The sequence below is a fragment of the Mauremys mutica genome, chromosome 3 (assembly GCF_020497125.1).
Source record: "Mauremys mutica isolate MM-2020 ecotype Southern chromosome 3, ASM2049712v1, whole genome shotgun sequence".
Taxonomy (NCBI): Eukaryota; Metazoa; Chordata; order Testudines; family Geoemydidae; genus Mauremys; species Mauremys mutica.
The window spans coordinates 129,698,213-129,806,224 of NC_059074.1; the positions used below are offsets into that span (position 1 = coordinate 129,698,213).

Genomic DNA, 108,012 nt, shown 5'->3' on the forward strand with positions numbered 1-108,012 from the left:
TCAGCCCTCTCAGAACTATTGTTCAGGCTGTTTGCAAACTCATGCAGACCTCACTGCCTTGTTTATGCTCTGCTCACATTCTCCTCCACAACCAAGAGGCCTAAAAAGATACATTTTAAAAAAGAGAGATAAAGTTCTGACATCATCACAGCACTCTTGGAGCTGAGGCCCTACACACATGCCTATTGTGCCTATACCAGCACTTGCTGTGTGTAAACTCTTTGGCTGAAGTGGGTAAGGCCTGAGAGGCAAACTCCATCCTTGAACTTGCAGAGCAGCTCTTCTATGGGCATTACTCCGTCCTGTGAGCTGCTCTCCTGCACCAGCTGCAGGGGAAGTCCACTATGTCTAGTAGACCTTCCCTTCCCCTGTCCTGGCAAACCTTCCTGCTGACAAGTTCTACTAACAAGGAGGTGTGGTGACCCCCCTCCACACACATACACATGCAGCCCCTTCAACACTCATCTCCCCCAAACCCTGCAGAGACCCTAAGCATACCCTCTTAACTCGGGTGAAATCTGTACTGTCTGTGCTGAGAATTCTCATATTACTAACAAAACTCAGGGCTGGGTAATCTTCCCAGAGGCAGCAGCATTTGCCACTGAGAACATCCATGGGTTGTGGATAGGAGAACAGCACTCATATATGAAGGCTAGGTGTGATATAAGCAGAGAGACCTATTGAATAAGCAATCATGGACAATCTGATGCCAATACTAACAGGGCATGATGGAGCAGCAGATGAAACTGCTGCCCCAATAAAATGCCACAAAAGCCCAAAGATTGCACTGGACATGGTGAACATAGGCCACCATTAAATAAGCCAGCAGCCAATCCTAACCACTGCCAGAAAGAATTCTGAAAAGACATATGAACCCTAAACGGTCAATGGCATTTGCTCACAGTTTTGGGGTCAGATAGTTTTGGGGTCAGTGTGAAACAGTAACTCACCACCAGATGTGGAAATCTGCATAATTAAATCTGCAAAGTAGCCTTGTAGTCTGACTGGCAATCAGGCAGGACAATGTAAAATAGACTAATGGGTGTAGTGATGTGGTTAACTGGTTATCTTGTATAATATCAGCTACTGGAAAATTACACAGTTCCTTGAGATCCTAGGTAAGAGAATAACATCTTTCTGCAGACACATTGCTTTCTAAACACACAATGACTTGATTCTGGAGCTCATATTATCAGTTAGGATTGCAGGCAAACCAGGAAGAGGAAGAAAGAGAGCCAGCTACACATCACAAACTCTGTCACAATTGCAAAAGATGGAAGGTAGTGGTCAACAACTTCCCTATCAGACTTCTCACTTAAAGAAGATGACTAACAAAACTATATTCCTAATTCCTTTAGTACGCAGAACCTGACAACACCTTTAAAGTGTCTTTTTACTATATAAAGTGATTCTGGGGAACCATGTTTATTGTGGTTTGTGGATTCAGTCTAAAATAAATTTAATTTGTAAGGAGAAATACAGGTATTTTATTTCCTAACTGCCAGCACAGCAAACTGGACTCTGTGAATCAAGCTGCTTAGTCATCATCACCAGTAATAAAGTTTTTGCAGTTCCAGTTATGTCCTAAGAGATAACTGTGTGACTCCATACTCTTCAAATGATTATCCCAATTATATTTAATTTATTTTCCTTTACTTTGTTTTATCTTATGACATCATATTGCTTTTTAAATTAGTTGTAGGTGTGTATATGCCTGTTGGAACAACTGCTGCTTTATACCATATTATTCATTAAACACAAGAAAAGCATTTTAAAAGCTCAGTCCTGCAAGGTGCTGAACGTTCTGGCCCCAATCCTGCTATTTTGGAAGCAATCACGTGCTTAACTTTAAGTGTGTGCATAGTCTCACTGTAGTCAATGGAGCTATTCAGATGATTCAAAATAGACATATGCTTAGGTGCTTTGCTGGATTGGGGCCAGAGTGCTAGGTCTCCCAAACTCAAGCCCACTCAACCCCCTAGGCTTGATCTCAAGTGGCTATCCCAAGTAGTCACAAGAGACTCAATATCCACACTGCTATTTTAAGTGTGCTAGTAGCCCCATTAGCATGAGTCTGGCTACCCAGGCTTAGGGGCTTGCTCCCAGCTGCAGTGTAGACATACTCACAGAGTCAAGCCCTTGCTTATAGGGTTACTTCTTCTTCAGTGGTCATTCTGTTGTGCAAAACAGCTAGTTCCTGTGAACTCTGTGAATCTTAATCCCAGCTGGTTTTGGATCAGTGAAAAAATAAATTTACAGTGTTGCAAAATTGTTAACTGTGTGTACCCACATGGAGATCATGATGAGTTGGTTTTGAGTCACCATGGCCGGGATCCAAATCTCATTGGATTCAATTGGAATCCTTCCATTAACTTCGATGAGAGGTGGATCTGGCCCCATATATTGGTTATACATAGTGTTCATTTACATTCATTTATTGTATTAGGCCTTAGTTACAGCTGGTTTTCTAGTATTTGTTTTACTAGTGCTCAGCTCAGAATCCATTACTTGCTATAGTAAATTGTAACACAACCAGTATAGATGTTACTGTCATAATTATCCAGTAAGCCCATGGGAAATATTTTACTACAGAATGGTAGCTTTTAAACACCCCTAAAACTATCCCTGAAGTACCCACATGGGTAACCTATAGAGAGTGTGCCCTTTTCCCTCCTCCCATTTTTTCCAGGCTCAGTAGGGTTTGCACTCATCTTTCATTAAGGTGGCTCTCATCAGTATGAAACTGACTTGCAGACCTTAGCTATAGATTAATGCAGTCTTGGAGGAAGAAGGTGTGATAGGATAGTGATCATTATGACCCTCATATACCTCAACTCGGTTTAAGGGCCTGTGTGCTTTTGTGTGTCCTTCCTGCTTCTCCCACGGATTCCTGTTGCTTGTCACAATCCCCTTCCCGGTGCTCAGTCATTATATAACAAGCACTGCCACACCCCGGGGACCTAGAGGGATGTCAGTCTCTTCCCACTGTCGATGAACAGTCTCAGCCGCAAGTTGGACGCGCAGGCTGCACTGGGGCTCCTGGGGCGGGTGGGCTTCAGCACCCCAGCCCGCGGACAGCTCCGTGCGCCCGGGAGCCTAAGGGGTGGGGAAGGAAGCGCAGCTCCCGCAGGGCGGCTCTCTGCCGGGGGAGGAGCGGAAGAACTCCTCCCCCCCGGGTCTCATCGAGCCCGGGGCGGGGCGAGACCCGACCCCTCCCGGCGGCGGCTCTCCCAAAGAGGCTCTGTGATTTTAAATACGCCGAGACCCGCCCCTTCGGGGTGGGGCGTGGGCGGGCCAGGCCGTCCGGGGCTGCCATATAACCCCACCTCTTGGGTGAGGACTGCGGCTATAATTGGCTGGATGTGGTATTTGGAGATGCTGAGCTGGCTCCTTCCCCCCATGTCCCTGCACACACACAGGGGTGGGTTGCGCGGGCGGCCGAGGGAGGCAGGGCTGGGTGGTGGCGGCGGCAGCGGCGGCGGCTCTGCCACTCCCTGCCTCCCCGCCTCGCTGTCCGAGCCGCTCTCGCTGCTGGGCTGCTGCCTGCGGCCGGGCGAGGCGGCGGAGCCGGGCCGCGGGGAGCGGGGGCTGCTGCTGCTGTCGGCGGCGGCGGCGGCGGGGATGATGGCGGAGGGCGGCGGCGGGGGGCCGCGGCGGAAGGCGCTGTCCCTGCTGGAGGCGGCCCGCTCCCGCTACGAGAGCCTGCAGATCTCGGACGACGTGTTCGGGGAGTCGGGCCAGGACAGCAGCGGGAACCCCTTCTACAGCACCTCGGCCGACTCCCGCTCCGCCTCCTCCCAGGACGAGGACGAGGAGCAGCTCGCGGCTGCCGAGGGGCCCGGCCCCCGGGGCAGGGGGCGCCGTGTCCCCAGGGCGGCGGCGGCGGAGCGGCAGCAGGTTCCCGGCGGCGGCAGCCCGGGCCCCGAGGAGGAGGAGGAGGGGGGCTGGACCCCGACCCTGCGAGACGCCCCACCCCCAGACTTCAAGGATAGCTTCGGTAACAGGCGGGCCGGGCAGCGGGGTGGTACCTGCAGTGGGGAGCCCCGTCCCTCGCCTCGCCGGCTGGGGGTGGGGTGCCTGGGCTGCTGCCTGCGGGGAGCCGAGGGACGGGGCTTTGCGGGTAATGCTCAAGGGGCGGCCCCGGCCGGCAAGCGAGAGGAGCAGGGGAAGTCCCTGCCCCGGCGGGAAGGTTAGTGTGGGGGCTGCAGCCAGGGCCTGAGGCTGGAGGGCGGGTGCAGCCGCGGGGCACTTTTGCAGTTTGGTCAGAGGCAGGGCAGGTGGCAGCTCTCGTTGCAGGGCGGCTGCTTGCAAGAGAGCCCCGATCGCTCAGCTCCTCGGAGCCCTGTGCAGGTGTAAAGGTCGCGGAGCCCTCTGAAATCAGTGCTCCGCGCTTGGCCCCAGATGTCCCGACCACCAACTATAACTAGCGGGCGGGGTAACGGGCTCAGCAGCGTACGGGAGAAACAGGCTGATTTGCTCATCCCTGGCCTGGCGCCCGAAACCCCCGGAAGGGGAGGCTGGATCTGCGGGGTTAATTTGAGAGCGTGCGGTCGGTCTGCCGACCCCTGCCACCTGACTGCGCTTTGGCCTCGTTAAACAAATCGCTCCTAGGGCGGATGCTAGTGAGCATGTTAGTCACTGGGGAGAGAACAGCCCCTTCTCGGGAAGAGTTGCTCGGTTCATCTGCACAAGAGCAGCAGCAGGGTAGGGCTGGCTGTTCAATCGTTGCCTTTCAGGACAGAGTATATAAATATCTCTCCTGTGCACCGGCTGAAAGCTTTATTTGATTTCATTATGATAAAGGATAGCTTCCCTCTTTCAGCGTACTGGCTTTTTTTTTCATTCCTTAGTTATTATGAGGCATAGCTTGTATTTATGTACTAACTGGATAATTGCCTGGACTTAGATGAAATGGTGGCTAACAAGACCCAGGGAGGGCAGCATGTGTTTGATCACGAACACTTTGTCCGTTTTTCTTCTCCCCTGATAATTTTGTGATCCTCAGAACAACAGGGCAGGTTATACAATGTGCCCTTGGGAATCTCTGCTGCTTTGCTGGAGTTGGAAGCTGGAAATCCTGCTCAGCCTGTGTGTCCTAACATGTACATGGCCTATGATATAGGGAATGTTATTATACCCACTTTACAGATGGGAGAAGTTGTGGACCAGAATGATTAAGTGACTTGCTCTAGATCACACAAGAAGTCTGTGGCAGCCCTGGGAATAGAACTCGGCTCCCTAACCCTTGTCCTTACCACAAAGCCATCCTCAGATCTACGCACCACCACACAGGTCTTTGAGAAAGTAAATGTTGAGAGCTCACTGAAGTGATCTGACATATTATGGCACTGCATGGTATGGAGATTTTAATAGAATGATCTGTGTGAGAGGTCATGTTATAATGGTTTATAGGGAGCCATTCCAACATCGGTCCACGGCATTAATAATTATCTTGTGTATGTAGCAAGGAAAAGTCATGTAAATAAAACTTGCAGAATGTGAAAAATACAGCAATCAAGTAGAGCTCACAAATAAACCTGTAATATATAGTATTCTGAGATGTTGCATTACTCTACTACTAGCAGCTTGTCCAATTTTATATTTGCTTGCCTAACCCCACTGGTTTCTAATTCTTGATTGTCAGGCTTAATTCATTAATGTTGATGAGAAGTATCAGAGAAAAGTCTATAAATATCAAATAAATAAATGAAGATTCAAGGGAAAAAAAGTGCACTTCAACAAACCTCCCTGTACCACAGTGGGAATTAAAACAGAGCTAGAGGAAGTAATTTTTTTTTTTAGCTAATGTAAAAAGAACCCCAAACAAAGTTAAGCTCCAGATACTATATTACAATAACATTATTTTTGACTGACGTGTTAACTAACAAAAGCAAGAAAGGTCCTGCTCCCCTGTCTAATCACTGTAAAATATTAAACATCATGTACTAATATAAAACTCTTGTGCACCTTTAAAGAGAATGCTAGTGGATATCTTGGATTCCTCTAATTCTCAAGCATATCTGAGGACACAATTTGGACCATACTTTTTATGGAGTTAAATAAGGATGAAGTAACTTACCATTTAATTTCTTTGCCTTTGCTAGTATATACATTTGTGTAACTTTAAAGCCGTGATATGCATTTAATATAGAGATGGGATTGACATTTTTATTGCTTCTTTGAAAAAAGAAAAGTAAGTTGATGACCTATTAGTTCATGAGTTCAGATTTCCTTAGAATTGAAGGAGTTTGATTTTTGAGAGACAGAAGTGAACACAGAAGTCTTTGGAGCAAGGAGAGTTGGTAATACAGAGTCTGCTTCCACCTAACAGTAGATTTGAGAGGTTTCTGCTGCTTCTTACTCTGTTTGTGGCACGAACTGCATACAGTATCTATAATAGTGATTAGCTTTGGCAAAAACTTGGTTGAATAAGAACATAATGTCCATATTGGGCCAGACCAATGGTCCATCTAGTCCAGTATCCTGTCTTCCAACAGTGGCTGGTGCCAGATACTTCAGAGGCAATAAACAAAACAGAGCACTGTCATCCAGACCCAGCTTCTGGCCGTCAGAGGTTTAGGGACACCCAGAGCATGGGGTTGTGTCCCTTACCATCTTGGCTAATGGCCATTGGTGGACCTATACTCCAGGAACTCATATAATTCCTTTTTTAACCCAGTTATACTTTTGAGCTTCACAACATCCCTTGGTAATGAGTTCCACAGGTTGACTGTGTAGTGTGAAGAAGTACTTCCTTATGTTTGTTTAAATCTGCTGCCTATTAATTTCATTGGGTGACCCCTGATTCTCATGTTATGTGAAAAGGTAAATAACACATCCCTATCACTGTCTCCATGCCATTCGTGATTTTATATAACTTTATCATAACCCCCAGGCCTCTGTCCAGTCATCTTTTTTTTTTTTTCCAAGCTGAACAGTCCCAGCCTTTTTAACCTCTCCTCATATGGAAGCTGTTCCATACTCCTAATAATTTTTGTTGCCATTCTCTGTATTTTTTTCCAGTTCTGATGTATCTTTTTTGAGATAAGGTGACAAGAAGTGTGCAATGGGCGCACCATGGATTTATGTAGTGGCATTATGATCTATCCCTTTCCTAATGGTTCCCAGCATTGTTAGCTTTTTTGACTGCCACTGCACATAGAGTGGATGTTTTCAAAGAACCATCCACAATTACCCCAAGATCTCTTCCTTGAGTGGTAACAGCTAATTTAGACTCCATCGTTTTGTATGTATAGTTGGAATTGTTTTCCAATGTGCATTACTTTGCATTTATCAACAGTGAATTTCATCTGCCACTTTCTTGCCCAGTCACCCAGTTTTGTGAGATTCCTTTGCAACTCTTCACAGTCAGCTTTGGACTTAACTATATTGAGTAATTTTGTATTATCTGCAGACTTTGTCAACTCCCTAGTTACCTCTTTTTTTCAGCTCATTTATGAATATGTTGAACAGCACTGGTCCCAGTACAGATCCTTGTGGGATCTTGCTATTTACCTCTCTATTGTGAAAACTGATCCTTTATTCCTACCCTTTGTTTCATATCTTTTAAGCAGGGACTGATCCACGAGACTGCCCATGACTGTCTACTTCGTTTAAGAGCCTTTGGTGAGAGACCTTGTCAAAGGCTTTCTGAAAGTCCAAGTACACTATATCTACTGGATCAGTGGTTCTCAGCCAGTGGTCTGCAGCTCCCTGGGGGACTGCGAGCCCCTTCAGGGGGCCATGAGACCCCTGTGGCTGAAACCCAATGCTCCCCATGGGCTGAAGCCAGGAGCTGCGGGGCTGAAGCCTTGATCCCCAGCGCCCCACATGGGACTAAAGCTGTGAGTGGTTGGGCTGAATCTTGGGTCCCCGAGCCCTGGTGCTCCCCATGGTGGAACAGAAACCCTGAGCCCATGGGCAGAGTTGGGAGGCACAGGGGGCATTGTTCTTTCCCCCCCTCCTCAACTACAGTGCAAGAGCAGGGCAAGGGGCAGCTCAAAACACTCCCATGTCCATCTCTCCCTGTGACTTGGCCAGGTCAGAGGTGGGAAGCCGGAGCTGGGCAGTGTGGAGCAGCTGCTGCTCTGGCTGGTTCCATGGAGCAGGCAGCCGGGGTGTTCCCTCATCTCCTGCTGGTATCTGGGGTGGAAGCTGCTCCTCAGCTCCCAGCCCCCTTAGCTCATGCAGCCAGTAAGAGCCACCAGGGAAGGGGGACCCAGCTCCATGGCTGGCAGAGCCCTCCTGGAACAGGGACTGCAGGGGCACCTTCCCGGCACACAGCCCCTAGCTACCCCTCTCCCTGCAGCCTGAGCTACCACCCCACCTGCACACAGCCCCTAGCTACTGCTCTCCCTGCACCCTGAGCTACCCGCCTGCCTGCACATAGCCCCTAGCTACCCCCTCCCTGCACCCTCTGCCTGCACACAGCCCCTAGTTAAGTGCTGCCTGCACCCTGAGCTATTTTCAAACTTTCTGTGCTGAGCCCTCCCCCTTTGAGTTATAATTTTTGTTTGTATTCCCCACAACCTGTCTGGGTTGTGGGGAGTCGAGGTGGAGGTGGTGCAGAAGCCGTTCCATTCCCCTAATAATTTTTGTTGCCCTTTTCTGAACCTTTTCCAATTCCAGTGTATCTTTTTTGAGATGAGACGATCACATCTGCATGCAGAATTCAAGATGTGGGCGTACCATGGGTTTATATAGAGGCAACATGATATTTTCTGTCTTCTCTATCCCTTTCTTAATGATGCTCAACATTCTGTTGCCTTTTTTTGACTGCCGCTGAACATTGAGTGGATGTTTTCAGAGAACTCTCCACAATGACTCCAAGATCTTTCTTGACAGCTAATTTAAACCCCATCATTTTGTATGTATAATTCCAACTATGTTTTCCAATGTGCATTACTTTGCATTTATCAACATTGAATTTCATCTTCCATTTTGTTGCCTAGTCACCTATTTTTGAGAGATCCTTTTGTAGCTCTTCGCAGTCTGCCTGGGACTTAACTATCTTGAGCAGTTTTGTATCATCTGCAAATTTTGCCACCTCACGGTTTACCCTTTTTTCCAGACCATTTATGAATGTGTTGAATAGGACTGGTCCTGTTCAAAAAAAGAAATACTACTGTAGGCATCAGAAGATAGGCTAGCACTGACGGCAACTTTCTTCTCCTCCTTGCCTCTGTACACTCTTGTTCTCCTCATAAGATATACTCATATGCACATGCCCAAAGATGTTAGTAAAATGATACGCTAGAGATTTTCCCTATTGAAAATGTAGATTGACACCCCCCCCTTCAGTAGACACACACAAAGTATGGTTTATAGTGCACAGCTCTGGTTTTGCATGGACTTTTGCTTTTGAAGACAGTTTTCTAATGTGTGTTATGCCTTACAATCTTTGGAGAACACATTCAGGTAGAAGAGAGAACTGCTAGGCAGCAGTCATGTTGACTTAGACTTTTCTAATGACCTTGAAGAGATTTAAACAAACTTTAAATAGTCTTCTTTAACCTACATTTATGGTGGTGGTGGGGGAAACATTTTCTAAAAGCCAGATTATAGGAAACATTCATTTATCGCAAAGTGGTTGTCAGATGTGACTTGACCCCTGTATGCAGAAGATCACTTTTGCTGGGTAGATGAGAATCAGGACTTCATGCAGCAGCATAGCACACTCTAAATATGCATGTCAGGAAGCAAAGGATAGCTTTTGATTAATGCAGTGAACTGGTCACATCTTTTGGGAGTTAGCCAGTTAAATATTAGTTGCATCTGCAGATCACTGCTGAAAAAACACGCTGGTGAGCATTAGAGATTTTACTTTAAATAATTCTCATTTCACTTTTTCTGCTAGTTCACCAATGGGCAGCAAAAACCAACTACTATGAAAAGGATTATTTATAGGTGTGCATTAAAGCAGCTTTACTCCATTGTAAATATATTACATTGGGCCGCGTCCACTTCTCAAATTAAATTATTCAGAGCAGCAATATAAATGCTGACTATGCACATCTGAGATGTGCAATCTGTCTCCTTGATTATGCGATCGTTAAACTTAGTTTCTGTTCTTAACTTTACTGAAGAATGTTTACTGAAGTTGGGTTAGCTGAGGAGGGGGAGAGATGCATCTGTGTAGGTGGTTAATGAACCAACTTCCAGTTGGATGGATGAAGGTTACAAGATGTTAAGAAGGATGCTGTCTCTTCTTATGTTTGCATAGTGCCTCGTACAATAGGGCTTCAGTCTTCGTTGCTTCCTCTTGGCACTGCTGTTATACAAATAAAGAAAATGAATTTGGCTCCTTTGAAATAAGAATAAGGAAAATGTGTTTAGCTCCCTCCGTCTAGTCTCCAGTAAACCTCATAATACAACATAGTTAGTTAGTATGGAGTCATTCATACATCCTGTATACCAATGTGTTTTACAGGAATTAAATAGTAACTGAAGGGGGGATGATGGGACATAGCTGAAGGAGAAAAGAAAAGGGCTTTTAGCTGAGATTTCAAAGAATAGAATCTTTGCTAAGCAGAGAGATACAGGAAGATTGTGCAGAAGGGAGGAGAGTCAAAGAGATAGTGAGTTCACATGGAAAGGCAGAAGAAGCCAGTGCTAGAGGAGCAGGGTGGGAGTAGAGAGAGCCCTCGAGGTAGGATGCAGCATATCCATAAAGACTTGTAATAAGGAGGGAAACTTTGGTCTGAATCTTGGAAAGAATCTGGAATTCTGGGTGATGCAAAGTCACTAAAGAAAGGTCCAGTACAAGAATAGCAGGAAAGATACACTGCAGGAGGTGGAAAAATATTTGAGCATCACTTATTCATCTGTGCCAGATTGTGCTGTAGAATGTGGCCTAAATAGCTCTCTGCTTGTGAACGTGGGTGCAACTCCTCTGACTTCAATGGTGTTTTGCCTATTTAGGCCATCAGAGAAATTGGCCTATTTAACTTATGAACCCTAAAATTATTTCAGAGTGTAGAATATTTATAGGAAATAATTTTGCATTCACCTTTGAATAAATTCTCCAATATTTTCCTGGGTGTGTTTGTTATATAATAAATAATACAGTAATAGGACTCAGAATTGCAGGATGATGGTGAATACATCTGTTGAGATATCAGAGGAAATGTGTGTAGGATGATCTAAAAGTTTTTATGTTTAGCATAATCCACATCTTTATTTAGCAAAGGTTCAGTATCTTCTAGATCTTATGAAATCCAAACATGTGCTTCTGAAGGTTTTATTGGGCCTAAAGCAGATTTCTCTCCATCCATCATTGCTAATAGTGTTGATTTCAGTGCAAGACAACCTTGCAGATCTTAAAATGTAATGCAATTTAACTGTCATTTCCCTTCCCCCCCACTTTGCATTATTCATGTTCAAGTTCAGCAGCAAAATGCTCATTACTTAAACTGGGTAGAAGAACCAGATTTTCTGCTCTTAAAATGACAAGCATTCGTACTTTGTATTTAATATGCAAACGTCAGTAAACACTGCAGATGAAGGGCTCTTCTTCACAATATATCTGTAGCCTTTTGCATAGGAGAAGCATGTTTCCTCCCAGACTGATCTCTTGCATGTGACCAAATGATCTCCCCTCCCCCATCTCCTTTTGAAGTGAATGAAGTGGTCGTTCAAAGGTAGTGGGTGAGCAGCTCTGGGAAGTACGGTCCTCTCTGCACAATACAGGAACAGTATAAGAAACAGCAATGCCCTGTCAATGTGCCTCAAACTTGAACTGCAGGGACCACCTTGTGGTGTGAGAGGGTGGTCTTTCCGTGTCCATTCAGCTCTCTGCCAAGACTAATGAGGCTACTAATCACTGATTAGCTTAGTTAGTCTGTATAGACTTAGCTCACAGAAAGTACTTGCCTAGGTGGCACAGAATTGAAAGAAGCTGGAGGCTTCACTCAGTTGAAACTTTTCCTTCCATGCTCAACATCCCACCAAATTCAGTAGGAACACAATGAATCCTGCACAAATATGGATTCCTCAGTAGAGAAGTGTGACACACACCTCAAAGGAATATTAACAATGGGTATAACCGGATTCCCCAAGAAGACCCGTTGTAATGTCTGTCCTTCCTGCATTCAGAAACCAGTGAGTATGTGGTGATTGCTGAAATATTGTTAGGGACCCTTGTCACAGGGCATCAAAGCCAACTAATAAAGATGTTCCATTGTACTCTTATATTCTATTTCTTTTGTGGTTAACTTGTCCCTCTTTTAGCATTGTCAAAGCAGAACACATTAAAATAGAGAACAGCTGTGCTCCAAAGGTAGGTGCAAGGACAAATCAAATAATAGTTCTCCCATTCATCTGTCATTTTACTTTCTTGTGGCATGGCATTCTTCTCAGGGAGAGCATCCTTGCCGAAACAAATCTATCATTCCCATTTCATATTTCTTAAAGGACAGGGTATAAGATCCCCTTTCTCTCCCCTCACCCAACATGACCTGCCCGGTTATACAGTGGATCTGTGTGAGTGGAACAAGCTTAAGATAGCTGCTTAACATATCTTGTGACAGTAGTGGTGTCTCTGGCAGCTTCCTAAGGAGAAGACCAGGAAAACGGCCGGCACATGTTAATAGTGTATTAATTGAAGCATTCTTCCAACTCCTGGCCTTCCACATCTCCTTCCTCAGATGTGGCATAGAATTTCACATGATTTGTATTGATTTAATTTCGCAAAACTATGTTCACTCCTGTATCTTATTTGATAGTTGAATAGAAATTGCTTTCATTCACCAGTAATAAAAAGCTGTAGCTGATCAGTTTGTAGCTACAGAGTGAGGAGTGGGGAGAGAGCAACCATACTTACTTTGGGCAACCCTGTGGCCTAGGAATTGCTTGTACAGGCTATACCCTGAAGACAAGCGGAAAAGATGCTGTGGTTTGAAAATCAGAGAGAAGGAGCAGGAGATGACTCTAGACTAGAACTGGAGGGATGAGTAGTACACTATGGAGCTGATCTTCATTCATGTAAAGAACCTCTCAAACACACTTCATGTTTTCAGGCCAAGCAGAAGAGGACTTGCACAATTTCTAATCAATGTGCAATACTCTTAATGTGGAGGCACAGCAGGAGAGCTCCTGACAGGATAGAAAATGCGATCTCAGCAGGGCCACCCCCAGACATTGTGATGTCCTATGCAGCCCCCCCCCTGCGGGGGGGCTGGTGTCCCCAGGCCTCCACAGGGGTGTGTGTGCACCCAAGGTCTGTGGGGGGCAGGGCAGAAACTGCCCCCCAGCATGAGCCGACAGAGAGGAGCAGGTTGGGGCTGGGTCGCTTAACTTCCTGCCGCCCGGTGATTGCAGGGCAGGCCTGACCCTGCACTGATGGGGCAGTGGGAAGTAGAGTGACCTGGCCCCAGCCCGCTCCGCTCTGCTCCCCTGGCTCCCAGGCTTGGGACTTGAGGGGCAGAGGGGAACAGCTCCCGTGTGGCTGGGAGCTGGCAGAGCAGGCTGGGTCACTCCACTTCCTGCCGCCACATGAGTACAGGGTCGGGCCCGACCCCAGTGATGAGCTGCCAATTTTTTAACAACGGGTTCCCTCCTTCCCCCCCCTCCGTGGGGGGGGGGGTCGTGCCCCATCCAACCCCTCATGTTCCTTAACACACACACTCCGAGACCCCTGACCCATCCCCCCCTTCCCTGTCCCCTGACTGCCCCTTGCCGCCCCACCCAACCCCTCCTCTCATTCTCAATGGCCCCCCAGAACCCCTACCCCATACAACTACCCCTTCTCTCTGTCCCTGAGTGCCCCCACCACCTCATCCAACCCTGCTCTTTCCTGACTGCTCCCCGGGACCCTTGCCCCCATTCAATCCCCCTGTTCCCTGCCCTCTGACTGCCCTGACCCCTATCCACCCCCCCACAACCCACCCCCTCCCTGCCCCCTTACCACACTGCCTGGGGACCGGGTCCACTCTGCCAGGACCACGACCGGCGCCGCGGGGCCCGACTCCCCGGGCCGGGCCGGCACCGGGGCCCAGCCACGGGGGCCCGACTCCCCGGGCCGGGCCCAGCCACGGGGGCCCGACTCCCCGGGCCGGGCCCAGCCACGGGGGCCCGACTCCCCGGGCCGGGCCCAGCCACGGGGGCCCGACTCCCCGGGCCGGGCCCAGCCACGGGGGCCCGACTCCCCGGGCCGGGCCCAGCCACGGGGGCCCGACTCCCCGGGCCGGGCCCAGCCACGGGGGCCCGACTCCCCGGGCCGGGCCCAGCCACGGGGGCCCGGCCGCTCGGCGGCAGCCGTGGGGCCCGACTCCCCGGGCCGGCGCTGGGCTGGAGGGAGCCGCGGTCTGGGACCGGGAGCTGCTGAGCCAGCCGCAACTCCCCTCCCCCTCTGCGCCCCAGCTTACCTGCTGGCTGCCTCCATGCTGCTTGTTCAGGCTTCCCGCGAACATCTGATTCGCGGGAAGCAGGGGAGGGGGAGGAGAAGGGGGCGGAGCAGGAGAGGAGTGGGCGGGAACTTTTGTTAAATTTAGCAGCCCTTAACAAGCGGTTCTAAAATGGCTGCTAAATTTAACAACGGGTTCCCGCGAACCCGTGCGAACCCGCTGCAGCTCACCCCTGCCCGACCCCTGCTGCAGTCCCCCGGGACATAGCTCAGGGAAAGTGATGGAGTGAGGGCGGGGCTGGGGCAGAGCAGGGGTGGGGGCAGCTTTCCTGGCTGGCTCAGCCGGCTGGGGGATCGGGCTGGCAACTGGAGCAGCACACAGCTGCGTGGGGCACCAGGAAATTTGGGGCAATTTGGTGCCCCAAATTCCCTGGTGCCCTATGCAGCTGCGTAGTTTGCATATGGGTAAGGATCTCAGATAGGGAAAGTGAATTCTTTCAGCCCTTTAGACCATTTGTACTGCAGAAGGGGATTGTATAAGCTCTGTAGATCATGTGCAACTTATCCCTTTCAACCCTAGATGTAGTTCACTGAGGCACGCTGTGAGGACGGAAGATCATGTCAGACAGGAATACACGAGAGATGTTGAAGCAAAGAATACTGTATATGGCCTTGCTTGGAAAAAAAAAAAGTTGTGCATTGAACAGGAAGATTTGGTATAAAAGATTGTTATGATGTTTCTTGTGAAGCAAAAGCAGACCAGAGACTTAACAGCTGGCTGTTGTAAGAGGGATTGATCTCTATTGCATAGGGCACAGAGGCAGATGGATACCAAGTAGATTAAATTAAAGAAAGATAAATTTAAAATATTGATTTGTGTATTTCAGAGTGAGAGTTCAGGGCCAAAAGGGACCACCTGATCTTCTAGTCTGACATCCTGCATATCACAGGCCGCTAAACCCCACCCTTTACTGTGCACAATAACCAGCATTAGGCAGAAGTGTTGCAGCCCTCATGGGGTTTTAACTATTATGTGCCACAGACAAACGGTAGGAGGGACTGTGATGCACCAATGTCTGGGGCCCCTTCAGTTGCACGGAATTGATTTAGTGAGGTGTACTCAGATGATCCTAGTAAGCAACCTGCACTTTGTGCTGCACAGGAAGACAGGAAAAAAAACCCGACTAGGTTCCTGCCAATCTGACCTGGGTCAAAAATTCCTCCCTGCCTGTGAAAATAACAGTCAGTATAACTGTGAGCATGTGAGCAAGACACAGCAACCAAGCATTTGAAAAAGAGACTTGTGTATTGCCTCAGAGGACTGGCCGTCCCTGTCTGGTGTTCCATCTCCAGTCGTAGCCATCTCCGTTTCAAAGAAAGGAGTGTGGCTGGAACAAAGTACACTGGGAGCAGGAGTGGGAATCCTTCCTGACCCCTAAATGTGACTGGCTGAAGCATTAGTTTTAGGAACATAAGTTGTAGGGTCAGAAGGTACCTCTTGAGTCACCGAGCACAGCCCCCTGTCACTGGAAGAAAACCTGTAAAATTATCCTACTCATACACATATGAAGCTCTTTTAGAGTTTACCTGTGGTGCTCACTGTTGCAGAAAGTCAAAGCAAATACGACCATTGTATTTTTTAAAAGTGCTGGCTGACTTTCTGACCATGAACAACTCTTGTAGCTGTGCAAACTAGGGCCCACGCTCAGCAGGACACTTAAAGCATCTGTGGAGCTTTGAGAATGTGATTAGTCCCAGTGATGTAAATGGAACTTTTCAGAGGCAGATAGTTACCTGCATACTTAAGGGCCTTGCTGAGTTAGGCCCTAGATGAGATAATCAAGTCTCATGTCAGGGCATAAATTGACTTTCTGTAATGGTGATTCCAGATGCACAACTCTTTCCATGTATATCATTGTGTAAATGGCTAGATGCATTTTGGGAATGGGGGATCAGAAGCCGGATCACTTCCTTCTGCTGTGTTAGATACTGGCCACTGCTAGAACCAGGATGCCAAACTACATAAATTAATAATCTTATTTGGCTTGTCTGATTTTACTTTCCCAGACTCAGAACCCTTTCCTAGTGACGGTGTGGTGTGGTTTTTGTTTTTTTGCATATTCAGTTTCCTCAGTATAACACCCAGTTCACTAGGGTTGAAAGAGGAGAAGACATCTAAACTTCTCCAGAAGGAAGAATGCTGTTCCTTAAAGCTTGAAATTAAGTTCTGCAGGGCCATTATCAATAGAATTATTTTTACGTTGAATCAAAACAAAAGATTCAGATGAGCTGAGCCTGGAAAACCAGCGGGGTTTCGGACCCAATACTGCTGAATATGTTGTATGGTTTTGGATAAATCCCAAATCAAACTTTCAGTGTTGTTGCCACGTATCCCAGTTGTTTCTGGGTTGCTGGGCTGTTGGTCGCTTGATAGGCTCACTAAAGAAAACCGAACAAACCCAAGTGACCAGTAGCAACCTATATCGGTGGTCCCCAACCTTTTCAGTGTGGTGGGCACCTGACGACTAGCCACTGAGGAGCATGGCCGCCGGACAAGCAGCTGCTAAAATGCTGCCGAAAATCAGCGGCATTTTGGTGGCAGCGCTTCTTGACGTTGCCACTTCTCAGCAGCATTTCGGCGGCTGCTTTTCTGGCGGCCAATAGGCGGGTGCACATAGATGCCATGGTGGGCACCATGGCACCCACGGGCACCGCATTGGGGACCCCTGACCTATATGGTGCTAACTTGCGCATGATTTCAGTTCTTCCTTTTAGGCTGTAAAGGGAGGAAGAACGTCTCTCTCTAAAAGCTCTCCCGTGATTCCCCCTGGCTAACTGGAAAAGCAGTGATGACAGGCTCTAGAGCGAGCCACATCCTGCTTTCTGCATCTGACAGTAGATGGGTGTGCGTGAGAGTAATAAGGAATGACCCTCTTCCAAGACACAATCTGCTCCACCTATTTCTACATCGCTGGGCACTGACTTACTAAAGATGACACCAGACAGCAACAATTAAGGCTAAGATTTTTGTCATGGGTATTTTTTAGTAAAAGTCATGGACAGGACACAGGCAATAAACAAAAATTCATGAAAGCCCATGACCTGTCTTTGACTTATACTAAAAATATCTCTGACAAAATGGGGAGGGAGGAGGGACCTGCACCCACAGCTGCTGGGGCTCCTGAGTTCCCCCTGCCACCTGTGGCGGCTGGGAGTTGCAGGGTCCCCCCATGGCAGTGGAGAGGTCAGCGGTTCCCCCCACCGCCCGCCGTAGCTAAGCAGCTGCTGGGGGTCCCTCCCCCCCACCACACCCAGCAGCTGGGAGCTCTGGGTGACTCCTACCCCCAGCGGGGACTGGGAGCTGTGGGGGTCCCTCGGCTGCCCGGCAGCTGAGAGCTCCAGCCTCACTGTCCTGGGGCTGAAGTGGAAAATGTCATGGAGGTCTCTGGAAGTCATGGATTCCATGACCTCCATGACACAATCGTAGCCTTAGTAACAATCTAATAAGACAGGGATTCTCAAACTTTTAAGCATTGTCAGTTGCTTCAAAAGAACTACTAATCCTTCCCACACTGATTACACACCACCTGTGCTGCAGCAATTGTTCTTGCTTGCATCAGAGAGGACAGCATTGAAAAGATGAAAAATAACATGGTATTGCTGGATTGCCATCTGTGCTGTCTATTTGCTTTCCCTGCCTGTAGGCCGCTCCTGACTCCTGATGTCTGCATTGCTAGAATCCCTTCAGCTTGCTTTGTGGTTTCATCCTGTCTTCTCGTGCGTTTGCTGTCTTTTCAGTGTGGGGGACATCTGCAAAGCTGACCATGGCTGAATTTACATTAGAGAAATACTTGACAAAGAAAGGCATGAAGCAGCTGTGCAAAGTATTGGTGTTTTGGTTTTTTTTGCAGGGGCGGGGTTGAGAGAAGCCTTATAGATACCCTAGAAGAGTTATGTAGTGGCCTATAATTAGCAGGAAATACTGTTACTGTGTTTCTGGTAGCTTGTGCTTCCCATTTCTGTTTGTATCAGCCTGTTGCCTTTCATCAGATATTTAGACTGTAATCTTTCATTGTGTGTACAGAGCTTAGCACAATGAGGCCTCAGTGCATTACTGCAGAAGAAATAATAACTATGACAAAAGTGCTTCTGTGGACCAAAATGCTCCACAGACCCCCAATGTAATAGAGACACCAATGCAAGAACATTTGATCTAACAGATACATTCTGTGGTGAGAGTGCCCCAAAGAGATTTTGAGTGCCCCAAAGAGATTGTGTCGTTGCTATATTGGTCTTTATTGCTCTTTGAAATCAATGGAGCTACCCTGATTTATACCATCAGAGGGTCTGGCCTGGTATCTCTAAAAGTACTGGTTGCATAGCCAAGCCTTCTATTTATTTCTCTGTTCTGCTCTCCTAACAGAATCTTCCTCTGTGTTGCATTTAGAGACAGGATGAAGCCACAGCATTCAGATTGGAAACGCCTCAGGGTTCATGGCTGCTAACTTGGGGTTTTAGTTTGGTCCATTAAACTGGTAAAGACTCATTTGCAAGATTCAGATCCTGGTTTGGATTTTTTTACTCTGCCTTTTTGGTGGGTTCAGATCTGGGATTGTGGCTGTATCTGCACTGCTGCATTTTCTAAACGTAGTACGCAGATTCTGCATTTTAAGGTAAAATGCAAGCACTGGGGAAGCAGTGTGATTCCAAACTGTAGTGTTTGCAGTACCATGCTATTCACAGTCTATATAACTTTTGCTCCCCTGGATTGGGAACAGTGAGGAAGTCATGTGTGCAGTCCCTGGAAAGGGTCTCTTAAGTGCTCAGTAGATTTGTAGATTACAGAACTGGAAGAGATTGCTCTTATCTAGTCTGACCTCAAAATAGATGTCTTTCTATTCCGTTAGGGCAAAATTCCCCTGTGTAGAGGGCCAGTATAAGGCTTATGTGCCCCTTACTGTTGTCAACTCTTGCAATTTTTATCACAAGTCTTGTGAAAATTTAGGTGGGATTTTGTTCTTAATACCCCAGTGCTCAGTTTCAAGTGATTACATCAGAATCCCAGTTTTCATTTAAAAAACAGTAAGCTTCTAGCCTTCATGTTTTCAGATAATGTTTCAAAGTGACCCATGGGCACCCTACATTCTCAAATCAGAGGGCAAATAAAAAGCAACCCAAATCTAATTTTTGTTTCATGATTTTTAAGACAATCTAAGACTTTGGGGGCCCTGACTCAGTATTTTATGAATGCTTAGGGCAGGGGACTGGCAACCATGCTCTTTAGACCCACTTAAGCCTCCAAAATAGGGCTTAAGTGATGCATAGGCCCTGTGCTAGTGAATTTCACCTCTCATGACAAATGCTGAGAGGCTTTTCCAAATGAACATTAACCAAAAGAATGGAGTCTCCAAAATGAACCAGTGGAGTGGTGTGAAAGTGGTGGTGGGGTATGGGGGAAGATAGGCGTTTCCAGAGTTGCATAGGGAAAACAGACTACTCACAAACCTCTGGAGAGGAAGATGCAAGCCATTTCACTGATTTTGAACTTTGTATCCACTAACCTGATAGAGCAGTTTTGCTTTTGAGGACAGACTGTGGGTCCAAAATAGTGTGCAATAAAGCATTTTTGTGTCATGAAACCAGTAGCGGGCATTGAGGGGTTTTTAGGCATATAAATAATGAATATGAAATAAATCCTTGAAGCTGCTTGTGCTGCTGGCTAGACTGGACCAGCACTGAATTCTCCATTAGTATTTTTTTTTAAGGACCAGACTGTGTGACTTTTTAATCAATGAAGGAAATCTTAGTTTAACAATAAAAAGTTCCTTTTAGACATCTGAATGTAGTCACCTACATTAAGGGGAAGGATCTGATAGAATTTTGTGGGTGTATATATTGAAATTGTGGGATACAGACTGAACGTGCCTTTTGACTTATTGATAGCTCTTTTTCCCACATCTACCTTTTTGAAAGATTGGTACAAAGGGAGACAGTTGGATATTGACCTGAAATGTGCTGACTTCAAGCAGTGGATCACCAATTGCTCTAATACATCATTTTTTTCCCCAAGATAAAAAAGACGAAGATAAGAATCCATTTCTTTTATGCTGAGACTGGCTGGTGAAGGAAAAACTCCTAAACATAACATTTTTTTATCTGGAATGGAGCATGAAGCAAGAACAGCAAAATTGTACTAACCTTTACTTCAAAGTTATCTGTATCCACTGACTCCTTTTAATCAGTGCTATGACTTTTTCCTATACTGTCTGACTGTGCTACAGTATTTAGTTTGTTGTCTAATAGCACTTAGCTTCTTAGAATGCTCCAGACTGGCTTCCAGGTGAATGCTATATTTTATACTTACTAATATAACTTATATTGGGGGAGGGGGGTGATAGCAGTACCTGTTGTTAACGTTGCCTGACACTTCCCATTATAATACCCTGCTTTCAGTTACTTATAACTTTTCTTATACTTCAACTGATTGGGCTGAAATTTTCCATGTCAGATGTCTGCCTCAGGGTTGGGGTTTCAGGTAAAACAATTCAGCCATTTCCAAGAATGAGGGTAGGAAAAAGACATTGTTTTGCCCATATGAAAATGGTGGTGTCCTTTTCTTTGAAAAGCACTAGCTCCCCTCCCCCATGCTTTGGTGCAAAGGCTTTAAATTTGGCTGGGGAGTGGCCGCTGTGTTAGGGATGTGCCTTTTGCTGTCACTGTGAAAATTCACCCATTTTTTTTTTTTTTGGCCAAGTTATAAGCCACTGAAAAATTGCAGCTCACACCTGCTCAGTAAAGACTGCCTGGATTTTATCAGCTAAATACTCTGAATATTCTGCACTGGGCATGTTCCAGCCTGGGGCTGAGCAGGACTTGTTCTGCAATTGAAGCTCTGGGCACCTGAACTGAGAGCGGGGAGCCTGTCTCTCCTGCGCTCTCAGTGAATCCTCTGTTGGGCCCCGGCAGTGTAGAGGAGGAAAAAATAGTATGTAATCAAAGACTGTATCATAATGCATATACTCAAGGGGACCAAACTGTGACCTTAATTCTGGCATTTTCAAACTTTTGAGTGTCTGACTTTATTAAGATTGCAATGTTCTTTTAACATGTTTTGTTTGTAAAATTAGATATAAAATTATCCTAATCTTTAATTCCTGTGGTCTTCCCTGTACATCCTGTCTCCTCTGTCTGTCTTATTTAGACTGTGAGGTCTTTGGGGCAGAGACTGCGTATTTTTGTTTCACACACATGCTTGTTTCACATACTGATGCTTAAATAAGAGAAATTACCACATATGTGGAGGAGATGGCCATATGATAAATGCACTTTATCATGCACTTTTGATCTGGTCCTGGGTGAGTCGTGAGCGGGTTGGGCATTTTAAAAAATATGTAGGGATACAAAGAAGTGTCTAATCAGCGTCTACATTTCAGTTGTATGGATAATCCTGTCCCAAATCTCACTGCAGAGGTAAAAAGATCATTTAAAAAAATATATATATATCCTGGTGCTACAGAAGAGAGGGAAGACAAGTGAAAGAAGATACCCAGTCTACAGAGAAAGCAGTTACATGTAATTTAAGATGACTAAGCCAAGAATTTGGACCACGATTTCCGAGTAGTTCTCTTCTCTTTGGGCTGGGTCTCCTGGTCACTCTTTTCTGTCTGGCTTTTTCCCCCTGACCTGCTCTACACAATCTCCTTCAGAGTCACAAAATTATAGTCCCTGAGAGAGGAAATGGGGAGCAAAAATAAGTGGGCACCAGTATTTCTCCAAGCATTGCTGGTGTTTGTTACTTTCCTTTCTCTCTCCTTCGCTTGTGGAGCTGATTGATTCTATGTCACCCTGCGTCTTGTGGAGTCACTTACACCATAGGAAAGCAGGTGTGAAAAGCTATCAGCTACTAGTGTTTTACACCCACTTCCCTTCACTGTGCACTAGTGTAAATGGCTACATAAGGTGCCAAGTAACAGTGAATTGGGCCCTGCCTTACTCTGTACTCAGCAGGAAACAGTTCAAGCTGTGCTTCTCCTGGTCTAGCTGACCCTGATAGTGGGATTCTGTGGTGTGAATCTTGAACTGGTAAATCTAGTCAGCAGCTGCCATTAAATCCCCTCACAGGCTTTGTGGTTTTACATCAGATTCTCGTATTTAAAATGCTTTTCTCTTCTCTGTTTTTGTGGGGAAAAAACCCACCCAAACAAAGAGAAACTGCCAACTACACAAGAGAAACAGTAAAAATGATTATAAACCAAGTGCTGTCTAGTGCGCATAGTGAACAAAATGAGACAGTTTAGGTTCTTAGGATCTCATCACTCTAGGTCTGAGTGCCTTGTAAAAATTAAAAAGTTTATCCTCAACACTGTGAGGTAGGGAAGTATGATTAGTATCCTCACTTTATAGGCACAGAGACATAGGCCCCGATCCAGCAAAGCATTCAAGTAGGTGCTTAATTTTAGGGTCCGAGTAGTCCCATTCATGTGCTTAAAGTTAAGCATGTGCTTTACTGGATCAGGGCCTAAGTGACTTTCCCAAGGTCAGAATGGAGGTCTGTGGCATTGCCAACAATTTAACCTGGATCTCCTGAGTAGTACATCAGAATCTCAGCCATGAGTTTATCCTTCCTCTCAAAAAACCAGGATTTTTTTTCTCTATTCTCTTTCAGCTACGGTAACGTTAGAGGTTATTTGCAACAATAGCAGGATAAAAAGAAAGTTCAGGCAGATGTGTGAAATTTTTTTCTAAGTTGATGGTGTCCTTTTAAGCGAATGAAATAGAAATACATGAGAGTGTAAATGATGCTACTATTACTGCTAACGATGCCTGGAAATGTGATATTAAGGGAGATTAATCCGTTACTCAAGAGAAAAGAGAAAAAAATACTGAAGAAGAAATTGAACTTAGGCTCCCATGCATGTATTTTGGAGTTTCCTGCTAATCAGCATGAATCGATCAAAACTGCAAAGACAATTAAAGTAAACATGTCAAAGATAAAGACAGGCCAAACTAATAATCACAAAGGAAAACAGATCCATTTTGTCAAGGAGGGGAAGTTCTTGCTCAATCCACCTCTGTTTCTGGGAACAATCACGCTGAAAGCTTCTTACTGAAGCAAAACATAGAATTGCAAAAGTGACTCACTCAGTATTGCCAACCCCTTGTGTTAAAAAATCATGTGTAGCACCAAAAAATGTCATGAGATGTAAAAACCAGGATAAATCACATTCTGTTTTTGCCCACTGTCTGGTTTGAACCTTTAAGCAAGCCTTGTCTCCCCAATTTGTGTACTAGGTTCAGTTGAAAAGTCAACCATAAGTGTGCAAACACAAATGCAGACATCCGCTGGTTCCACTTCCAGGGTGTGTCTACACTGCAGTCAGGGGATGTGATTTCCAGCGTGTGGAGACCATCTTACACATGATAGTGCATTAGCTCAAATCACAGCTAAAAATAACGTAGCTGCAGTAGCTTGGACTAGCAGAGTACAATCCTGTCCAAGGGGAGGTCTACGCTAGAAGCACTACATCAGCGGAGCTGAACCGCTGCAGCTGTACTGCTGTAGCACGTCTGGTGAAGACCCTCAGTGCTGACCGGAGAGCGCTCTCCCGTCAGCATTACTACTCCACCTCTGCAAGAGGCGGTGTGGACAGTGCTTAGGTCGCTGTAACTTGCGTCGCTCAGGGAGGTGTCTTTTTAACACCCCTGAGCGACGTAAGTTAGATAGATGTAAGCGGTAATGTAGACTTGCCCCAAGATCCTAGGCATGTACTCAGGTGGCTAGCCTGAGCCACTGTGGCTACCCTGCTCTTTTTAGCACGCTGGTTCAATCAAAGCTAACACATGTAAATCTACAGAAGCTGGAAATTACACTTCCCAGCTGCAGTGTAGACATACCCACAGTCACCAAACTCCTGAGATGAAGGAGCCATCACTGTCTCTCTCCTTATGCATTTGTGTGTGTAAAACTCATCTGCTCAAATGTTCATGGAAACTGAATATGGAAGGGGCACAGGCTTGACCAGCACAAATTTAAGCGAAATACTCATCGACATCTGTTTGGGCTATTGTCCAATAATTGCATTTTTATAGGCATCACCTAAGGTTTTTTTTTTTAAAAGGTGTAAAGTAACACCTTTCAGTAGAAGGTCTGGGTACAAATGGAGGAGTTGATATTTCAAGATCTACAGCTGTAAGGAAAATCTGTAGAGCAGGGGTCAGCAACCTATGGCACGCCAGCAGCGGGCTGAGCAGGTCCGGCGGCCGAGACCCCGGCAGGCAGCAGCGTGCCATTAAAAATCCTGCCCAGCTCAGCCTGCTCTTCTCCGCCCCACCACCACCACTCTCTCCTGCAGGGGCAGGGGACAGAAGCTTGGTCCTGACGGCTGCTGCTACAGGGCAGCCTCCACCGGCAGCCAAGCTCCCTCCTCCCCAGCCTCTTCCCCCAGTGTGCTGGGTTCCTGCCCCTCCTCCTCACCTCCCTGGGGAGGGAACAGCTGATGGCCCTGGAGAGGGGGAGGAGAAGGAACTGCAGAGGCAGCATGCTTGCTGCTCTGGAGAAGAGGCGGGGATGGGGCCTTAGGGAAGGAGGGTGGAATCAGGGCATATCCCCTCCAGCCCCCTGCCGTGAGCCGCTCAGGGCTGGGAGAATCCCCACGACTCCAGCCCATGCCCCCTGCCCTGATTCCTGAACCCCCGCACACACACCAAGCCCTCTGCCCTGAGCCCTGCACCCCACCATGACCCCAGCCCTGACTCCTGCACCCTTCTCACACCCCCCCACACCCCATGCCCTGACTCTTGCACCCCCCACATCCCCACCCTGAGCACCAAACAGAAGCTCCTCCTCCCCATTCCCACCTGCACCCCTCACACCAAATAGGAGCTGCCCAGGTAAGCGCTCCACACCCAAACCTCCTGCCCCAACCCTGAGCCCCCTCCCTCATTCTAGCTCCTGGCCAGACCCTACACCCCAGGCTGCTCCTTCTCCCCTAGCCCTCCCCCAGTTCAGTGTACTCCCACCCTCAGCTCTGTGCAGAGAGAAAGGAAGAGAATGGGCTAAAACCAGGGAGAAGGTAGGTACCCACTCTATGTGGCAGAAAGTTAGAGAGCTGTTGCTTAACCAGGACATTTCTTTGTGAACATCCCACTAAGGAACTGAAAGAAAGGAGGGGAAGGCACAAAGACACAAATCTCAGCTATCCTATAAAAAGAGTGTTAGCGGGTTAGTTCCACGAGGCATAAAAGCAGGACAGTCTCCGTGGAGCTTTGTATTCTTTCATATTGATTTACCATGACTTCCCGGCCAGGCTATTCCTGCACACCTTGACTTGAGCTGGGAAAGTTTAACAAGGGTAGGGAAGCTTGGGTCTCTGGCTACTTTCAATTCTATGATCAAAAGATATTTAAAACCAATTCAAAAAAATGAAAGGCAGCTCAGAGGGGAAAAAGCAAGGATCCATCACTGTGAAACAAGGGGACAGGGACACCACATCTCCATTATCCTTGCTGGAACAGCAACAACAACATTCTGCTGTTACTTCCAGGGGACAAGCATTTGGGACCTTGGACTTCCCTGATAGATGGGAACTGACTTGACGAAGGAAGTGTCACAATGAGAGGGTGGAAGGGGAGTTCTCAGAATTATAGGACAAATGATGATGAAGATCTACAATAGTTCATATATGTTGGTAACAAGGAAGGGAAATTTTTTACACTGTGGGAGTAATAACTCACCTGCTTACGTAACCCTAAGCTGTTTGTTCTAAATGGGAAAAATTCTAAAGTGAGTTTGTTGCTCTAAGACCGAGTGAAGATGTAGCAGAGAAAATAATCTTGCAGATGAGAGAATGATTCTTTTAAGTAAAAACAACAGTGAGTCCGAAGAAGTGAGGTTTTTTTACCCACAAAAGCTTATGCCCAAATAAATCTGTTAGTCTTTAAGGTGCCACTGGACTCCTTGTTGTTTTTGTGGATACAGACTAGCACGGCTACCTCCTGATACTATTCTTTTTAAGTGGCACTAAAAACCAAAATTCTGTAAGAGCTCTCAGTCCATTCCTCATCGGTAAAGACTGGAGAAAACTGAATTGAGATCTGCAGTTTATCAACATCAGTTGTCACTCCTCTCTGTCATAGGATGTTTTATTGGACTAAACTACTTAAACGCATACATTTTCTCCCTCATCCACTTCCACAAGTAGCTCCTACTATGTTTTTTTTAAAGCCATCAAAATTACATTAAATATTTTATGACTAATGTCATCTTTAGTATTGTATGCTGAGTGCAGCTTGTTTACTTGTGGTACAGTCAGCTGTATTACTCCATTGTGGGAAAAACAGCGAGGGGTGAAACCTTTTATCTTGTCATGCAGTATAATGTAGACTTTGAAACAGAAAATAATGGGGATATTTCCTAATTTTTTTCTCTTTTTCAATTATGGAGCTCAGCCACAGGCAGTTTATGATGACTTCTGCTTTATGTGTGTCGTGTGTGTATATCTTTCTGCTGGTTGTTTGATACAAACCCCCAATCTTCAGAAAACAGGTATATTTAAGTAGGAATACACACACACACACACACACACACACACAAAATCTCTAGTGTGTTAACATTACAGCCTTAGGATACTCATTGTGGACATAAGGGGGAGTTGGTACCTGGCATTGTTTTTGAGCTGCTGTAAACATAAAGATCAGAGATGAGATCTAGGGCCCAGATCCTCAAAGGTTTTTAGTTGCCTAAACTTCCATTGAGTTAGGTGCCTAAATACTCTTGAAGACTAGAGCCTAAGTCCATATTCCCTGTGGTTTGCACAAGAGAGCCTTTCTCCCACTGGTCACTGGATGTTAGCTACTCAGCACAAATTGGACTGACCCTCCATTTATCTGAGTAAACATTTGATTCAAAGCAGGAACCATGGAAGCAGCAGTTTCAAGATTAATTGACTCTTACTAGTGTAAGCCTAAGTCTCCTGTACTCCCCATCACTGAAATAACACTTAGGAGAATGATGCTTACTAGAGAATGGAGGTTTCCAAGAAGGTGTGGCAGCCTTTGCAAAATGCAGTGTTGGGGAAGGGAGAAAGGGGATAGAGAGGATAAGAAAGCAAGGAAAATGAAAATCTAGGGAAGACAAGTCTGGGATTGGATAAGAACCAGGCAGTAGAAGAAGAGAAAAGTGAGGAAGGTGAATGACTGAAAGAGGAAGAAAGAGAGGCAAATTCTATTATCATTCATTTGGGAAAAGGATAAACTGAAACCCCAGTGAAAATGGGACTTGCCTCCACTCATGCAGGAAGGCAGTGGCAGAGTAAAAAACCAAGTGGCTCAAACTCCCAGTCCCCTGCTCTGCATATTTGCATTAATTGGTGTTCAGGCAGTTCCAAAGAAAACATCAGCTGATTTCATGCACCACCTCAGAGAAAGACATTGCTTGCTTTCTAGGTGGTGATCAGAATTTGCAGGGTGTAATGTCTCCTAATCATAAGACTTCCAGGATATTTACTTCACGCTGAGTAAATATGCTTTTCTAAAGTATAGCCTGAGATTGTAAACAAGACTTAACAAAGAAGGAATCTTAAGGGAAAATTTTAAGGACACCCAGACTGTAAATACAATTAAAAAACAAATGCTACCACACCATTTTCATGATTAAGGTGAACATTTTACTTTCACAAAAGTTCAGGACATTCAAATCAGTATTTTTGCTGTGAATATCAGATTCAGAACCTTGAATCTGAAATTTCCATATTTTTGTGTAATTAAAAATTTCATCATGACATTCCATTAATGTTGGCCTTAACCCTTATATAATTTTGAGAGATGGAGTCCAAGTCACCAAATTTTGATCCAAATTTCTCCAAAGTTTAACTCAACTCAGTAGAGAGACAGGGACCAGTTATAAAGTTCAGGTGTGAATCGAGGTTCAGATCTGGAGATTCAGTTTGGGTGCATCCCTAATAATTTTCATCTTTACATCTGTGTGAGTGTGTCCTCTCCTGAGCAATGACAAAGGGAAAACTGGAGAAAAACACAATGGGTACTTACTGGCTGCATCTTTCTCTTATAACTGGTAAGTGCTGACCTTCTGTCACATGCGTTTCCATCTGCAGATGCCCTAAACCTGTGGCTATAGAGAAGGAAGTTACGATTAATTATTAACAGACTCACTAAGGATCAGGGTTCCCTTTTGTGCTAGGCACTGTCCAAACACATGGAATTTCCACTCTGAATATTTTACAATAAAAGACTTACTAATCTAAATGTGTCTAGCTGCTGAGACAACACTTACCCTCACAGGCCAAAGGAAATGAAGCTTTGGGTTCCAGCGTGTTTATAGGGGCAAAAAAGATGTGTGCCATGCTCTTGGCTCTACTGCCTTAAGCCTCTGCCTTCTCTCCTTCCTACTGGGAGATGGTCACTGAATTAAGCACTTTAAGGAGTTCCCTCAAATCTCTCATTTTAATGCACTTATTTCACGAAGCGCTTGGAAATCTCTAGTACAGTGGTCCTCAACCAGGGGTACACGTACTCCTGGGGGTACTCAGAGGTCTTCCAGGGGGTACTCAGCTCACCTAGAGATTTCCCTAGTTTTACAACAGGTTACATAAAAAGCACTAGCCAAGTCAGTACAAACTAACATTTCACAGACAAGGATTTGTTTATACTGCTCTATATACTATACACAGTACTGTATTTATGTTCCAATTGATTTATTTTATAAACATATGGTAAAAATGAAGAAGGAAGCAATTTTTCAGTAACAGTGTGCTGTGACATTTTTGTCTGATTTTGTAAGCAGGTAGTTTTTAAGTGAGGGGTAATTTGGGGGTACACAAGACAAATCAGACTCCTGAAAGGGGTTCAGTAGTCTGGAAAGGTTGAGAGCCACTGCTCTGGTACATATATTTTATTTCTGTAACTACTAGGACACTCATCATGAGGGATGTGTATTGCTTCCTTCGTTTACAAGCTGCTGGACATTACTGTTTCTGCTATTGCGAATCTAAAAGGAGCGTAGGGAGCTTCAAACAATGAGGGTTTGAGGCATTAATTGGTCACCGTGTTGGCAGTCTAAGCAAAGAAGGAAAACATTGAATGGACATGGAATTTGAATCTCAATTGAAATGATCTCTCTAGGTACGTCTACACTACGGGATTATTCCGATTTTACAGAAACCAGTTTTTTAAAACAGATTGTATAAAGTCGAGTGCACGTGGCCACACTAAGCACATTAATTCGGCGGTGTGCGTCCATGTACCGAGGCTAGCATCGATTTCCTGAGCGTTGCACTGTGGGTAGCTATCCCATAGCTATCCCATAGTTCCCACAGTCTCCCCCGCCCATTGGAATGCTGGGTTGAGATCCCAGTGCCTGATGGGGCAAAAAACATTGTCACGGGTGCTTCTGGGTACAGCCTCACCCCTCCCTCCGTGAAAGCAGCAGCAGCCAACCGTTTCGCACCTTTTTTTCCTGGGTGAATTGTGCAGATGCCATTCCACGGCAAGCATGGACCCTGCTGAGCTCAAGACAGCAATCATGGACATTTTAAACACCTCGCGCATTATCGTGCAGTCTATGCTGAACCGAGACCTGCAAAGCCAGGCAAGGAGGCAGCGGCTATGGCAGCGGCGACGAGAGTGATGAGGACATGGACACAGAATTCTGTCAAACCGTGGGCCCCTGCGCTTTGGAGATCCTGCTGGTAATGGGGCAGGTTCTAGCCATTGAATGCCGATTTTGGGCCCAGGAAACAAGCACAGACTGGTGGGACTGCATAGTGTTGCAGGTGTGGGACGATCCCCAGTGGCTGCGAAACTTTCGCATGCGCAAGGGCACTTTCATGGAACTTTGTGACTTGCTTTCCCCTGCCCAGAAGCGCCAGAATACCAAGATGAGAGCAGCCCTCACAGTTGAGAAGCGAGTGGCAATAGCCCTGTGGAAGCTTGCAACGCCAGACAGCTACCGGTCAGTCGGGAATCAATTTGGAGTGGGCAAATCTACTGTGGGGGCTGCTGAGATGCAAGTAGCCAAAGCAATCACTAAGCGGCTGCTACGAAAGGTTGTGACTCTGGGAAATGTGCAGGCCATAGTGGATGGCTTTGCTGCAATGGGATTCCCTAACTGTGGGGGGGCGATAGATGGAACCCATATCCCTATCTTGGCACCGGAGCACCAGGGCACCCACTACATAAACCGCAAGGGGTACTTTTCCATGGTGCTGCAAGCACTGGTGGATCACAAGGGACGTTTCACCAACATCCACGTGGGATGGCCGGGAATGGTTCATGACGCTCGCGTCTTCAGGAACAGTACTCTGTTTAAACGGCTGCAGCAAGGGAATTACTTCCTACACCAGAAAATAACAGTTGGGGATGTTGAAATGCCTGTCGTTATCCTGGGGGACCCAGCCTACCCCTTGATGCCATGGCTCATGAAGCCATACACAGGCAGCCTGGATAGTAGTCAGGAGCTGTTCAACTATAGGCTGAGCAAGTGCAGAATGGTGGTAGAATGTGCATTTGGCCATTTAAAGGCACGCTGGCGCACATTACTGACTCGCTCAGACCTCAGCCAAACCAATGTCCCCATTGTTATTGCTGCTTGCTGTGTGCTCCACAATCTCTGTGAGAGTAAGGGGGAGACCTTTATGGCGGGTTGGGAGGCTGAGGCAAATCACCTGGCCGCTGATTACGCATAGCCAGACACCAGGGCGATTAGAAGAGCACACCAGGAAGCAGTGCGCATTGGAGAAGGTTTGAAAACCAGTTTAATCACTGGCCAGGGAACAGTGTGACTGTTGTGTTTGTTTCTCCTTGATGACCCCCCTCCCTTGATTGACTCAGTCCCTGTAAGCCACCCCCCCCTTCGATCACAGCTTGCTTTCTACAGAAATAAAGTCACTCTCGTTTAAAAATCATGTATTCTTTATTACTTAATTATAAAAAGAGGGAGAGAACTGACAAGGTAGCCCAGGTGGGGTTTGGGAGGAGAATAGTAGGGAAGGAAAAGGCCACTAAAAAAATTTCATAATAATGAGAGCCTTTTGGTTGGGCTGTCCTCTGGGATGGAGTGGGTGGGTGCACGGAGCCTACCCCTATGGAGCCTCCTCACCTGTCTGGCGGGTGAGGAGGCAAAGGAACATGGTGATGGGGGAGAGTGGTTATACAGGGACTGCAGCGGCACTCTGTGATCCTGCTGCCGTTCCTGAAGCTCCACCATACGCCGGAGCATGTCAGTTTGATCACGCAGCAGCCCCAGAGTTGCATCCTGCCACCGCTGATCTTCCTGCCACCACCTCTCATCTCGAGTGTCCCTCCTGTCCTCACGTTCGTCCCTCCTGTCCTCACGTTCGTCCCTCCTGTCCTCACGTTCGTCCCTCCTGTCCTCACGTTCGTCCCTCCTGTCCTCACGGTCACTGGCATCTTTCCTGTACTTTGCTACCACATCCTTCCACTCATTCAGATGAGCTCTTTCATTGCGGGTCACTTCCATGATTTCCGAAAACATTTCTTCTCGCGTCTTTTTTTTTTTCCGCCACCTTATCTGAGATAGCCTTCGGGACGGAGTAGGGAAGCTTGAAAAATTTGCACCTGCGTGAGGGAGGGAAAAAAGGGAGAGAATTATTTAAAAAGATACATTTTAGAGAACAATGGTCATACTCTTTCACGGTGAACAACACTATTCACCTTACATAGCACATGTGTCTTCACTACAAGGTCGCATTTTGCATCTTAATATTGAGTGCCTGCGGCTTTGGTGTTACCGTTGAGTGCTGCTTCTTTCCTGTTAACGTGCAGCAGCAGAAACCACCCCGTGGCTGGCATCATGGAAGATCACTGCTAAACACCCCCCTTCCCCCCCCAACCGTGTGGCTGGTAGCAGGAAAGATCCCTGCTAGCCAAACACGGAAAAGCTCAACGCCAATCGCGCCCCCCTCCCTTCCCCCCGCTTGGCTACCTGCAGGGAAGGATTTCTTTTAAGCCACAGCCCAGTAGGAATGGCCATCTCTGTCCCCTTACTTAAATTCCTGAATTTCAACCAGGTTACCATGAACGATATCACTCTCCTGAGTATAACCCGGCGAGATAAAGAACAGATGTTGCTTGAAAGCCAACAATCACCGGGATCATACGCAGCTAGGCTTTGTCATGCAATGATACCAGATTACTTGCTACATGCATGGCGTGGTCAAGTGTCCTACCATGGAGGACGGAATAAAGCAGCGCTGCCCAGAAACCTTCTGCAAAGGCTTTTGGAGTACCTCCAGGAGAGCTCCAGGGACATCTCCATGAAGGATTTCTGCTCCATCCCCAGACATGTTAACAGACTTTTCCAGTAACTGTACTGGCCGCGAATGCATCCCAAGTCCTCAGGGCAAATTAATCATTAAAAAACGCTTGCTTTTAAACCATGTCTTATATTTACAAGGTACACTCACCAGAGGTCCCTTCCATGGCTTCATTGTCTGGGATAGTTGCTTGGAAGGGTAATTCCGTCAGGGTGAGAAAAAGCTCCTGGCTGTTGGGGAGAACGGAGTGCTGTGTGCTCTCTACAAGCTCGTCCTCCTCTTCCTCCGCCTCATCTTCCCCGTCCGCAGAATCCTCAGCCATGGCTGTGATTGCCACCCCCACCTCGGAATCCACGGTCAGGGGTGGGGTAGTGGTGGCGGACCCCCCTAGAATTGCATGCAGCTCAGCATAGAAGCGGCATATTTTTGGCCCTGCCCCGGACTTTCCGTTCGCTTCTTTGGTTTTCTGGTAGGCTTGTCTTAGCTCCTTAACTTTTTTCACACGGCACTGTACTGAGTCCCTGGTGTGGCCTCTCTGCATCATGGCCTTCGAAATTTTTTCAAATGTTTTTTCATTTTGTCTTTTGGAACGGAGTTCTGTTATCATGGAATCCTCTCCCCATACAGCGATCAGATCCAGTACCTCCCATGCAGTCCATGCTGGAGCTCTTTTTCGATTCTCAGGAGACTGCATTGTTACCTGTGCTGATGAGCTCTGCGTGGTCATCTGTGCTGGTGAGCTCTCCACACTGGCCAAACAGGAAATGAAATTCAAAAGTTTGCGGGGCTTTTCCTGTCTACCTGGCCAGTGCATCCAAGTTCAGATGGCTTTCCAGAGCGGTCACAATGGTGCACTGTGGGATAGCTCCCGGAGGCCAATACCGTCGAATTGCGGCCACACTAACCCTAATCCGACATGGCAATACCGATTTGAGCGCTACTCCCCTCGTCGGGGAGGAGTACAGATATCGGTTTTAAGAGCCCTTTATATCGATATAAAGGGCTTCATTGTGTGGACGGGTGCAGCGTAAAATTGGTTTAACGCTGCTAAATTCAGTATAAACGCGTAGTGTAGACCAGGCCTCTGAGTCAGAGTTGGGACATATCAGCAGGGCAGTGTGGGGAAACTTGCCCTGGTGCTGCCTATCCTGTGCTTCTTGGCACTCCAGAATTGTCAATCCTGAGCCCTTCACCAGCACTGTACGCAAACAAACATTCAAGGGGATGTTCATTGCTGTTGGATAAACTGCATGTTTTGTGAGTGACATGATTTCCTTTTCCAATCTCAGCAATGTAGAATAATTGAAATTGGGTGGGAGGGAGTGGACTGTGGGTCTAAAATGACAAGCCATCCCTCATAAGAGAGGTCATTGAGAGTACTGTAAGATTTCCACTCCTGATGAGCTTGTCGCCATGGCCCAGCCCCCACTCTGATGGCCCTATGACAGCTTTGCAGTGCAGCTGCAGACTCTTGACAGAAGCGCCATGACAGGTGCTGATCAGTTATGCCTCCTGCACACAGTCACTGGAAAGAGGTTGCAGAGGTGGTGTTCTGTTGCTGAGGGAATCGGATGCTATTTCTAGACACCGCTCTGTCTTCACCATATTGTTTGACAATGATTTGTGTTTCCCACTCTCTGTGCAATTGCAACTCCCAAAAAGCCTCCCCCCAGAAATGTGACTGCGGTAAACGTGCACACTTGGCCATGGATTTACCATGTGCATGCCAAAAGTGTAGGCTGCAGCTCACTGGGTGCAGCAGTGCCTCTGCACTGATAATTGCACCTCTTGTAGATTTAAAAAAAATCATTGAAGAAAGACTGTTTCTTCTTATTGAGGAATGATTAATTTAGCATTTAGCAGACTTAGTGGAAAGATTAAGCAGTCAGCTGTGCAAGACTCACTGTGCATTCCATGTGGTAAAAGGATTAAGAATGTTTATATGCAAGGTATATAGGAGGGATTGGCAAACCTGTTTGACCACTCCAGGATTGTGAGTTCAGAAGTTCAAACAACCCACATGGCTGGGTTTGTCTTCTGTGAAAGAGAGAATGGGGAAAAGCAACAGAGAGAGGTAGAAAATCCAATGGGAAGAATAGGGCAAAAATACAGCGGTGAGCGTACCCACTGAAAAATGCATCTCGAGACTAGGGAGGGGAAAAGGAGCAGGGACAGGGAGAATACACACACGTACACACGTTCACACAGAGTACATAGAGCAGGCTTTGCAGGTGCAACAGGGTGGGGTTACCTGGGCAGAGAGCTTCTCCTTAACCCTTTCATCTTCAGTGTGGGGTTGGTATATCCGATTGCACAGATGATTACTTTTCTTTCCCTAACAGAGAGCACACACACAAGCTTCTCTATAGCTAGACAAATATTTTTGACTTGATTCCCCTGTAGGAAAAATCAGGGAGTTAGAACTACAGAAAACCTCATGACCTTAAACTAGTTTGAGAGGCTCACAGCAGAGACGGTTCAGTTGTCAGCTGAGGGTGCCAGAGGTTTGAGCATTGGGTGAACGTATTTTATACTTATGAGCTCTCAAGGCTCTCTCTTCTCTTATAATGTCTCCCCTGCCCCCTTTCCCCTCCCCCCACTGTAGGCAACCTTCGAGTTCCAAGAGAAGCCTCATCCTCTGATTGCTGTGCCAGGTTTGGAATTTCCTCAGTTTTACTACACAAAGTAGCAAAATCCAGTGTTTGGGGGATGTTTGGGGCTGAGCTTTAGATTCAGGCCCTCATCTAGTTCGAACACATGATGGCGCTTGTGCTGCTCCAAACCCCTGTCTCACTATTGTGAAAGTCACATTCCACCCCACATCAGAGCATGTAAAATTGAGAGGGAGCACTGACAGGTACTATGGAGATCTGAGGCTTGGTCTACACTGCAGAGTTAGGCTGACGTAAGGCAGCTTATGTCGACCTAATTATGTCACTGTCTACACTACAATGCTGCTTCTGCCAAAGTAAGTGGCCCACTACACTGCCATAATAACTCCACCTCCATGCGAGGCGTAGCACTTATGTCAGTGTAGTTAGGGTGACACAGTGTCTGTGTAAATACTGCATTACTTACATTGGCTGGTGGCTGTCAGTTGGGTGCCAGGCTCACAGCAGTGTTGTCCCCCCCCAGGCCACAGCTGTCAGCCAGGCACTGGGGGGACAACCTGAGGGGTGAGCTGAGCTCAATTTCACAGCACAGGAACTTACCAGCGTGAAATTGACATTCTTGTGTGTTTCAAAGCTGCTATTGTCTCTACTGGGGGCTTACAGCTGGAGCTGTGAAGAATGTCAATTTCTCAGCTGATAGGCTCCCTACTGTGAAACTGACCCCCATGCTGGGCTCACAGCTCAGGCTATCACCTCAGGCCTGGGAGCCCCGCGCAGCTGTCAGTACCCCCACACTCTGGCTGTCCGTGCCCCACAATGCCCCACTTCAGACTCTGCAAGAGCTCCTGATGAGGCCGTGCACCATGGCAGAAGGAAGGTAGTGTGGACACCAATAGCCAACTTGATTACTACAGTGGCTGTAGGTCAACCTAACTGAAGTCAAATTAATTTTGGAGTGTAGACAAGCCCTAAGTCTGGCTAACTAGTATTGTTGCTTAAAAAGATAGAAACCCCAGCTCTAGTTAAAACACTGCTGAGCTGTCTGGATTTTCAATTGATTTTACTTTTTTACTCCAGGTGATTTGCACTGAATTTTTTAAAAATCAATTTGTGAACAAAGCCCCATGCAAGTCCCTCGTGAGATTAACTCTCAGCAACAGGTCCTGTGGCATGTGTGTTTTGCATGTAAATGTAGGCGTTAACCTCAAAGCTTTCAGCATCTCATTACATGGGTCACTCCCTCATTGACTTTTATTTATGAGTGACAAATTAAATGTCCTGGTCCTTAGCATGGAAAACATAGTGTGCCATTTCCCTTCTTCACACATAAATCTCTCCTTTGTGAGCAGGGTCCTAATAATGAGCTGGGAATGGCTGATTGGGTGGATTCTTTTTTAATAGTTAGAGTATTAGTAAGTGACAGGTTTGTAATGATTCTGGTGAATGATGAGCAATAGAATTGAATATATTGCTGCTTGGTTCATATTTTACCCAGGAATAACAAGCCTGAAGGTACTTCATGTCAGTAAGTGCTCACAGATTAGATCCTTCCCATAAGGGGATATTTCCAATCCAAAGAAGTATATGCTGGGGATTTAGCTGTGAGTCCCTTTAATCGTAATGGGAGTGATGCTGCTATAAATACCTCTGTGCTGCTTTGAAGATTTACGCCACATAAACCTACAGACATCAGGCTGTAGATGCAGCTGTGGAACAGCTTTGTTTATGGTCTATTGAAAGCAGTAGTAGAGCTACTGTATGAAGTTAACCTTTTGAAAGCTGCCCCTAACCTGTTAAGTACATTCAGACAGATTACGGTATGACCGCCGGACTGTCAGATGCAGTAGATGTGTCCTGATATTGGAGTGCATTGTGGGGTTAATAAAAAAAAAAAATTCAGCAATACAAAAAGGTGAAATAGAACATCAGCAGTGGAACAGTTAAAAAATAAAGCTGAAGCTTAGTTTATTTTCCTAGTCCTGCATCCAAGTGATAAATAAATGCAGAAAGTACAGTATAAGATGTAAGCTGACACATATAGTATTGGTTTTAATGTCAGCCGTGCTGCCTTAAACTTTGCTTGTATAATGTTACCCATAAATCCTTGTGCACAGGTGGTGGGAGGATAGATCCTGTTTGGGTGCTGATAATACTGATTGGCAGATCTCCCACTAGAAATAAGCTATACATATAATTAAAGACATCAGCATTATCAGCTGTGGGCTTTTTGTTCCTTCCAACTCACTGGTTACAGCATGAAGGTTTAGTTTGTTTTTAAAATGGTAAACACAAGGAAAATATTTAATTAAATGTTTAGGTTCTGGCTTAAATCCACAAAAGAAAATAAAGTTATATGAAAGGCTGCCATACAGCGCCTTTATCCCCATCCCTCATGCTAAGACCATTTGGTGGCATATAGCGTAACACACAACCTATGGCAACCTTTTGACTGAGAGCCAAAGCTATTACCCTCAGCAGCCCAGTCTTGTTCCCATTGACTTCATCCATGGTCTGCTGCTGCGCCCAATGGATATTTGTTGGCCCATCTGAATGGAGCTGGTGTTCTAAGTTAGGTCTTACTGTGAGGCCAAGCAAGGAATGGGCAGCGTGGAGTCTCAATGGTGAGTTGGGGAAGCTGCTTTTACCATTATCTGTGGGGTTAAATAGGGCTCTCACACATTCAGTAGAGGAAAAAAATGAGCTTTGTGAACTACATAGTAGGGATCTGATTCTCCTCTTACCTAGGCCGGGATTACAGTTTAGACTTCAGTAGAATCATAGAATATCAGGGTTGGAAGGGACCTCAGGAGGTCATCTAGTCCAACCCCCTGCTCAAAGCAGGACCAGTCCCCAGACAGATTTTTGCCCTAGATCCCTAAATGGCCCCCTCAAGGATTGAACGCACAACCCTGGCTTTAGCAGGCCAATGCTCAAATCACTGAGCTATCCCTCCCCTATTTTATACTGGCATAAGTGAGAGGAGAATTGAGTCCTAATATTTGGCAAAGAACCAGAATTCATTGTGGTAAATAATTTAATCTAACACACCCTAGATTGTTTCACTTTGCTGTGGAGGTAAGAGGTTAAAATGTAGCTATCTTTAGAAATGAACCAATGTTGTCCATACCTTGGTGCAATATTACCTTTCAGGGGGAGCTAGAGAATCTAAACATGCACTTTTGCATTCAACTTTAGCCCACAACAACCAGCTCTAAATTCTTTTTATGGGTAGTACTTAGGATGCCATGTGTGGATCACTTTATTGCTAGCGCTACAAAGGAAACGATCAGGTTTAATGCTGGGGTGAGGGATGGGGGCGGGGAGGCAATCCACTGGAATATGCTCTGAACAGTTCTTTATGATGCCATTACAGATGCGGAATGGAAGCATTGTGTCAGAGAGCCATTTACTTTTGGAGTTTTAGCAGATGCAGTCAAGTCAGATTTCACGAAGTAGTTTGGAACAAACTTAAAACCAAAAATATATTGTGGCAGGGTGCTCTCCCTTTAAGAGCAGGGCGGGATGGGAACTGCAAGGATATAAAATAAGAATTTCCAGAAGGAAGTTAATCTAGCATAGATTCTGGTAGAGGAAAGATCTGCCAGTTCAGTAGAACTACATGGATTTATGCCAGCTGAGGGTCTGGCTCCATGTTTATAAAATATCCAGCACGATATTCTAAAAACCAAATAGCTTTGTACACACTGCTGCTCAGTCTTGAGAGAATGGGAGAAACCTCTGAAATACAGTAGAGTAAAATGCAGCAGAAGAAATAAACACTCTTTAGTGTTTATAATCTATAGTAACGCAAATCAAATTTCCCATTACCTGATAATGTAAGAGTTACAAATGGATGAATGGACTCATGTGAACTCCTCCCAAAGTACAGGGAACAGGGTAGGTTGGAAAACTGAATTTCTGTTCCACCGGAAATTCTGACATTTCAAAGTTTTTGTTTCTGTGCTACAGGAGCACAAGAAACTTATTATGTAAGAGCCCAAACAGGGATTTGTTCTTGTCTTTACAAATCACATGGTCTTCTGTCAAACACCAGCATAATTTTTCATCCATTATTTAAGCTTCAAAGGTGGAGAGGGTTTGGGGGATCCCATCAGTGCCTAGCAATATACTGCGACAGGGTGCTAGTTGTAACAACTTGGTCACTGAAGTTGCTGGAGCCCAGAGAAGGATTCAGGCTTACTGGGAATCAATCAACCTGTTACTGGTGGGGATGGATTACTGACAGACACTTGGTGGCAGTTTTTGAGGTAATTGGCTTTTTAATGAGAGGGTGAAGGAAAGAAAGTCTGTTAAAGTCTTCTTCTGCTATACACCCATGTTATGGCCTGTCCTGGTTTGAAACAGGGTTGAAGGTGCATGTGGTGAAAATGAAACAGATTGTGTGTTTGCAAGCAGTGTAGGCAGCGCTGCTCCTCAGGTAGCTGAAGAAGTGCCCTGTGACACGTACCTTATAAAATCTTTTGCTCTCGGTCTATAAACTCTGTTGGTGAGTTATTAATGGTGGGAAGATAATTATAACTGGGGGACTGATGTCAAATATTAATTTTGCAGGTATGAAATCCATTAGGCTAGTCTAAGCACGTGCTCTCAGATTGCTTTCCCAGCCTTCTTACTAAGCAAATAGAGAAAGTAATTTATTAAAAAAAAAAAAAAAAGGGGGGGGGGGGAATTCAAATGAATCATCTGCTGAAAGTCATTTGCCTGTCTGTGCTGGAAGTGCTGGGGGACTGATCGTTGAGGCCCCAGTCCTGTACTGAGCCCCGGTGAAGCACCTGCACATGCTGAGTGGGGCTCCACGTAGATGCAGGGAACCAATCTGCTATTCTCATTTGTAAGATCAGGGCCTAAATTGTTTTTTTTGTATTTGTTTTCCTAAGCCTCCTAGGATGTTTTACCATTTTTACAACTTTTCTTGCTGGTAGGCAGCTGCAGTAAGCATTATTAAAGCCAGAGCTCACTCTTTAGTGCACATAGTACAAGGGCTAGGGTCTCATATCTACTCCTGAATCAGGTCTCCAGTGTTGCTTTCTCTGCCTTTGCTTTCTCACCATCTTCATGACTGATTTCCCCCCCCCGGTGATTAAGGAGCCATTGCCCTGTTGATTGGCTTTGAGAAAGACATTACTTCCACATGCAAAGTATAAAATTAAACCATCTGGTCCTGCAAGTTGTTGCTGTTTCAGCCATTTGCAGCTGATTTCACGTGGTACCTTATCTGAAAAAGGTGTGTGTGATGAGGGTAAGAGAGAATTGTATTTTGATGCAGAAAATTTGAATTTTCCATATATTGCGACATGGGCTTTTAAAAAAGTGGAATGCACCAAATTAAGACATACTGTCTGCAATATCTGTTTGAGCTTTCTGTATATTTGTGTCTGGCAATTGATGGGATACATACTAGATTTCCAAAGGATGTCTATTAAGGCCAGATCCTTCAGCTGGGCTTTACACAAGTGCAAAAGTTTGTGCTACTGAATCTGATTATAGGATGGGGGTCTATGTGTGAAGTTGTGGACTCAGGGATGCGTGCGCGTGCGCACACACACACACACACACACGCCTCAAAAATAAATAAATAAACAAACACCTTGGTGCAATGGCACTGCCATTGCATTTGAAAATAATTTTAAGATTGAGTTTGCAAATGGACATGTATATGTCCATAACTGTTTCCCTAATATTCACTCTGAATAGCTAGCCCAGGACTCTTTTCAGTGTAATAAAGTCCCATTTATTCAAAGATAACAGAAGATTTCTAATTTTTCAGCTAAATAAGATTTTTGGATAAATAGGGACTCTTCAGTGCAAAAGATACACATCAGGAATTGCAGCCCAATTTTAGATAACTTTTGGATTAGTGTGGTTCAAGTAAATGATGTTCTGCTGTAACTTGTAATAACTTCAGGGTGCAAATCCAATAATCAAGGGTTATTGCACAGTTTGCTCCCTCTGGAAAATACCTGTGTGCTTAAATAGGTGGCAACAATTTACTAAAGAAGCTTGCTCACTTATCTTAGGCTGGTCATTTCAGCATGTAACAGGTTTTGTGTTTGTTAAAGTGCAATTGTGCTTTAAAAAAAAAAAAAACACCTTCTAAAAGCATGCTTGTAGGCAGGGCTTTGGAGCAGCTCCGGAGCAGCAGAGCTGCAGGTTTTTGCCTGGAGCGGGAGCGGAGCTGGAGCACAGCTCCAAAGCCCTGCTTGTAGGGTTCCACATTGTCATTGGTAAAATATGACAAATGATTTTTTTAAAGACAATAGGGTTGGAGAGATGGCCTTGCAAATGACATTTAGTCAACAACTATGTTGACGTGCAAGCCAGAAATGAATTCAGTTCATTCTTCTGTAGCTGCATAGGTTCTGCATGGCTGACAGTAGTAGAATCTTGTTTTTTGTCACTAAAGAAAGCAAATAGGACTCTGTATGAGCACAGAGAGCAGATCTGTTGAGTAAAATGGTGTTGCTTTTACATAATCACTTTTCAAGGCAGAACCGCACTTTAAGTGACAGCTATTGAAAATGTAATTACACACAAAATTGACTGTCTTGTGCTGCTGACTGCATAACCAGCCTCCTGAAAATGGAGCCCAATATATACATACTGTCAACATCCCTGTGTCTCAGAAACAGAATATTTCACCTTCATAAAGCCCTCTACCGTATGAACATATCTTTTGCCCCTGTTCTCAGCCTGCTTCTCCTAAGGGCAGGGATTACAAAATTGCCTCCCTCATCACCCCTTGTAGGGTGCCTAGGTCCTAGTGCTGAATGCAATAACTAGTAATCCAGGGGGGAAATTCCACACCTAAAAATTCTGCATGCAATATTTTAAAATAATTCTGCATATTTTATTTGTCAAAATAACACAATATAATCATGCCAGCTTCAATTATTTTGGTAATTTATTTCAAAATACCTAGTAGCAAGTATGCCTGTAACAATACAGACAGCAAAAATAAAATAAAATACAAGAAATGTTTTTTTGACATTTCTTACTAGGCATATTAATACCGAACGTTGAGTAATAATAAATTTACACTACTATAAGAACTGTATTTTCCACACTCCTCAGAAGCAGAGCAAAGGCTTGAGGGAATGGAGGAGCTGAGGGAGAGGGACGGAGCCTGGAAGTGAATCTGAAAGGTTGTTGGGTATGGGAGGGAGAAAAATGGAAGAGGGTTGTTGGGGCTTTTTTGCAGGGGGGGGGGGATTGTTTGGGAGTTGGAGAGCCTCCCCCCGCAGACCCAGGCTGACCCCTAGCCTCTCCCATTAAGGCCACATCTACACTACCTGCCATATTGGTGGGTAGTAATCAATCTATCAGGGATTGAAGTATCGCATCTCATCTAGATGCAATAAATCGATCCCCGAATTGACGCCCGTACTCCACCTTGGCAGGAGGAGTAAGCGGAGTCGACGGGGGAGCCATGGCGGTCGACTTTCTGCCATGAGGACGGCCAGGTAAGTCGAACTAAGATACTTCGCATAGCTGAAGTTGCATATCTTAGATCGATTTCCCCCCGCCCAGTGTAGACCAGCCCTAAGTCAGGCACATCTGCACATGTGCCGTCCTTCGTATTTATGGGGTCCTACGCAGTATTATTAAACTGGTTCCCCTATGCCCCATGCTCACAGCCCGTGGGGGAGAGGGATGAGACAGTAAAGGATACCGAGCTGCCCGGTCCGCCTCACAGTGGCGGAGACTCTCAGTTCCCCGCAGAGACTCCTGTACCCTCTCCCTCACGCAGAATATGCGGCGCCGGCACATTCGCCTCTGTGAATATGGCCCCTGTCTAAGGATGCTTTGTTGTAAGGGCAAGTCAGCTGTCCTGCTGAATACAACATTAAATATTATGGAATACATGATGCAGCTCTTCTCTGGTTTACATTTTCTTAATCGGTATTTCTAAGTTGATTTTGTATTTTAAATGTACTCTTAAGCTTTCATAAAGTAATCATTCCAGATTACTACATATTTAACTCACTGAAACAAAGACATTTTAAATTAATCAGTCACAGAGGTTTAGTGTGTTCATAACAATATTCATTGCTTTTAGAAAAAGGGAACACTAATTTACCCTGTGTGATCTCCATAACAATATATGTTTATGAAATTTCACCAACTTTAAAATCTTTGGAAATATATTTTTTAGGCATAACAGAGGATTTTATATCTTACTAAGGTACTGATTTCACGGGAGGGTTCTCTTAAAACTAGTTCATCAAATAGTCAGAAGTAAAGAAAGGGAAACTGGTTTGTCCAACTATCTGGAAGGAAAGGGGTGTTGTCCCTTTAAGGGCTCTTCAACGGGGGGGGGGAGGGGGGGTGAAGGGAGAAAGGGTGGACAGAAAGGACAGGAAGACTTTGGAAGCAAGTTTTTTGTACTATAGTAATTAACATGTATTTTAGATCAGGGTGGTCTTTTGAAGGATTTATTTTAAAAGCTATATGTCTGAAGATCCAAGCATTTAAGGCTAAAAATGAATACTCAGATTGTGCATCTAAAAATGTATGCAAGGATTTTTTTTTTAGAGATGTGATTTTATAATCTTCAGCAACACAGTAATGAAATATTTTTAAAGCAAATTTTAAGCTAAGGTCCTGTAGACTAACCTGTTCTGAGTAAATATTACGGTAATGCACAACTTTTTTTTTCTTCGGTAAATTCAGAAACTGACAGTATATACCTGGGGGTTGGCAAATGCCTGTTAAATAGCTTCATTACTATGGCTTTTCAACAGTTTCAGTGTTGTGCTAATAGGTCTGGCAGGCTGGAAGACTTTTTTTCACTTTTAAGTTACTAGATCCCCTCTGGAGGAAGACTCACCGAGCTGCAGGAAGGGTCAGAACAGGGATAAGAAGAGGCAGAGGGTGGACACTAAGACCCAGGGGATCTCCAAATTTTTGGGTGCCTGTGCAGCCGGGTATGCTGCGTATGCCTAAGGATGGCTCTGCATGTCCCCATGTGTCCTTGAAACCCCCTCCCTCCCCCACTCTCTCTTGTCCTCATGTGGCCCTTCACTCCCACTCCCATTCAGTCCCTGGCTCAATGCTGTCACCCCACTAGCTCCTGTATCTCTACCCCAGTCTCTCCCACTATCCCTTCTGAACCCTAGTCTGTGTGACACCTCAGCAACACCGTGTGCCCCACTCTGTCTGTCCCTCCATATCTCTTGCCTCCTCACCTGGCCCTGCTGGCAGGGCACAGTGAGGAAAGCAGGCTCTGCCCTCCCTCTCTGAGGCTGGCTGCTCGGGCCCCTGAGCCTGCTGCCCTCTCTTCTGGTGCCTTCTAGTGGCCAAAAGGTATAAATGCAACTTACCTTTACCTCCCCATCAGAATCACTTATGCTGCAGGGCATATTACCCATATTTTTCTGTGTATAAGACGCCCCCATGTATAAGATGACCCCCCACTTTTCTAACCCAAAATTCAGAAATCAATATTTTAAACATAAAACAGAACACATTTTTATTTACTAATTACCGTAGGCAACATTTACATACCAGCTGTGAGCGCGGGAAGCCTGGGAGGGCTGAGAAGCAAGCAGGCTTCCCGCTCAGGCCCAGGAAGAGGATGCCAAGGTAGGGATAGAGGGAACGAGGAGGGCCGTGCGCCCCGGCTGGTCTCCTGCCACGGCCCTCCCCGGCCGCCCGGCTCCGTCTGCGCAACTCCTGCTCCGGCCCCGTGTCCCCGGCAGGATCTGCCCCCAAAGTCTAAAGGGCTGGTTTCTTTGTCATCTTAGGAGAAAGAGTGAGTGACAGAGTCTTTGGGATGTTTTTGGGCCTCACTTTTAGGGTCCTGTCGCCCTTTGAAATGCATTTTCCTGAGAGTTATCTCAAGATAAAATTCCTGCTAGTTGTGAAGATGGAGACGGGAATCTTGTGGTGAAAGAGATTCCATGTTGTTGTTTGCTAAAATGCAGATTGATCTGTGCCTGCCCTGTTGGCTACCAAAGAATGGCCATTTGACCAGTGATTGCCAATCAGCTTTGATGACACCTGGGTAGAAGCATTAGCTTGTCCTGTGTCTTTGAGAAACAGGCTTACCCCTGCACCCAGACTTGTCTGGTAAACACATTTCAGTCATAATTTCAATTTATGTTCATAACTTTACATATGTTTCACCATGATATTATTGACCAACAAGTTGTTAGATTTCAAATGATACCGCAAGGCATATTTTGTCCAAAGATTATTACAATGGTATGTACGGTGCAAATACAGGGGTGCATTCAGTCACCCTATGGCACTGTGCTCTGTGACTTGTACTATGTGATTCTTTGTAGTCCAATTTGCCTTATAGAAATTGTTTCACTCCGGTTTGGGCAGGCAGCTATACAGAACTTTGATATACAGAACTCCTCTGTAACAGGCTTTATTATGATAGAGAACAGCAGCGACAGTTATAGTCTGGGTTACGTAAATGTATCCATTATAACTCCTTGTTCTCAGTTACATCTGAAAAACGTGCACTATTTATGGTGAACGTTTCCACTTGGTCTCTGCACAGTGTGCTGTTTTTTTCCTGTTTTGGTAAAGAGTATAACAGTTCAGCTGCTTATAGGTCTGCACTATTTTGTATACAATATAATCGCCTACTAGAATATAAAATTCTACCTATATTATTAGCTTTTCTCATAAAATAAGTTCACTTTTTCCCCCTGGCATTTCTTGACTCTTGATAGCTTAATTTTGCAACCTTAACATTCTTTGTGTCATTTTTGATGGAGTTAGAATATCCTAAAGGTTCTTCTTGTTTACGAGGCAATAACTAAATAGCTTGACCTTAAGAGAGACTGCAGCTGAAACAAGGTATGTAAAGTAAACACAATTGGATGCCAAGTTAGCCCTTTATCTCTTAGTTGTTGCCAAGTTAAGAGAAAGCCCTCAAAGAGAAATCCAGGGAGTACAAACCATGCAGTCCAAAACCAAAAGAGGTTTTAATTCATCTTTATGATCCAAAGCCACAGGATTTCACACTTCTCTTCTTCGAGCCTTTGACATTCAAGCTGAATCAGGACCCAAGTAGTCACGTACTGCAAGGAAAACACTTTCCTGTTATTAACCAGAATTTCAAATGCTAATGTCTGCTCAAAAGTCATTAGATGGACAGGAGACTGTACACATGCTTACAGGGCCGGCTATAGGATGTGCAGGGCCCGATTCAAATAGTTTTGATGGGGCCCCGGCAGGGATGACTCACCCGGCAGTGCTCTGGGTCTTCCGTGGCACTGAAGGACCTGCCGCCGAAATGCTGCTGAAGACCCGAAGCGAGTGAAGGACCCGCTGCTGAAGTGCCGCCAAAGACCCGGAGCGCCGCCGGGTGAGTAAAAATTAAAAAGCCGCCTAAGTTAGGCGCTCTTCTTTAGGGCGCAGGGGCCTCTTAGGCGTGGGGCCCGATTCAGGGGAATCGGCCTAAAGCCAGCCCTGCATGCTTAGGGTGTAGGAGACATGGTACTGAGTTAAGAACCTAAGGCTCGTAACAGTAATCAGCATGCTTTCAGTGTACCTTGTATTTTTTTCCTGTTAGAATAAAGTAAAGGCTTGAAAACTTTCCATTTTCTCTGAGTTCAGTCAAAAAACAAAGTAACTAGAGGGGGGAAGTGCAAGGTTTATCCTTTGTTGTGTGGGTGATGTGCTGGATAAAGAACATATCTCAACAAGAATCATATATAATGCAAGATAGAAAAACTTGTCCATATGGTGTTTTAGTTTGTTCTACAAAGGCCTGATCTTACTCTGATTGAAATCAATGACAAAATTCCATAGATTTCAGAGGGTACCAAATCAGATTCACAGATACCATGGCCTAGATAGTGTGGTGATTTATGTAATGTTGTGCCAGTGTGTATGTAGTAATCAGCAAGGTTTTGGTAATAGCATCCAAGAGGTAACACTGAAAAAGACAGAGGGCTGATAGTAGACAGCAAATTTGACAGGAGCTTGAAATGCAGTATAGGAGCAAAAAAAGCCATTCAGGTTTTGACGGCAGGGGAATTATGTCACTTTTCATAGAGGCAAGAACCTCTCTCAATATGGCTGTCATGCGCCTGATCATAGAATATTGCATTTGCCGTACCATCTTCTTTAGAAGATAGACAAACTGGAGAGAATTCAGAGGAGCAATGACAACAATTGGGGGCTGGAAGGACCGATATATGGGGAAAGATTAAGAATGCTAAATATGTATAGATTGGCTTAGAGACTAAGGCCATATGTACACTACATCTGTGCCAGCATAACCCTGTAGTGTAGACACAGCTTTCAGTGATGGATGGTAGCTAGGTCAGTGGACGCGTTCTTCCATCGATCTAGCTGCATTTACACTGGGGGTTAGATCAACATTGCTCAAGGGTGTGGATTTTTCACATCCCCGAGCACTGTAGCTATGTTGACCTAGACTAGACCTAGGAGAGAATTGACAGTCTCTAAATAGCTGAAGGGCATAAATACTGAAGAGGGAGAGGAATTATTTAGAGTGATATATGGGGTGTAACCAGAAATAATTATATGAAACTAAGGTTGAATATTAGGAAAACATTTCTGACACAGATTGTTTATTCAGTGGGATAGCCTAACAAGGGAAGTGGCCCAAATCCCATCACTTGGGATTTTGTGTAAAGACTACACAATATACTGCAGGAAACTCTCCTGCACTGGCTGAAGCAAGGGATTGGATGATCTAATAGTTGTTAGTTATCAATCTAACTAACCACTATGATGAATAGTTAATCCAGAAATGAGCTTGTTTTTTCCCCACTTTTGTTCTAGGTCCAACCCATAAAATGCCCCCAACTGCCAGTGCCATGGACTTTTTTCAGCTCTTTGTCCCTGACAATGTACTAAAGAACATGGTGGTACAAACCAACATGTATGCCAAGAAGTACCAGGAGAGATTTGGCAAAGATGATGCCTGGATGGATGTCACGCTAACAGAAATGAAAGCCTTCCTAGGCTACATGATCTCAACAAGCATTCACCACTGTGAGTCCGTCCTCAGCATTTGGAGCAGTGGCTTCTACAGCAACAAGAGCATTGCGCTGATCATGACACAGCCGCGGTTTGAGAAAATCCTGAAGTACTTCCACATTGTGGCCTTCCGTTCCAGCCAGATGACACACGGCCTCTACAAAATTCAGCCTTTTCTGGACTCTCTGCAGCATGGCTTTGACTCTACTTTTAGGCCTTCCCAAACCCAGGTAAGAGTTAACTTATTGGCAGTTGAAATCTTAGCTTGCTACATACTCTAGGTTATTTACCAATGACCATTAGTACCGAAACTGCAGAGGAGTTGCTTGTAGAGAGAGTTAGACATTAAAGAATGAAGACACAATGCAGTGTGACTATGACTGGGTATAAGTGGCACCTTCTAGCTCTGAGCATCTGCTCTTGAGCAAGAATCTGAGAGGCTTGCAACTCTCAAAACAATAGAAGTTGCAGGTGCCCAGCCACTTCGGTTTGGCTCTGTCTCGTAAGCCGTGTTTCTTTGCCTGACTGATCAAAACATGTTTTCACTGCTGTTGGCCCTGCAGCGATGGATCTTATTGCCTGCATGCTGACAAAAATGTCAGTCAAGTTCTAATTGTGGACTCTTTTTAATTATTGGTGCTGCTGTAGGAGGCCGGTAGAACCCAGCTGGATTTTTAGATTCCAGGTTCAGGTTGCAGTTAGGGGGGGAACTTCAGGCTTGTAAGCTGAGCAAGTTTCATATAAGACATTGAGAAACCAAACATGGAAACCTGTGCTATTATTGTTACCGTTACTTATCTGATTATTGACACACAAGCTGATAAGTAACCAAATAAACCAAGATCAAGGAAATGTAACTTAAAATTCTCACAACCTATATCATTTACTCTTCCATCCACGGCACAAAATGTTAAATATGGCAAACAGCTCTGTGGACAATTCTATTTCCCACCTTCAGGAGTTTAGGAAAATAATAAAACAAATGTAATTCAAAATGTTCTACTTGAAATACCTTTTAATCAAGCTCATGCTTTCAGGATGCAAAGCTGACTTATTGTGGAGAGCAGCAGAAGGACATTCTTTCTGTCTTGTCTGTTTCCTGTGCTATAGTATTGCAAAAAGAGATGAGTTATAGGAGTGTTTGCCCTCCTCTGAAGCATTGGGTATTGGCTGTGATCAGAGACAAGATACCAGACTAGGTGGATGTATGACCTGACCCAGCATGGCAAGTCTTATCTTAAAATATTTTGCCATTGAAGTATGGCTAAAAATAAATAGAGCTGAGTAGTAAATAATGGAAATTTGCCTATTTTGTAGGGGAAGAGAGAGAGAGACCAGCCAACCATTGTGGCTGTAGAATTCAGGACAGTGCAGCAGTTCACGGTCCAAACATTAATCAGTTTGAGGTAGGAGCCATGAGACAGAACCCTTCATGTTAGGCTACGCCGGCAAGGTGCTGTCTCTGGTGTCAAGGCAAAACAGCAAATCAAACACAGAAAGCATTCCGAGGATAGGGCATCCCACCTATTGACTTCAGTGGATGCAAAAATCAAGGGCTTAGAAGCTTGATCACCATGTTTGTAAATGCTCGGAATGTTGGATTCCTGTGGGACATTTGAAAAGCACAAATCCCATTAACAAGTAATGTGACTCCCACATATACCGTCCCCCATACAAGGTCTGAAAACGTAATCAATAGAATCACCTGTACCACGTTTGCGATGACTAAGCGTCTGAATCTCCACACGCAGTCTGTATATTTGTGTTTTGTTTTGTACGGAGACTCTTTTCTCTCTCTTTTTTTTTTTTAAGGTGACAGCCATTCTTAGCTCCCATTTCCCCCACCCCTAGGCTCCCTTGTCAATGTGTGTGTTGATTTTATAAAGCACCCTTCAGCCGTCTCAAGCTGAACATCAAACACCAAAAATAATTAGAGGTGAGAAAGGGGTTTTAAATCTGTTCTTAAAAATAGTAAGACAATCAGAGGAATAAGTATCATACTGGAGTACAATCCAGACCTGATCCTGCAAGGGGCTGAGTGCTCTAGCTCTCTGTGGAGTCAACAGGAATTGTATACCCAGCATCCTGAGGGACTGGGGCTCCACCAGCTTGAAGCAAGAGGGGGGGAAAAAAAACCTCTAACTGAGAATTGCCCAGGGTGCAGATGGTATAAGATTAAGTGTCATATCCAGAATGTAAGGGCCAAGCGAAAACATAAATACTAATCCTGTTGAACAGATACAAGAGGAAATGGCAAGAAAGAGCTCATTCTGATGGGCGGTTGGATGTGTCCTGTTTCTAGCTATGGCAGTTGTGTTGTGGAACACCCCCCCCCCATTTTTCTCTGACCCAGGGATTTTTGGAGAACTTTGGGGGGTGGCTATTTTGTGCATGGGGGTTTCTAGTCTGTCACTTGTTTCTGGATGGTTTGAGTTAACATTTCCTGAGGCAGCCAAGGTTATTGTGTGTCCAGCAGTATGTTTTCATTGGCTGGCTTTAATAATAATAATTAATAATAATTAATAATAATTTTTAAAAATTGGTATCCAAGCTGCAGCCTTCTTATCCATATCTGGATTTCTAGTATTCCCAAACCTTGTGGTCCCCAAATCAGGAGTTTTGGCACAGGCCCATCTCCTGTCGGTCCTCTCCCCCCACCCCTGCCTCCCCAACAGATGTGTGTTCTTACCTTTAAATTCCTTTCCATTATTTTGATTGGATGGTTTGTGTAATCAATGCTAAGGTTGTGGTGCTTGTCACCTTCTTGGCGCTAGTCCACAGGAGGCTTGTGAGTCTGGTACAGCCTTGGAGTTATGAAGCCTGGGTTCTTTAGCTCTGGCAGTAAAGGCTCATGCTTGAGGTCCTGCCTTCAGTTCCTGCTGATGATAACCTATCCAGGGGCATCATATTACATGTGTTATTGGGGCAGCGTACCATTTTTCAGAGACACAAATTCCTGTCTCCTATCCCAAAATCCACATCATATATTTTAAATGAATGCTAAACTTTTGCATGCTCTCTTTTGAGGTGCATATGCTACAGAAGACATCACACTTGGGGATTTTGTGAACTCCTTTTGTACAAGGGGATGGGAAAGCTAATATCCAAAGTTGAAGAATGAGGTAAACAGAGCATGATACTGTGGCAGGGGTAGTCAAGAGGTAGACCATGGGCCAAATCTAGACCCCCAGGTGCTTTTGAACATACAGTGAAATCTTATTTACTTATTATCGGTATTGGTTTCTGTATTCTTCTCTCTAGAGTCTGGACTTTGACAAGAAATTTGGACCTTGACAAAAACTAGTTAATTACCCCTGTACTGTGGTATATTTAGCATATGATAACGCAAACAGAAATGTACATAGAGGAAATAATACCCCCTGCCCCAGGTTGAGAAGTTATTTAAAGTACAGAACCAATTAACAGAGAGCCAGATCCTGTTGTCGCTCCATTAGCTTCAATTACACTGATTTTAAAGCAGCTGAGAATCTGGCTGACATTGTTTAGAAGGACAGGAGAATTTCCTTGCTATCCCATCCCTCCCCAACAAACGCATGTAAAGAAATCACTGCCCTTACCTGGAAAAGCCAGTGGGAAGGGGTTTTGAGCCTCAACTACTGGGGTCAATGCTTCATCTGTTGCCACTTGGGTACACTTTTTTTTTTAGTGGACAGGTGGTACTGTTATGCAGGGCAGATTCCATCCACAAGAGGATGTGTGTGTACATGTGTGTACACGCACGCACGCACACTTCACAATACTGAACAATAGCCAGTTTGAGACTAGAAAAAGGGAAATAAATAACTGATCAACCCCCCTTTTTGTTGTTTTTTCCTTTTTAGAAAGGCTTATGATTGAATACAGATTTGTACCAGATGTTTAAGTGAGATGATGTTGGGCAAGTCACAACCTCTCTGTATTTCAGTTTCCCCATTTGCAAAATATGTATAAATATCCAGCCTCAAGGGAGTGTTGAGAGACTTAATATTTGCAATGTGCTTTGAGATCCTCAAATGAAAAGTTGCTACAAACGTGCAAAGTGCTGTGTGTACTTTAACTATAAGTTATTTGACTTGATCCTAAAGGAAGAAGGTTCAGTCGTGTTGGGATAACTGGCACTAGGTGGGCTGGCAACTGCAGCTTCCCCAACAGCCAGGAGAATTTGCATGCCTCCTCACGTCTGCATCTCTATTTCTGTAGGTAATCTGTACATTTTGCAAGAGTGCATTCAGATGGTGCCGTGAATGTTTTATGAGCCATTAAACCTGGAGTGTGTCTAAATGAAGTTGTGCAGCAGCCACGGGCCAGAGAACATGTGTGCCTCTTCTGGATTGAAGGAATGATGTCTTAACAACTTCAGTTTTTGAGAGACAAGTGGCTACCTCTGAGGTGGCGTTACACAGGGGTGTGCCACATCTCCACACACATCCCATGTTTAATGCAGCAGTGGCATTGCAAAAAAGTACCCTGACTTATTTATTTTTTTATAATTAGATGCATATAGATGAATACACCTGTTAAATTGAAGTTTATTTTGTGTGGGCACACACAGTTCAATATACATATAAGACCCACACAGGTTGATAATTTGTTTTATTTATTTTTTATCATCAGGAAAGGGAGATGTGTAATGGTTATAGAGTTCCTGATCCTCCACAGTTACCAGAGAGGACCAAGATGTGTTCCAGGGGGTGCTTCATAAAAGAGAGACTTCCTAGTCCTGGATTTCTATAGTTACTGCTCACGGCATGGCTCTTTGTGTTTATGTCCTCACACTGCGCAACTGTGCATACCCACATTGGAAAAACCTAGGCCACAGTGGCAGCCCACAAGGCAATAGGAGTGATAGGAACACTCTTCTGTAAGTAACTCCAGGAGCAGTAAAGGAACTCCACCTTTGTAAAGAATTCCACACAAAAAATTGTTAAAAGAATATTAAGATTGCCAAGTCAAACATTCGAGGTAGGAAGTGCTGGAATTAAGGTTGCCTGTGGACTGTCAGGCCTGTTCCACCTTTCTCTGAGGCCTCCAGGACTAGCCACTGTCAGACAGAACCGTGTACTAGATGGATCAGTTATCTTGTTCCAGTATGGAAACTTTTATGATCTTATTTAATAGCAGCCATTTACAACCAGTGCAAATCTTTGAAAATGTGTATAGTGTCCCACTTTCATGTCTTCGTTTCCACTCAGCATGACTATTGTACCTTCCTTTTAATAGCCTTCCCACATCCCAGCACACGAAGAATGCTGCTGCTGTTGTATACGCACACTTAAAGAAGCACAAACTATATAATTCACATCCTCAAATAGTTCTACTGGCTCCCCATTCATGCTATGTTGCTGGTGCAAAATTGCCCCATTTTGAAACACTCCATAGACTTGCTCCAGTCTGCATCATAGAACTTACCTCTTTATATTCCTGTCCCTGCTCATCTTGCCCCCGCTTCCTGCCTGTCCTTTCACAGAATCTCACTGCTACTGGTGCAAGAGCCTTCTCCTCTGCAGCTCCTGGGATTGGGAACAAAATTCCCTCATCTCCATTTTTTCTCAAGTGGCCTAAGAAAGCATCCTTATCTCCCTTGAGTACCTCTTTAATTTCTCCCCCCCTCTGCTGTTTATTTTTTGCTCAATAACTATGTCATGTAAACCTGCAAAATACTGTAGGATATAATTGGCACGAAAAATGCTCTGCAAAATAAAATAACATTTTATGGATAAGCATGTATTTGAAGTTCTCATGGGATAGTTTCACATTATAAATCACCTGGAGAGGCATATAACATTGTGACAAGGAGGACATGAATGCAGTCTAATGTCAACATTGGGGACAATTAAAATTAGGGTGGAGAGACTAAGAGACAGACTCCTAAGGACCTCACTTCTTTCACATAGTCCTCAATGCTCAAGAGAGCATATTGGCTTGTGGTGATGGGCCATAGTGCTTCTAGATGAGAGAACTGAGCAAAAGTAGCATTTCTTTCTCTTATGGGGTGGCAAGTGCAATCATGACAGAGATAACATTGCCTTGGAAGACTTTACAGTACTGTTACTTCTAAACAAAGTAATGTACTTATTTTGATCATAGGTGCTACATGAACCGCTGATCGATGAGGACCCAGTTTTCATTGCCACGTGCACAGAGCGGGAGCTACGGAAAAGGAAAAAGCGGAAATTCAGCCTGTGGGTTCGGCAGTGCTCATCTACTGGTTTCATCTGTCAGGTAGGTTCTGCGTTGGTTGGTCTCTGTGCAATTTCTAGCAGATAGGTGTGTGCACGAGACTCATCAAAATTGCCAGCTTTACTGGTAGTCTCAGCAGAGGCTGAGGCTTAAATGGGCTCTGGAGGCTGAACCAGGCCTCTCTTCACCCTGTGGATGGTAGCTCCAGAATGGATTAGAGGCACGTTTCTAATACCATCAAAGGAAGCTTGTACTGCCACTACCCATGCTATACCTGTTCTGTGGCTAAACAGGGGGGTTCCATTTCTGGAACTATCCAGCTGGCTGCAAGCCTTAAAAGCATTTAAAAAAAAAAAAAGCCAAACTGCAGCAATAGGGAATATCTCCATCCCAAAGATAGCTGAGGAATCTTTCCTGTTCTTTAATTGGATCATTTTTTCCTCCAAGCATAACACTGCATATATCAGACAGTTTAAGTTGTATCCATATATGCAATAGAATTAGTCCAAGTGTAGCATCCTCATGGCCTGCATTCTGTGGCCAGTATATTAGGTTCCCCCTCCTAACCCTCCAAGACACAAAATCTGACATTACCTGAAGAAAACATAAGAGCTTGAGTTAAGGCTTCTGGTTGGGTCTGTTTATAAAACATTTTGAGCTAGATTTTTTTGGAACAGCCACTTATTTTGGTGCCTAGATGATGGGGGAAGGGGGAATGGCCCAACTGTGAGTGCTGAGCCCTTTTGAAAACCTGGCCCACGTCAGCAATGGTGTAAACTATTTGGATAGCTCTCCAAGAAAGAATTTTATTCTGTAAGACAGGTTAGCTGGAAATAAAGGTCTGCATTTTCAGTGGTGCAATACATTGGCAAAGGAATTGGGAGAAAACTAGAATCATATACTTCCACCTGTCAGCTTTGCCAGCAGCAGCTTTCTCTGTCACAGCAACCCCAGACAAGGGCTCCCTGTCCTGTCCAACCACCCACCCCCACCTCCCTGGTTGGCATGGCTGAAAGGTGGCCAAGCTCTGAAGGCAGGGCTGGGGAGAGACTGGGTGGCAGAGAAGCTGTGAGTGGGGGGGGACTCAAGCAGGGGAAGTGTGTGTGTGGATGTGGGGGTTGTCTCTTGCCTGTGTTCCCAGGCTCTGAGGGGCCTCATAGAGAAGAGAGAGGGAACGGCTCTGCACACATGGAACTGCAACTCCCATGATGCTCCTGTGTCAGCAGCTGCATGGTTCCTCGTGCCCAGGGCTGTTTATGTTGTGTAGCAACCTTGGAAGTTTCCACTCACTGGCTTTTGGAAGGCAACATGCAGCACAGCGGTAGTGTCCTTAGTCTCCAAGGAGAACTTTCCTTCCAGGTTATTATTGATGGATAATAGGGACAGAGACAGAAGAATAAAGTTCACAGATCTATCCAAAAAACCCGATAAGATGACAGACATGCCAGGATTTCAGATACAATCTAATTACAGCTCAGTGTATCCCCCAATCTTCTCCATTAATGCACTCTTTAAATGGACGAGTCAGTGGAAGCAGAGGACACTCGGCACCTCACAGGATCAGACCCAGATGCTCTCTCACAATTATGAAGTTGACACTCATGCCTGACTTGCATCCAAATAACAACTAGAATATTTTTAACGGCCTTTAGGTCCTTTCCATTATGTGACTCATTCATCATCATATTAAAATGGCTGGGTGAGAGAGCCCTTAGGAAGGGGTGAGAATGAATATTGAGAAGCATGAACATTCATTCCAAAACAGAAAACACACAGGATTTTGCCAATTACAGTAGCAACTACAGACTTTAAATACCATGTTCAGCACTGTCACTTAGTTCTCCAACACATTCACAAAGGCCTTCAGAAGCCAAACACTTATGTGGTGACTGTCTGCTGTTCTGTGAAGGAGTAAAACAGTAATTTTCTTAATGTACCAAAAAATGGGTTTTAGCTGAGTTTCATATAAAGAGATCATAGATCCAGATAAGAGGAAAGTTCCATGTCTCTCTCCCACCACGCCCATCCTGCAAGTCTGCCAACATAAACAAAAGCCTGTTGATAGATAATTAATGGGTGACCAAGCTGTGTGTTCTCAAAGAAGCTCCCATATGCAGGCAAATGCAGCACAAAATCCTGTAACACCAAGGGGCCAGATTCCACCCTGACACATACATGTACAGAGATCTCAGTGGGAACAATGGTCACTTGCTTGTGGACAGAATTTGGCACTATACATTTTGTATATAGGAAATTTTAATGTAATTCAACCAATTGGGCCACTGTAGGCAGAAGAGGACCGAGCTACTTGGTCAACAGGTCAACTTGCTCACATTTGTTTTTTGAAGTTATTCACTGAATCATTTCTGTGCACAATTCTTGGTGTGTAGTTCACCAATGGGTTTGTTGCTAGCATTCAGTATTTGAAATTTGAGCTGTTCAGAATGATCATGTGGTTTTGATCTGCTCCCTGATTGGATGAGCAGAACTCTGAATCAGATGTTGGTGTAAACAAATATTCATGTTTACAAGTTCAACATTCATTCCCTATGAATATTCTGCAATATGCGTTGATAGTTTGCTGTCAGGGTAATATTCCTGCCAGCAAACTAATTCATTAGAAACTTCATGAAACATTAGATGCTAAAACACACTCAAAGCTCATTCATTTATATGTTACAGTACTGATCCAGCTCTCTCTCCTCTGCTATGAATAACTTGATTCCAGAATTGGCAATGCAGGTCCTTGCTTTGGGATGAATTTACATTTTGTATCACATCTGCCTCAGAACTTCCTAAACAAAGCACCACCTCTTGGTTCCTAATGTCTTCCTGGTGTAGCTCAGCCATTCAACTAAAACAAGTAAGAATATGAGCTAAGCATAGGCAAACCCAGTTTGAATAAGATAAATCTACATGTACAGTTGCTCAGAACTCAAATGAAAGCTTTCTGGAGATTTAAAATTTCTCTCATTTTTTTTCCACTTCCCTATCCCCATTTTCCATTCCACGTGTGTTATGAATATTATATATCGAGTACTAAAAGCAATGTTTAGTTCTCTCGTATTTTCTTCCATTAGAGTTGCTGTACTGAAAAAAGGGCTCCTCTTTGCTTTAAACGTGCAATGGCCATACAGAATTGCAACGACTGCACAGCCTCCAATCTGATTATCCTTTTAACATTCTCCCATCATTAGTATCAATACATTTAGCCTACTTAGGTAAGTGCGGCAGAACAGTTCTGTTCTTTACAAAATTAACTCATTTGATAGCTAGCTGCAAAGGAAAGTTGGGTCTTTCAGTTCGAGTGTGAGAGGCAGGACCTCTGGGTATATGCTTGGCCAAGCTGTGTCACTTTAGGCATCTCACTTAAACTCTTCGCCTTAGTTTCTCCATCTGTAAAACCAGGATTACAGTCTGGAGTATTTGGGGTCATCTAGGATATCCTGGCTGCCCTTGTACTGCATTCCAGGGCAACTTCCTTCATGATAACTGAAGCCCTACAGTGCAGGTTCTTCTGCACCAAAAGCTAAAACTGAAGGAGAATCTATCAGCAGTACATGCCTGATGACACCAAGATAAGTAGTTCAGATTGGTGCGTGCACACACTAGTTAGTTTCTTACATTGTTGACTTTTCCCTCACAGTTGCTGCAGATAAATGAATGTTTGTAAAGTGCATGGAGAGCGCAGGTGGAAAGCACTTGAAGTGTGAATTATTAGCCGCTATTACAGCCATTGCAGATTGGATTTGCCTTCCCTAGGGAATGCCAAATTTACAGAAGTAACACTGAAGTTGGGTTTGAACTTGGGCCTGCTGTCTGTCCTACCAGCTGAGCCAGCAGGCTGTCTTTCCAATATATTTCCCTATGTATTTATTGCTGTTGAGATGCTTTTCAAGCCAAGCCTTCAATACTTTAAGTGCAGTTTTCTGGCTACAGTCCTGCAGTGGAAGGGTTTTCTTCTTTTTGAGAGCATTTGCTGAGACTGTTTAAATCAAAACCCTAGATGTGCCTTTTGATTTTACTCTCTTGATTTCTCCCTCGCCAACATTCTGGGATGCTTTACTTAACAGATCTTTGTAAATGCAAGTGATTAATAGTGCTAACTACACCCCCATCTGCTTACTGCAGACTGTTGGAACTACCAAACAGAGCTGTAACTGGGCATTTTAGCACCCTGGGCGAGTGGCGCAAATATCCCCTATGGGATGGCTACACTTGCAAATTTGCAGCGCTGCAGCAGGGTGTGAAAACACACCCTTTCCAGCGCTGCAAATTGCAGCGCTGCAAAGCGCCAGTGTGGTCAAAGCCCCAGCGCTGGGAGCGCGGCTCCCAGCGCTGTACGTTATTCCCCACAGGGAGGTGGAGTACGGACAGCGCTGGGAGAGCTCTTTCCCAGCGCTGGCGCTTTGACTACACTTAGCGCTTCAAAGCGCTGCCGTGGCAGCGCTTTGAAGTGCAAGTGTAGCCAAAGCCAAAGAGTTAGAATATTAGAGAAGTTATAATGCATTTATTTTTGCATATCAATACAGTATATAGACAATAAAAGCTACTCTATATGATGCTTTTAGCTGCCACATTACTTTTCACACAATCGTTTAGCATCCAGGGCCATTGTGCCGTGAAGGTGCCAGTTCCCTGATGTGTGAGTGCACCTTGCTGGCCAGATATTGGAGCATTATAACAGTAGATCAGAGGGAGGCTCCTTATTCTGCTCTGTAATAAGGATTGGCTCAGGCTGGGGGAGAAACAAGTAAGCGTAGGTCACAGTAACAGGAAAACACTCCTAAAGCAGGGAGCAGGATGTGTTTTATCCCTACTGACTAGTGACTAAAAAGGCATGTTTTACTTGTGCAATGTTTACTTCTTTGTTTCTACTGTGGCTTCCACTAGCTGTAAATCACAAGCAACCCAGGCCGACTTAATTTTTCTTCTCCGAACACTTCCTCCTAAGCATGGAAACCATTCTGTCCCCCCGCCCTCATTTTTGCAAACAGGGCAGGTGGCTCATCCCATCAGGGTAACTGTTACCCCCTCTGCCACTATCTGGCAGTACCTCAATCCTGGGCTGAACCCGGACTCCTACCCCAAATTTTGCTCCTCAGCCCCTCTCTTGTCCCTGCCTCCTCCTGTTTGACACCCCCCCACCCAGTCGGTTTCTGCCCCCTGGTCAGACCCTGCCCATTCCTCCCTTTAACTTTTTTAATTCCCAGTAAGGGCAGCAGTTTCACCAGATGTTACTGAGCAATGAGCATGCTCAGTAGGAGCCAAGCTGGCACTCAGCACCCTGCCACCCCATCACGGTCTTAGTGCTGGGGAACCTGCTCCACGATCCAGCAGGGAGGGGGGCCCTGAGCACCCTGGGCTCTGGCTGGACACCACTGGCTCTGATTTTGCAAGGGTGGGGGCTGACACCACTGGGCCTCTGATCCTCTGTGCTACCCCATTTTTGCACCCCCAGTGGCTCTGTGCCCTGGGTGGCTGCTGTGCTCACCCCACCCTAGTTACAGCCCTGCTACCAAAGGATTCAAAACAGAGCTGTTGAAACTTTTTGTTGTGCTAGGACACTTCCTTTTGTTAGATGTCTCAAAGGGGATGACCAAGTTCAAATGCCAGCTGAACTTGTCCAGTAACGACTTGAGGGGAGGCGGAAAAGTTATTAATAAGTAACTTTTAGCTCTCAGAGATATAGTACTTTTTCCTGGAGATAAGTGCTTTTCCAATGAAGACAAATGTTTTTATTATCCTCATTTTACAGATGGGGAAACTGAGGCACTGAAGTTTAAATGGCTCGCTCAAAATCATACAGTGAGTCAGAGGCAGGATGAGGGCCAGAAGCCAGGTCTCCTTAGTCCCATGCTTGTGTTTTATTCAGTGGATCATGCTGTCCCCCCAGGTCACCATATTCCTTCCCTTCTCCAGTGAAACCTTTCCATTCAACCAGCCCGTGCTCAGGGGACCGTGAATTGTGTTTGAAGGGGGCAGGGATAGACTTGGGAAACAGCCCTTTTGACATTTGCAGTGTCTCTCTTTTAGAAGCTATTGCTGAGCCAGGCTTCCGTATGCACCTGTAGAGTCCTGCTGTGCACTCTCACGGGGGGGAGGGGTGTACTGGGAGCTAGTGGGCAGCCCATGAAAGCCACACTCTTGTCTCCTCTTCATTACTTTTTCCCTTGCTCTTTTCAGGTGTGATGTATTTCATCTGAGAATTGTACACTGGGGTGTTTCAGTTCTGTACAGACATGGAGTATTTGCCATGTGCTGTTCACAATAGCTTTACATTTCCCTTTGGAGCTTTGTATAGTAAAAGAATCACTTATATTTAGCTTCTAGGGAACTTTACAGATCTGTCATAATGTAGCTTTGTCCTGGCTGGATATTTTTGCTCCCCAATTTCTAGTGAGATCCTGTGTATCCTTTGCATGAATGATTTTCCACAAGGTAAAATCATCAGCACAAGTGCTGGGGAGCCGCCTTCTTGCATCTGAAGAAGTGGGTATTCACCCACGAAAGCTCATGCTGCAAAACGTCTGTTAGTCTATAAGGTGCCACAGGATTCTTTGCTGCTTCTGGGGAGCCTTAGTGGCCTATAGTGCTAATGTCTGTTCCAAGACCCTAAAGCTGTGGGGGTGGCAGCTCATTTCTGTCTTCCTTTCCCCAGTAGCCTTTTAACAGTCTGCATTGTTTTCTCAGCCAAATGTATTTGCTTGAGAATTTGAAGCCTGGTCTACATGGAAAAAGTTGTTGACTCAGCTACATCACTCAGGGGTGTGAAAAAATCCATGGAGGAATTCTTCCATCGACCTAGCTACCACCGCTCAGGGAGGTAGATTACCTAACCGAAGGGAGAACCCCTCCCCCCAGCATAGGTAGCAGGCCACTCTAATGCTTCAGTGTGGACATCTGAAGCTGTGATCTTGTAGCATTTCAAATGTAGACAAGCTCCTGGTGACGGTGGCAAGAGAATGGAAATTCAGGCACCTGACTCTGTGAAATGCCTCTCAAACGGTAATGTGTTTTCCAATAACCACTCATCAGCTGAAGCCAGCATTTCCAGAATGTGGTTGGGGGTTTTTGGAGGTGGCAGGGGAAGGGGGTGGTTTTTTTGTACTAGATCAGCATATTGCTCTGGCATCCAAGGGCTATGCTATTCCACAATACACTGATTAATAGTCTCTTCTGAGTGCATATGCACTCAAGTTCTAGGGGATTAAATCCATTCCCTAAGTTTGCCATGAGCCATCTGTTTTTTTCAGACTTCGTTGGTTTCCCATTTCATTTCACTCACTGGCAGAACGTTCACTAGCAAAACTGTGTGTTTCATTTTCATTAATGGCCATCTGAAATTTCACTGGTTCCAGCTATATTAAGTCATTTAGTCCCTTGTGTTGGTTCTGCATTTGAGCTCCTATTTTTAACTGCTTATCGTGGAAGAAATGAGTCTGAGAAAACGTCAAAGATTAAGAGAGCAAGAAAAAGAATTGTTTACCTCTCATCCAGAGTCCTCCAACCCAGATGGGTTTCCTTTCTAAATTACTAACCTATTACTATTATTTGTATTGGAGTGCTCCAGTGTGTTAGGATAAGAAACAGTTCTTGCCCTGAAGAGCTTACAATCTAAGTATACAAGACAAAAAAACAAGCACAGAAGTGAAGTGACTTGCTTAAAATCATGCAGCAGGTCAAGAGCAGAGTTACAACTAGAACCCAGGTCTACTGACACACACCCCTTCCCCCATCCAGTGCCTCACCCACTAGATCCTGTTGCCTCCCCAGTCTTGATATTTGTTTAATTGTTATAGCATCTCTCATTAGTTGTAGGTGGGATTTTTCTACAGTATAAGAGGTTGTGTGAAATGCTGCTGTCCAGTCCTGATGCCAACTCTGGTCTATACAATTGGCTCAAAGTCTTCATAATATGAAATACCAGGAATTATTTCCAGTGCCCTTAAAAAAAAATCAGTATTAAGGGAAACTGGGAAGGTGTACTGAAGAATCTGTATCACTTCACTATCACACAAAAATATCACAAAGAACAAGCTTCTCTCTCATTAAGCTATAATTGATTTACCAGCTCTATTTTGAAAGAGGGAGGGAAAAAAATGAGGTGAATTTATATTTCAAGGTCCAAGTTACAGGAGAGTTAATTATTTGTCCATTTGTTAATCATGCAGCTAAAAAAGAGTTAGTTTTCCATCATATTTAAGTTCTGTTTAGAGGTTTGTTGGGTTTTTTTTAGCAATGCCTTGTTAGTGTCGTTTTTTTTTTAAATAACTGGCAGTTAGAATGCACAAAAGCAAGTAGTCTCATTAAATACATTCTCAATCTCAGTTTTAGTTCAGAAAGAGAGTCCATGAAGTTGGGCAGTTTTATTTGTGTGCATTTTCAATCAGAGAATGCTCCAGCAATGTTTTTCCATAGCTTCCCCAACAGGGCCGGCTTTAAGCCAATTCCCCTGATTCCCCGGAATTGGGCCCCGAGCCTAAGGTGTCTTTTTAAATTTTTTTTTTTTTTTTTTTTACGCAGCTGGGGGGTGGGTCCTGCTCCGGGTCTTCAGCGGCATTTCAGCAGCCGGGGGGTCCTTCAGTGCCGCGGAAGACACTGAGAAAACCCCCCACCACTGAAGTACCACCGAATCCCCGGACCGCCACCGGGTATTCGAATCAGGCCCCACCATTCATAAAGTTGGCCCTGCTCCCCAAAGATTCTCAGTTTCAATTAGCCTTGGTCCTTAACAGTACTGCGTACAGTTCTATAGCATCTTCATCTGAGGATCTCAAACTGTATTCCAAATGTTAATTAAGCCAGGGTTTAAAAAATAATCCATTCACCACTGTCAAGGAGGAGGGAAGTTTTCCCAGGCAATTTCTGCAGAATTTAAGTTCTAATTGTTTCTAGCTCAGGGCTGGGAAAATAGCCTTCAAAACATGAACCAAGGCAGTGCTCTTTTCCTGAGCCTACACCCAGTTTCAGTGTCTCTGCTGCTGCTCGTGGTTTCCCTGAGCAGCAGCAAAGTAAAAGTAATGTGGTTCTTGGTTTTACCGACGCTGTTCTCAACCACATGGGCAGCAGTGTCACTGAGAAAAGTCATGCCAGGTTTACTCTGCTCCTGCTTATTAAGGCAGACACTGGAGCTCTTCATGAGGGAAGAGGATATAAATAGCGGAGACTGGGAGAAAGGAAAAGAAGCGGAGCCTACCCACTTCCCAAACATATGTCAGGAGACTCTGGTGGGAGAAGGGAGGAGGAAGACTAGAGAAAGCTCCTTCTCCCTTCCAGCAGCTAGGGGCACAATGGCCTCAGAAATAGACACTTAACAGCTGGTGGGTGCTCCTCAAGATGGAAATGGCTGTTGGACAATAGCCTCTGCAGCAGACTGTGCTATGGAAAACTGCAGCGGTGAATTGCAAGGGGAACTGATCCCTTGCTACTGAAAAATGTCACACAGTAAAATGAATTCTCACTTCCCCTGTCTCTGTAATAGTGCCTATGCTTTAGGCTAGACTTGCTGCTGGAAATAGATTACATTATCTTTGTGTGTCAGTTTCCCAAGGGAATGCACAGGTGTAACATTTTGCTGGGGTACCCAGAGCTGTGAGCCACTGTTACCTTTCTGCCTCAGCAAGAGTGAGCTTTGCTAGTGATTAGACTGTGTGTCAGCTCCCTGCCACACTAGTCTGTCTTCCTCCCCAGAAAACTCCTCAAGGCTTTCCTGGCCCAAACCTCATCTAGCAGGTAACAACATCTAGCAGTGAACTCCAGCCTCTGTTCAGAGAGGTATCTTTGCGATGCACAACCTCTGCCACTGTACATTCACAGATATTAAGTTTGCTGCTCTTTTAAAGAGTCAGTACATTACATCTTAACAACTTAACTAGGGTATACACACCACTGCCTTCAAACACAGCACTGACTTGGTATAAAATAAAACAAGTGTATTAACAAAAGGACATAGGTTAAGTGATACCAAATAGAAGGGATAAAGATGGGAATGGTTACAAACAATAGTAAAAATATACTTTCTAAGGGCTGAGACCTAACTTAACAAGCTACAGACTTTGTAGAGCCTCCTTCTCAATCTTCCCTTTCCAGCAATAGCTGATTACCTCTTAGCCAGGATCCCCACAGAGTCCAAGGCACCAGTTTTCCTTGTCTCCTCAGGTGAAGGGTAACTTAGGGGTTCACTCCCTCTCTTGTTCTAGTCTTCTGAAATATATCCCCAGTTAAAGATCCTTTTTCCTGCTGTCTGTGGGTTCCTCACCCCTGCACACTCCATTGATAATTTTTACAATGCAAATTCTCTCTTCCTGCAACCTTGGATACAAATGAATAGCCCATTGAATGTAGTCACACCTGGTTTCACCACCACTACCACCACTGCCTTTGGAAGTCTCTGTCTTTCCTGTGCTTTCCACTGATGAGCTGAGTCTGCTGGGGCCTAATTTCTGGCTGATATGCTTTTTTGAATTAATTAAATGGTCCATATAAGTTTAGCAGTGGTGGAAGTGCTGGTGTGACAGCTTTCAGGACTGAAGGCCCCTGTTTACTGTAGAACCTCAGAGTTATGGACACCTCGGGAATGGAGGTTATTCAGAATTATGAACAACCTCCATTCAAGATGCTATGAGATGCTCCTCAGGGCGAACTGCTCAGAGCAGGGGCTCACAGCAGTCCATAACTCTGGTGTTTGTATCTTTGAAGTTCTACTGTATCTGCAAAACAAGTAGAGCATTGTCAGAGGCAGCACAATATTTCCTACTAATCTGCTTCAACCCTCACCTGGAGACTAGTCTTGTATAAAAAAACCCACAATTGAGCAGGATATTGAATAGTATAATATATTTAGACTTCCTTTTACATATGAAGAGTTTTATAAATACTTTAGGAGCACAAGAAAGACAAAGGAAAGTGATGACAAATGACATCAAGAATGCTGAGGTGTTCAATGCCTATTTTGTTTTAGTCTTTACTAAAAAGAGAATATTGTGTCAAGGATGTTGTCACCATTAAACAACAAGGGGGCAGGAACAGAAGCCAGAATAGGGAAATAACAGGTTGAAGATTATTTAGATAAATTAAGTTGGCAGGGCTTGATGAAATTCATCCTAGGGTACTTAAAGAACTAGCTGGAGCAATCTCAGAACTGCTAGCGATTGTCTTTGAAGGACAGGTGAGGTCCCAGAAGAGTGGGGACAGGCAAACATTCTACCTGTTTTTAAAAAGGGGAAGAAAGCGGATAGAGGGAATTATAGATCAGTCAGCCTAAGTTCAATACCTGGAAAGATACTGGAACCATTTGTTAAACGATCAATATGTAAACACCTAGAAGATAAGGAATAGTGGACAGCATAGATTTGCCAAAAAACAACTCATGCCAACCCAACCTAATTTCCTTCTTTTGACAAAGTTACTGGCGTAGCAGATAGGGAGGAAAGCAATAGATGTGGTGATCTTGATTTTAGTAAGGCTTTTGACACAGTCCCACATAAGTTCTCATAGGCAACTAGGGAAAGGTGGTCTAGATTGAATTACTATAAAGTAGGTGCACAGCTGGTTGAAAGACTATCCTCAAAGAGTAGTGATCACTAGTTCACTGTCAAACTAGGAGGACATATCTAGTGGGGTCCTACAGGGGGGTCTGTCCTGAGTCCAGTACTATTCAATATTTTCATTGATGACTTGGACAATGGAGTGGAGCGTGTGCTTGTAAAATTTGCAGAGGATACCAGGCCTGGAGAGGCTGCAAACACTTTGGAGGACAGGATCAGAATTCAAAGTCACCTTGACAAATTGAAGAATTAGTCTGACAGCAACAAGATGAAATTCAATAAAGATAAGTGCAAAGTACTACACTTTAGAAGAAAAGATCAAATGCACACATCTAAAATGGAGAATTACTGGCTAGGCAGTAGTACTGCTTAAAAAGAGGAGGGGTTATAGTGGATCACAAATTTAATATGAGCCAACAATGTGATACAATTTCCCCCCCCCCCCAAAAAAGCCAATATAATTCTGGGGTGTATTAACAGGAGTATTGTATGTAAGACACAGGAGGTGATTTCTACTCTATTTGGCACTGAGGAGGCCTCTGCTGGAGTACTGTGTCCAGTTTTAGGTGCCACATACTAAGAAAAGTATGGAAAAATTGGACACAGTCAAGAGGAAAGTAACAACAAATGAGAAAAGATTTAGAAAACCTAACCTGTGGAGGAAAGGTTAAAAACCCTGGGCATGTTTAATCTTGAGAGAAAACCACCAAGTAGGGACTTGATAACAGTCTTCAGATATGTTAAGGGCTGTTACAGAAAGGACATGATCAATTGTTCTCCATGTCCACTGAAGGTAGGACAGGAAGTAATGGACTTAGTCTGCAGCAAGAGAGATTTAGGTTAGATATTAGGAAAAAACTTTCTGGCTAGAAGGATAGTTAAATTCTGGAATAGGCTTCCAAGGAGGGTGTGGAATGCCCATCACTGGAGATTTTTAAGAACACAGTAGTCACATACCTGTCAATGATCGTTTAGATTTACTTGGTCCTGCCTCAGTGCAGAGGGCTGGACTAGATTATCTCGAGGTCCCTTCCAGCCCTACATTTCTATGATTTACTGTCTAATTAGATCCGGTCAGTAGTATATATTTTGTACTACATTGAACTTGTCCATTAATGCATAAGTTATTTGAAAAATACAAAACACCTGATTTCCTGGAGGCGTCACACAGTACGTATTCCCCGGGGTCTGTTTCATGATTGATGAACAGTCAGAGAATATTGTGCCAGTATGCCTAGAACCTAGTGCTGGAAGCTGTAGCATCTAAAAATAAATAGAAATAGGTTCAATTGAATTTCCTCCCCCCAAAAATGATCTTTGGGATACCAAAAAATTACTGAGCACCACTGCAAACATTCTAATTCTACTAATTTTGTTCTCTGATTAGGTTTGTAGTGCAGTTTCCTTTATGCTGATTGGCGCCCCTAAAGATGCAGGGAATGGGGAGAGATGTGTGCAGGGAATGATCTTCTGAATGATTGCAGACTCTGGATGAAGTTTTCCAAAGCTGACAAGGGGATTTAGAAGCACCATTCCAATTTAAAAATGAATGAGTGCTCACATAAATCCTCTGAGTGACTTTGAACATCTCAATCTTTGCTCTAATGAAAATGGGTAAAATTTTTGAAAGCACCTAAGTGGTTTAGGAGTCTAAGGCTATGTCTACATTTGAGGCAGCGTGTAGAGTACAGGCACTACAGGTGTAGCTACACACTGCAGTGAGGCAGGCTGTCTTGTCACCGCGCCATGTAGCTACATACCACGGAAAGGCTTTGATAGTTCCTTGCTGCCTCCCTGGTGCCAGACCCTTTCAATGTGATGGGGAAAGGCTCCAGCAAGGGGGAGCTATGGGACAGTGCACAGCAGTGTGGACTTGAGAGGCACTGGTTGGGCATGTAGAGAGCCATGTAGGGTATATACCCTGCAGGTTCAGGCATGTAGGGCACTCTAATCTACTCTACTCACCTAAGATGTGCCTTACCATTAGTACTGCTGTTTATACCCATGCTAGCTGGCTGTGCAGTGTCTACTCTACCCAGTGCCATAAGTGTAGATGCACCTTTAGTCTCATTGAAAGTCAATGGGACTCAGGCTCCCAAGTCACTTAGGCACTTTTGAAAATTTTGCCCACTTTATTTTTCATGTTTTTTTTAATTAAGATCTTCATAAGCAAATAAAATTAAGACTATTTAGGGATTCAGACTATAGGGCTAGATTCTCCTCTCCTTTACATGAGCGTGTGTCTGCTGACTTTGAGATCAAGGGCAGAATCAGGCCCATTGTTTAATTGAATTTAATTTTGGTGGAAGATGCTAGATTGGCAGTTCCTGGAAATTGAGACCCCAGATCTTTTCCTCAGATGGTGCTCCCACTGTTGTGATCAGTGAAGGACTGAGAGCTAGCAGCTCGTTGGTTTAAAAGTTGGGGGGAGGAGGAGGAGCTGGTGGTAGGGTATTTTCAGCAAAGGAACTTCAGCTCTGGAAGTCACTCCTTCCTTTGGTCCAAAGTTGTTGAGGTTTACAGCCTGCCTTCCATGTCATTTGTTTTGGTGGCTTGGGGGAAAGTGAGTGGATCGAGAAATAGGATGGGCAGATGAGACAGAGGTGATTTGTGTATTCTGGGTCAAGATTGCTAAATTATTTGTGTCTGGGATTTTAGCCTAGATATATACAATTCAAATGTTTGTATGAGCAGCTAGGCCACTGGAAGAGCTGCTTTCTAGTAGTAGGAATAAAATAAATGAAAACTGAAGTCCTCTATTTCTACAATGAAAAGAGGTGCACTTTCCTCTACTGCCCAACTAACATGCCATAACCCGTTCCCAGAGTGACCATCTGCAGAGTGAGGCTCTGGTCTGGTCTCTGTGCCATTTCTGTCCTCCACCTCTCAACAAGCAGGCCAGTTGTGCTATACATACCTGTCCACTTGCAAATCGGACTAAGGTCATCAGCAACTCATTTTACCAGAGGCAAAACACATTCCTGCCATTGGATATCCACTTAAATGGCCTTGTGTGGATGATGGCTGAGTATTATGAAGGGCAGAAGGAACATTGCCTGGACAATGGTAGCTGTTAGTTTTAAGATACTATGGCAGTAATACAGTATCTGTAAGGATTGCAGCCAGCTAGAAAGGAGCCAGATGTTTAAGACTTTTAAAGCCAGTTTAATGCACCCTTTTCCCCTTGTTCAATCTGTTTTGATGGGTTGTCTCCAAGTCATGATCTGGACAAAAATGCTGAGAGTTAGAGCTACCCCTGAAGATTCCAGTTAGAATGTATGGTTGGTATGTAAGGACACCACTGGCTTGTAGTGGAAAAAGTGTCATGCTGGCATTAGCATGGTCATGTCGCCCTTTAGTGTCTGCTGCCAGAGAATATACAGCTGAACTCTATTACAGTAAAGCTAGCAGACCGGATTCCTTCTGGTCATCTAGTAGAGGCCTGTGTTTTCAGAGCAGAAGGTCCCAAGTTCTCCCTTTACTGACAACAGTGAAGTTTATGTAGGATCAAAACAACATACAGTTCTCTTTAGGAGTCATGATTTATTACTGCCAGACAAATGCTTTTCCAGCTACACAATAGCAAGAGCAACCTCAAGCAGCCCTTAATCTTAGGCATAGAGCTGTATTTCCCAAAAGCCACCCCAGCAGAAAATTCCAAACCTGCCCCAACTATTCCAAAGTCATTTAAAGGCACCAGTCATAAAAGGTGTATTAGGGGTTAAATCTGAAACAGGTATCTACTGCCTTAAATTTTTCAGCTCATCTCTAGTGAAAGCCGAGCAAGGGGTTTGGCAACTGCATGGCTCGTGCCTGATCCGTTCTAACCACATTGACTTGTCGTCTTGTTTCTACTTGCTCCTTAAGATTTACGTCCATCTAAAAGAAGGAGGTGGTGCCGACGGACTGGATGCTTTGAAGAACAAGCCCCAACTCCACAGTATGGTGGCCAAGAGCCTTTGTCAGAATGCATCAGGAAAAAACTACATCATCTTCACTGGCCCTAGCATTACCAGCCTGAACCTTTTTGAAGAGTTTGAGAAGCAAGGTTTGTGACAGCTGATCCACTGACCGTTCATGCCGAAAGGCTTATGAATATCCTGCTGCCAGAAGTCAGCAAATAACCTGAAGTGTTTTTGATTGAGGCTTTATCTCCTCGCATAGCCATGAGCAGCCAAGCCAGAGAAATCCTAAGGGTAATTTAGTCTGTTCATTACAAGGGGACCTGCAGAGGTTATTTAAACTGAGCTTGAGCTTTCCTTTGAGTCTTCATCATGTAGAAAGAAGGCTACTTTAAGGGGGGCGGGGGGAGAGAATAGAAGAGCTCTGATTTTTTTCTCTGTTACCTTAGGAATGTTTTTTTTCCTGGAGGACTTCTTGGGGGGTCTTCTATATGTATGGGAATTCTTACTTGTGAATAGGGTGTGTGGGAAGGAGGAGTGTGCTGAGTCTTTAACTAAGGCAAGGTCTACCCTAGAAACGTTTGCCAGTAAAATGTCAGTTGGAGAGCAATTTTTTTTTAAATGCAAAAGCCCCATGGTAGAGACAGTTGGTAGCAAAGCACCCTTTTGCCCATATAAGCTGCACCTACACTAAAGGGTTTGCCCATATAGCAATACAGGGATAGGTATAGACTAGAGTTAGACCCAAGTGCCCGTTAATCTGTGGTGTTAAATAGGTGTTGTACAAGTGATCTGAATTTTAGATGTGCTGAGTATTCACTGCTCCCATTGAGTGCAGTTGTAGTCGTAGATGTTCCCACTCTGAAAATCAAACCCAAAGTGTTAAAAACAGTTACTGAACATCCATTTCCCCATGAACTAGTCAGCTTAAAATCTTCTCCAGGGATGCAACTTTTCCACTAGTTCTCCAGGCACCAGGGTCTTCCATTGTAAACAAGATTTGAATTTCTAGCATCAAGAAGAATTTCCTTTGTAGATGAACACTTCATACCTTTCCAAAAACACAAATAAATACAAACCAAACAAACTGAGGCCACAAGCTCATTTTTTCCCCTCCTATGCAGTTCATCTTTGGGAGCCAAGTTCTGTTTTCAGCATGGCTTCCATTGACAAAAGTCTACATCCATGTGATACGTTCAAAATATAGAAATTGGAACTGTGCCATTATTTTGAGTCATACTTAAAAGGAAAATGCCAGTGATTGGTTACAATACTTTAGCTATCTAATGCCTTCAATCTTGCCGTCAGCTCAGTGCGTGCACACAGGTCTGCCCTCATGGAGCACAATGCAGATTGGGTTGTAAATTATTTTACATACATTGTAAACATCCACAGAGCACTTTGAAATACATCCATACATATATAGAAGTAACTATGGGTTCTCTTAGTACTCTAAATATAATGGCCACATTCAACGAATCAAGAATATTTATATTACACTGGAGAATATTCCTTCTGAATTTTTTTCATAAATTTTATGGCTGGCTGCCCACAGGGCCATTATTTCTAGCATTATAAAAGCCATTTTATCAAATGTCTAGTTATTATGCATGAAAACCCAAATATTCCAGTGTGTCTAATTCTTAACTAATTTCAGTTGAAATAAGGGGTTACTAAATCCTTAAACCTAAAACTGTGACTTTTGGAAAATGATCCTTTATTCTGATAGATTTGCGAAAGAGAAAGAAGGGGATAATAATCTCCTCTGTGTCTCTGGAATCACAGTAGAAAAGAATCCTGGCTACTGAACCACCACAGTATTTCCTTCTCACAGGTAACTCAGATTACCTACAGTAGTGAACTACTCACAGGCATAGCACTGAAGAGAACTCAAATTACCAGTTGTTAGCAGGTAGCTGACACTAAATGCCTTCTAGAGATTCAAAGTTAGGTACGTTATCTGATCAAAAATGAAAACCCTATGCAGCGTTTTCAGTTCCTGGTTCATGTTTTATTATGTGGCTCCAGGCGATTTTGTGATCCATAACAACTGCTTCCTCTGCATTCTATTCACTAGCAGAAATGATAGTGGGTATCGAATTGCGAATTTAATTTTGGGAGACTCAGAGCAGATTTACTAGCTTTTTTGGCAAGTAGCTTGGGTACGCCACTCCTTACAAAGCAGGTTGCAGTGGGAACATTGACACACTGTTTGTGTTAAACAGGGACATGGGATTGTTTGGCTTTTATGTTTGGGTGATAAAGGCTAGTTCACTGGCTTGGCAGGGTATATTGAATTGGAAGGATTATGGGACACTCAGGGAAATCAGACCTTTGACATGTCACAACAGTGGTGAAGTCAATCAAGAGCACTGGAGGAGACTGTGAATCTTGACCCGACCCACAGAGCCAGAGGTAAGGTACTATAGTCAGCACTTGCTGTGATCCCGCAGCATTAGCTGTAAAATTTGGAGCAGAGATTTGCCAGTAGAAGGCCTAGCATCCCCCCATAAAAAACAGTTCTCGTGGTGTGTCCTAATTTCATGCATTCAGGCCGAACAGTGGCATCAGGTTGATCAGTGCTCTGTGAGCCAGGAGTAATGCTTAGTTGGGGAATTAAAGTCACACAAGGATAAAAATGCAACTCAGAAGGAGAGTGTCCTGAGAAAACCTGAGGAACCTGCTTCGCTATAGAGGATGAGAGCAACCTTGCAAAATTAAGACACATTCCTAACATATTGGATTAACTTTTGTTGTTCTAGAGAAATTATAGTTCCTGGGCTAGAGCCGAATGAATAGAGATGGAGAAAAAAAAATCACCAAAATTTGAGTCAAAGGAATTTCTATTCATCCATCTTTGCAATGCTTTCTGTGAATCTTTAACATGGACAGTGGGGAAAGATTTGAACCAAGACTTTTTAACCAAAACCCCCCCCAAACAAACTAGTTATTAGGTGCCTTAGTAGTTGAGTGCCTGAACTGACATCTTGAAAGGGCCTGATTTTTCTGAAAGTGCTGGTCACCTGTCCTCTGAAAGTCAGAGCCTTTAGGATTCCCTTCCATTGGAATCCAAAAGTGTAGGCACCAATAAATAAAATCACTGTTCACTGTTCACTTTTGGAAAAGTCAAGGCTTTTGTGGAGCCTTCACTATAAAATTACCTCCCATCTCTGTTTCATAACTACAATAGTACTGTTCTGAAATTAGTAATAACCTTAATTGTATCATCCCAAAGTGTTTCTGTGAATATAAAAGGATGTCTTCAACACTCAATTCCAAAGAAGTCATTAAAATTGGACCATGGGCTTCTTCTGAAAAATAAGAACGTCCTCTCTGACTGTTTCAAAAACCAAACTCGATGTAAGCCTACTTTATATAACTACCTTTATGACCATGGAGCATAAGTTTCTGGTTTCCAAGTAGAACAGGAACCAGGCACTGAAATGGCACAGGAAATGCTATTCTGCATGGAGTTTTAGATGTGACTAGAAGTAGAGATGCCAGAAATTTTATATGAGCGCCTGTCCTGGTGAGATTCGAGCTCACTCATGAAGTTTAGATATTGCTGTTTGTGAACTGAACCGGTTGAGATTCCCTACTTAAGCACAGATTTGTGGGCTGCTTTTTTAGTTGAAATAGAAATGACAGTTGGAATGGGCTCTGTATGAATGAAGCCCATAGGTGGTGAAAGTAGGGGTGCTGAGGGTGGTGCCGCACCCCCTGGCTTGAAGTAGTTATCAACAGGGTTTACAGTTGGATTCAATGGCTCTCAGCACCCCCACTATAAAAATTGTACCAGCACCCCGATGAAGCCCTCTTAAATTTCCCTCTGAAGCAAGAATGTTACCATTGACTTATGAGTAGGGCCCTACCAAATTCACAGTCCATTTTGATCAATTTGATGGCCAGAGGATTTTTTAATTGATCAGTTTCAAGTTTTCAGCTGTTTACATCTGAAATTTCATGGCGTTGTAACCATGGAGGTCCCAACCCAAAAGGTGGTGGGTCTGATCTGCCCCATTTGTCCCACACAGCAGCCCTGCAGGGGAAGGACAAGTCCTGTTCCTCCACAGCCTGGCAGGGACTTGCAGCAAGGGGGAGGTCAGATTTCACAGGGAAAGGCTTATTTCACAATCTGGGACACGTTTTTCATGGCTGTGAAATTGGTAGGGCCCTACTAATGAGAGCAGGACTGGGGTCTGTTCAATCAGACTTCTTTTGAATTCTATAACACTTCATTTTCTTCTGGGCTGTAATAAAACATGTTAAGCATTTAATTAAATTTGGACCACACCATTGTGCCAGATGGGCTTAATTTTTATTGCTGCTATTGCCATAGCAACTGGTTGTTCTAAATTACAGCTTTTAAAAACCTCCACAAATTACATATGCCATCCTCTGCAAGTGGTGATACTAAATCTGCAGCTACCATATTGGTCACCACTTTGTGTTATGTAAGGAGATGCTTCATTATTTTTTCCTGAGATGTGCAAGATGGTTCCAATTGTCTTATGAAAAGAGCAAAACAGCTGCTTGAGTCTTTTGCAAGCTTACATGAGCTTAAGAAAAGGCTGCACTTAATTACCTCAGCAATCCTAAAAATAGTAATGTACTGGCTAGAGCGGCTGTGTTCTACTGCCCTCTGCTGAGGAGAATTAAAATGGCCTTTCAGCGAGTCATAGACCCTATAATGCTAGCAGCTAAAGGAAATTCTTCTCTAGGTTAAGGGATTGTGCTATTGGAGCAGGAGGATCAGAGTTCTAATCCTGTTGCTGCAGTGACGTTCTCAATGGCACATAGTGACAACTAAAATCCTAGGTGGTCACAGACTTGTTAGAGAAAGTTTCAGAGATAGTGGTAGCAAGAGGGTTTTTAGCACATATCATATGTATACTTGTCCCACCACAGTGCAGAGATCTCTCTTTTCAAATCCCTTCCAGCCATTTCTATGATTTGAAATTCCAATGGTTGAGATCAGAACTGGGAGATAACACAGGATCCATTAGACAAGTCCTCCCCTAAACTCAAATAGCTACGTTGATGTGTTGGTTTTCCATTCTGACATTTAAAAAGCTCATGTCTTCTAATTGAAGAGTCACTGCTTCAGTCTTACTGCTGGGGTAACAGGAACAATTATATGTTTATGTAAAAATGTAATGCAGCTGTAATTTTTTTTTAATTTATAGTTCTGTGGTCTCCCAGCCTGTGGTTTTTTTTTCTGGTTTTATAAAGCACTGTTTGGGAAATCTCAAGAACCAGTTGCCAATTGTTTTCTGCTCTTTGGATCAGTTCATGAGCACTATTGATTATTTTGTATTACCATAGCACCTAGGAGCCCTAGTGAAGGACCAGGACCGCACTGCACTAGGTGCGGTACAAACAGAAACCCCCACACAAAAGACTGCCCCTGCTCCAAAGAGCGTACAGAATTCCAGACCGATAAAGGCAGAAGAGACGCTTAGTATGTAACAGCCTCTGTTCCCCCTTGATCAAGTGGTTTGATTTTTAATATTCTTTATTTGCTGAAGGATGATAGTTCAATAAGTAGATTTTAGACTCTAAAATGTAGGTCAGTGTTCTCAGTTAACAGACCTATTTTGTTTTACCTGAAATAGCAGCTTTGGGCTGCTGTAGTTTAAGTGGATCAGTCTAAGTATAATATACACACAGATGTGTGCGCTCTCATTCCCTTCATATAGTCAAAACAAAGCCTAGAGAGAGATGGTGAGGAGATTTGGATTTAAGATTTCCTGGATTTTGTAAAGCTCACATCAGGAAGAGGACATTGCTTTGCAGTATCAAGTATCTCAATACTGAAAGATTTGACTCTTGGCCAAAGCTGGATTTGATCCTTTAATCCAGTTGATCAGCTGTTTGATTTGGGGATTTCTGACTAAATTTCCTATGCAGAGTCTCTCTCTTCTGATAGCAAGAAATTCTATTAGTATATGCTCTTTAAATTAATCCGATGAATGGAAGTTTTAACCCTCTGATATTTTTCTTATCACCTACACATACTCAACACAAGCTAGGCACTGTCATTATTAACGTATGTTAAATGATTTGGTTATTCTGATGTGGCTACATTGATTGCTAGAGTGAGACGTGTCTGGGTTTCACAACATATGAATTTACTCATGGGTCCCTTTACTCATCCTTTTGTCATGGATGAAGGAGGGTAGAATTGATGAGCGTTGATAAGATTGTACTGCGAGGCAGTTGTAGGCTGAGTTGTCATCTGCTAGCACCAAAAGCTGTCAGCCATAGGCTCTAGGATTAAAAGCATCATGGGGATCATTTCAGACAACTTAAATTGGAAAAAAGGCTTTGGCCTCCTTATCAGCGTAGTTAAACATGGAAGAGAGTACGTCCTCCACTACTTTGTCGAGTCTAATGTGCAATGCCCAAAGCAATGTGGCCTCCTCCCTGGGAGGAAATGTCACAACCTAATAAGTCTCATTGGTGGGAAGTTCAGCTACTTGGCCTATATTCTCCCTTTTCGTTTCATTTTAATTATACCCCCGTTTATTGTATTAAATCACCTGGAGAACTGGCTCTCTGGCCTCATATATTGAAAGCATTTCTTCCTGGAGCCTGCAAAGAGAGAGTGGTCCTGGATACCACAGGGAAATCCTCAGCTATTGGCCAACTTATGTATCTACTGGCTTAGTTTTAGGACCAGCTCTTGCTCCAGTCAAATAGGTCAGACAGCCCACTGTCATTTCTTTCTAACCCTATCAGATGGTTTGCTGATGGGAATTTATTCTCTTTCACGTGCAGAGATTTATTGCTGCGGATTGCTGAGTTCCAGGAAAAGTGACTGCACAGGCCTTCCTCCATCAATGCTGCATAACCCAGATGCTCCTCAGTCCAGAGGGCAGTACAGAATAAAGATGAGAGGAAACATGTCCCTGATCTGCTGGTACAACAAAGGGCATTTTCGTTTTCTCACTAATGCCTATTCTCCAGTTCAACAAGGTGAGCAGTCAGCAGTATCGCTACCTGTACTGTGACCATGTTTTTCAAAATAGGTGACAAGACAAGATAGGACACTTACTAAGTTTGATAACCCCAGACAAGCAGCTTGATAATTATCCTAGATAAACCGTAGCATTAATGATAATTTCCATTGTGTTTGCTCTTGTCCATAAGGTACTAGTTAATCTACATTAGCAGTGGCTAAACGTGTTCTGTCTGCAACTGATGTCTTCTCTGCATAAAGTTAAAGCTTACTAATGCTACCAGCTAATAGTTACTCCTTTAGCTGGCACAGGAGAGAGCTGTTTCTTTTTGGTGTTATACACATCCCAGCTGACCTGTGTTCGTGCAGAGAGTTGTAACGGAGGTTAAAATCCTATATGTAACAAGGTGTCTCATGGGATAATTGCATGATAAGTCTTTGTAAAGAGTAACTCCTAAATGCATAAAATATTTTGGACCGATAAGAACCATATTGACTATTAAAACTTTGACCAGATTCTAGAATTAGTTTCTCCTATGGATTTAAAACCCATTCATCACATACAAATGGCTTTTGTCAAGAGCCTTCCCATTGCATACTAAACTGATTGTGCAGCCGCTAAAAAGAAAACCAGAACAGCCAGAAGTATATTTGGGAGTAGTTTAGAGTGTGAATAGTTTCTTGAAGACTCAGCTGAAACTGATCTTACTAGGAGAGGGGTTTTTTAAGGGACTCCAAGATTTTTAGGCATAATTAAGTTTTGAAAAAATATTTACAAAACCCAACATGAAAGGACATTTTTAAAGAGTAGTTTGTCCATTTAAAATCTCTTGTAGTTCTGTTGTCCAAAGTGAGTAAAATACAAAAGTCAAATTATAGCTGAAAGAATGTTACATATTTAAAATGTAAGGTGCTACTGCTTACAAAGGTAACTTGGTGCTTAAACCACATTCTCAAAAACTTGTACAGAATTTAAGGTATTCAGGTGGTAGTTAAGTGTTGCATAGGCACACCATATGGCTAAATGTCATAGGAATTGGGGGTTCATTTATCAGAATTCACCACACATCCTAACCTTTATGCAATGAGCTAGGGAACTGGACGCTACTTGGAATGCTATTATACGTCACAAGAGAACATTGATTTAACTAAAAAGAGCAGATAACTTGAAAGGGTTGGTGTCTTAGGGCCTGATTCTAAAAACACATGAGAAAGAAGTTACTCATTAGTAGTTCGATTGAAACCCATGGAATTATATGAAGTTACTATATGTTTGCAGAATCAGACACCAGCAATACAGAATTAGAGCCTTTCTAATAAGACCTTAAATTTTAAATTGAATTAAGTTCAACAAGCTAATTTATGGTCATTATGTTTGCTTTTTGCATGTTAGCAAGTATGGACAATGCAACTGGAGTAATTAAACCAAAGTCAAGTCAATAAGCATCACCTGGTTCTCGTGCACTAGCACAAAGCTGCTGTCTTTGGCTACAATTACTAAAAACAAGTTTCAGAAAAGAAAAATCTAGGTGACCGTTAAGCTTTACAAACAAAACAAACACAACCACCTTTACAAACTGGTTGAATGTTAACAGAAGCAGAGCAGACAGACAACAAATTTTACACATGGGTGTGAAAATCTGCATGTTTAGGACCCATCTCAGCGTAAAGTCACACACTGGTACGTAGATGAGGCTAGAACCTCAGCTGGTATAAACTCACGTAGTTCCATTTACAGAACATGATAATGGTTTACAAAGTTTAGCCTCTAAGGTATGCAAAATCTTTCAAGTACATGTTCACTAAAATGCTTCACAGGGATTCTTGATAAAGAACATTAAACAAATAGTAGCAAATTCAGAGAAAATGTGAGTTATAGGCTAGGGAGAAAAGATAAAGGCTTCAGTTGAGATTTGAGAAAGGAGGGAGATTCATTGAGACTGGTAGAGGGCCAGATTGCCAGGTGGTGTAAATTGGCATCTCTCAGTTGAAGTGAATGTAGCAATGCCAGTTTATGCCAACTAAGGATCTGGCCCAAGAAGTCTCTTTCCAATGTCAGGGGCACAGAGGAGACGTCTTTCACACACACTGTGGCAAGACTGCAGTAAAGCCAGTGTTGAGCACATGGATCGAGTGGGAAAGGAAGGAGGGAGAGACATGTCAGTGATGTAGACTGGAATAAGCACAGGGAAGGCAGTTTTGAGCTGGAGCTGGAGACGAGTGGGGGCCAGTGAAACAGTTTGAGAATGGAGCCATGTTGTCACAGCTTTTTGCATTAAAAGTGGGCGGCAGCTTACTGCACCCAGGGGGACTTGAGAAGGAAGTTGCTATAGTGAGGACAAGGGCAAGCTGAGGCATGGATGAGGATTTCAGCAAAGGTGGAGGCAACAAGAATTAACCTAGTTACTTACTTTACATAAAATAAAAACAGAGAAAGGGAATCTCACCTGTGTCCTGTATGACTTCAGCAATTTACACCAGTTGAAGATTTTGGCGCTAAACTTCCAAATACCCTTTATGAGAATTCACTGATGAGTCTGGTGGGGAAAAACATTGTAGTAGAATTATGCTTCAGACCTTTTAAACTATGGAAATTCAGGTCTATGCATTTCCTTACATCACGGGACTTTGAGGATTTGTTAGAGGATATCTGTACAGCACTTCGGACCTGCAGTGCTCTGTTCACCCCTATGGGTGCACACACCCCACTAACAGCCCCTGCACACCACGGAACATGCAAGCTGCTCCTAATATTATCAACTCACTGTTCAAAAATCATGAGTCAGGGATTGGCTAAAACAAAACAAAAAAAACCACAAACATTTTGGGTGATTTTATTTGCCTTCTGGTGGCTGAGCTTTAGCATGCGATTGGGTCACATTTTCAAGCTTCTCTGTAACCATGGCTCATTTCCCCCCCCCCCCCTTTCCAATAAAAGCTGAGATTCTCACAATCACATAATGCCAGGAGCTGGAGCATTAAGGGAAAACCACCACACACACGATTGTAAGAGTTGGGATTTAAAAAAATCACAAGAGTTAGCAGCATGGCCCACCTCTCTCCACGCCCCAGGAAAGAACAAGCAGTGTTTGCAGCTCAGTACTTCTCTGGGAGCTCTACCAGGGGAGGGGCTACATAGGAGCCCTGTTAGCAAGACATCTTGGGGGCGGGGGGAGGGTCTGCTGAATGAGCACATCATCGGTGTATCCTGGCAATGCCACCTCTCAGCCAGCGCTATCTGCTGGAGCACTGTTGACCAGAGGGGCTCCCAGGGCAGTGTCAAAGGTTTGAGCAATTTGTGCCACCCCAACCTCTTTCTGGGGAACCTTGCTGGCCCCCTCCTACCAATGGCCCGAATCAAGCCTGCGAAGTGCTACAAGATAAACCTATCCACAGTCCAGAAATTGAAACACTTTAACAGTCTATAATGGAAAATAAGAGGGAGTACATGGTGCTATGTAGCTTTAATCACACATTTGTAGTGAAAGTGAATGGCGGAAGGCGAATCAAAGGAAATTCTAGAAGCCAAAAAAAGTTTCACGAAACACACCTGCACTGAACAGATCTCCTTATACTTTCTGACTTACTAGGAGAAAGACATGGAAAGACAGCCTTGTCTTCATACAGTCAACCAGATCTTTCAGGACTATTCCATCAAAGAAAATAAAAAACACCCTTGCTAGGTATGTTGAGGGCAATAAGAAATATTGGTTTTGTAAGCTTTAAGGGTCCCCCCTTTGCCCACCATGTTCTATCATGCATCATGCTCAACTCTAACATCATTTGGGACTCATTAAAATCTGTCACTCAAAGGCTTTAAACAAACAGTCATATGGATCAGTCATAAATATGACACTTAGTATGTGCTGCGAGTCTTCGATTCAAAACAGGGCCTACCAAGTAGGGTGTCGTAGGGGACATGTCAGAGATAATGGAGGGAACTGTACTTCTAGCCAAAAGAATTTAATTCTCAAGCCTGTAATCAAAACATGAGTAACAATTTTGGTCTGGATGTCTTATGAAGTAATTTAATGGTTTAGAAGATTCAGGAAAGACCAGAGAGCCAGGAGGAGTCTGGGATCTCATCCAAACAGACAGTAACTAAAAGTGAGACCAAGCACAAGGCACCTTAATCCTTTGTGTCTCAGTAACTTCAGTCAAGCCGAGCTGCCTTCCCGGAGGAATTAGGATAGTCCCTAGGAGACAGTGAAGGACAGGGTTCCATTGTGCTAGGCACCATGCAGAGTGAGGGAGACAGTCCCTGCTTCAAAGAGAGTTTACAGTTTAAATATACCAGACAATCAAAGCCTAAGGGAAAAGAATAGAACACACCTGCAGAGGGAACGGAGTGGCACTACCACCACTGGGTGTGGAGTGAGGCAGGCGCCTACTTCATTCTCACAAGACATTACTTAGGTACCTACTCCACCTGACTTGAAGTGGCTGGTTACTATTCATGGATCCCTAAGCTGAACTTGGCATCTCCCTGCAGTCCAGATATAGACCCCCATCTCCAAGAAAGGGGTGGGGATTCACACCCCACCCTCACATTGGCATCTCCCATTAGCTAGCTTTGGCTGCACCCCACCTAGCATGCTGGCTTTTGTGGATCACATTCTTAGGTGCCTAGGCTCCCTATGTAACGAATGGGGAAAGATAGGTGCCTACCTCAGCTTTGTCGAGTATGATGTTGTTCTGGGCACCTAGAAAAAAAAATCACAGGAGGTTAGGCACCATGATGCTGAGGATTGCAACACCCTAGTCCCTCCATGGACCCCACCCTAAATGTATATGAAGAAAATCCCAGACTCCATATCAGATTTCCGCTCCAAACTAACCTCCAAGGCCCCCAACCTGCTGCTGCTTAGCAAATTGTATTGCTCCTTTGCTGAGCAGCAAAGGATGTGTCAGTGTCCCTATTTGAAGCAGAGCTCAGTGATGTGGAGTCCAGTATTTTCTTAGTTTGGTTTATTTACAAAATGTGCACAAGTCCCATTTCCTTGGGCACAGGGCGGTAATAGAGCACAGACAAGTGCCTCCTGCAGAAACTTCATATGAGACATCTGGAAATAAATTACAAATGCTTCTCTGACTCTTCAGCCCATCACACCAGGCAGGCCTGGACTAGATTTCTAACCAAGTGCCCCATGAACTTTTCCCTTCTCCAGACCACTGGTCTCATCAGTTTCCTTGCAGGAGTGAGAGAGCTCTGGATACAAATGCAGTAGCAAAGACAGGGTGGAGGCAGTACAGCTGGGAAGAGGGGAAGTGTCTCACCTCAAGGATGAATCATGGTGAGGCAGGTGGTATCTGCAGCATATAACACCAGCCTAAGACAGTTTGCAGCCATATCTGGCACCAGCTGTTTTGCTTACAGTGCTCCCTGTAGACCCCACTACCTTAAGGCTTACAACTGCAACAGAGGTGATTATCACATCCCATGGTAACCATTGCTCTTCAGTACCTGCTAGTGTCTCAGTCCATGAAGAAGGGCTAGGCAAATAGTACACACCAGAATCCAAACCCACAGCATTCTGTCCCAGTGAATCAAAGCTGAACTTTTGCAAGTTCGAATTTAGCATCTCAGCAAGATACTAGTGCATTAAGAAGCAATCACCACCACATGAAGTCTGACCAACAAGCGCCCCACCATGAAGGGCCCCTAGCTGGAGCTCAGGAAAGAGTTCAAGTTTGTGTTTTGACCTCTTAAAAAAATAAAATAATCTCTCTTGCATTGCCCACAGTTGCTTTGGCATGCACATTACTAGCAAGGTCTATGATACAATCTTCCAGGTGCTAGTTGGACTGAGAAGAGGGGTGGGGGAAGGAAAGTAAATTCAAGATCAACAAGGTTTATTTTCAGCATAGAAGTTCAAACGATTAATGGAGTCTTGCTAGCGCTGGCACACTAAGTAGCTGATCTCAAATCCCCTTTTCAGAAAGTGTATTGTAGTTGGTAACACTGATGCTAACACAAACAGTTAAGATTCAACAGCTGTGTTTTGTTTTGTTTTTTAATTGATGCAGGAGTTATAATTAAGAGAAAAAGTGGCGAGATCCCATGCCCGTTGGCAGTAGAAGCTTTTGCTGCTCATCTTAGCTATATCTGCAAATATGACGACAAATACAGCAAGTAAGTGGGTGGGATGGCAAGTGGGTGAATCCCATGTTACTGGACCATTTGAACCTTTCTTAGATTTTGAGGAGAGACTAGGAGCATGATCCTGCCCTCATTAAATTCAATGCCAAAACTCTCATTTACTTCAAAGCAAGTGGAATCGGGCTCTGTAGCTTTGCACATGATTTTCCTAAGGGGAGCAAGCTGCACTGCTGACCATTATCTTGGGAATGTGTGTAGGAGTTAGATATGAACAAACAGTTCTGATTAAATTCAGAACATCCTTCCCTCCCCCCTTCACAGCTTACATAATTCAGCAAAACTGGACCAGATCCAAAACAACACTGCGATACTCCTGTCTGTCCATTCGTCAGCCAAAACACCATGACAATTGCATCCTTGGAGTATTTAAATGGCATAGCTAGAGAGCTGTTTGAGAGAGAAGAACCAAAGTGGTGGTGGATCCACATTAGGTTTAGGCTAAAGTTTGGGTTTAGGGCCAAACCAGTGAGTCTGGTGAAGACACTCATTGCCCACGGGAGAGAGCTCTCCTGTTAGCATAATAAAACCACCTCCGCAAGCAGCAGAAGCTATGTCGGTGGGAGACACACTAGCGTTTAGGTCAGGGTAACTTGTGTTGCCCAGTGGGTGGAATATTCACACCCCTGAGCAATACAAGTGGTAGTGTAGACATAGCCTAAGGCTACCAGGAGTTTCTACTGCCTTCCAACACACTGTCAGTCACCAGCTTCACCGTGTTATAATCCAGCTGCTCCCAGGCACCAGGGAATAGTTACAGCAGCTTTGATCCAAGTCATAACTACAAGAGATTTTCTTTGCTATAGCTGCCCTCTCTATGTTGTCTACCCTTAGTGAGCATCAGCTGCAGGACGCTCCATAATTAGCAGCCTCTGCACTTCCCCTGGAGCTGGGCAGGTCCTTTCACAGATTCTTAATTCCCTCCTTGCCCTGTCTGGGGCTGTTTTTGTATCCTTGACTTTTAAGGATATCTTTGCTTAAGTGGTCATTAAAAAACCCCTGTTCCTTCCCTGTGCTACTAGCAGCACCTTAATCAGCTGTACACAAGCTTTCTTGCCATGGACAAGTAGCTGTCTTCCTGTGGGTTAGCAAAATGATGTTTTTGCCCTGATAATCCTCATGGCAAGGGTACATGAGTAGGTTTTGTGCCTCACTTGGCAAATTTACATGACTGTTTTGCTAAGGCTGCATGACTTCTTTAAAAATAAACTTTTCACCATTTAGGCAGTTTGCTTAGTGCTTTTTGCTCAGCTTGGATGATGATCCGAAATAGACAGTTCCATGTATTTCCTTTCTGGTTGTACACTGGATCACAGGTGTATTTGGGCAGATGGCATTCAGTGAAGCAGAGTTATGGCAGCCATTTTACAAGCTATATGTTATTACATTTGTACATGGGATGGGATCCATGAAAACTGTTAGGTGCTCAAGTCGCAGGTTGAGCTGCACAAGTCCCAGTCTTGGGTCCACTGTGATCCACAAAACTTCCACTGAACCCTGTAGCTACCTAAACTCACTTGGCGCCTAAGTTTCTGCCTCTGGGCATGCAGGCCGGTACCTCCCTCTAGGCAACTGCCTAAGCCCTAGAGTAAGTCACAAACCAGGAAGAGACAAGCATTCAACCATCTAAGTCACATGAGGGGCCTGATCTGATAGGTGGCCTCTGAGCACGTATGCTGGATTGGGTCCCATTCAAAATCCAGCCAAAGAAAGAGGCAGCGAGCTTGTAACTTTTATTCTAGTAGTTAGAGCATGCAGCTGGGATATCAGAGCCTCAGGTTCAATTCCCTCCTCTGCCGGAGGCTTAGCGCACACCCCTGCCATTGGCATCTCCCGATGGCGATCTTAGGCCACTCCCCACCTAGCATGCTGGCTTTGTAGATCACATTCTTAGGCACCGCTCTCTCCCCATTCCTTGTATAGGGAGCTGGGGCGCCTAACTCAGTTTTGCAGAACACTGATCCGCAGATTTTCTAGGTGCCCAGAAGTCAGATGCCATAGTGTTCAATGTTGCAATACCCAAGCCCCTGTATACTACCACCAGCCAAGCATTAGGTCTTAGTAATATAAGGGTTAAGGGAACAGTTTGGCACAATGACAACAATGGGCAAGGTGACTGAATGGGCCCTCCCCCATCTCTAAGGTCTGTTGCTTCCAAATGCACATGCGGTTTCTCACTAGGCAGGAAGTCAGTAAAATGTGCCATTTTTAAAAACAAAGGAACTGGGTTCTGGATAAATTCAAATTGCATCATGGTTTGGGTCCAACACATAAAAGAACGCTTAACTAAGCCCATAAGCGTTCTCCAGGTTAACAGCAGCTGGTGCTGTGCAGCAAATCTGGACCTCTGGGCTTTTGCTGTTTTAGCTGGTGGACCTGGTTGTGATGTGGGGCTGAACCTGAAGCTATTTTGAAAACTGTAACCAGAACATGGCTCTTAGAGCATTAAGCACTTTCTCTGGGAGTTAGTACAGCAGGTAGTGAGGTGCTTAACTCCCACTGATTTCAATGGGAGTTTGGCACCTAAATACTTTTGAGGAGCTGGACCAAATGCCTCACTGTTGAGTATTGTAAGGGTAAGAGCTGCCTGCTGAGCACAATTTGGGGAACTTGTTTGGGAGAAAGAGGCAAACTAATATATTGCCATGTTGTATGTTACTGCAATAGTGGACTCCGTTTTGGGCATCTCATTGCCAGAAAGATATTGAGCAACTGGAGGATGTTTAGAGAAGAGAAATTAATGTCCAGTTAATCCCTCTGTTCCAATGATAATAGGAAATTGGCAAGGCAATGAATAATGGGGCAGGAGTCCAAGTCTACAAGTATATGAAGGACGTGAACATCAGAGTGTGTGATTATTTGGGGTGGTACAAAGGGATGAACTAGGACTGATGGCCTGAAGTTAACTGAGGGAAAATTTAGGCTAAATCTCAGGAAGAAAGGTTTCCTGACAGTGAGCTATATTTAGCTACAGCATAGGTTGCCAAGGGAAGTGGTGGAAGCTCCACCACTTGGCACACTGAAAACTGGATGGAGACCAAAAGTACTGAAGTGACCGATCCTGTACTGCTAGGTGACCAAAACAGGCCTTTTCCATCATGCATTTTTTTTGCCCAGATGATGTGATCTATTGGCAACCCTGGAGCTAGGACTTTTTGATGAGTGCAGAAAAATGCAAGACACAGACAACCGAACATTGCACCGAAGAGGGAGAACTAGAGATTCTCTCATAACTTTACTACAACAAAGAGTTATCAAACATATTGTTGTACATGTCCCTTAAGACAGGGACAATGAACAGCTGGTGTATTTTATCGTCCCAATGAGAGCTCCTGGGCCTGCAGAACGTCTGGGGTCACTTTTCTTGCCTCCTAGCAAGACACACATAGAAGGGTTTGAATGTTGATTATCTTTTCGCTCTCTCCCCCTTTCATAGGTATTTCATTTCTCATAAACCAAACAAGACCTGGCAACAAGTGTTCTGGTTTACCATCAGCATTGCCATAAACAATGCCTACATCCTCTACAAAATGTCAGATGCCTACCACGTGAAAAGGTATAGCCGGGCACAGTTTGGTGAGAGACTTATAAAGGAGCTGCTGGGCTTGGAGGACACCTCACCTTCTCATTGATGCATTATTCCTTGTGGCTTAGGTATGGGGTGGAGGGGGAGCAGAAGAGGAAACCACAGCTCTGGAATGTCAAAGCAGGGAAACTCATGACATCACCAATGCCGCTCCCTATAGGAAAATGACAGTGATGCCAGTAGAGGGGTGGAGACTTTGTTAAAAGTAGCAGCTGGCTCTTGAGTGTCCTACAGAGAGAGCCACAGGAAAAAAGTCAACACACAACTGCATCTGTGAATGCTCTGCGGGTACCTGTCCATCCAAAAAGATTTAAGTTAGTAGCCATTTGTCTGCCATATCTGTTGAACAGGGTAATCTTGTAAGGCTTCCATAGGGCTCACCACGAGGTTGCCACAAAGGGATGTAGCTCAGTGGTCCTGGGTGGGCATTACCATTGTCTGGAGTTCTTTAACTGTGGAACAAGCAATGTTGTGTCATGGATAACAATGCTTGACATCTTGTAAGGAATCATGACAGGGTTAAAGAGAAACAACATAGATTTATGTTCTTCACAAGTATATTGACAGATTGCTTGTTACAGGCAAAGACAATAAAGAGAGTAACAGTTAAGAATTTTTTTTTATTAGTGTAAGGCAATCAGATTGCCATATAGGAATAAAAAGTTTAGGGGAAAATTAAACATCTTGGAGAACCTTAAAAAAAAAAAAGCCTGAGTGAAATTTTAAAAATCATGGGGAAAGCTAAATTGATGCACATAGTTTAACAAATAAATGAGATAATACTGCCTGCCACCATAGCTTCCATGTTGCCCGTGTGCAGGTGAGAAATCTGAGTGTAAGTACTAAAACAACTATATTTTCCTTGATTTCAGTTGTAGCTTCAGGTTCTTCTAACTGTTGCTTAAGATCTACCTTAATGGACTGTTTTACTTAAATTTCTATGGATGATTTCTCTTTTCTCCCTCCCCCCCCTTTTTTTTTTTAAATATCAAGACAGATTCTTCATCTTAGATCTTCATTTCCTATTAACACACATTTGGCAAGCAAAAAATAGTTCACCGATAGCAGTGCGTTTTGCGTTTTCACTGTTGGGTGTTCTGTAGGAATCCTTCTTAGAATTTGAAATGCGTCACAGTAGCTGTATTTTTGCAGATTATATGTTTAGAAAAATAGCGTGTCATTGTAAAAAACTGTTCAGGTGCAACCAGACGTTGACATCACTGAAGCAGAACAAAACCCAAATGCTTTCCTTGTTCTGAGTGACTCTCTGGAAGCTAGAACCATTTGGAATTAGTGCAGCCTGGTGCCACTGGCTAGTATTGACAAGACTTGTTGGCTGAATGTTTTCAGCAGAATAGTGGAGTTCACTGCCACCAGGACGCGTCAGTGGGGAAAGCAAAAGGGGAAAGAGGTCTGAGAGCAGGGGGCAAAAATCCAGCACTGGAGTAAAATACGGCTCTTCCTTCATCACATTATTGATTAAAGCCACAACCCAGTAAACTGGGAGACATATTACAGTTAAAACTTTAGTATGGTAGAACTTATGGGAACGCACTAATTTACAGGGCACAAATATGATGCAACTTCTCTTTGTGGATGGTTTGGGCCAACTCTCACCAAAGGCAATAGGAAAGCTCTCATTGACTTTGATGAGAGTTTTACATGCTAGTCACTGCTCGTTTTAAGGGGCACAAGTAGTTGTCCCAAAATTTGGATTTTGTTTGGAGGGGGAAGAAAAAAAAAGTTTCACACAAACTTTACTTGACCAGAGAGAGGTTTTCATTAGTTAAGAAACGTTTGTTTTTAAATTTTCTACTGTGTGTGTCCCAGAACACAACTTCCTCCTCCTAGTATAGGAGACCCTTTCAGTGAAACTGGCCATAAAGGGAAGGTGGGTTTGAGCAGCCTAAATTCACTGTCCATGGGGCATAAATGGGGAAAGATAAATGTCAATTAGAAAAACACTCACTCAGCACCCCCTGGCGTTCTGAGAGATGTAGAGGAATTTTGAAAATACAAGTTATCTTGCTTGTGCCCCATAATTGCCAGCAGGGTTATAAGAAGCAATAAATAGTCAGTAAGGCTCTAGCAGGGGCGGGGTGATACAATTTAGAAGCCCAAAGATGGACAAGATCATTCTCTTGGGCTGGGGGGTGAGAACTGTCTGTTTCTGCCAAATTCTTCCACTGCATAATGGAGTTTGCTTTTTCCCACACAACCTTCAAACGCAGCAGGATATTTGGCATCCAGACCTCACCTGATCTGTGCCTAGCTTCTGACTGAGACCTCCCGCTTTCCAACTACCAGGCTGTGCAAGTCCAGTAGGTCAGTGCTGTCAGGATATTTCTCACACATGCGCCTCTCCCACCCCACCATGAAAAGGGTTGCTAAGGGGTGTGGGGACCTTACAAAAAGGCATTCAGCTTTTTGCATGGAAGCCCTGTGGGGCTCAAAGGGGAAAACGCATAGCCCCCCCCCCCTCCCTGATCTCCCCCCTCCTCACAATGATCTCTAAATCCACTCTCAGCCCTCTGGGAAGACAGACACATGCCCAGTTCTCTGTAGGAGGAAGATCTGCACAGGGAGAGTCACCTCCATCCAAAATTTTCTAGCAGAACATTCCTCTCCATTATTAGGCCTAGAGCCACACTGAACCAATTAGCTCCTGTGCTGTATAGGGGCATCATTACACAAGATTCTGTATAATAAAATGGAACAAAGTGTAGTAAGGAGCAATTGGACACATAGGGATAAGATGACAATATAGGGGTAGAAAAGTTAATGCAAACAAAAAGAGTATTGGAAAGGATATAGAACCTCAAGATCAGGCTTTACACCAATCTCTGATTAAAGATTAGGATGAAATCTTAACAGAAATTAGATTATCCCATGTTTGCCTATTATGGGGTTCTTGCACCTTGCTCTGAGACATCTGGTACTATCCACTGCCAGGGACAGGCTACTGGACTAGATGGACCGTGGGTCTGTTCCAGGCTGGCACTGCCTATGTATTTCAGTCTAATAGTTGTAAGAGTTACGTGGTCTGATAGGCCATGCCAAGTGGTGCCACTTTATTCCCTACTCATTGTCAGCACAACCCTACATTTACAGTACAGCATTGGCTTTGCACATGGCCAGTCAAAGTGCAGTGGTTTTAACAGTTTCATCACATAGCAGCAAAAACATCTACGTGCACAGCATGAATTTGCTTTCTAGTGTTGTCACATCAGAGCACCATCATGTGATACTGTTGGTTGTAGACACCCAAAGAGATTTCAAGACCTGTTTTGTTTGCAGGGAAACCAAGCCCAGCCCCATAAAAATTGAGGTAATCAGTTTACCTAATACTATGCCGTAGTTGGCAGAAATAGATTGAGTGGTAATAAATACCACCTCTCTCAAAGGCCAAATATTCGAATAAGCTGGCATTAAAATCCATTTTCAGAGGTGCTCAGAACCCACCACTCTCAACCTGTGAAAATCAAGCCCCTAATTGTAATGCCTGACTTTAACCAACCACATTTGAAAAATATTGGCCTAAACTATCATGTAAAGAGTAGATGACATGCTCATTGTGCCCTGTAACTTCAAAATTTTGCCAAAATTTATTCTGAAGAGTTGGTGCCAGTTACATAGCTAGAATTACCAAGAAAAGAACAGTGGGATGAGATCTGGTTGGAACTTTCATAAACAGACAGCTTCCCCACAGCAACCGTCTGATCAGAGCAACCTTCCTTCCTTTGTCGCAGTGCAAGAACATTGCTGAAAAAGCATGAGCCCAATCCTCCAACATGCTGAGTATCTCCCATAAGGATCCGAGTGCCCCAACTCTCACTGATATCAATGGTAGCTAAAGACTTTCTGCAACTCACAGGAGGTCCTCAGCACTTTATAGTAGTAAACCCCAGACCAACTAGATGTGTTACACCTGTTCTCTCAGTGCTTGGGCCTAACATAGGGTCTGATGCAAAACCATTTTGCAGTCTTTTCAGTGACATCAGTGGATGAGGCCCATCTACTACAGCAATTGCTTTTTTTTAAAAATTATATAAATAAATAATTGGAATATAGTTTCCCGCTGGCTTGTTCTGCTCACCATACAGATTGCGTGAGCTAAAATTTTACCAGGTCCTAGTTTTACCTCAGGGATTGGCTCCTGAGTAGTTCTCCCTTGATTTGGTGTTGACAGGCCGATTACACAGTGGCTGACTGATTATTATAGGGAAGATGCTTTTTCCCACTCCTGCGCAAAGGAGAAAAACTGAGACAGAAACAAAGTATTGCTTTGCAGTGAGTTTCAGTCCCCCACCCCCTCCCCCAGGCATCTCCCACAACCTTGAACCGGCTTCCTTAAGATGCCTAGAAATTCAATAAAAGAATAAGCCAACAAACACACACCCCACCGTATATAAGATTACTAAAAGCTGGGTTTCACAGCCTACAAGCAAACTTCACCAAAGTAAAACTTAGCCTATGCCAATAAAATGACTGTGATCCACTGTATCTTTCCCATTATATTTATCTGGGAGGAGGAAGGATGGGGAATATTATGGGGTTTGGTTTTGTTGTTGTTGTTAAAAAGCATCTCACAATTTCTCTTCAATTACTACAAAAACCTTTTCTTGGTTAAAACAATTTAGTATTGACAGCAGTTCAGACTCAGTCTTTAGTCAGTCTCCTGCTGTATATTAGATTTTGCGATTTTCCCCCACCCAGCCACAGAAATACATGGCTGATCCTTAGTGTCAGAAGTCAATAAAAGCAAAGGGCTAAGTGTCAGAGTATTGCAAGAACACTCTTGATGACAACCTTGTATGAGCATGGGTACCAATGACATTGCGTAAACATGGTTTGTGCGATGGCTTGTACCATCAAATTGGGTATGTTTAAGTATCCTCAAGCCATTCTGGGTAAAGACCTTAAAGCTCGGCATTAATTAAAAACTGAGGGAAATGCCAACTACCCGAGATCAGCTTCTCTCTACCTCTGAGAAAGGGGACATTGAAAGTGGAGCAAATGGGGGGAGGGAAAGTTGTCCCTCTTCTGTTAAATGTGTTTTCATTCAGTAAACAATTCCTAGCATTGGAGATTCTTTGTTCACCGCAGTATGCAGACTGCTTCAAAGAATTAAAGTCAGACAGTGTGATATGCAGACAACATTCTATACACAGCACCTCTTCCAAGGAGTTTTCATGTCCTGTCAAGACATGTATTTGAAAAAAGGTTCATTACGGTGTGAAACATTTATATAACGTTCGCTGAAGCTAAAAGCCAGTGTCAAATAGTGTTGTTATAGTTTGCTCCACCATGGAAAACTATTGTAAGGGCTCACTGGAACTCTGACCCTGTTGCTTTTTATCTCAGCCCATTTGTGCACTTGAAAAGAAAGGGAATGATTTAAAGAGATACATCTCTCCTGTTTCCCCTTTTGCTCAGTAGTTCTGGCTACATTCGCGCTAAGCATCTCTTAATCCCTGTCTCTCTTTTTCATTAACAGATATTTTAAGAACCCAGATTTCTCAGTGTCACTAAATAATTGATTCAGCGATATCATTTTTGGTTTCTTATACATCTCACAAAGGAAAGAGATTCCTCTGTTTCCACGGTTACACAAAGGGCACTGACTCAGAACCAGCATTTTCATTCCTGACCTCCAGCAACCCTTACTTTATTCCTTTTATAACAGAGGTTTGTTCTTCTAACAGCTACTGAACAGGTGCTTTTTTGAGTTGGCAGGTAATGAGGCCTCTGTTAGGGCAATTCTATGCTTCCTTTAGGTATGTGTCATGTCAGGAGATGATTTTAGTGGTGGTTTCGGAAATACACTGCACTGTAATAACATTTTGCACTTCTATAATGTCTTCCATCTAAGGATCTTGAAGTGCTTTAGAATATGAACATTAATTAGCCCCTCACTATACCCCTGTGAAGGGGGCAGGAAGTATCAACACCCCCCCCCCCATTTATAAATGGGGAAACAGAGAGGGTAAGTGATTTACCCAAGGTCACTCCAGAAAGTCTGTGGTAGAGCTGGGAAATAGACTTGATTCTCCCAGTCCTTAGGACTGCATGTGATTTTTAGAAAATTTATAGTTTTTTTATTCATAGGCCCAGAGGTCAAACTAGATGTTAAGTTCCTTTCATTTATTTCTCTAGTTTAGAAAAATAGAAGACCAGCCTTCCCCTCTGGAGTAGAGATGACACGACTCAGTCACCTCACTAACTTCATTTCTCTCAATGCATTGTGAGCCTCAGCCAAAGCCCACTGCAGTCACTGGCAAGATTCCCATTGAATTCAGTGAGCTTTAGACGAGACCTATGGACTTGACTGGGGGAACCCAGAGCAGGGAGACAAAGAGAGGGTCTGTAATCCAGAGAACAACGTACAATGTAGTGCAATCCAGCCAGTAAGAGAAACAGTTACTAACAAATTATCTCTAGTAAAAAATAAAAGTCTAGGTTAAAGAGTTTTCCCATCCTTCTCTGCTATGGAATTCCCATGGAACCAAAAGCTCATCTAAGTCTGAGCTCCAAAGAGAAAGCCAACAACATCTACAGAGCAAAGCAGCTTTGTTGTAGCTTAAAAGCTGTATATATATTTGGCCTGCCTTTGAATAGAAGGATCTTTGCAAAGATCCTTATCTGCTCAAATGTAGTAAGAATTGTAAATAGGATTATGTTTCTCCTTGTCTAGGTTACAATGTAAGGCTACCCTCAACCCCCCCACTGTTTTGTTCACAGGATCATTAAAAAAAGAGAGATGGAAAGGCCTTGTTAGATCTAGTCGAGGGGTGGCGAAGCCTTGGCTCCTTGTATAGACACCACATGTAGCTCCTTGTATAGGCACCAACTTTCCAATGTGCTGGGGGTGCTCACTGCTCAACCCCTGGCTCTGCCACAGGCCCTTCTCCCACTCCACCCCTTCCCCCCCTCCCCTGAGCCCTCACTCCTCCCCCCCATCCCCCTCCCCCGAGCCTCCTGCACAGCACGAAAGAGCTGATTGGGAGGAACGGGGAGGCGCTGATCAGCAGGGCTACTGGTGGGTGGGAGGCGCTGGGGCACTGATGGGGGGCTGCCGACGTATTACTGTAGCTCTTTGGCAATGTACATTGGTAAATTCTGGCTCCTTCTCAGGCTGGCCACCCCTGATTTAGTCCTTGGAAAACAGTGCAGAATTGGTGTGCCTTAGCTGATCTAATTTTAAAGTGTTCCTGTCAGTCGGATTTTGTCCGCCTTGCTTGGTAAACTGGTCTGTATGCTAACAGAGCTCCCTTTGGAAGCTTTTCCTGATAAGAAAATAAAGATGTAGACTTTTCTTAATTTCAGCTGTTATGCCCTCGGATCACATTAAATCATCCTACTAGTTCTTGGTCTACACCTCTCTAAGCAGTAGTTCATTCTGGAAGTTGAGAGGTCAGACAGAGTTGACCATCTATGTTTTTATTATATTACTTTGCAAATGATACCCTGTTTTACTTTGATATTTTTAAAAAAATTGGCAAAGACTGTACTTACTGCAGTCACTGGGAAGCCCCAGCAGTGCTTCCCAAGACAGAGATATCAGAGGTATTACATCCACCAGTGCACATTTTGAGGCAGCAATATTTTCCATAAATGTGACTGCTGCCAGATGGGACCTTGACATAGTCTGTTGTACCCTCATTCAGTCCTCAGCAGCTCTACTGAAACTATCATAAGATCAAGAAGGTAATATATCAATAGCACTCTTATGGAGTAATAACTGTTTGTATTAGATGTCAAGGTGGTTCATACAATGTGTGATGTCAAAATGTCAGTGTAAACATCACTCTGCAGAAGTACTCATTTAGTGTTACTGTGAACATGGCCCTTTGTTAAGAAGTATGGGATTGGGATGGACAACCTGATTGTAGAGGTAAGAAATCTAACTCCTGGAGCTTGCTGGTCTAAAGGGGGACATGGTAACCGGTGAAGGGAACAAGGAATTGAGAGATCAGTGTTGGGGTTCCAAGCTTCCTTGACTAGTGGGTGGTGGAAGGACGCCTAGTGACACTCAAACCCATGTCATGTCCTGGCCATGGCAGGTGCTCTAGGAGCCACACTCAGTCCTACAAGGACAGAGGGACAGATGAGCCCAGTGAGAGACCATGGGCAGATGAAGAACAGAGAGTATTCCAAGACCCTGTAACGATCTAACTCTTGAGTAAGGAAAGGGGGCTCAGAGGTTCAACATTTCTGCTGCATCTGTCTCCACATGGGAGAGTGTTCAGACTCCTCCTGGACAAGTAGTTCTACGCAGAGCATTTTGTACTGTGTTTACTGGTCTCCAAGTAAAAGAGCAAAAAGCCTCAAGACAGTCAAGTTGGAGCCCAGTCACACTAGGATCCTCTATCCCAAATCCCAACCCACTTGCTGTCAAAGTAACTTTGTGGTATTGCCCTCCAATGAAATCTGTGTCCAAGTATGTGCAAAAAGTGACTAATGAAGAGCTCACACCTCACCACAACACTGAGGGAAGTTACTTACTTGATGGTAAACAAGTTGCAGGTGACTTGATTATTCAGTTGGAATTAATTTTACAACTTGGTTTAGTTATTCTTGGGTCATACTCTCCAATTTACCAGCTAACTTTGAATCTGGTAGGGGGAAATACAGAAGTAAAAATACATTAGTAGAGTGAGAGGAAATGTTGGCTATTAAAAAAAAAGGCGCACAAAGTGTTAGGCCCAATTCATCACCTGTTGTACGGCTACTGATGTCAATGATGGAGTTACATCTGGGATGAATCTGGCTCCCTGTATGGGGAAATCATCAATAGAATCCAGAAATAGTGATGTGAAAAGTAAGACAAGCAGCACATTGCTGCATTTGGAAGAGATCAGATGACAGGATTAGAGGCTGGGAGTGCAGAGAGATCCCAGCTGTTCAGCTCCACTACCTGCCCTTCTGTTTTATGTTGTCACCCTTTCCCAACCCCCTTATCACTCCCATATTTAAATATAAAAGCCAGGGTTTCATATCTTTGACACAGCCAGGCATCCAGCTGCTCTAGCTATAGTGAAGCCAGCAGGGGTGGCACTCTATGCCTCTGTTTCGACTAGAAAGGCAGAGTGGCCATAGGTCTCAAAATCACACCACCACTGAGTGTCTTAGGATAGTTTGAAGAGGAGAGTTAAGAGTAACAACATTGTACTAATGGGAACAATAGAGATTCTTCAAGGGAGTCCTACAAGCTATAAATTCCTTATTGGTATGGGTTTTTTTCCCTGTGCAACTTACATTCCATCAAATGAAGTGACTGTACAGAACACAAGGATAGTCCATAGTTCTGTAGGTGCAATTGATACACCACTGTTGTCAGGCTGTGCTCACAAACGATTGCATTTTAGTTGCAAACTTCCATTTTCTTCCCAACAATGGAGTTCTATTGACACTGTAAAGACCGTTGATTAAACGTACAGCATAGTTTGTTCTCTTTGGTTGGAAACTTCTTGGAGCAATTTTATAATAGACACATCGTTCAGACAACGTGTGTGGCCCCTATGCATGGTAAGGCCCACAGCTGCATTTCTCGGTGTGGCGGGAAACTATTTTTGTGACAATGGTTTTTGTTCTACACAAAGGCACGCTTGCAATAAGTTTTTACAAATTTTGTACACCATGAGCTAAATTCTGAGTTCCAAAATGTGAAGTGTGGCAACAACAACAACAAAATGGATTTATAGTATCACTGAAATCTTGTCATGTGATTTTATTTCTTCAACTAAGTTTGTTTACAATCAGCAACTTTGAAATACAGTCAAAATATTACTGGCTGCCTCTTTGTGCCTCATTCTTTAATGGGGGGGCGGGGAAGGGGGGGGGGAAGAGAACAGTTGGTAGCATTTCCTGTCTCCTATTTGAACGGGGATCAACAGAATCCCACTAGCCGTACTCCAGGCTCTCACTTAAAAATGATTATGACCCAAAGCCTGACATCCTTATTCAGTCTTTGCTCAGGCAAAGCTCACTGAATTCCATGGGATCTTTACCTGAGAAAGAGCTGAGTAACAGAGGGCCTAATCATTCCCTAGAGGCCTACACACAGATCACACCTCTCCTCCATGGGAAGGGGACTTAGCTGTCTCCACAGCCTCATTTTCCAGCCGTCTCAAGGACCTTCGCTGACATCAAAGGACCTGAGAAGGAAACAAGTGAACAGAGGGACTCACATTGCTTCCTCACTGCCCCCACAGATTTTTTTCCATTGAAAAATACTAGCCCATCGGTATTATCATTGAACACCAGCTACTGGGACTTCCCTTTAAGAGGAGCACCAAGGGCAACCACTGACTGCATGAGCCCTGTGTCAGTATGGCTTCGGGTACCAGAAAGCTGAGAGTAAGGAAGCACCAGGGGCACAGAGCTTCCATACAGACAGCCCAAGTATCCCATTGCCTGGGATCCACAGGATGTGCAGGCCAGCTCCACACATCGTCCCACAAAGAGTGGAAACCCTGCTTATCCCCCAGTGCAGGAGACAACTCAGGAAGAAAAATCCATGGAGATTAGGCTGTGGACAAGGGCCAAATCCCGAGCTCCTACATCTATATGGAATTCTAACCCATGAAGGATGATTTTCTTTTGTCCCCATACTCCTGATTGCCTTACTACTGTACAGAAGGTTTGTCCCATACAAAGTACAGCAACAGGCTGTGATTCATCCCTCAAAGATTATGTAATGTCGCTAGCTTCCCACCTCTCCCTTGTTGGGCTGATGTGAAGGTTCATGCCTCTCTGTGAGGTCACTAGCTGAGCAGTAAAGCTGGTCAGAATTCTACACGCACACACACACCCCTTGGGAAAATTCAACAAAAAATTGGAAAAGTTTAATTTTCATCAAAGTTTTCCACATAAATTTGACTTCTCAGGGCATTTGCTGGGGGGAGGGGGTGCTGGTGAACAGAAAAAACTTCTAGCTGAGAACTGAAATTTTCAATTAGGAAATGCCATCATAGTGCCTCATGCCCCCATTCTCTATAGGACAGGCTCTCTGGCTAGATATTTTTCCCATGATGCAATAAAAGTTTCTCCTCTTGCTGAGCCACCATGGTGAATTATGGAAGCTCCTGGTAAAGACACTTCATGAGGGATGTAGTCCAGCAGGGGAACATGCCCCATAGAGAAGAACGATGCCATGACACCTAAACTACAAATCCCATGAGGCACCATGGCAGCATTGCTGCATCAAAAAAAGTGTTTGGTTTTTAGGTATTTTAATAGCAAAAACAAAAAGTCAACATTTTCTACAGAAGTTAGATGCTTTTCATGAAAATATGTTTAGTCAGAAGCCCAATTTCCTTCAAAAAACCAGTTTTTTCAACCAGCCCTACACCACACCTTTAACATGCTGAGAGAAAACCTCAGAGGTTACTGACTCAGCACCCTTAAATTGTTGGGCTATGGAGGAGTCAGAGGCCTATGCTTTGATATCAGCCAAACACCTCCTGGTCACAGGATTCATGTCAACATACAGGTCATTAGATTAACACTTCTAACTAGCTGTTATGATGGCAAGGGACATGTCTCTGAGGTCTGAAGGAGACAGTGTGGGTCTGTTCACTCAACCTTGTTCTTCCTTTAACACCTAGTGCCTTCTGGCTGCACCGCACACGGTGGCTTTTACAATGGATGCCTGAGACAGAACTCACATTTTGGAGTAGGAAATTGTAGGGCCATTTAGTGTGCTAGAGGGGAATAGCCATTAGCTGCAGTGGTAGCATAGCCATTTTCTTCTTTGGTTGCTATTATCTCACATATTTGATCAGTTCTAGGAACAGGAAGCATTTCTCCAGAATTCTCTTGCTTACATTTTGCCATCATGATCTGAGAACTCTCCAAGCAGCCATAATGCTTCCCTCTCCTGTTCCCCACATATCTTTTGCCAGTGACATCAGCCAAAGACGCATGAAGTATTCTGCATCATCAGAGATGGAAGCAGCAACACAAAATCTTTAAAATGCTAATTGAATATAGTGAGGAATTTAATTTGGGAAATTATGGAGTCCAGAATCTGATTAACACTGAAACGCAGATGCATGCACAACCTCAGCACTGTCATTTAAACAATGGCATCTACTTATATCAGACCAGGGGTCTGCACTAATTCAATCTCCCATGAAATTTACCTTGAGAGAATTTTCAATTAATTTCCACAATTTAACATTTTGATTAAACTAAATTTAAGATTCCCGTTTGCATTACTTTCCAACTTGATCCTCTTCTACTTTCACATCTAGAGAGGGTCAGGAGTGGGGGGAGATGTCAAAGCATAGATACTGCAGAGAAAATATCCCTAAATATTAAGATTTTGGCACTTCTAAATCACCTTTCATCCTAGGTTTTCACAGCACGACATACATTAATGACTCAAGCCTCATAAGACCCCTGTTAGGCAGGAAAATCTTATCTTCATTTGTACAGATTAGAAATGTGAAAGCAAGGTCCAGATCCTCAAAAGGTATTTAGGTTCCTAATTTCCACTGATTTAGTTAGGAGCCTAAATACCTTTGAGGAACTGGGCCTAAATTATTTGCCCAAGATTTCACAGTTGAATTGGAGAAACCAGAAGGGAGTATCAAGATTTCCTGGCTGGTAGTCCTGGCTTCCATTCCATGTTGTTCAACAGGGCCATACCTTGGGAATATGGATTGATACAAGTAATGACAAATTACGAGAGCTATGCGTTGTTTAAAATCATATGGCTGGGATGAAAGGCAGAAGACATGGACGACTGAGTATGATGAACTAGGCTGACCATCTTTGGAGATGGGGATTTAGTTGTGAATTGAAGTTACACATGAAGTAAGATTTGAGGCCATGATTTTCTAAAGGTGAATCATGACTGCAGGTGCCTCAGTTTTGAGGGGACCAACTTGAGATATTTTAAAAAGACATTTTTCTTTCAGACTGCAGGTGCTCAACACTTTCTAAAAATCAGGCCTCTTTAAGGCTTCTAGCAGCCATGTTTGGATCATGAAAATCATGACATGATAATCTCTGCTTAGGAGAGGCGTGTATTCCAACCCCAAGGGGCACTGCAGATCCACAACAGAAGCACTGGCAGAATTTGGGGGTGGCTGGCAATTTCAGACTGTTGACTCTCATACGGAGAGTGGATTCTGGGTCATCTGGGTGAAGCACAGGAACCCGTGTCAGCAAACCAGGAGGCACTTTGCCAGGAACACTTTCACCTGTGCCATTCCACCCAGGAGTTTTCTTCTGTTTCCGACTTGTTGCCTGGGCTTCTCGGAGACATTACAGTGGGGAATGGAGACAGTCTCCCCAGAGAATGGAGTGAAGAGTAAGCATTCACTTGCCTGTTCGGCTGCTTTGCATCATTCCTGCAGCTCTTAAATTTTGGTAGAAACGAAAAGGAGAGGGTGAGAAGGCATCAGCAGCCCATGAGCTCTAAGACCAGGCCTCTGGGATGTCTCTGACTCTGGATATATAACTCACTGGATGCCCAGGCCTGTGTGGAGTCTTTGTTACACCTCCTCTTTAGAGGGCTGATGTCTAAGCACAGGCCACCATGAGCCAACTGCCACACCCACCTTTGCCCTGATGAGACAAGGAGCATGAAATCCTTGATGAGCAGCAATGTTTCTGCCTCCATTTCAACCAGGCAACATCTTGCTTGTTTGCATAGCAAACATGGTAAGTGGCAGGCTGCACACACCCAAGCTACAGGGCTTGCTGAGGAGCTCCAAGGGTCCATAGCTTTGAGGTCATTAGTGGAAAATGAAACAAGTCACTATTGTAAACCCCTGGCAGAACACATTGCCCAATGCCGGGCATGCACACGCTGAGGGAAACATAAGAAAATAAAAAATGTATCCAGACATGCTAAATGCACATCCAGCTAGTCACCACGCTAGCTGTGAGCATTAGGCTTGGCTTTGCCTTAAAAAACTACAGAAATAAAATAAAGTGATAATCTGAATGATCTGGGCAGAAGTCAATCTAGAGTCTTCCAACTGACACGTGCATATCCAGACTGGCCCTACATAACTTGTTCCCCGTGCCCAATCTCTGGTCAAATTTCCCACCATGCCATCTGCTCCATTTGTTCTTTGCAGTCTTTTGCCTTACCGTTCCCTTCATCCTTACTCTTTGCTTTCAACCTTCTCATGCTGCCTGCTCAGTCTGGGGCAGCATCCTGAACTTCTCCTCCAAACACACCCACTCCCACCCCTCCAAATCCATCCTTACCATTCCATTCTTCCAGCAATCCTCCCTACCTTACCATTAATAACCCCACCATCCAATTTACCTCACCACTTGTCCAGAATTGGTTGTGTGTCTGGGCCAGCTAGGAAGGTTGATTTCCCTGTCCCAGAGTGCTGTTGCTCTCACTGGCTACAGAAAATTGCTAGAGAGCCCTGTGTTTCTCCTACTCCTGGCCCCTCTAGAATTCAGGACTCAACTGTGGCCTCCCACAAGTGCATATACTGACATAGGTGGTCAGTGATGGGGCTAGCATGTGAACAAGGGGCTGTGTGCAGGGAGGGGGGTGGCTCAGGGTGCAGGAAAAGGGGATAGCTAGGGGCTGCGTGCTGGGACCCCTGTGCAGCCACTGCTCCCTGAGGGCTCTGCCAGTCTAGGCAGCTCTTACCAGCTGCATGAACAGTCAGAGGGGGCTGAGAGCTGAAGGAAAAGCTGCAATCCTGAGCACCAGCAGCAGCAGCAGGAGATGGGGAACACTGTGCCTGCCCTCTCCATGGCACCAACCAGAGCAGCAGCTGCCCCACACTGCCCAGCTCCTGCTTCCTGCCTTCAACTTTGCCAGGGCCTCAAGGGCAGGGGGAGAGAAGGAGGTGGGGGTGTAGAGCTGCCCCCAGGACTGCCTGGCTCTGGGTAAGGCACTGCATTTTAGGGGGAGATAATGCCCCCCATGACTACCCAATTCCACCCCTTGTCTCAGGGCTTCTGCCCTGCAGAGAGCACCAGGGCTTGGGGCTCTGGGATTCTGCTCTGCAGCCCCCAGCTTCTGCCCCATGGAGAGCACCGGTGCTTCGCAGCCCCCCTAAAAGGCTCATGGCCTCCCAGGTGGATGCAGACTCTCAGTTGAGAACCGCTGGCCTAGAAAACATAATCCATGAGGAAAAACTGGAAAAAAAATTGGGTTTGTTTAGTCTGGAGAGGAGAAGATTGGGGGGGGGGGGGCGGAGAGACACGATAACAGTCTTCATGTACGTAAAAGCTTGTTATAAAAAGGGTGATAAATTGCTCTCCTTTATCACGGAGGATGGGACAAATAGTAATGAGCTTAAACCGCAGCAAGAGAGATTCAGGCTGGACACGAGGAAAAGCTTCCTCTCTGCGAGGGTAGTTAAGCACTGGAACAAACTGCCTAGGGAGGTCATGAAATCTCCATTGCTGGAGGGTTTTTAAGAACAGGTTAGACAGACACCTGTCAGGGACAGCCTGGATAATACGCGGGTTGCCCTGTAGTGCGGCAGGACTATCAAGGTCCCTACTTTTCTAGGATTCCATGCTTATACAGATCGGTCCCTTGCCAGCCCACTGAAAGAGATATGCCAAATGGAGAGCTTCCATTTTTTCCTACAAGCAGCTGTTTTTCTCATCTTCATTTTACAGAATGAAAAATGTACCGCACAAAGATTTGCATGTCAAGCAGCTAGTGTGCTCCTGTCTTTCAGATTATCCATACTATCATATTTGTTGGTTGTTCAGGGATAGAGAAATTCAAAAATCAAAATGGTTAACAGTGTTTGGAAAAATATGCTAGTCAATGTCTGTTTGTCGGCAGAACAACCAGCATGTGCAGTCACGTATGGAAGCTCTATGGTTTGTGAAGAGTCATTGTATCAGCAAGAAGCACTAAAAATAAAAAATAAAAAAAATTGATTGATGCAGTCAAAACTTCAGCTAGATTAGGTCTCCCCCTTCCAAGGCCACCATGAAGGGCTGGAGAGCAACAATTGTGGTATATGCTTGAGTACCATTGAGCTACTTGACAGACATAAGACAATTCTGGCAAACAAATCAGTGACACCAAGGGAACAAAATACTTGAGCAAGACAATTAATGATGAATTTAAGTCTTTTAGCATCAGAAAGCAGGAGGCACTTAATAGCTGCAAAGAAGCTAATTTTTTTTTACTGTTATTGCAGACATCAGCACTGACTGAGTGCTCTGGGGCTCAAACACCCACAAAAAAGGGTGCTCAGCACCCATAAGGCCAGGTTAGTCTTTTGTGGGCCCTGGCGCCCGGACCATGGCCCCACCCTTCTCCCTGCCCCAAAGCCCCATCCTCACTCAGCCTCTTCCTGACCCCACTGCTCTGCCCTGAGGCCCCACCCCCACTCAGCCTCTTCCCCCAAGGTACCACCCCTGCTCCACCCACAACTCACATGGGGAGAGGGGGAAGGAGGCGGAGAGGAGCACCCACCTGCAAAAAAAAGTCAGCACCTGTGATTGCAGATGCAGTCATGGATATTAGTCATGTTGATCAAATAGGCATTTTGCTTTGCTTTGTTTTAATATTGATCACATTGAAGGAAAAGTAGATATATAAAAGCATGTTGTAAACTTGTTGACAATGAGTGAGGCAGATGCCACATCCTTGTGTGACCAGTTATGTATTTGGGTTCTAATCCATACTTGCTATCTGGACAGGGATATGAAGAGGCCAGCGTTATGATCAGAGCTCATGCAGGACTGCAAGCAAAAATTAGAAAATATCTTTCAGGCAAGGGATGCAAAACATAGGTACCATACATCCATTGCCCAGCACATCAAATTAATGTAGCTTGGCTTCATGCTGCTGAAGACAACCTTCAGATCCAGACTGGCCTTTTCTTCACAACTTTTCAGGAAATATTTATATATTTTGCAGACTAATCATTGATAGATTAACCATTAGTTTTTCCTAACAATTATCCTTATCTTCAAACTGTACAGTTTCACAAAGGGAAGAGGAACTTGATGATGTACTTCACGCCCATGAAGTTGACAGGATTGATGTAGTTGATGAAAGGAGACCTTTCTATCTAAAGGCACTCTGCAAGATTAGCTGGGCAGTTCAAATGGAATCCAGTGAGGCAAGGATAGTAAATATTCACAGTATAGTTGAATGCCTAGAACAGCGTTTCTCAAATGCTGTCACCAGGGGCTTTTCTTGCAGCCACAGCCTCGTGGGCTGTAATTGGGGGTGGGAGGGGTGTTAGCAAAGCAGTGACTCCTCCCCTGCGGCTGCCTGCAGGGGTTGGTTCCTACCCCCTTCCAGAGCCACAAACCCCTTAGGAACAGACAACCAGTGTGAGTTCCCCACTTTCCCAGGTACAGTGAGGCTCCAGCTTCAGGCTTCTGCCCTGGGGTGGTGGGCAGCAGGTTCTGGCCATGCAGCGGCGGGCTCTGTTCCCCAGCCACAGGGTTTTGGGCGCCATCCCTGGACTCTCCCCCTGCCATCACTTCGACTCCCACTGCCTCCTCCGGACCCCTGCCCCCTTACCCACCTCCTCATCCAAGGATTAATTTGTCCTCCAGCTTGCTGGGGATGAGTAAGTCTCCTGTGAACAGTGATATTAACAAATATACAAATATCACTTTTCACAGTAGCAGACTTACTAGCTAGCAAGTCTAAACAAAAAATCAAAACATGCAAAGCACCTTATTTTTGTTTCTATTCTGTCTGGGTCCAGTAAAGAATAGAGACAACTGTACATTATTGTTATTGAGTCTGAAAAAAAAACCTAGATAAATTACAATGATATGGACACATATATATGTGCATATTTACTTGTTTTTCTTAAAGTTAATTAAGTATTTTAGGAAAAATTCTCAGAGCAGCCATCAGCAAGAGTTGGTAGCTGCACTCTGAGGCCACTGAAAATTATGTTGGGAGAACCCCTGGACTAGAAGATGAAACTGCTGCTGAACACGGAGTAGCAAGGACATACATTGAGCAAAAAATCAGCCTGTCTTTGATGGCCTGGATGTTCTACCTCACTCTGTTGGACCCCATGCGGCATGTTTGCTAACCATGCTCTGCCCCTTACATCTGCCCCGTAACAATCTACAGCCTGCAGCAAAACTGAGCAATCATTAGTATTAATGCTGCAAATCAAGTCTAACAATCAAGTCAGTACAGTAAAATATAACCAGTTAGTTTAACCAGAAGATCATCATAGCTTTAACCAGGAGTTGGCTCAATTCCATGCAGTGCTGGAGAAGCTATTTCAGAAGCATTGTAATATATATTTTGGACGGCTGTCATATGAGTTGCTGAATATCTATATTCACAACGTTGGCTGAGATTGCTAAAGTAAACAGCAGCCGGACAGCTTTAATAAGTCATCAATATTTATGAGGATTCTCTTTTAATTGGGATGACTGCAGCCAATTTCAAGCTTTTGTGCACTAGACCAATTTTAAAAGTAGCATTTACGCTGCACAGTATGCTTCTGCCTTCTCTGATCTGATAGGTGACAGACAAGCAGAGGCACTCTGTCCAAAGACTTGAACGGTCCAATGGGATCTAATTATGAGAGCGGAGAAGCTGCCACTCGTATTGTTAGACCCTGGCCAGTGCTAAATGTTTCTGTTGTTGCGTCCTGAAATGACCCCCACCCTGGATCAGCAGCTGGGCTCTCTCAGTACAAAGGCCTTAGCTGCAGAATTGGCTCCTCTGGCAGCTCCTGAGAGTGAGGCTGGGGATCATGAGTGCACAGTGCAAAGGATGTTTAGGCTGACAGATTTGAGCCTTTGAATTTAGGGCTCAGTTGTGGCACTTAGAGCCAGATTTGCTCTGGGGGAAGGGGAAGGAAGTGCATCTGAGCAATACTGCCTGGAACCAGTATGTCTACTCATAGGCGCTGACTTCTGCTCCCGCCAGTGGGTGCTCAACCCTCCTCTGCCCCCAGCCCCACCATAACTCCGCCCCCTCCCTGCCCCTATTCCAACTCCTTCCCCAAATCCCCACCTCCTCCTCTGAGCATGCCACGTTCCTGCTCCTCCCCCTACCACCCGGAGCAGCCAAACCACTGTCTGGCAGTGGCTGGTGGGAAGCGCTGGGAGGTAGGTGGAGGAGCGGGGACGTGGCGTGCTCAGGGGAGAAGGCAGAAGAGGAGATGGGAGCTTTACCCCATGGCTGCTCCAGGAGCAGAGCACCCAGGGAGTCAGCACCTATGTGTCTACTGACTCCAAGATCACAAATCCACATTGAAGGGAGCTTGACCACTCAGCAGCCATCACCTTATCTTTTGAAAAGGGGTCGCTTGCCCTACCTCCAGCACAGTTGTCTAGCTGCAATCTGTGAACATGAGGGAGAGGCCCAAGGCCGTACTCCACCCAAGCAAGGGCCTATGAGCAACACCAAACAACAGACTCAGGTCCAGCCATCCTCTCTTTTGTTTTTGAGGTCTGCACACACCTGCCTGCTGAGCCTTCAGCCCCATGTAGGAAAGTGAACCTCATGGGGTTAACTGGGTTATGCCAAGTATGATAGGTGAGAGCCATACTCCACTCCTCCTTTACTGCCACTTTAGCAAGTATGTGTTTTCCCTCTCTCAGCTCGTTATGTAGTTGAATAAAGCAGCGAGTTCCCAGCCTGCAGAACTGTAGGTGAAGTGTATCTTGTTCACAGAGTGGTCCCCTGACAAGTGTGGTGAGGAAGAAAAAGGTAAGAATAGCAATTTTGGGGAAAATTGAGACATTTAATCAGCAAATGAGGATTAACAGCAATACACTGAAAGATTGGGCCACCATTCCCTTATAAGTTAGATGACAGATAAGGACAAACAGAAAACAATATTCCTCAGTGCCTATGGCAGTAAAACTTCTTCCCTCTTAAGGAGTTTGTTCCAGCCTCAGAAACCAGGAGATGGAAGTTCAGAAAACCTGCAAAAGATCTTAACCAAGCAAGGTAACGGGGTTCACTACTCACCACTTGCACGCCTTCTAGCAGCCCATCTGGGAATTAGGTCACCATGGTTAGAAGCCCCTTCCGCAGTCACCTGTTGTCTCAATCGCACCCTCCAGGACTCTGCGTGGTCTTTGTGACTCAGCCCATGTCACTTTAGTTCTCCCCTTCCAGGGGTCTATCAAGGTCTCTCTGGACAAGCTGCTGTTCCAGGCAGGCCTGTGTTTTATGGCCAAGGCTGTACCACTTCCCAGGGCTAGTAGGGGAAACCCAGCTCTGCCCTCTACCCCAGGTTTGAGACCACAGACCTATGGTCTACTTGCACCCAGCCCTGGTTGCTACTTCCTGGGGCTTTCTGCAGCTTCCTCTTTCAAACCTCTGCCGCCTCTGGGTTTACTACCCAGCTGAGCTTCCTCTACTCCCTGTGGCTATTTCTCCCTTTGGCTTCTTGGCAGGCCCTGTAATCTCTAACAAACCTCCCTCCTGTACGGGAGTCACTGCAGACGCTTTCCCCCTGTAGCCCCTTCCTGTCCCTAGCCTGACAGAAGCTCTGCCTGTGCCAGCCCAGGTGAGCTTCATCCTTAATTAAGCATTATTGAGCCCTAGCTCCCCTCCAGGTGCCGCCTATGCAGTTAATTGGCCCATCTTAGCCTCCCTTAGTTCAGCTGTGGGTGAACACCTCATCACAAGCACAGCACACCAAAACCAGACATTGCTGTGAAACATTTCACGTTTCACACTAGAATGAGGGGGAAAGGTGAAAGTGTAGCTGTGGATGTGGCAGAATCAGCAAGATGAACAGAATATTGCTCATTGGGAAATGTCCTAGGGTCTATGTGGCAGGATAGATTTGTTTGAATTCTCTCATTAGTAACACCACAAAGACAATTGCTGGCAGTGAGAACTTAACCTGGCCCAAAGCTGTAGAATTAGCCAAAACAACAGAAACAGCCGTGAAAAACTTATAAGATTTGCACTTGGAATACAGGGATAATCAAACTAACTCAATAAACAAAATCTGTCACGGCTTGGAAGGGACTCAGACTCCTGAGAGGGTTTCCACAGTGGAGGAGCTCATTTTGCATCAGTTTGTAAATTTAAAATGGCCCAGTGTCATTAATGCCTCAAGATTAGACGCTTAGCCAGCAAATGCAAAGGCAACTATCAAACTGCATTTCAAGTCCCTGAGGGCAGACCCCAAAAGACCAGAGGCAAACAAAGAAAGCAGGCGGCATTTTATCTTGTGGTGGGGGAAGACAGAGAGGAGGAGGTGCACACTATGTACTGTCTAAAAGGGAAGAAAGTGGGACCTTATGAAGTAATGGTAGAGTTAAACAGCCAGTATATATGGAAGTAGATTTAGGGGCTTCAGCTACTGCAGTCAATGAATATACATATTAGCAGTGCCAAGCAGGACTGAGCCCACTAGTGAATGCAAGAGTGACCCTGCAAACCTACACCAGGGAACCCATCCACGTGGTCAGTTCTGTGCTTGTTGCTGTAAAATATAAAAGCCAAAAGAAAAAGTTCCCACTTCCAGT

The 108,012-nt window shown here is 44.5% G+C and overlaps 1 protein-coding gene and 1 long non-coding RNA gene across 7 annotated transcripts; one reads left to right on the top strand and one right to left on the bottom strand.

The window, feature by feature from the left end:
* The first annotated feature begins 3,364 nt into the window (after positions 1–3,364).
* PGBD5 (piggyBac transposable element derived 5) lies at positions 3,365–90,512 on the top strand. Of its 5 annotated transcripts, none has more exons than XM_045011348.1 (8): positions 3,365–3,421; positions 48,036–48,463; positions 54,321–54,455; positions 69,830–70,010; positions 76,645–76,842; positions 82,853–82,958; positions 86,419–86,538; positions 86,637–88,779. In XM_045011348.1, exons 1-8 carry the CDS (start codon positions 3,376–3,378, stop codon positions 86,734–86,736), a joined length of 1,314 nt encoding a protein of 437 aa, XP_044867283.1. In that variant the 5' UTR covers positions 3,365–3,375; the 3' UTR covers positions 86,737–88,779. The 5 variants fall into 5 exon arrangements, with proteins under 5 accessions (XP_044867283.1, XP_044867279.1, XP_044867280.1 ...); XM_045011345.1 differs by lacking the exon at positions 3,365–3,421 and adding an exon at positions 3,495–3,997; XM_045011347.1 differs by lacking the exons at positions 3,365–3,421; positions 86,637–88,779 and adding exons at positions 3,496–3,997; positions 90,318–90,512.
* LOC123367243 lies at positions 69,634–107,022 on the bottom strand. 2 transcript variants are annotated; one of them, XR_006578373.1, is made up of 6 exons: positions 106,496–107,022; positions 95,286–95,342; positions 95,074–95,183; positions 81,494–81,528; positions 79,273–79,362; positions 69,634–70,725 (listed from the first exon to the last, which is right to left on the bottom strand). It is a non-coding gene; the product is annotated as an uncharacterized LOC123367243 (long non-coding RNA). The 2 variants fall into 2 exon arrangements; XR_006578374.1 differs by lacking the exon at positions 69,634–70,725 and adding an exon at positions 75,978–76,134.
* Positions 107,023–108,012: the final 990 nt, after the last annotated feature.

Coding starts and splice junctions, on each gene's coding strand:
- PGBD5 (XM_045011345.1), top strand. CDS start 3,622: ATGATGGCGGAGGGCGGCGGCGGGGGGCCGCGGCGGAAGGCGCTGTCC. Junction 76,843..82,852: donor CTATTCTCCAGTTCAACAAG/GTGAGCAGTCAG, acceptor TAATTGATGCAG/GAGTTATAATTAAGAGAAAA. Junction 82,959..86,418: donor TATGACGACAAATACAGCAA/GTAAGTGGGTGG, acceptor CCCCTTTCATAG/GTATTTCATTTCTCATAAAC.